General features: G+C 46.8%; 2 protein-coding genes across 2 annotated transcripts; one reads left to right on the top strand and one right to left on the bottom strand.

Moving 5' to 3' along the window:
* Positions 1-12,886: 12,886 nt before the first annotated feature.
* On the top strand, positions 12,887-17,254 carry LSM4 (LSM4 homolog, U6 small nuclear RNA and mRNA degradation associated). The gene is made up of 2 exons (XM_068097128.2): positions 12,887-13,317; positions 15,216-17,254. The coding sequence occupies exons 1-2, from the start codon at positions 13,096-13,098 to the stop codon at positions 15,423-15,425; spliced, it is 432 nt and encodes a 143-aa protein (XP_067953229.1). The 5' UTR covers positions 12,887-13,095; the 3' UTR covers positions 15,426-17,254.
* Positions 17,255-26,599: 9,345 nt separating this feature from the next.
* LOC137411844 (protein serrate) lies at positions 26,600-94,463 on the bottom strand. The gene is made up of 11 exons (XM_068097129.2): positions 94,258-94,463; positions 72,543-72,839; positions 71,781-71,820; positions 54,490-54,741; positions 44,144-44,204; positions 43,723-43,856; positions 42,742-42,861; positions 38,716-38,762; positions 35,808-35,984; positions 33,555-33,597; positions 26,600-32,339 (listed from the first exon to the last, which is right to left on the bottom strand). Exons 1-11 carry the CDS (start codon positions 94,318-94,320, stop codon positions 31,960-31,962), a joined length of 1,614 nt encoding a protein of 537 aa, XP_067953230.1. The 5' UTR covers positions 94,321-94,463; the 3' UTR covers positions 26,600-31,959.
* Positions 94,464-144,179: the final 49,716 nt, after the last annotated feature.

The following is a 144,179-nucleotide window of genomic DNA, read 5'->3' as shown; positions in this document are numbered from 1 at the left end:
AAGAACCAGAAGACGTTGAGCTCCGGAAACTGGAGTTGCAATTACGGAGCCAGGAACGGATTAAAGAAGAAGAAAGGAAAGCAGAAAAGGAAAGAGCAGAAGAAGAAAGGAAAGCAGAAAAGGAAAGAGCAGAAGAAGAAAGGAAAGCAGAAAAGGAAAGAGCAGAAGAAGAAAGGAAAGCAGAAGAGAGGAGAGAAGAGAAACAAGCAGAGGAAAGGAGAGTGGAACGAGAACTCCAGGAAAGGTTAGCAGAAGAAGAAAGGAAAGCAGAAAAGGAAAGAGCAGAAGAAGAAAGGAAAGCAGAAAAGGAAAGAGCAGAAGAAGAAAGGAAAGCAGAAAAGGAAAGAGCAGAAGCAGAAAGGAAAGCAGAAGAGAGGAGAGAAGAGAAACAAGCAGAGGAAAGGAGAGTGGAACGAGAACTCCAGGAAAGGTTAGAAGGGAGAAAAGCAGAGGAGAGGAGAGCTGCAAGGGACCTCGAAGCAGAGGAGAGAAAAGCGGAAAGGGAATTAAAGGAACGTGACATGGAGCTTCAGCAGGAAATTAAATTCAAGGAGCTGGAGTTAATGAGAGAACGGGGAGAGGTACCACCCTTGCTGACGGGGTCGACACCTATCCAGAAAACCTGGGATGTGGGGAGACATGTGAGGCTGGTTCCACCGTTCAGTGAAAAGGAAGTCGCGAAATTTTTTCCACACTTTGAGAAAGTGGCTCGACAATTAAACTGGCCGGAGGAGGCCTGGACCATACTAGTGCAAAGTGTGCTGGTGGGAAAAGCTCAAGAGATTTATTCGGCGCTACCAATGGACCAATGTGCAGATTATGAGGTACTGAAGAAACACATCCTCAAAGCCTATGAGTTGGTTCCGGAAGCTTACAGGCAAAAATTCAGGAATGCCAGGAAGAGGGAGAGTGAGACCCATGTGGAATTTGCCAGAGTGAAAGAAAACATGTTTGATCGGTGGTGTGAGTCAAAAGGAGTCGGGAAAGACTTCGAAACATTGCGTGACTTGATCCTGGTGGAGGAATTTCAGCAGTGTGTCCACGAGGACATCAAAGTGTACCTGCAGGAAAAGAAAGTACCAAAGTTGTGGGACGCAGCCACCATGGCAGATGATTATGCCTTAACCCACCGAATAGGGGTCCACGAACCTAACTCCTCGCCTAGATCTCCGCAGGGGAGGTGGGGAACAGCAGGTGCGGAGAACGACAATACATGGCGGCGGCCTCGAGAGGATTATGGGGACAACGCGGATACCCCACCTGTTCGAAATCAGAGGGATGCGGGCCCAAGACAAACTTATATTTCGGGGGGCCCGAGGCAGACCACGAGTTTTTCCTCCGGGCCTACTTGCGCTTTTTGCAAGAAACCTGGACACTTGATGTCCAGTTGTTACCGCATGAAAAGGGAAGACCCAGAGCGGAGTCCGACTATTACGACTCCAAATGCAATGGCCATTGTGAGAAATCGCCATCAAAAGGGTTACCAACCATTTATGTCAGAGGGGTTTGTGTCACTGGATGGAGCCTCGACTAACCGGAGACCGGTTAGGATATTGAGGGACACAGGAGCACATCAATCTTTAATGCTTGAAGGCATTTTGCCATGGTCCGAGGAGACGGCAACGGGGGATAGTGTTCGTTTACAGGGGATCGGGGGCGGTGTTAGTGCTCCACTTCATGTCATCCATTTGGAGTCCGATTTGGTGTCAGGACCGGTCACCGTCGGTTTACAAGCCATGCTTCCTGTAGAGGGTGTATCTGTGGTTATCGGGAATGATTTGGCCGGGGGTCAAGTTTATGGTAACCTGAGGGTTGGTAAAGAGCCCAGCAGGGAAAATAACACCACACCAGCTCGGGATGGCGACAAAAGTACCAAGTTATTTGTAGGGGGACTGAACTTCAAAACAGAGGAAGAAGTTCTGACCTCTGTCTTCAACAGATATGGGCCGCTGGTGGAAGTGCGGTTGGTAAGAGACAGGGAAACGCAACAGTCAAGAGGGTTCGGCTTTGTCACGTTTGCAAGCACAAAAGACGCCAGAGAGGCAGAGAAGAATTGGAATGGCAAGGATTTGGAGGGTCGGACCATAACAGTAGGGAAGGCATTTCGTAGGCGTCGAGAGGTCTACAGGAGAGGACAACTGGGCGGTAGTTTTGGTGGTGGCCGCAATCAATATTATTATGGAGGCTCCCTGAGTTACGGCAGCTCCCGAAGGAAGGATTGTCAAAGTAGTGGCCGAGAAGGAGACCGCTATTCATGGGACTACAGGGACAAGCGGTCCCACCATAATTATTAGGGAAGTTCTGAGAAGTTGAAGCACTGAATGCGGCGGAGCCGCCGAGCCAAGATTCCTACACGGATTAACCGTGAACTCCACGTTCCTAAAGGCATCCATGTAGTGAATACTCGGCTTGGCCTCCCGGAAAAAGTGCTATCGAGTTGCTTAACTTTGGATCTTTGATCAACCCCTTAACCTTCATTCACAAGAAACTGACAGTCAAAGTCAGAGGGTCATGAGATGGAGTTTGGCTTGGCAGGAGTCCAACGGGAAATTGAACATGTAAAGGGCAGGGACAATGTCGTTGCTGGTGCTTAGTCCAGAGTGAGTTAATCTGGGGAGGGTTGTGGTGAAATTTTGGTTGCTTTATTTTTAAGTGATAACTGTGCCTGGGGGGAACTGATAATGTGGGGGGGGGGGGGGAGGTTGAGTTATCTGGTTTGTTTATCCAAATTGGCCGGCAAAGAAAGTTTTCGCTGGGTTCAAACTTTCTTTCTTGAAGGGGGGGAGTGTTACATATTTATGTGAATGTATGTGAATTACCATTCAGGTCTTTGCTTATCAATGTGTAGTAGATTAAGGGTTGTTGTGGTTGGAGGGTCAGGAGCCCTTCTGAAAAAGAGACCGGAAACGGAAGAGGAAAAGACACGAGGTGGAGAAGCGACGAGTTCTTCTTCCTCGCCCCGCTCCGACGAAAGGTGGGATCGATCTTGCGCCGCGTGGAAAAGCGGCGTTCCCAAGCCCGTCTGGCGAGAGGAGTTACCGGGACGTGTACCTACCCGGTGGAGACGTCAAGTTGCCGTGGGGCCGTGCACCGACCCAGCGTCTGGCACCGTTCGCGGCCCGTCTACAAAGACGCGTACGGGTCGCACGTTGGGGCCTAACACGCGTTGCAAGCGGCGTGTGGCTTTTGCTTGCTTTACCGTACCCGCTTCGCGTGGCCACGAGGGGGCTGCAGCCGGGGTTCCCGGTACGATACATGCCCGGTGGAAACACGTCCACCCGGGGTTCGTTCAACCGCCCGAGTGCGGCGACGCTGACCATCATCTTGGTCAGGAGGGGCCCAGAGACATTGTGAGGGACAGAGACAAAAAGGGGGTCGTGAGTACAAAAGGGGACACACATATATAAGATGGCCATCTTAGTCATCTAGGGGATTGATTGTGGATTGTGAATTGTTGATGGTTGTTTGTTGTTGATTGCTCGGGGAAAATATCCTTGATTGTAGCATTGAAATTGTATGGTATCATTACCCTTGAAATATATCATTGAAACTCAGTCTTCTCTTGGGGGGAATTCATATGGATTGCGTGGCGAAAGCGCATATGTGATAGAACTTTCTGGCGAAGTTCCTCTCACGGTCCGGGGGTCACCGAGACCAGGTAGTCACCGAGGGGACCACGTAACAGTGTGCATCCAGCGGTAACCGCTACACACGCCCCTCCAGAATCGACCTGCACCGGCAGGGTCAATTTAAGGGGGGTCCGGATGACCCGGCCGAAGTGATCCCTGGAGGGTCGTGGGGAGGGGTCCGACGTGGTGGTGGGTGGTCAAGCGGGGGGACCTGTGGACGGGGGGCGGCCTCGCCGCGGAGGAAGGGCCAACCGTGGTGGTCGGTCGATGTCCATGTGCGCCGGTTTGAGGCGGTCCACAGAGATCCGGTCCGACCGGCCGCCAACGTCGACGACAAAGGACTTGTCGCCCCGTCGCAGGACCCGGAAGGGCCCGTCGTACGGCGGCCGGAGTGGCCCCCGGTGCGCGTCATGCCGCACAAAGACGTACTCTGCTGTGCGAAGCGCCGGGGGGACGTAGGACTGGGGGCCACCATGGCGGGACGTTGGCACGGGGGCAAATCGGCGGGCGGCCTCCTGGAGGTCCGAGCGCTGGTGTGCGGCGGACCAGGGACTGGTAGCGTCGGGCACGAACTCGCCCGGGACGCGGAGCGGCTGGCCGTAGACGAGCTCGGCGGCGGACGCCCGGAGGTCCTCCTTGGGGGCCGTGCGGAGGCCCAAAAGGACCCACGGCAGCCGGTCGGTCCAACTGTCGTCCTGAAGGCCGGCCATGAGTGCGGCCTTCATGGAGCGGTGAAACCGCTCGCACAACCCGTTGGCTTGGGGGTGGTAGGCCGTGGTGCGGTGCAGCGTGACCCCCAACGAGCGGGCGACCGCGCCCCAAAGTTCGGACGTGAACTGTGGGCCGCGGTCGGACGAGATGTCCGCCAGTGCGCCGAAGCGCGCGACCCAGGTGGCGATGAACGCCTGCGCCACGTCGGCGGTGGTGGTGGAGGTGAGGGGCATGGCCTCCGGCCACCTGGTGGTCCTGTCCACCATGGTGAGCAGGTGGGTGAACCCCCGCGATGGGGGCAGGGGACACACCAGGTCCGCGTGGACGTGGTCGAAACGCCATGCAGGCACGGAGAAAGGTGCCAGCGGGGCCTGGGTGTGGCGGTGGACCTTGGCCCGCTGGCAGGCCGTGCAGGCGTTGGCCCAGTCGCGGACGTTCCGTCGAAGGCCGTGCCAGACGAAACGCGCCGACACCAGCTTCTGAGAAGCTTTCCGGCCCGGGTGAGAAAGGCCGTGGATGGAGGCGAAGATGCGGCGCTGCCAGGAAACGGGCACGATGGGGCGAGGCTGGCCCTGGGAGACGTCGCAGAGCAGGACGGTGCCCGCGAAGGGGATGTCGGCCAGGCGGAGGCCCGTGTCCGCCGCCCGGAGGGCCTGCACCGAGGTGTCGGTGTTCTGGTCGGCCGCCATGAGCGCGAAGTCCACGCCGAGGTGGACCGCGTTCGCGCTGGTCTGAGAAAGACAGTCGGCCACAGCGTTGTCTTTGCTGGCGACGTGCCGGATGTCCGTGGTGAATTCCGACACGGCGGAGAGGTGGCGCTGCTGGCGGGCCGACCACGGCTCCGTGACTTTGGCCATTGCGTAGACCAACGGCTTGTGGTCGACGAAAGCTGTGAACGGGCGGCCCTCCAGGAGGTGTCGGAAATGGCGAACGGCCAGGAATAGACCGAGCAGCTCGCGGTCGAACGTGCTGTATTTTAACTCGTTCGGCCAGAGCTGCCGGCTGAAAAAAGCGAGTGGCTGCCAAACCCCGTCCACCCATTGTTCATGGACGGCGCCCACCCCGTAGTTGGAGGCGTCCGTCGTGAGGGCGATGGGCGCGTTGAGCACCGGGTGAGCCAGCAGCGTTGTGTCGGCGAGGGCCCGTTTTGCGCTCACGAAGGCCGCGTCCATGGCCGCGGACCAAATGATGTCATGCTTGGCCGGCTTGCCCCGGAGGGCCTCGTAAAGGGGCCGCATGAGCTGAGCAGCGCAGGGCACGAATCGGTGATAAAAATTCACCATGCCGAGGAACTCTTGTAGGGCCTTGATGGAACGGGGACGCGGGAACGTGGTGATGGCCTCGACCTTGGTCGGCAGTGGCACGGCCCCGGTCTTGGTGATGTGGTGGCCCAAAAAGTCAACGGTCATCGTGCCGAAGTGGCATTTGGCCGGGTTGACAATTAAGCCGTGCTCGCTGAGGCGACCGAACAGTGTTCGGAGGTGGAGGAGGTGCTCGGCGCGGGACGTGCTGGCGACGAGGATGTCGTCCAGATAGACGAAAAGAAATGGCAGGTCGCGCAGCACGCCGTCCATTAAGCGCTGGAATGCCTGGGCCGCGTTCTTGAGGCCAAACGGCATCCTCAAAAATTCGAACAGGTCGAACGGCGTGATGACGGCCGTCTTCGGGACGTCGGCCGCCCGGACAGGTACCTGGTGGTATCCCCGTATCAGGTCAATGTTGGAAAATATGACCCGTCCCGCCAAACGGGCGGAAAAGTCCTGGATGTGCGGGATCGGGTACCTGTCGGGGGTGGTAGCGTCGTTGAGGCGGCGGTAGTCGCCACACGGGCGCCATCCGCCCCCCGGCTTTGGCACGATGTGCAGTGGTGAGGCCCACGCGCTATTGGAGCGTCGCACGATGCCGAGGTGCTCCAACGCGTCGAACTCGGCCTTTGCCACGGCGAGCTTGGCCGGGTCGAGGCGGCGGGCCCTGGCGTACACCGGCGGGCCCGTAGTGGGTATGTGGTGCTCGATCCCGTGCCGCACTGCGACGGCCGAAAACGTCGGCCGTGTGAGGGCCGGGAATTCCACGAGCAGGCGAGCGAACTCGTTCGCCATCGGGAGGGCGCATGCCAGTTCGGTCGGCGCGGAGCTGCTCATCGTGCACGCCTGGGAGCTGTAGGTTTCGGCGTTGACAAGGCGACGACGTTTGACGTCGACCAGCAGCCCGTGCGCGCAGAGGAAGTCGGCGCCCAGCAAAGCCATGGGGACGCAGGCGGTCACAAAGGTCCACTGAAAGCGCTGGCTGCCGAAGCAGAGGGTGACGTTGCGTGGGCCGAAAGTGCGTATGGCCGAGCCATTAGCAGCGACCAAAGAGGGGCCGCAAACGGCGTCCCGCCTGTCCTGCTCGGAGGCGGGTATGACGCTCAGTTGGGCGCCGGTGTCACAAAGGAAACGCCGCCCGGACGCTTTGTCCCGAATAAAAAGCAAGTTGCCCGATTGGCCGGCGCTCATGGCTGGGAATGAACGCCGGACCGGCCGTTTCCCGACTTGCTGAAAGTGCACGGGGGTCGGCACGTCCGAGCCTTGTGTCCGAACCTGGCGTGGTAATAAGACCACGCCTGGTCAGGTGGAGGCCCCGGCCGTCGTGTCGGAAGCGGTCGGTGCGGCGTGGCAGCCGCCAGTTTCACCGGCAGTTCGACCTCCAACCGCGCAGGGCGCTCGGGCGTCGTGGGCGTCGCCTCGGACGGCGGCGGGCTCCAGGTAGCCGCGTCGATGTGTTGGCCCGCCGAGGAGATCTTATCGGCTTCCCTGGCGAGGGCGCGGGGATCGGTGATCGACGTGCCAGCCAGGGCGAGGCGTACTGGGTGAGGCAGCTGGCGAAGGAACACCTCGCGGAACAGAAAATCCGGAGAGTGCTCACCGAGCAACGAGAGCATATAGTCCATGCGCTCGGACGGGCGCGTGTCGCCGAGCTCGGGCAGGTCGAGCAGCCGCCGTGCGCGTGCCGCCGGTGAGAGGGCGAAAGCGTCGAGGAGGAGCGTCTTCAGCGCGTCATACTTGTCGGCAGCCGGCGGGTGCTCGAGGAGGCTCAGGGCGCGGGCCGCAGTGGCGGAACCGAGCGCTGCCACGATGTGGTGGAAGCGGGTGTCGTCCGCGGTGATGCCTCGCAGGGCGAACTGGGAGTCCGCCTGGGCGAACCAAACAGCCGCGTGAGCCTCCCAGAAGGTAGGCAGTTTAAGAGTCACTGCCGTGTCCATGTCGGTAGGTCACCAGTGAAGGAGTGGCGCTCCAACGCGAGTCGAAAAAAGTGACGCGACCAAAGACGGAATTCGTCCGAGTTGCTTTATTGAAACAAAACAGCTCAGGTATTCTGACAAAAGCCCGTTTATCGGGCAGCAATATATATACACATTTATGTCGGGAAGTTTGCCCGGCACAAGCTATACCGGGCATGCCCGGGTGTCAAGGGCGAGCCTTGGAAAGGCGAGTCCGGACCTGCCCGGGTGTGTTTGGCTGCGGCCTGGCAAGTCGAGGCTGGGCGTGCCCGGGTGCTCTGGACGAGCACTGGAAAGGCGAGAGCGGGCATGCCCGGACGCTCTGGGCGAGCCCTGGAAAGGCGATAGCGGGCATGCCCGGACGCTCTGGGCGAGCCCTGGAAAGGCGATAGCGGGCATGCCCGGACGCTCTGGGCGAGCCCTGGAAAGGCGATAGCGGGCATGCCCGGACACTCTGGGCGAGCCCTGGAAAGGCACGAGCGGGCATGCCCGGGAAAGACGAGACCGGGCGTGCCCGGGAGGTTCGGGCGTGCCCGGGAACAGTGAGTCCGGGCATGCCCGGGAGAGGCGCGTCTGGCCGTGTTCTGGCCGGTGCAAGGCGATTGTATGCATCCAGCGGTAACCGCTACATATATATATATATATATATATATATATATATATATATTGTAACGGATTTGAGAATCCTGTAATTGTTGTAAATATCACCGTCTGTAGATAGTGTCATGATTCCTTGTAAATACCTCCGTTAATTGTAAAGGTCAAAGGTCGTCCCCTTAGTTAATCCATCGCATGCACGTTGAAAATCATATACCCTTCTAAATAGTTATTTCTTATTCTATGTAGTTTAAGGCTCTGTTTCCCACTAGTTAGTCCCCTACCGGTGTACACCGGAGGGGACTATAGGTTTGCACGCCGTCCCTCCGTCCGTCAGTCTGTCAGTCCGTCAGTCCGTCAGTCCGTCAGTCCGTCACGCAAAGAACAGTTTTCCGGACTTTTTTTCTAAATGCTTAATGCTAATGATTTCAAACTTGGCAAATGGTTTCCTCATGATAAGTTACAGATCAAGTTCGAACTTCACGAAGTTTCGATCATTTTTGACAAAGTTATGGCACTTTGAACTTTGGTAATTCTGATAATTCTGATGATCCTTAACTCAGTGCCATTTTAAGTTTTAATTTCCTTTAAAAAAGATTTTCTCTGCAATAATAGGACCGATTGAGATCAGATTTTCACCAGAGGAGGGACTCGGTCTGTAGAATATTTTAATGGTAATTATGACGTCACAGGTCACGTGGTTCGGGCGCCTTATTGTTTTTCGTAAAAACACGAAAACCCCTTTTTCTCTGCAATGGCTGAACAGATCGAGGCCAAACTTGACAAGCAGAATCGCATACTCATGACGAACAAAAAAGTCAATGAGCATGACGTCATGCGTCACATGGTTTCAGAGTTTCAGATTAACTCAGGTCGTCCCCTTAGTTAATCCATCGCATGCATGTAGAAAATAATATACCCTTCTAAATAGTTATTTCTTCCGAATCTCGCTCCTGACACCAATTGTTATGGATCTCACCGTCGGCCCCTTTTCCCCTTACCAAGGGGGGATTAATCCCCTTGTCTGCGACTGACCGACGTGAGTCCTGAGGCTGCCCAGCTCCCTCCACGAGGCAGGTGAGCAACCTCGTTCGAGACCGCGGACAAGATGTTATTTGCTGAGCGGATTAGCAGCCCGCGGTTCGAACCATTGACAAAAACTAGACCCGATTCTAAACGTTGGCCAAATCGTGCCACAGGTATTCAATGATGGAAAAGACAAGGACGATCGGATGTGAAGTAAAGAAGAAGACGAAGGTCGGAAACAACAGGATTTATTACTAATATTTACAAGACCAAAGAAACCAAGGAAGAAGGAAAAATACGAAAATAATGACAGAAGCAGCAGAAGACACAGTGCAATACTACTTATCTATACAGTCTTACTTATTCCCAGGGACAACATGGACAGACAGACGACAGTCAGATGGGGATGATACATGGGGATGATGACAGGAATGGCAGGAGGTGGATGGCTGGACAGATGAGGAGGTGGGACCACAGGGCTGGAAGGTTCAGCTGGACGCAGGAGAACGGCCGGGCCGGGAGTGAGCAGCCGCCGACTCTCCACACTTTCGTTCGCACGGCGGCATTGCTTCGCGGCCGCGGGTCAAACCACCGTAAAAGCTCAACTCCACCCAGCTGCGGTGGACTCAGCTGCGGTGGATTCCTTACTCATCTGCTGTGGGGGCTTCCTCGGTTATCTGCTCCAACTGGACTCACAGCTCCTCCTTAACTGGACTGGACTCAACTGGGCTCCGGTGGACTCCGGGTGGGATGCTCCAGGCAACGGGTTATATAACCACGCCCATGGAACTTTCGCGAACCTCGAACGCTCTCTCTCCGCCCTCTCAGGCCAAACCCCTCATCCTTCGTTGGTTGATCGGGGGCTGGCTCACTCCTCCTTCTCATGACGAGGTGAAGACACGCCTTTCTTCTCTGAGCTGACCGCATGCGTAATGGAGGTTGGGGTGAAGAAAGCCGCCCATTGCACTGGCACATCGAAGAGATGATTGGGGGATTTGAAAAGGGAACTATCTTATGTCATTTGGTGCAATGCAGAGTCAACAAGCATTCTGAGTATTGCGCTGTAATACATGTCCCCTACCAAAGTTCAAAGTGCCATAACTTTGTCAAAAATGATCGAATATGCAAATTTATGCACGGTTGATGCTGGTTTTCAAACTTGATCTGAGGTATGCTGAGACACATGTGTCACGCCTCGCCTCGTTGATAAGCCTGCAAGGTCACTCCGTGGAGCGGCCTGCACGTATTGCACTGTGTGAATTATATAAATTATTACCAACTCATGGTTTGAGGTACTAGCGATTCAAGAGATATCCATTTTTTTATGGCACATTGGAGAAGCCAATGCGAGGTTTCTTCTTCCTCAGCATGTCAGAACTCTGTCAAATGCGATCGAGTTTAAAAAGTCAGAATTTGAACAAATCTGTTTTATTCGTTTGTTAATATACCTCAGCTATTGAAAAATCTTAAATTTGAATTTTATTTGAGGTTAAAATCACCGCGACAGGTCGTGTCCAACGATGCTTTCAGTCTGTACATGTGATAAATAATTAAAGCCGCACACTTGACGCCTCTTCTTCTTCACGCAATAAAAACGTCTGGCTCCCAGACCGTACATCCAATCATCTTGACATTTTGCACACTTGTTACTCTTCATGACTTCTACTATAGTCTGAAGTTTCACGTCGATCATTAAAGCGATTCAAGAGATATCCATTTTTTAAATATTTTCGTTTAATTAACGATATCTGCCAAACCACGTGCCCGATCGCAAATTCCAAAAGGACATTTTAGTAGACTGACATGCGGAACAGATCTGTGAAGTTTCCCCTTGATTGGATCAAAAATGAGGGAGGAGCTCGGTTTTAAATGTTCATGCTTAAAAACGTCATAACCCTGAAACCATGTGACGCATGACGTCATCCTCGCCGACTTTTTTGTTCGCCATGTGTATGCAATTCTGCCTGCAAAGTTTGGCCTCGATCTGTTCAGCCGTTGCAGAGAAAAAGGGGTTTTCGTGTTTTCACGAAAAACAATATGGCGGCCGAACCACGTGGCCTGTGACGTCATAATTACGATTAAAATATTCTACAGACTGAGTCCCCCCTACGGTGAAAATTTGATCTCAATCGGTCCTATTATTACGGAGAAAATCTTTTTGTAAAGGAAATTAAAACTTAAAATGGCACTGAGTTAAGGATCATCAGAATTATCAAAATTCCCAAAGTTCAAGGTGCCATAACTTTGTCAAAAATGATCGAAACGTCGTGAAATTCGAACTTGACCTGTATCTTATCATGAGGAAACGATGTGCCAAGTTTGAAATCATTAGCTTTCAGCGTTTAGAAAAAAAGTCCGGAAAACTGCTCTTTGCATGACGGACTGACGGACTGACGGACGGAGGGACGGCGTGCAAGCCTATAGTCCCCACCGGTGTGCACCGGTAGGGGACTAATAAAACTTCACAATCTGGTCCATGAATCGTGATCCCTTACTGAAACTGCGTTCCACCTTCTGAGACCCGCATATGGAGCGATAACAACCAATGTGGCGAACACACACACATACATACACACAGACACAGTGACACATACACACACACATACACAAAGACACAGTGACACATACACACACACACACACACACACACACACACACACACACACACACACACACACACACACACACACACACACAGACTCACAGTGACACATACACACACACACATACACACACACACACAGAGTGACACATACACACACACAATGACACATACACACACACACACACACACACACACACACACACACAGACACATACAAACACACACAGTGACACACGCACATGCACAGACACACACACACACACACAGACACACATACACACACACACACACACACACAGTGACACATACAAACACATACACACACAGTGACACACACACACACACGCACAGGCACACACACACACATTCACACAGTGATACACACACATACACACACATACACACACACAGTGACATACACACACATACACATAGACACAGTGACACATACACACACACACAGACTCACAGTGACACATACACACACATACACACACACACACACACACACACACACACACACACACACACACACACACTGACACATACAAACACACACAGTGACGCACGCACAGGCACAGACACACCTACATTCACTCACACACACACACACACACACACACACACACACACACACACACACACACACACACACACACACACGCACACACGCACACACACACACACACACTCGATGCGCGGAGGATAATGATGTGTTGATTGTTTGTGCACATGTTTAATCAGAGGTCAAATATTACCTGATCTTCACCTTGGCAAGATTGACTGGTGTAACTTGTAATTTCATCGTACTGTATTTACTCGTAAAAAGTGTTCAAGTTTTTAAAATTCAGACGACAGACAGAAAAATGATTCATTAATGCTATTGAGTTATCCGACTTCCGAGATAGATTAGGCGGTGTATAGGAAACGCAAAGTTTGGTTTGTTCTTCGTTATGCCCTCGTCATAATAAATATTAACATTCAAACATGTTTCCTCAATGATAAGGCTGTGAATTCTAAAAAAAAATACACTATGTTTGAAGATAATCTTTTCACTTTACGACACTTTGCGACATCCTGGGAGTGAATAAAGCAACGACTGAAAATTGTGGCAAAATGGAAAGAGCGGTCTTTCTTTTGTCATTAAGCTCGGATTAGGATTCCTGGCATCCCAGCGATTGCTGAACTCCCCTTTTCCTCTCCATTAAGCTATTTTATATTTTACTTTATTCTATTTTTTTTCTCCTCTGTTGCATCTTTCCGGTGAAATGCTGCCGTTGTCGCTTCTCAAGACTGCGCAGAACCACCCGATGTTGGTGGAACTGAAGAATGGCGAGACGTACAACGGGCACCTTGTGAGTTGCGATAACTGGATGAACGTGAGCTTGCGGGAGGTGATCTGCACCTCCCGGGACGGAGACCGTTTCTGGAGGATGCCTGAGTGCTACGTTCGGGGCAGCACCATCAAGTACCTTCGCATCCCCGATGAGGTTTGCTTAGAACCGTTTTTCCTCCCCCACTCACCCACCCGCCCCCCATTCGCTCCCCAACCCCCTGTTCGCTCCCCCCCCTGTTCGCTCCCCCCCTTTTCGCCCCCCCCTGTTCGCTCCCCCCCTTTTCGCCCCCCCCTGTTCGCTCCCCCCCCCCTTTTCGCCCCCCCTGTTCGCTCCCCCCTCCCCCCCCCCTGTTCGCCCCCCCCCATTCACTCCCTCAACCTCATTTGCTCTCCCCCCACCCCTCATTCGCTCTCCCCCCACCCCTCATTCGCTCTCCCCCCACCCCTCATTCGCTCTCCCCCCACCCCTCATTTGCTCTCCCCCCACCCCTCATTTGCTCTCCCCCACCCCTCATTTGCTCTCCCCCACCCCTCATTTGCTCTCCCCCCACCCCTCATTCGCTCTCCCCCCACCCCTCATTCGCTCTCCCCCCACCCCTCATTCGCTCTCCCCCCACCCCTCATTCGCTCTCCCCCCACCCCTCATTCGCTCTCCCCCCACCCCTCATTCGCTCTCCCCCCACCCCTCATTCGCTCTCCCCCCACCCCTCATTCGCTCTCCCCCCACCCCTCATTCGCTCTCCCCCCACCCCTCATTCGCTCTCCCCCCCACCCCTCATTCGCTCTCCCCCCACCCCTCATTCGCTCTCCCCCCACCCCTCATTCGCTCTCCCCCCCACCCCTCATTCGCTCTCCCCCCACCCCTCATTCGCTCTCCCCCCCACCCCTCATTCGCTCTCCCCCCACCCCTCATTCGCTCTCCCCCCATTCGCTCCTCTCCACTCCCCCCCCCCCCGCCCCGCTCTCTCATCTACCCCCCCCCCCCCTCTACTCATTCCTTCCCCTCCTTACCCCATCTCCCCCCTCCACCCTCTTTTCCACCTCTCCTCACGTATCCCCTACTCATCCCCCGCCCAACTCCTTCCCACACCCCCCTCCCAACTCTCTTTCTTGTGGTCCATTGGGGCCTTGTGTTTCACAAGGCAAGATGGGCCCATTTTCCCTCTAAGTGGGTAACAGTTGGAGACCATGAACAAGGGAATGATGAAACAGGAAAATAAAGATAATTGATTTAAAATAATCATCATTTTGTAGAAAAGTAAAATTAAATAATTGATTTGATGCTTGCCTGTCACATGGAACATGTATTTCAATCCTGGGACATCTGCCATCCTGTTTTGTGCTCTGGAAGGATTATCAAGCAAATGACTTGTGCATTTCCATTCTCCATCAATGAGTTTCAGTTTGTTCAACGTCTTGGTTTCACCATCAGCAATGAACCCTCCTGGACTGATCCGCAGCACAATACTGGTCCACAACTCCAGCCGTAGTCTTGCCATCCTTTTATTCCAAATCTTTCTTTGGAGAAAATAAAATTGGAACTATTCCCAGCCTACAAGGCCTTGGTCTGTAGCTCAATGGATCACCGCTCTCCTCTATTGGCTGGTACCCCAGCATCGCGTCTCGTAGAAAGTAAAGCATTCACTATTGGCATCTTGTGTAATGAAGCCAAATGTGCAAGGCCTGCTGCTCTCACCTTGCGGAGGGTTTTCCAGCCGTCTGTTCATGACCATCTCGTCCTCCACTATTACCTGCAATCTTTTATATTCTCCCCATTAACCCTATGTAACCCCCATGAGACTTTTACTTGTAGATTATTTTCATGGTTTGTTATTGCCTTGTGTCCAACTTTGGGCCCCATTGTCGGTTTGTTGCCTTTTACCCTCTGTCTCTTCGCTCTTTCATGATCCTCGATGTTGTATAGAAATTGTTGAAATTGAGATGAGGCCTCGCTGTGATATATGATCGGATGAATGTTCATGTTGATATAAACTTGCAGAATCGATGGTCTTGAGTTGACGCGCTCCGATGTTTCTTGCACCTGTGCTTCAGGTCATCGACATGGTGCGGGACGACGTGCTAGGAAAAGGTCGTGGTCGTGGATCTGCACCCGGTGCCCGTGGAAAGAGCCGTGGTGGCGCTGGGCGTGGCACGTTCGGGGGGCGTGGACGTGCCGGACCTCCTCCTCCAGGTGCTTCTCGAGGCAAGCCGGAGCGCAAGCCCGGGAAGCCTGGAGGCGTTGGTGCACCAGGAAAGCGCTGATTTTGCGGAATTTCTGCAGGAGGGTGGAGAAGGAGCATTTGCCGTTAAATTTTCCTTTGGGGGTGGTGGCAAGGTGGGCATGGGTCGTCATGGATATTTGTACAAGTTATTTTATATTGTGCAGATGGACTATTCCAGAGGAAATCTATAAAAAGGTGATTGGAAGGGGGACAGTTGGCCCAGCTAGGAACTTGTCTGACCTGAGTTGTTCATTGATTACATTTTTTTTTTTTTGGGGAGTGGGATTTTCCCAACAGTAATTTGATTAACGCCTGCATGTGACACGCCCGTGAAACTGGTTCAAATGGTGATTTGGGTTAGCTCTAACTGCTGAGTTGACCTCACGAGACTCGGTATTTCAGAATGCTCCAACAGGAAGTCAAATAAGATTCAATCAGTTATTTTAAATGTTTAATTCTCAAAAACCAAGTTCCCGTAGCAAGTTGGTGGGTGCTTGGTTCTGCATAAAGTATCTATTGGCTTTTTTTTTCATGACTTGCTCCTCCGTAGTAGGCAGATGGTTTAAAAATCAGGTGCTTGTCCTGAAGTGTGTTGGTTGGCAATAGGTGCTTCCAATACCCCAACCCCGTGGTGGCGAGGTCGTATTGGGTTTGGGTTTGATTGGTCAGTTTGGGGTTGACCGGTCACCCGCTGGTTGTTCACCCACCATTGCTGCGTGATGCTTCTGCACTGAAGTTTGTTCAACATTGTTAGACACAAATTAGGGTCTCCTACCTCTATCCCTTGATGTAATTGTCACCTGCTTTCACTTATTCTTTCACAAAAAAGGAAATCTCAGCTGAAATAATGTTTCCACTTTTTTTTTTTTCTTCTTTTTTTTTAACCTTTTGAGGGTTGTCATTCTTGTCAGATTGCAAGTTGTATACTGTTTTGCTTATTTTATTTGTTTCTGGATTCCTCGTGATCTTGCCTGTGGCTTTTCCTGCAGCCACCCTCCATATTCTCACTCCTCCGCGCTCCGTCAGCTTCCTTGTTGGCATGACCACTTAATATTTTAGTTCTAACTATCTTCTAACCCTGGTGTTGGGCTAGCGGATAGGGTGCCGGCTTAGGATCCTAGGATCCTGGGTTCGAATCCCGGTCTAATCGCTGAATGAACACCAGGGGGGTTGACTCAGCCTGTCATCCTTCCGAGGTCGGCTAATTGAGTACCAGTTCACTGGTAATTCCCTGTTTGTCGGTAAAGGCGGCAAAAAGGGTTGGCGTCAGGAAGGGCATCCGGCCGTAAAACATTGCTTCAAAAAGGGGACCGAAAAACAACAACAACAACCACGGTTCCCGAAAAAGGCCAACCCCCACTTTGCGGGGAAAAATGGCCTCTAAAGGTGTTTTTTTTTTTGTTTTTTTTAACTATCTTTGTCAAAAGGCATTTGATGATGTACCCTTAAATTTATACTGAATTCCAATTTGAAACCTTCGGAGCATGAAGAAGTATTGTGTTCATACTTCTCCCTCAATAATGTCCGCTTCTAAAGAAAATGGGTCTTCAGCTGTTTTTTCCATCCCTCCTCTTTCCTAATGCAAAGACAGGGCCCACAGGTTGGTAGAATCTGTTATTTCCTTGCCAACGTGGACGGTCAAACAAATCAACTTCTCCATGTGCGAGATTTGCGGCTTTGAATTTGCTATAACATTGCGAAGCTGCAATGAGGCCAAATGTTGCTTATCTGCTCCATTTGTACTGAAATTGAAGGGGGATATTATTTTCACATCGTTTGGGGTTGTTTTTGCTCATCTAGTCATTTGAGTTATGTAAAGTGGTGTAAGATTTTTGTGCACTGCCCATTAAATACAATATACTGATTGTTGCACTGTGGATAATGCTTCTTGTTTTGAGACCATGGAGGCAGGTTCTTCAAGGTGAACTTCCCACTTCCGTTCAAGGTGAACTTTAACTTCCGAGTAGGTCTAGTCCGTCTCTTTGAGCACGATATCTGTTGTGGATGGTTTCGGACGAAACTTAGACAGGTTGCGTGTGTGACGATAACAAACTGATTCTATTTTGGAGGTCTGGAACTGAGAATTTTTGTTTTTGTGATTCTTCACCATTGAGAGATTGGCCAAAAACTATATATGGCAGGATATTTCAAAACGTTGGGGGTGGATTATGACAAAACGAGGTTGAGTTGTTTAGGTGACAACAAGCCAATTGCATTTTGGTTCAGGTCCGGCCTATCGGGGGGGGATACAAAACATAAGCTGTTCTGTAAGGTAAAATGTAAGCCTGGCAGTGGTCTGTGCTCGATCAAGTGCTGTTCTAGTTAGCTCACCTGGAACACGAAGTTCAGGGGAGCTTATGCGATGGCGCGTCGTCCATCAGTCAGTCTGTAAACACTTGCAACTTCTCCGAAACCGCTGATGTGATTGTGACCAAACTTGGCACAAATGATATTTGTTGTGATGTGACTAAAGTTTGTTCACGGCATTAAAAGTGGGGATATTATTTGATTTCCCCCCCCCCCCCCCCCCCCCAATTATTTGCTTTTTTTCTCAGAACCTACACACACCATTTCAATGAAACTTCACCACAACCTTCATCGCCTGTAATGTACCAATGTTTGTTCCGGGCATTAGAAAAATTGGGGTCTGAGGAGGTATGGGGGCATTTTTTAGTACTTCTTGTTTTTGCCGTTTTAAAGTTTAAAGCCGTTTAAAGTCTTATGATTATGTTAGTATGATTCTACATGCTGGCCTGTCTTCTTGCAAGCATTGAAATTGGTTTAAAATACCTTTAGTCAGTGCAGTATACTGTTTATTCTACCAGGTGAGCACCTGGGGTATTGGCCCTGTTTTTTTTTTTACCCTCGCCACGCCAGAGGAGAGGCTATTGCATTTGAGTCCGTTTGTTTGTTTGTTTGTTTGTCTGTCTGTTTTTCACCATAGGTGCAACTCCACCTGTATAATTTTTTTAATGATAATTATGACGTCATAGTATACTGTTCATGCATCTTGGTTCAGCATGTTCATTCATGGTTCAGCCGCCATCTTGGAAAAACCGAAAAACCTTGCACCTCTATATCTCCAAAACCGCTGAATGGAAATTGACATGGCTCATTGTAAAGAACTCCATGGGGAATAAAATATGTTAATGATGTCATAGGTGCTTCCATTATGACATCGTAATTCGAGAAGTATAAAACTTCATCCAATCAAGATGCAATTTCTTGATGCCATGTCGGCATAAACTGGTGGAGGAAAAAAAAAGAATATCGGTCACATGGTTTGGCCGCCATCTTGGAAAAACCGAAAAACTTTGCACCTCTATCTCCAAAAGGGCTGGATAGAAAAAATTGAGACATGGCTCATTGTAAAGAACTCTCCATGGGGAATAAAATATGTTAATGATGTCATGGGTGTCTCCATTATGACGTCATAATTCGACAAGTACAAAACTTCATCCGATCAAGATGAAATTTCTTGAGCATAATCTAGGATTAAATTGGTTTACAAAAATTAAAATGATGACGTCATTGGTCAAGTGATTCGGCCGCCATATTTGTTTTAACACAAAAGCCTTTTAAAAAACCGCTGAAAATACATCAGGGCGAGGGTTTGCATTCTCTGATTGCTCTTTTTCTTGTTTATATTAGTTTGTGCATATTTTGTGAAGGATATGGAGGCTATTGTCAAAAACGTGAAAAGACTCTCGGGTTTTGTTTTTGATAAAAAATCCGAAAAAACAGCCGAAAAAAGGTTTTTCTTTTTTTTTTTCTTTTTTTTTTTGTATACAGAGTCGAGGCTCATGAAAGAGCTAACATTTATCAAACAAACAAATCGAACAAACAAGCAAACAAAGTATATAAAAAGGGGAGCGGTCGACAAGATGGGGAGAGAAGGGGAGGAAGCACACAAACGCAACATTTGAGAGCAGGGACATCGGGAGATGTGTGGGAGGGAGAGGGCCTGGGGGGAGGCAGGATAGGTATAAAACGCAAGAACACCAAGGACTTCCAGGAAAGAAGACAAAAGTCACCTCAAAAAAGTGGATTTGGGGTGAAATTAGTGGGGGTAGAAAAGATCAAGGTTTTGGATTGGGGAAGATAAGAGATGGTGGTGAACAGCCGTTTTAAAGACCTGGAGGGAGGAGTGGGATTGAAGACAGTGAGGGAGTTTGTTCCAGAGGTGGGAGAAAAGAGGAATGAAGGAGTGAAGGTGAGCAGAGAGTCTTGATTTTGGCAGTTTAACCATAAGAGGGTTGCAGGCAGATCTTGTGCGACCTATAGGAATATTTGGGGGACAGAGCCCAGAGAGAGCTGGGGGAGCAAGGCCGGAGAGGAGTCTGTAGAAGACGGAAAGACCACCAACCTGCCTGCGGTGAGTAAGTGAAAGGCCCTCGGAGATAGCGTCATCGCGGGAGATTCCAATGATTCTGAACGCTTTGGTTTCAACAGCGTGAAGACGAGCTAGGTGTGAGGCAGGAGCACCAGCCCAGAGGGGAGAGCAGTATTCCATTGAACTGCGGATTAGAGCCTTATATGTGGTGAGGAGCTCAGGTGTGCCAAGGAAGGACTTCGCACGACGGAGGATGCCCAGTCGGCGACTGGCTTTGGAGGCCAGCTTGGAAATGTGGTTTTCCCGGGAAAGATCATGGCAGATAGTGAGACCCAAAAGCTTGAGTGACAGAACTTCTTGGAGAGGATTATTCAGAAAGTGGATGGGAGGGTTGTCCAGTCGGTCTTTTCGGAGAGACATCGTAAGAGTGTGAGATTTGTCAGGATTGAAAGACATGTTCCACTTGTTTGCCCAATCTGTGATTTTGTCCAGGTCTGCAGAGAGTGAGGAGACTGCAGACTGCCGATCTCAGGGATGAGGAATGGAGCGGCAGAGAGTAGAGTCATCAGCAAAGAGATAGAGGATTTTCAAGAGTCAGAGAGATCATTGATGAAGACCAGAAAAAGCACAGGGCCCAGAACACTGCCTTGGGGAACTCCAGCCTGAACAGGAAGAGGAGATGAGAGAAACCCATTCAGGGCCACACGTTGACTACGACGAGAGAGGAAGTCCGCCAGCCATGCGTGGAGATTTCCATGGATACCAAAGGAGGAGAGTTTGGTGAGCAGAGCGGGGTGCCAGACCGTATCGAATGCACGTGATATGTCGAGGGAGACAGCTCTAATTTCCTGTTTGGCATTGAGGACCTCCATCCATTGTTGAGACAGCAGAAGCAGCATGTCCAGAGTAGAGTGACCTGGTCTGAAACCAAATTGATGATCAGAGATCAAGCCATTGGAGAAGAGGAAAGATTTCATATCCGATGCAATGATGGATTCCATAACTTTGCTGATAATTGGGAGAAGGCTGATTGGTCTGTAGTTGCTAGGATCTGTTTTTGCACCTTTTTTGTGCAAAGCGGTGATGTTGGCTGGTTTCCAAGCAGATGGCAGTTGACCTTGAGCAAAAGAGAGGGTGAAGAGAACAGAGAGGGAGTGAAAGAGCGGAAGAACAGGATTTTAGGACCTGTGGGCTGATGCCGTCAGGTCCAGTTGCAGAATCAGAGTCGAGGGTTGACAAACTTTTCCACCTTGTCAGGAAGAAAGGACACGGAGTCCAGGACAGCTGGGTACGACTGGGTACGGTGGGTACAGAGAGGGATGGGTTTGGGACACAAGATTTGGAGGCAAACACAGAGTTGAGGCATTCAGCTTTTTCACGTGCGGAGTCAGCTGTGTAGCCGTTTGAGGTAAGGGAGGGGATGGAGGGGGAACAAACACCAGAAACAGATTTGACCAGACGCCACCAGGATTTGGAAGAGGGAGACAGTTTAAGAGAGTTCGGTCTTGAGAACGGAGAGATATTGTTTCCTGGCTCTCCTGAGGGTGGACGCACACTTGTTTCGGGCTTTGTGAAAGGAAATGAGATTTCCTTCCGTTGGATTTGCTTTCCAGGAGACGAAGGCAAGTTGTTTCTGGGCAACAGCCTCACCACATGATTCCATGTACCATGGACGGGAGGAAGGGTATGACATCTGAAGACGAGATGGGATAAATCTGTGCATGAGAGAGAGCAATTTACTTTGGAAGAATTCCCAGGATGAGTTGACGTCAGAGGTGGTAGAGATGGGAGACCAGTCCAGATGATTGATGGCTGCTTGAAGACCGTGCCAGTTGGCCTGAGTGAAATGCCGGACTCGATGCTGAGCAGGCTCCCTGAGAATGGTCAGAGAGATGTCCACTTTAACAAGCACATGATCAGATGAGCCGATTGGAGCAGAAGAAGCGCAGCAGACATTTTCAGGGAAGTTAGTCAAAACCAAGTCCAGAAGAGAAAATGCTCCGTTGACAGATCCAGGTCGGGAAATTGACAGATTGTGTCGGTCCCAGTGAGTCGCAGAAGTCCTTTGCTGAGGAGCCATGGCTGGTGAGAGAGGTACCCACACCCAGCCAACTGGCATGGTGACAATTGAAATCACCACATATGAGGAAGAGAGAGTTGGGATGAGTAGATAGAAGTTGGTCCATATTATCAGACAGCGAGATGTAGATGGAGTCATCACTGTTTGGTCGACGGTACAACACACATATGACCAAGAGGTGGGAGTGAAGGGGAAGCCGTAGCCAGAGGTATTCCTGGGGGTGAGGTGGAGAGAGTGCAGTGCAGGGCGAGTGAGTAAGAGTTTTTGATAAATATAGCAACCCCACCTCCAGGACGAGGCTCAGGTCTATCATACCGGAGGAGGGAGTAACCTGGGAGAGATACAAAGGAATCGGACATCATGAAGGAGGAAAGTTTCTGTTAAGCAGATCACGTCTGGTTTGACAGAAGCAACCTGTATAGAGAGATCAGTTGAGTTTGAACGAAGGCCCCGGATGTTTGAGGTCCATACCGTTAATGAAGAGGAAGGGGGAGCATCGGATACAGAACAGGGGGGAGGAGGGGTAGGGTAAGATGTGGAAGATGTAGGGAGAGCTGTTGAAGGTGTGTCAGAGATTTCAGAATAGCTGGGAGAAAGGGAAGGATGGGGTGGACAAAAGGTTTGATGGTGATTGGGTGAGGCACAATGAGGTGTTATTTGAGGAGGGGGAAGAGCGAGGCAGAAGGTTGGGGGAGATGGAGGTGCGAGTTGGAAGGGGGAAGAAGCGAGGAGGATGCTTTGAGGAGGGGGGAAATTGAGAAGAAATGAGGGTGGGGAGATTTGAAGGGGAGGGGCGAGGGGGGAGTTTAGGAGGGAAAGGAACAAGGGGAGGGATTTGAAAGGGATGGGATATGGGGGAGATTTGGAGGGGAGGGGCGATGGGGAAGATTTTGAGGGGAGGGGTGAGATTGGATTTTAGAAAGTGTACGATTAATGGGAAACGAACATTTATTGCAAAATGAGTTTCTTGTGATCTTCGAGTCAAAAATACGTTTAAGGACGCTGGAGGGAGGATGGAGTGCAGGAGAGTTTAGAGAATGTAGAAAAGAGGCACTGAAAGAGATGGAAGGTTTTTTTTGGGATGAATAGATTTGGTGAGCAAGTCGAAAGCAGCCTTTTAAAGAAGAAGAAGAAAAAGGTGTTATAATATACGACGGAATACAGAACTTGAGGGGAAAGTGTAAACATTTTAAGGTTAATAAGTGAAAACTATCTGGGGAAATGGGGGAGAAACACGTGGTCGAAGAATGAAAGAATAAACGAATGAGGACAAAGAATAAGAACAGAGAAGGAAATGCTTTTTTTGTTTTTTTTGAGTTGATTTTAAACAAGGAAGTAGGCTATGGGGTGAAAAGACTGGGAAAAGCAGAGAACGAAAGTTATTGGAGCACAAATGACGGGCCGCTGAGAGGAAAACAAAGCCTCAAGGTTGACACTACAAGGCCTCAAAAGATACGACACGAATTAACACGATTTTCCATACAGGTATGAAAGATTTGCACCGAAAATCTTCCTCGGGACACACGATACGTACAACACCATAAAATAAATACAGTTATAACGAAAATACAAATGGGAACAATTACTTAACTTCGATTTCGATGGAGAGCGTAGACAGCTGCGAATAAACGAAACCTCGCCGGCAAGACCGGAAGCGGAAGGTTTTTTTTATGTGATGTTTTGGGGGCAAACCATAATGCTAGTACATGTGTAGGACAAAGTTTAGACACTTCCAAAAAGCAGAGAAATTGGAGAAAAATTATCGTCTGTACAATACTAATAGAAGCTCGAGTTTGGTAGGATTGCCTAGAGTGCAGAGGTATTCACCTTTGAGCTAACCTGGGTTCGAATCTTGACCCAGCTAAGAGACAGGATGACAAAACAGACGATTAAGCTCTGGCTATCCCAGAAAGCCCAAGGCTGCATGAAAAAACGAATTCAACATATATCGACCACACGGCATGATTTATCAACCACGCCTCCTACAATCCTACATGCCCGTGCTCTTCAGCATCTCTAATAGCTACTAGTACCCTACTGCAAAGCCGCAATGAGCCGGCGAAGTCAAAGCCTCTTGCCACTATTTTACCCATCACTATGGCATCATTAGGTTAGGTAGTTGGTAGTAGGTAGGTGTAGTAGGTACCGTACCTAGTTCAAAATGACACCATTTGCATTCTGGATGAGATTAAAATTTCCTTCCTGATTAATTCGGTGAATTCCGTCTCAACTTCGGATATTTCCGGCCGTGAAAAACTATCCCCTATGGCCACGAGATTTCTAAAAAATAATTCTTCGTCAATTTTAGAATATTTGACGCCGTTTTCAGCCTCAAACGCGGTAATAAGCTTTTTTGAAATATGTTTTCAAATGCTCGAATCTCATTGGTTCCGGTGTTTGGTGACGATTTTCGTTGAAGATAACCAGGGCCCATGCGGGCCCGGGGAACGAGGTTGGTCTTAAAGTATTTTAATTACAAATTAGAGGTGCATAGATTGTGAATCAAACAAAGACGGGTGAAACAAACTCCTATTGAACTTTTTCGCAATTTTTTATGCATACTTCCGCATCTGCAAGATGGCGGCATCCATGGAGCGATTTGGTGCGTCAAAGCTTCGAAATTCTCAAAGGATTCAGCAAAATCTGGCTTTTCAACATAATACGTACGCGTTCATTCACAACACTGGCTTCGCCGGCTATAAACTTTCATCCTGATTCATCAATGCTTGTGTGCTGTCTTTCGGATGGACGTTGAGCCTGAGGAACTGTATGTCAGCCTTGGTCGTTCAGGCTTGTATCGCTGGCATCTTGAAATTCCACATTTCTGCACAATCCTGATTTCCAGATCAGAAAAACATCTGATCACAGGCTATTTGCTGAAAGCAAATGTTTGAGGATTTTAACAGATTCAAGACCTCAAAAGATCCTACAACTCTGAAAGACTGCTTCCTGTCGACATAAGATCTGGCTGATGGAGGCCTTCAACGTGCAAGGAACAGTCAACAACCTGCCACTTGCACAAGTCCACTGGACAAAAGTTCCTCGTTGCAAGGACTATTGTTTTCATGACCTCAATAATTAATCAAAATAAACCGATGTTCTTGGAACAGCTAACGTGATTGACCTTTACATGTGGAACATCCATGAGTTGAGCAATTGGAGAAAATATGAAAATCCTACATTTATTCCATAAAAGATGGAAATTTTCTGCAGTAAACGAATGTATGATGAGTAGGTGAGTGGAAATCTCCCATATTCATATCTATAGGATACAAAATAATTGGTTTCAGAGGGGAAAGGGGAGAGACTTTTATTATATATGGCAATATGATGCAACGACAAAATAGGGACTTGTGTGTCTCCCAATGGGTACAGAGATGATCCACTTAGTTATGTATCCGAATAAAAATTTGGATTGGTGGGTGCCTCATCTGTTACCATTATCTGGTAGATGGTAACGATCCCACGACATCTTCAGCAAAGATTTTCAGCACCCTGAACGACTTACAAATTTCTGCCCTGACAACCAGTAGGAAGACAAAGGCAACCCTCCTAGTGTAATCCTGTGCAACTGATTTTGAAGCATCGGAACTGCCTTGTCAGGAAAACTACTTGTAGTATCTATAGATGAGCTGGTATGATAAACTTATGGTTACCTGCACTTTAAATGTGAATTTGTATATTTGTTTGTATACGCTTCAAAAACTTTTTAAAAAACTACAGAACCAAGTCCAACTAAATTTTGCATGTTAACTCGGAGTACCTCGTGTATGGTTCCTGTCGAGGTAGCATATCTGGGGGAGGAGATTCAGGGTGGTGGGGATAACCCCAATTGTCTCCATGTAAATGTGCATTGTGTAGAACCACTCGGTGGTATCCGGTATTACAAATCATCTGACAAAAAGTTTAAATAACTTGATAGTATTCATTATGCACAGTGATGTCAAAATTGAGAAAAAATCGAAATTTTCAAAATGTTTCATTTCACTCGCTTTCGGAGGAGGTTTAAACCAACTAATCCAACACTGAACTTTGCAGCGAAGCGGCAGTGATATTTTCTAGTGCCACACGAGCAGCAAGGATGGATGAAGATGGGTGGCAGGATGGCTTACAGGTGCGCACACTTGCCTCTTACTCTATGCTGTCAACTCTGGGTTCGAATCTCGGCTCAGCCAAGAACTGTCATTCCAGGCTTTCGCAAGCAGGGTGTGTGCCGTCATTAAACGGGCGTCCCGTCTGCCAGCAATTGGTTGGTGGACGTTGAAGATCACAAGTGCTTGAGCCAAACTTCCCGGCTAACCCCGCAAGAACCTGGGTATAATTGTGGCCTTTTTGAAGTTGGCTGACGATGGTGATGTTAGCTGACTTCCAAGAAGATGGAAGATGAGCTCGGGCAAATTATAGGGTGAGTAGAGCAGAATGTTTCAAGTGCAACCTGTTGTCTTATCATTATATCCTAGTACGGTAGATTTATGATGTATGACAAAAACTATGATCTTGAAACCACTACAAAGGGATGGGAAGCTGCGAAGACCAGATTGGAACTTTGGGATATTGAATGTGGGGGGCTGAGTGAATCGAGCTTGACCACCTTGTCTGGGCCTCTCCACGCCCCGTGGGCGGCGGGGGAGGTCCTGAGTGCACGCCAAACTTACAAATCGAATGTTCCCTCTTTATAATGTAGTTTAATGATCTAAAATCCTTGTTAACCCTTCACTCCACTGTTATTCTAAACAACGAGGGGATCCATTTATTGAAAAGAAAAGTCAGAACGAACCTTTAATAAAGAGCAACAGGAAAATGAAAATAAAGGTCATTTAATGATTATCAGAACCAACAGATCCGCGTTTATTGAAAAAAAATTAAATAAGAAAAATATAAATAAAATATTGTTGTCGAGCCTTTTCCTTAACATATGCACGAAGAAGTTTAAAATCTTGTTTATCTACATCAACTTGCACCCAAAACGTCTGATCGCAGGCTGTGCATCAGATACAATATTTTGGGGTTTTTAAACCAATATAGACAAAAGCTCAATTTGGTGCCATTCCTTGGAGACAAATAATATACAAAAATAAAATCTAAAAATGACTGTTTTTTAATGCTGGGGTCATGAGATGGGAGCAGGAGGCTTCGAACATGCATGGAAATCCATGGCTGCTTCAAAGCATCCCTCGTCTACAAATTACACTTTGATACTGAAAGTCCTATTAACCACCATATTTGCAATCTAAATGTGCCGACTTGCGTAGAAAAGTTCCCAAATGAACAGCTAAACACCCTTCATCTTCTAATTGGTTCATTGACACCCACAACACCCATAGACCTTTAAGTGTCTTGTTCAGACGTCGCACCATAGGCATTACTCCGATCTACAGTTGCAATTTGATCAGTTGCTCAGAAATCGATGTCAAAGGTTGGAATCCAAATGGCTTCGATTTCAGCTCCATGTGGGGTAAACGATAGTACTGTTGTTGTGGGTTGTTAAAAGTCAGCTGTGAGTTTGCTCTGCCAATCTGAGGCAAACCCCTCCAGTATGAAGTTACTTCAATTCACAAGTTCCAAAATGAACCATTGGAAAGAGGTGTGTGTGTGTGTGTGTGTGTGTGTGTGTGTGTGTGTGTGTGTGTGTGTGTGTGTGTGTGTGTGTGTGTGTGTGTGTGTGTGTGTGTGTGTGTGTGTGTGTGTGTGTGTGTGAGAAAGTGAAAAAAAAGAAGCAAAGTGGTTCAAACTTTGTACAGGACATTTGCATTTTGCCATCAGGGAATCTGTTCATTGTTTGCGATTATAAATTGGTGACTCGCAGTTCACAAAATGCAAGCAGATGGGACAGCCGACATCAAATTCCCCACATGCCGGTCATGCTCTAGACGCAATGACCCATGTTGACTGCAGCAGGCGGGTCAGGTCGGATTGATTACTGCTGTTATCAAACTCAAGACCCGCATGGACCTTGGTGAACACCTGCCAACAACCAGTGCCATTGAACTTACAAAATATATAATAACTTATTTTATCATCACACAGTGGTTGAAAATACTCAGCAGTCTTTGGGTGAAAGTGACATTTAACTCAGACATAAAGATTATAATTCATTTTCCTAATTCTGTATATACAGTATAGTACTATCATACAATACGTTCTCAAAATGCATATCACGGTGCAAAATTATGGGCCCAAAAGGGAGGAATTGCTTCAATTGGCACGTCAGGTCACGTGATGTATCATCTGGGGAACATGTTAGTAACTGAGAAGTTTAGCAAAGATTTTTGATTTCTTTGTTTGTATGATACTTGCAGTCTGACAATTTTTATGCCAATGAAGTATCATCGTATGATGAGCCACGTGATATGATTTAAGTTGTGCGGTGCAGGAAAAGCAACACTTTCAAATCACACTTTGGATAACAGTGGCCGAGAGATGCACACAAGTACTCCAATTGGATTGGGTTACTTGCTGTTCCCATCTGAGCACATGGTTCATGATCCTGGCACGCATACTTTGTTAATTTGTCTGTCATCTGAAGTCACGCTTTCTCCTCAAACATTGGGATAAAGAAATACTTTTTGACCCTCACTTGCCATGAAAAGCTCCCCAAACCATGTTCAACACCTACTGGGTTGCATCTCTTTAGACTGTTCAGGCCTCAGTGTCTGCATTATTTCATTCAGAATACTGTACATAATTATCTTTTGGGGTGTAATATCATATTTAGTCATATTCGTTAGGCTCTTATGTATTTCGTCATATCCGTTAGGCTCTTATGTGTTTAGTCATATATGTTAGGCTCTAATGTGTTTAGTCATATCCATTAGGCTCTAATGTATTGTCATATTCGTTAGGCTCTTATGTATTTAATCATATCCGTTAGGCTCTTATGTGTTTAGTCATATATGTTAGGCTCTAATGTGTTTAGTCATATCCGTTAGGCTCTTATGTGTTTAGTCATATATGTTAGGCTCTAATGTGTTTAGTCATATCTGTTAGGCTCTAATGTATTTAGTCATATCCGTTAGGCTCTTATGTGTTTAGTCATATATGTTAGGCTCTAATGTGTTTAGTCATATCCGTTAGGCTATGTGTTTAGTCATATCCGTTAGGCTCTAATGTATTTAGTCATATATGTTAGGCTCTTATGTGTTTAGTCATATCTGTTAGGCTCATGTATTTAGTCATATCCGTTAGGCTCTTATGTGTTTAGTCATATCCGTTAGGGTCTATCTAATGTGTTTAGTCATATCCGTAAGGCTCTTATGTGTTTAGTCATATCCGTTAGGCTCTTTATGTGTTCAGTCATATCCGTTAGGCTCTTATGTGTTTAGTCATATCCGTTGGGCTCTTTATGTGTTTAGTCATATCCGTTAGGCTCTTATGTGTTTAGTCATATCCGTTGGGCTCTACTATACAGGATGTTTGTTTCAAACAAAGTGGACTATTTGAGCAGCCTGATATTCTGTCGTTTCTAATGCTACACACTTCTCCTGTTGCAGGTTATGGTGGTGGTGGTGGTATGCCATTTCTAACAAGTAGTCAGGAGAACCCTACGTCAACTATGGTGTTTACAGTGGAGCAGAAAGTCAAAATTGTGACTTTGTGGTTTGAGACAAAAGCCTATGTACAGGTGCGCCGACTATACTGTCAGTATTACAATGTTCACACATGTATGGACCTTCAAATGGGAGCATTCAGCGGTTTTTGTGGAGCAATTTCAAGCACATGGAAGCATGAAAATTCAAAAGAAAGGCAACAGTGACTGCCCACCAACTGTTACCAAGGGAACATTGATCTTGTGAGAGATCCAGCTATCGAAAGTCTTAAGAAATCCCACCGGCGGCGTTCCTGAAAACTGTTGATCTCAGCCTCATCTGTGAAGTGCATTCTCAGTTCTGAACTCAAGCTCTACCCCTACATCATATCTGTAAGCTATACACTAACTCTGAATGACATGGCAAGACGAGTAACAATGTGTGATTGGTTCAGTGACCGAATGGAGAGGTAACCAAATTGCATCAACTCCTGGTGTTTCAGTGATGAAGCACATTTCCATTTTAATGGGGTTATCAACAATCATAACATCTTCTGGGGTGTTGAGCCTCCTGACTAGGTGTCTGAGATGTCTCTCAAGGGCCCAAAGTCCACTTGCTTCTGTGTATTGAATGCCAGATGGGGTATGCTGGGACGGTATTGGTTCGAGGAAGCCAATGGTAAGATGGTGACAGTCAACGGCGAGCGGTACCTCAAGGTCTTACGCTGATTCCACTCTGATCTCACTCAACTACTGTCCCCAAACCATCTCAGACTTTCATAGTTCACGCAGGACGGTGCCCCACTGCACACTGCAGGTGAAAGCATCGACTTTCTCCACCAGCTGTTTGGAAATCTTGTCATCAGCCTGGGCCACAGCACATGAGTACAGCCCGGATTTGAATCCATTGGATTTTTTTTAATTTTGGGGTGCTGCCAAAGGTCAAGTTTATGCCAACAAACGTCGAACCCTGGCTGTCCTGAAGCAGGAGGTGGAGGACCACCATCGGGCTACCATTCCAGCCACTTGCAGACTAGTTGGGGAGAATTTCAGAGTCAGGATCAAGGCCTGTTTGAACAGAGGCGGAGCACACATTGAAAATGTCAATTACAAGCAGTAGAATGAGCGATTTGAAAATGGCATGGTGTATGCTTTCCATTAATGTATCACTGAACTTGATACTTTTTGCAAACGTTCAAATAGTCCACTTTTGTTTGACACACCCTGTATTTAGTCGTATTTGTCTGTTAGGCTATAATGTCGTCATATCTAACAGAATGCCCCTTTGTTGGAATGCTCCTGTGATATGGCGAGGAACAGGTTTACTTTGAAGCGTTATTTGGAAAAATGGAGAAAATTATTTTTAATCTTCGAATTGTTCTGAGCAGGTGAGAGGCATACCTTGAATGTCCATGCCCGGTCTGGGCTCACAATTTTGCTACTTGAAGCATTAAGAGTCAAGTTTGTATCCCATTATATTTCAGACAAACTCTTATAGCTTTGGTCCTGCTGCTGTTGCAAAGGCTTTTAAAGTCGCACTTTCTTAACAAATCAAGGAATATTACAACAACACGTTGAAACACAAGCACACATACAACAAGGTAGACACCATGCCGGATTGCTTTGTTGTAAATGAAATATGCCATCTGCTTGACCGAGAAGCTAGTGATGACATCACCAGGGCCCTCAAAACAGAAATCCTGGATCATTATGACATGGGGGCTTTTTGCCAAGTGGCAAAGTCAAGGTCGTCATCCTTTGGATTTCATCAGTCATATGTTCAAAATTAAATAATGCACCATTAATCGGTGTACACTTCATTGGTGAATTTTCACAGTAATTTATGTGAAGGTGGCCAAGTGTTTTTTCCCGAGTGGGGGTTTAAAAACAAATGATCTTCACAGCCAATCACAAATGCACACAGACAAAATTTGACTTTGCTAATCACAAGGCCTCCACATCATTTACTTAGAAATTCACTGGGAAGTTGTGATTACTGATTATTACCTCATACTGCAGATTTTTTATGTCAAGTATTTGAAGTGAAGCTTTAATAACGATCAGATCTAGTAATTATTGGGAGTTCAACTGTGATGATGCGGAGGGAAGCACACTTACTGTCTATCGGGCATTCTGTTGTTTAAACTTGGTTTGATCATGGGCCTGACTATAAACTGTTCGATTGAAGCTTGGCAGACATCACAAAGTGCACACACACCATCCATCAGATGGACGTTAAGCTGGGTGTCTCATCTGCTCACATTCATTGGTAGACGTTAAAGATTGCACAGTGTCCTTCGTGAAGAGCAGGCAAGTTATCTCCGGCACCCTGAACAAATTAATAATTCCTACGACCTTCGGTTGAACCTCATGCCTGGCCAGCCGGTTCGTGAAAGCCAGGTCAAAGCGTACACAGTGAGCGACTGATCCCAACGTAATGGGAAAATGGAGGAGGAAGCCAATCGAGTTATTCTTCGAAATTAGAGTTTAGTTCCCCTTGAATCTCAAGACTAATAACAAACACACAGACACACACATATACACACACACTACAAAAAACACACTGAAAGGTAAAAAATAAAATCCATCAGAAGTTAGCAAAAAGTGCAGAAAACAATTTGGATCACAAAATTGGACTAAGAGGAGAGTGGTTCAAGTTCAGGAATGCCACAGAGGGAGTCTCGATCTTGGTCATCGTAGCATCGGATATTGCTTTTGTCAATCTTCCCTTTGTGTGCCGGAGGGATGTAGACAACCTCGTGGAATTTCTGTCTTTCCCCTGAGGATCCGTCCTGTGCCGAGCAGTTGACATTTTTGACATTTGTCCTGGGATGTAGGGCCTGTGACTGGTGGGCAGCATTGTTTGCTGGTACGTTATGATGGACATCGTGTTGCCTTTGGCGTACGTGGTGACAGTAGTAGTAGTAAAGTAGTATGAAGACGCACAGCAGGAAGAAAAGAAAGAAGGCTGAAAAGAAGATGGCCAATACAGCGCCCACACCAAGCTTCCGCCTTTCTGCAAGGATAGAAGCAAAAGAAGGTTTATAAAGAAATAAAAGTGTCATTTCAGAAATCTCGACACGCAACACGTCCACAAGTGTGGGATGTTCCACAAGCTCGTTTTTGAACAGTGCAAAGACACTTATATGGACATTGTGATGCCATAGGTGGAAGGTAGAACCTATTGGGCCTTGAATCTGCACATTGACCATATACATATATATATATATACACATACTCACACACATGCAGTGCCTATAGAAAGTCTGCACCCCCTTTTAAAATTTCCACCTTTTGTCGTCTTAGAGCCTGGAATTAAATCGGACTTTTCCACCTTTATTTACCAATTGTAACCAACAAGTGAAAAACAAATTCTACAAATTTTTGGAAAATTAATTAAAAATACAAAACGAGAATATCTTGGTTGGCTATACCAACATCAGCAATCAATTAAATGTCACCACTTTCAAATCAAACAAACATTTATTGCGAGTTTCAGCACTTGCAGCATAATGATGTAGTGTGTGTTTGTGTTTCCCAGCTGTTTGGTGGCCACACAAACCAATGGTGGTTCATGAAGGGTCGGTCCTATGATGGCCGACTCTAAGCCTGCCCATAGTGACGTTTGTACTTTATGAACAATGAGTGCTCATGGTATTGTCCCAAAATCTAACTCTTTTGAAAGTTCCCAAGAGGTTATTTGTTTATTTCCTTCAACCATATGATTCTCAGTCAGACAGTAGCCCTAATGTCTCCACCACCCATCAACCCTCTTCTCTACCCCCAAATAATAGCTAGCTGTATGAATAATTCAGTGCTGATTGAACCCAGTATCAGACAGTAGCCCTAATGTTTCCACCACCCATCAACCCTCTTCTCTACCCCCAAATAATAGCTAGCTGTATGAATAATTCAGTGCTGATTGAACCCAGTATCAGACAGGTACACAGCAAGAGTGCTCCCATTAAGGATTTTTTCCCCCTCTGCAAACACCATTGTACCGTCCCTCGGATGGACGTCGGAGTGGTAACCCATCCGGGATTCTAACCATAGCCAAGAAACCGCTTCGGCAGAACCAACGCTCTGTATCCGAGAATGGGGCACGATGAATCTCCATAAACAAGTCACCATCATAAATTCTTGGCCTGTTCAATCTCCATAAACCAATGGCCATCAAAAATCCTTACCCTGTTATATAACACTGAGCCCCAAAGAGGTTATGCATTATTACCTGTGCAGTGGCCAGATGAGCAGGATTCACTCTTGGTGGGTATCTGGAGGCAGAAACAGACAAAGAGGGAAATGAAGGGAGGAAGGATGAAAGGAAAGTTTCTTTATTTATTTAATTATTTTTATATTGATGAACTTGAACATCGATTCCTACCTCGTGTAAAATAAGCCTTGTTTGAAGGTGTGTTTTTTTTGAGTGGGTGGGGGATGTAGGGGGGTGAGGGTAGTAGTCTTACTCAGTTATATCATAAATATAATCTCAGAACGGTCACAAAGCCACGAAGTGTCCTTTATATTGGAAATTATTGGTCGGCAGGGGGAATTGATATCTCGAGTTGAGATGCTGAAGGTTCGATTACCTATTCAACCTGTTACGATTGAGGTTTATAAGGGTCTTGCCTTGCGGCCATTGAACATCCTCACTCAAAATAGGAAAACCTCTCACAACATTATGATCTATACAAGGCTGTCAAGTGGCACATTTATATTGGCCTTGGGGTGTCCCACCTCTGACCTCGTGATATCCCAATATTTCACATCAATTAACTCAGTTGCTTGCATTCACCAACAATTCGATTACAGATTTGGTTGAGAAATCTCAGATACTCACAAGTTCACACCAATAATATACATATTGGTAACAAAAATGTAAACAGCCATAATAACGTATAAGGGGACACGTATTTGTTACATGAGCAAATGTTGTAGAATTTTGACCCCCCTCACCCCTCCCCCCAACCATGTACCCACCATGTACGAGCATCTCCTACTACTTCCAACCCATGTAAGATGCACAAATCAGAACTTGATCTCCACAATGTAATACCACCCTACCATAGAATTCACTACAATTGTGAAAACTTGGGCTGAACACAAAGTGCATTTCCTCGAACAATTAATAGATTGCTTGGGATGTAGGTTGGGAATTTTATTTTATTCTTTGTGTATGCAGTTAAGGCTCATGGAAGAACTAGAACATTGAATGTATCAGGACAAAACAGCAAAAATAACAGAAAAGAGGGGAGAAACGCCAGCAGAAATGCACTTTTTAAGGAGAAAGAGGTAAAGGAGAAATAGAGGGAGACTTGGACAAATAATGGATGTGGGGAGGACAAGATGGATACAGAAGCAAACTCTCAGGAAGGAAAAACAAGATTTGGAAGGCGTGGTATTAGAGGAGGGGGGCTAATGAGCATATAAAAGATCATTGTTTTGGATAGGGGATAATCTGAGATGGTGGTGAACAGCTCTTCTGAAGTTCTGGATGGAGGAATGCCATTGACGAGAACGTGGAAGTTGGTTCCACAGGCAGAAAAAAAAAAGAAAAAAAAGAACGAATGAGTAGATGTGAGCAGTCATTCTGGATTTTGGCGGTTTCAATAGAAGGGGGTTGATGGTGGACTGAGTGTGCCTTGCAGATACCTGGGGAGTTGGGAGGGGGGGGGGGGCAAAGCACGGAAAGAGCAGATGCGCCACCAGATTTTAGAGGGAGACGAGTTTGAAAGTTCATTTTTGAGATTGGACAGATGCTGTTTTCTGGCTCTCATGAGAGTGAACACACACTTGCTGGGGGCTTTGTGGAAAGATCTGAGATTGCCTTCGGTACTCTTTGCTTTCCAGGAAGAGAAGGCAAGTTGATTCAGAGCAACCGCCACACCACAGCATTCAATGTACCATCAGTGGGAAGAAAGGTAGGATAACTGAAGATGACATGGGATTATTCTGTGTGTGAGAGAGCAGGTTCATTAATCCCTCCAGGTAAGAGACTAATAAGGCAATTCTCTAAGTATGGATGTATGTACTGTACATCTGAAAATCATAGAAAAAACAGGGCTGGCCTGATCTCCACCAAATTCTGCATACGTCTTGGTAGTTATACCCAGGGTAAAATGAGAGGGGGGAGACGACATGGCAATGAGTGGGTTTTTCTAGTGCATGAGATATGCAAATTAATCATCGTCATGTCGTAGATGTATGGCGAGACTCCGTCCATTGTACGAATGGGGTCGTGTTCTTTAAAAAGAGTTGTGGCTTCTTAACTTGCAAAATTTGAATATGAAATAAAGTTTGGGGCGAATACTACAAACAAAATGTGAAGATGTATCAATGATGTCAATTCGTACGTACATACTCCCAATCCCATCATACTCACCCTGCCCACTCTCCTACCCATGCACACCCCATCCCAAAGCTCAGACATTCCTCCAGCATTCCGTATGTACAGAATATATAGATACTGGTGTGTGGTAATTACCTCACAGAACATCCCTTCGAAACCTGGCAGGCAATGGCAAGCTTGGCCTGCCGTGGTGGTGTCAAGGCATCGGCCCCCATTTTGACAAAGTGTCGTCGGACAGTAATGCTCATGCACCTCACAATGAAGGCCTCGAAATCCAAGTGGGCAGATGCATTGGGGGTTCTCCTCCTGAACCTAGCTCACGACATTCCGCAAGGATTCACAAGGTAAATGAGGCACAGTTGGATGTCATTTGATCCATTTTTTCCTCATCCACATTCCAACACCAATCAACTGCAGAATACTGCTAATTATATACCTAACCCCAAATAGACAATTTTGCTCATTTTACATTTTCCGAAAGATGTTGTGGGACATTTCATGTTCTAAAGTCTAAACGGACTTCATACTGGCCAGCAGACATCACATCATTGTGCGAAGGATGACGTTCGCCATCATGCAGTACCTGCCAGTGATACTTAACCAGAATTAAATGTTTATGCTTTTTAGTTCTTAGTAAATTCTGATGAGATTCCAGAATAGACAGCTGGTAGTTGAGCTATCAAATGAGCTTCCAAAGTTAAATTATTTAAAATCTACAACTACCATTCAGTACGGTATTTTTATCTTTCTATACTTCAACATTCTCAGTGTTGTATAGACTATAAAGACTATATTGTGTTGTATAGACTATATTGTATAGACTATAAATGTCTATACTTCAACATTCTCAGTATGTCAGGAAGGATACAAAGGAAACTAGAAAGCATCTGAAAATATGTAAGCTCAGAATAACGAAAACAGTTTAAAAAAAATACAAAATGAAAATTGATAATTTTATTCAACTTTGACCTTTGACCTTTTGATCTTAAAAAAAACAATCAGGCTTGTAGCTTTTGATTGGTGAACCAATTCAGTGACCCAATATGCAAATTCTTAAAATTTCAGGCCAATCTGATGAAAATTGACGATTTTATGTGATGCTGACCTTTGACCTTTTGATCAAATTATAAATTTCCTTCTCTGTATTATCATAATAAAGCTTTGGTGAAAATTTTATGACAAAACTCAAATGGTAAACAAGTTAGGCCCGGACGGACACGCACACACACATATATGCACACACATCTGTGCTGTCTTTCCCTCGCGGTCCCTCTGTGCTGTCTTTCCCTCGTGGTCCCTCTGTGCTGTCTTTCCCTCGTGGTCCCACTGTACTGTCTTTCCCTCGTGGTCCCACTGTAATGTCTTTCCCTCGCGGTCCCTCTGTGCTGTCTTTCCCTCGCGGTCCCTCTGTGCTGTCTTTCCCTCGTGGTCCCCCTGTACTGTCTTTCCCTCGCGGTCCCCCTGTGCTGTCTTTCCCTCGTGGTCCAACTGTACTGTCTTTCCCTCGTGGTCCCACTGTACTGTCTTTCCCTCGCGGTCCCTCTGTGCTGTCTTTCCCTTGCGGTCCATCTGTGCTGTCTTTCCCTCGTGGTCCCCCTGTACTGTCTTTCCCTCGCGGTTGTCAGCTCTTTCACGAGCCTCGATTCAGTATTTAAAAAAAACAAAAAAAAACACAAATGATTGCAAAACCTCAACTCCTGCTGTGCAGGAGACGGGCTAAATATAAGGTTTGCTATTGGTATCACTTATCAAGTGTTATAGTAATTGATAATTCATATAATGTAATCGATCACCCTGAGATGTTCCAAAAAATGATCATCACCATGAGAATGAAAATATGAGGAACAGGCACTTTTCCCTTCAAAAAACATTATTTACAGGAGCAAGGCAAATGGAAGTGCAAGGTAGAACTGACAGTGGGACAAACGTAAAGGGAGCGAACAAATAGGAAAAGAGGAGCAGAGGAAACACTGAAACTAGCAAGTTAGATGATTGGGTTAAAAAGGTGAATTGGGGTAATAAAGATAACGGGTCAGAATTGCAGATGACCAGAGATGTTACACTGCTTCCTTAAAGTCCTGGATGGCAGAGTGAGACAGAACAACCTCTGGAAGCTGATCCATTAAATGGGAGAAGTGAGGAATAAAAGAGGTGAGGTGTGCAATCCACCTGGATTTTGGAAATTTAACCAGGAGACGGTTACTGGAATAACGCATGCATCCTGGAGTTGCTGGGGAGGGTCAGAGCACCGAGAGAGCAGAGGGAGCAATGTTGGAGAATAGACGTTAGAAAACCCACCTGACTGATGTGATAGAAACACCTTGTGCTTTGGCCTCCTCACAGGAGATGCCAATAATTTTGAGAGATTTGGATTCCACAGAATCCAGGAGATACAGATGTGATGCTGGGGTGCCAGCCAATATGGGAGGAGTGGTTCTGATTTTCATGGTATTACTTTGAACGATGGAAGATGCCCAGTCTACGGCGGACTTTGGAATATGATCAACACAGGAGAGGTTGTGGCTGCTTGAGACACCGAGAAGTTTAACAGACTGAGCCTTTTCCATTGGCTGACTGTGGAAATGGTCGGCTCATTTGACAATCCTTTCAGCATGACAGGCTGAGAGTAAGATTTTCCGAGATTTAAGGACATGTTCCATTTTTCAGACCACCATCTAATCAATTCCTGATCAGAGAATGAAACCGTTGTAGTGTGCCTATCAGAGGGATGGAGGTACTCTGTAATAGTGTGGAGTCACTTGCAAAAAGGAAGAGAGGGTTTTCCAGAGCAAGATTAGACAAAAGATACAGAAGTGCTAAATCTCGACAGAGTGGGATGAGATGGGTACAAGAGATTTGGAGGCAAACACCCATGAGCACACATTCGCTACAAACCAGGTTCCTCTTTGGATCCCAAGTTCTGCCAAACTAATACAGACATTGCAACTAGAATGGAGGGAAGGGTTGTTGAAAGCACAAAGGAAGGTAGAGATGTAGGATCATGATGATGGGACATAAGGTGCAGGTTTCTCAGGTCATTTACCTCACATGTCCCTCCATTCTGACACGTTTTTGTACACGTTTTCTTCTCTGCAACACACAATTCAACATCAATGTTACATTGGTTTTTGCAAAAATGTTTGTTTTTCTGTTAAAAATGACAAATCACTTGTCACCCCAGTTGGTTCAAATGCCATAATATTGTCCTGTCCGTAGGCCGATGAACACCAGCCTTGGATGAATAGCTGGACGGTCTTTAATTCCGAGGCATCTGCCCAAAAAATGATGTTTGTTTTTGGCGTGCACGGGAATGAAGGAAACCGATTACTTACCTGGACGAAGCACACTGGTTTAATCCTAAACCCACAATGAACACAAACGACACGACAAATAAAAAATGCCACAATAATGACTGAATAAAAATAAATGCAAAACGAAAGTGGTGAAATAAAGATTGAATTAAGAACTAAAATTCTAATTTTAGACGTCTCCACTCATTCACAAATACGGCACACAGGAGAAAGATGAAGAAATAAAATGTTTTCTTTTAGTCGGCTGGCACTCAGCTTTGGCGTCCCAACTAGCACTGAGCTTGGCGGCTGTTGAAACTGGTGTCAGCAGTACAAGGTGGCCCGAAGCCGCTCGCGCGGGAACCGCTCCAACAATAGCGCCGGTCAATGACGTGAGCGCACCGAGCCGTGAAGCGGCTGCCAAAACGTCCTCCTCTCAATTCCCTGCCAGCAAGCACAACGTGGCCCCCAGCTCCCCCGAAGAACACCACAGACCAACCTTCTCACAATGCTGCTCACGCAGCTAAGAGCTCCCCACTCTCTTCCAATGCGCACCAAAATCACCAGCACAACAACGCAAAAAGATGGCGCCCTTCCTCCTCTTGCACAAATACCCAAGAGAGCGATTCTTCTTTCAACGGTCCTTTTTCCTTAGAACTTCCTCGCTCTGACGTCACACTGGCCAATCGCTGAGCCCCCATCGAACCACCCCACAGTCTTGCTCGACCAATGACGAACTTCGGGGCGTGGCTTGCCGGTCACGATCCTTTGGAGGAGGGGTTTAGTTGTTGAACCGCTCTGCCTGCTTGCAGGGAACAGTTATTGTTGTTGTTGTAACGGAGGTTCTTATGGCCGGCCTTGTTGTAGTTTTAAAAACGTAGGGAAATACCACCGAGGGCAATCACATACTGGGGGAAAACTAATCTTAACCCCTATCTAATTACCATAGTTTCACCCCTCGTGTGAAGACACGTAAACAACTTAAGCTCCAGTTTCTCTACTTAATACATCGAGATGTCTCCTACATGTCCACGGTTCATGCTATACCTATACGATCCTATCTTTACTATGGTATTTCATCATCTACCCCCACAAACGTAACAATATACTGTTGATTATTTTCTCTCCTAATAGGATAACCTGTTGGAAGTCCCATCTTACACCCTGGTTCTTACAGAGTACCCAGAGAGGTGAAGGTTGCAAATTCTCCATGTGAATGTGTATCGTATAGCGCCACCTCCAGGTGGGAGATGGTATTACAAGTCCCCACCGTTTACGGTACAGTGTTCCTGTCCCCACGTTTTCCAGTCCAGTGACGTGTTTTGAATTGCAAGCAGTAGACATGTTTTTGCTTCATGCAAGCATCACGGGTTATTTTTGTTTTTATTTTCTGGAGCGATTGAGGGAGCTGTCAGTTGCCTATACACCGCCCAAGTAAAGGTATGTGTCAGAAGAACGTGTTGCATGCTTAGAATAAGGTCGCTCGTAGGGCGGGTACTCGACTAGTATTTAATAATGTACTGGACACCCTATGTCTGGGCTTTAATCGAAGGTTATCCTCGCGTATTACAACTGTGATAACATGATGTCACTGCCTTGCCGGGCCTTTGTCATGATGCGGATGCACTGGATGATGCAACTCAAAGGATTTTGCTTTGATTAAAATTTCATCTAATTATAATTAGGATGCAGCCTGTGGTTTCTGGTTGCATCATTTTTCTTGAAGTGCAGCTGTGCCACTGATGAAGTGCCCCCTGTTTCCAGTAAGCCAGTACTCATTTTGCCGACCCCAGAAGGATGACAGGCTGAGTCAACCCACCTAGTGCTATGTATCGGCACGACAGGGGCTCAAACTCAAGACCCGAAGATGTTAAGCCAGTCACCTTTACTGTTAAGCTAACACCAGGCCTTGTCTCTTTAGTGCCATTATCTAGTTGACACTTGTCAGTATGATTAACTATATGAAACCTGCTGATGTAAATAATCTTAATGTCACTTTAATCAGATTTAGAATCCAGCTAGACTTTATCTGTATGTACTTGGATTACTGAAGAGAGCTTCTGGATCATTTGCTGATTGTGGTGTTAAACGTTGCTTGCCATAACATTTTATATAAAGCCTTTTGACCTCAACCCTTCGTTTACTTAAAGGACTTTGTAAGTCCCACCGCATATTAATTGTTGGAGGAAACAGGCATTTACTTCAACTACCTGTTTGGACTTATCAGTCTATGCAGACGGTTAACACAAACATTTTCAACAGACTATAACAACTGCTTCCGGTTTCCTTTCTCTGGGTTGAAGGTAAAATAATCATCGACATAGCCACGGTATGCCCCTACGGGTCGGTATCCTGGTTAAATTCCCTGCCTAGAAATAAAATGAAGAGATAACTCCATCCAATCCAAAGCTCTCAACATCATTGGCGTTTCTCACAAAGCAGAATCACTGGGTTTGTCGTTTTCTCACCGCAGACATGTTGGTGCCCTCTCTCCTTTCTGCCACCTCTCGTCTGGTCTTGCTCCACCTGTCTTTTCAGCTCTAGGATGATTCCTTTGTTGAATTAAATCCCACCTTGTTAATTTTCAAAAATTTCTGGCTTGCTTCTCAACTCTACTCCTTTGTTTCTCTTTTCTCCTTCCGAAAGAACCATTTCCTTAAGTCAGTCCAATCCCATTCTTCCCTTTTGGGCTTCAAGACAGCAGTTCACTGCCATCTCACATCATCTTTTATCCCTTCCCGTAATGTTTCCTTTCTCCGATAACCCCCTCCGGTGGGCCAAATGACATCCTCTTCTTTTTAGGTTTTCTTGTATACAGTAGGGTCTCATTATAATGAAGAAATACATTATGTGCATCAGTGTTGTTATCGAAAATTCTTTATAACAGGACTCTCCACCGAGTTTCCTGCCCCGACCCCAAAAAACACTTCGAATAAGTTTTTGAAAAGGCATCATTGTTGACATCATCCATTTACATCCATTTAAAGAGAAGTGCAATAGTGCAACCGGAGGTGCTTTAATGAAGGCATGGATCGAGGCTCCTGTGGACTCTCTGGGTAAGACATTTGTGAATCTTTGCAATTTAATGGAGTGGTAATGCAATATATATATATATATATATATTTCAGTGAATACAAAACGTACATTCAGAATCCATTTGTACACTGAAGTTACAAATTTGTGAGGCAAAAGCAGTAATTAATGAGTGTCGTATCCACTGTGCTCGTATTTCATTAAAAATCAATAGCTGCTCATCCACGATTGGATATCATGGACGATTGGACATGGTTGCGTCTTTGCTTCATTTGCTGGGAGCATTTTTGTGCCGCTGATACGGTTAGAGCAGCAATTTGAAATTTGTTCAGGGTTCTGGCAATAGCTCGCCTACTCTTTGTGAAGGACACCGTGGCGTCGTTCTCGTCCATCGACTAATTCCGGCAGACGGTACATTTAACGATCAGTGACTTTTCGATATTAAATGAGAGCTATAATTGGGATTATTGACACAAAAATGGAAATTGATATTTTTGCGAAGAAGAGGTTGCAGAGAGCAAGTAATTAAGAACGGGAACCCCGTAACCGAGACCTGCGGAACATTGATAGAGATATGATGCAGGGAAACCAATACAGGTAAAAATTGATATAAAGAGGTTCTTTAAAAGTAACCTTAAAAAAGTAACCTCTAAAAAAGTAACTTTAAAAGTAACAAAACTTTAAAAGTAACCATAAAATAATCCACTGGGCAGAGGGAGAGAAGAGAATAGTCATATGTGACGAACCAATGTGACAGTTTTCCCCTTCAAATCCAGGCAAGCACAGGCACCGGTACTTGTTTGGCTCAACGTTGATACAGGTGGCACCGTTGAGACAAGGACTGTGGGTTCCACAGTAGTTAAGGTCTGCAAGCGACAATGCACACACAGCACATACATGACACATAAACGCTTTACCGATTTAAATGGTGAAAGCGATGTTTATCAAAGTGTCGCACATACAGGTGGAGCAGGTTCATTAGGTGCACAAAGTCAATGTCCATCCGTCTGTATATCTCAGCGTTTCCTGTTTAGTGTTTCCTTCTCGACCAAACATGGTTCTGGGTTTCCAAGTTTGGAGAAGGGCTCACATGCCCGAAATGTTACTTCACCCCCTTCCCACAGGGACAAGCATACCTCCCTCAACATTCGGTTGAGAAAAATAATCGATGAGAACGATTCCAATGCAATCCTTATAAAGACGAGCTTCCCATTATTTGTCTGTGTCTATAACGTCTAGTTCACTGATGTCTATAACCTTTTTGTTCTGCAGGTGATTTACCAAACTCAACCACTAGTCTCAGACCAACGTAAAGAGGTGATGAGGGGTGTCTCAAGTCATGCTGGCACATCACACATTTTTTACGAGTCCGCACATTCAAATAACAGATTAGGGCGATTCGATCCGATGCATCTGGTCATGCAGGTGTGCATGCGGTGATCTTGAGAGGACTGCCTCTGCTGTGCCATCTCCTGATGTAATTCACAAAACCTGTGCCTTTAGGAGGCTTCGACAAAGATAGATACAAGACAAGCCAGGTCGTTATTGGTTGCCTTACCCTCATAAACTATTTTTCAAAGTACTTGTTGCCATTTAAAAAAAGTTATTTCCTATCTCGAGGTTTAAAAAAAAAATTAACTCCTTGCTCCTTATTTTAACTCCTTATTTAACTCCTTGTTTCGAAGCCATTTCATGGCCGCCGTGTCGAAGAGTGTGCGGTTTCATACCCATGTTGCAGAGTAGTCCACCCCAGTTGATTTTGCAGAAACATGTCCACGGCTTGTTTCCGCACGTGCCGTGGAGGCAGCCGGGGTAAGGGGTGCACTCGTCGCAACGCTCCCCCTGCCAGCCGTACTGGCATCTGGGGGGTCAGCAAGGTCAGCTGTGAGGTCATAGGTCAGAGGGACAGAAGGACGAGGCTAGATTTGGGGTGGCAGTCTGTGGGAAATGGTATAGCAGTGGAATTCGGATGGGGGCTACCAAGACAGCTGCTGTTGGAAGGTAAGTGGGGAAGCCCCTTTATTTTTTATTTCTTTAATCCACAAAATCACCATGTGAAAAGGTCATGAAAGACATCAATATTCTACTCATTTGCAGTTTGGTGTGTAATAAGAAAAGAGATTAGATTGACCAATAGGGAATACTTACTTGCATTCTCGCGGCTTTGGGCAGTGTCCATGTTCCGGATGACAGCCTCGTTTACATTTGGCTGCGGAAACGCAAGTCGATAAATAAACAAACAGATATTCAAAACAGCATCTCCTCTTGAAGTTGAAAACAAATAATTTTTTTCAACCTTCCAAAACTTAATTCAGCAATTTACTCATCTGCGCTGTACTAACCCTATTATCACCATTACCTGGGTCAAACTCAAAGGCACGTAGCATGATCTTTGGATTAACATCGTGTTTAGTAAGTTCCATGGTGTTGAGATAGTAAACCCTGGTGTTGGGCTAGCGGCTAGGGTGCCGGCTTAGGATACCTAGGATCCTGGGTTCGCAATCCCGGTCGATCGCTGAATTAACGCCAGGGGGGTTGACTCAGCCTGTCATCCTTCTGAGGTCGGCAAATTGAGTACCAGTTCACTGGTAATTCCCTGTTTGTCGTAAAAGGCGACAAAAAGGGTTGGTGGCAGGAAGGGCATCCGGCCGTAAAACATTGCTTCAAAAAGGGGACCGAAAAAAACAACAACAACCACGGTCCCCGAAAAAGGTCCAACCCATGCTTTGCAGGGGAAAATGGCCTCTAAAGGTGTTTTTTTTTTTGTAGTAAGTTCCATGGGTACGTGGATTATAAAACCATTTAATTTTAAGTCAGTGTTTTGGGCACAAAGTACAACAATGTCGAAATTGGCATTTTCCTTACACTATCAAGGTACAGTGATCTAGCAAAAGTGACGTGGCTCTGAGTCGCTCAGGCCTTGAGCAGACACAACGGTAGTCCTTCATATTTGAATAAATACATATGAACTACCCCTCTGCCCTTCTAGCCAAACAAAAACCTGCATAAAGCAACCAACAAAAGATACACAAAGTAAGCCCTTTGCTGTTTAAAAGCCCTACCCGTGTTCCTCCCCAGCTGCAGACATTTACAAGTAGCACATACATGAGAATCCCAATGCTGCATTGCCCACATCAGCTGCCGTAGCAGTTTCATCGGTTATTGATGAGTCGTCAGCGACAGCGTAGACAGAGAAGCGCACCACAATGGCTGCCAAACATGTATCAAGGACAATGTAGATAGAAGATAACATATAAACATCAAAGGCCCAAAAACGTCTCCCTCCCGTAATAGGAAGGAGCAACCAATCACCTCTCACCTAATCAAAAATTAATACAAAATCATTTATGAAGTTCAGGCTGCAGCTGGGACTAGAGAGTTCATAGAACACCTTGCCATACACAGTATTGAGAAACAAGGACATAGGTGGGGTCTGCAAGCAGCAAATCTGATTGGTTGCGATGACGTAAAATGCTGTAATATTTTGTCCAAGTACTGCTAAATGGAAGAGCTTTGAAAGTGTCAAAAAGGCGATTTGTGTTCTGCAGTGTTCACGTATTTAATTCAATCTAAATAAAATAAGGATTTTAAAGGTTGTAGAAAAAAAATCTGAAGTTTACCGCCATTGATACAGCCTCTTTTACACCTCCTCATTTAACGTGTTGCATTAGTTCTTCGTGCCTCTTGTTTGTGTGCTTTATGACGTCCCCAAAACAGTAAGTTTCCTGTTTGGAATGATTTTCAATTTTGTTTAACTGCCAGGCAGAGTAAAAAAAAAATCTCACTCCTCTCTGCACATGTGCAATCGGGAGACATCCAGAGCCAAATTACTGCTAACCTACGCATTAGTTTTCCGATTCATGTTCAAAATCCTTTAAAACATTAAATTGTAATTAAGTTGTTCCTCGATCATAAACGGACGTGTTTGTAGACAGACATACATACAGAGTATATGAATGTTATGAACACCAACAATTTCCTAAAGCCTCCACTTTTGTTTTCTACTATTATAACAATGTTAACTTTTATGAATACAGCTGTTTGGGTGTGAGGAAACCAAGCTTGTCATTTCGCAATATTGATTTCACATTTGTCAGAATATTCAAAAACCTGTGCTCATAACTCAAAGTAAACTATAAATGAGCAGCTATTATAAAGTATTGTAACGAATCCATCACATTCACCAATCAAATATAATTTAGTACTGTCAGGTGTTCCTAATCATTAACATCAGGTGTTCCTCTCTACACATCCATAAAGGTAAAAACCAACCTTTAACACTTTTCAAGGTGTGGTGTCCTAAGCACAATCATCAAGTACAGCTAAACATCTATAATTGACAAACCCAGGACTGTAGGACCCAAAAATCTATCTAACAAAGATGAGTAATAGTTGAAGATAATATCCTTATGGAAAATGAAAGAAGACAAAGTTGAATCGACAACAAAACCCACTGAAGGCAGAAGGCACATGAGTCGTTGTCCATCCATCAACAGTATGGTCACTTTTGAAATCATGATTGAAAGGATGTGTTGCAATCACCCAGGATTCAAGAAAACCTCTCAAGAAAGGAGAACAAGATTAATAGGCTAAAATATTGTTACGTTTGTATGGGGTAGGCAGTAATTACCTTAGAGCCAGGTAGCGTGCATAGGTAGTGTACTCCGACTGTCGTGAAGAAGAAGAAACCTCGATGTAGCATAAGTAGGAAATTTGTGTAGACCGGATGTCAGGTAAGCTTGTATTTGAGAGGGGTGGGGTTTGTTAATTAGCGAGGGATATGGGTAATTAATCCCCTGTATGTAATTTCCTCTGTAATCTTTTCCTATGTTCCTTATGACACTGCAAGACAGACACCTAGTAAGAAATTGGCCATTAACCACACTAATTAAAAACCAACCGGAAACCAGGCATCAAGCACTACCGCTGATAACACCGACTTGGTGAGCACAGGCACAAACGCTCCGTGAAGCCACGCCTCAAAGAGCAGTGTTTGGCAGGGATTTTATTGGCACAAAGATGGTAAGATGGCACTATGGGTTTGGTGAAGCAGGCACGGATGACGTCAGAGCCGCATGTACAAAATAGTTGGAGCGGTGGACATTTTCCCTTCTTGTTTTGGGATCTGGTGGTGAACGGGCGTGTGCCGACATATTGTCTTCTGATTCTGGATTCCATAGCAAACGGTCGCATTTTGGCTCTCTCAGCGTCGCCGTCCTCTTAGTTCCCGCTCTTGGTGATAGATTTTATAGCATGCAGTGGCATTTTCACATTGTCTCTCTCTGGCGCCGCATGTCCTTGCTTGGGTCCTGGTGTTCGGGGAAGGCGGATTCATCCGCGCATTTCATTATCTTCTCTTGGGTCCGGACTTTGTTGGTGAACGGTCACCGAAAAGCTCTCTCTCAGCATCGACATTTTATCTCTGAGCATCGACATTTTGTCTCTCTTGGCATCGACATCCTCTTGGTTCTTCTTGTTCTGGGTCCCATAGCGAATGGTCGCTATTGCTCTTGCGCAAGGAAGCTTCATCGCAAATGGTCATGTTCCGACATCTTGCTAGTGGCCGTGAGGAGGAAGAACTGTGGACCGAGAACTGCGATTTCCCATGCAGAGATCGTGAGGACAAGCGCGGCTGGAAGAGCGAGCTGCACGACAAGGCCGTTCGTTTCGCACACGGAGCCAGGAGTGAGCGGGCCGCACGGGAGGCCTACTTCACGCCAACGAGCGTATTTTGCCACGTCCGGATTGCGCGCTCGGGGCCTGACGATTCCTGACGAGATACACCAGCCGATTGGAGATAAGTGCCACAAATCACACCTATTTATTTTCCAGTTATTTTATCCTTCGTATTCGGGTCTGTGTGGGAGCGCTCCAATTAGGAATATAGTTTTATCGTGTTTTCTTTGTTACCGGCATTTTCTTTAATAAATCCAGTATTTTTGTTGTATATTTTACTTCTGTGTAGTCTGAATTAATTTATCCAGGTGCGAAGAAGTCGGGTGAAAGCTGTCCAGGTAAGTTAGTCATCCCCCTTTCCCTCACGTGTAACGAATACAGTCATATTGAATTGAACGCCTCGGAGTTAAAAGCTCATTTGGTCATCTGTGTCACCCTACGGTGTTCACCACACAGGGTATTCAAACGACAATATGCATAACAATACAGGAATTGGACTATGGAAAAATGCTCCAAGGTGCTTTGGACAGACGAGTCAAACTTTGTTATTTGGCTCTAGTATCTAGTTGAAGCGAGACGATGAAAAACTGAAACTTATAAAGAGCCTTGCTTGAGGCCAACAATTAAGCATGGAGGAGGTTAAATTCAAGTTCTCGTGATGTTGGAAAACTTCTGAAAATTGATGGTATATTGATTACAGCAAAGTCGAATCCACCATGCTATCCCCAGCGGTGCAAGACTTTACTCCAAACTTCATCTTACAGCAAGATAATGACCCAGAACACTCAGCCTGGGATAATTAAAAATTATTTGCAAAGGAAAGAGGAAACGGAATCTTTCAACACATGGAATGGCCCAACCAAAGCCTACATCTTAATTTAATTGAAGCTGTACTGGGAAAAATTTCAATGGTTTTGAAGGAAGGAAAAGAGTCGACGTACTCGCGATTAGCTTATATCAAGGTATATTGTGTTTAAATTTGTTTATTACCTCCGCCACCAAAGGTGGATGGAGGTTATGTTTTCACCCCTTTCTATCTGTCTGTTTGTCTGTCTGTCCGTTTGTGAACAAGATATCTCAAAAAGTTGTGGACGGATTCGAACAAAATTTGGCAGAAAGGTAGCGTATGTGACAAGGACGAAATGATTAGATTTTGGTGAAGATCCGGATTCGGATCCGGATACTAGAATTTCTTAAGTGATTCTTCACCATTGGGAGATTGGGCCAAAAACGATATATGGCAGGATATCTCAAAAAGTTGTGGACGGATTTGGACAAAACCTGGTGGAGACCAGTTGGGTGTCTGACGAGGGCGATTCGATTCGATTTTGGCGAAGATCTGAATATGGATTCGGATATGAGAATTATTTAATTTTATTAAGTGATTCTTCACCATTGGGAGATGGGGCCAAAAACGATACATAGCAGGAAATCTCAAAAAGTTATGGATGGATTTGGACGAAACTTGTTGGACAGGTTGTGTGTGTGGCAAGGAAGAATCGATTCAATTTTGGTGAAGATCCGGATCCAGCTAGTAGAATTTTTAAGTGATTCTTCACCATTAAATGATATGGCCAAAAACGAGGGGTAGATCAGGGTATGAAAGACTGGAGCTATGGTGATTCCTGTGATTTATTTTGATTAAATGTGTTTCTGTATTGTGATTTTCTGGTCTACTCTTGTGAGATACAAAACGTAAACTGTTCACCAGGCGGAGGTATGCTCTCTACTGTTTGAATAAGATTTTATTTTTCATTAAGGTGTATTTGCATAGAAAATTCAAAATGTCTGTAAGACTTGCACAGCAGTGTGTACCTGTATAATAGGCATATATAATGGTTGGTATGAGTTTATTCGATATGTATAACATTACGAGGTCTCGGATGACTAAGGCGGCCATTATTTGCTCCGCATCTCCTATTGCAATTTGGACAGGTGTGTCTGGAACCATGCAGGCTTCGTCTGCTTCTGCTTTTCTTTAGATGTCTTCGTTAGTCAAAACTCATATTCTGCAGCACCCAGATGTATTTTTCTACGCCACTCATTCTTCCGTTTGCCTGCAGACAAGAACATACTCGTGCGCAATCGGCATCGTTATATTTCCGTGTTGATTTTGCTGATAAAATATCCGTGCGCAGGGTGATGAGGTAAACTTGTTTCGGCATTGCTTTTGACTTGTCCGTTCAGCTCCAGACCACACTGACCGGTTGGCCTGCCTCCCATACATACGGGCCGCACTATTCCTCCGGTTTTGCTTCAGTAAAAATGATCTGATATGTCAACGATTCACTTATTACATTTATCTTCCCCAATCATAGTTTACTCTCACCTCCGGAGCGCGACATATTTCAGCTGTGTACTACTTGACTGACATGATTTCTCAGTGAGTTTATTTTGTAATTCTTGTGAAACAAGTGAACTTTATCCTTCATCTTCCTTTACCACTTTACCAGTGTCATTTGATCTCTCAATAAATAATTTAGCCAGGGTACCAGTGTACAATAGCTGACTTTTTTTGAGAGATTCTGTTGCGATTTTTAATGGACAAAACCAAATGAAAAGAATGGACAGGATACCCGGCTTTGTAATAGGAAGGATGCCATACTTCAAAATACAGCACCCACTTCTTTTCAAGCAGTTGACCAGAGTGGTGGTTTATTAATCAAACAAAGACTCCAGGGTGACCGTGCCATCAACTGAGTTCCCTTTTTTGTATACATAGTCAAGGCTTGTGGAAGAGCTAGTTCCAGTACACTGAACGGATCAGGACACATCCGGACAAAATGAAGACTTGAGAGAGGGGGGAAACCAACAGCAGAGTTGAAGGCTGAGATGGAGGAAGACTTGGCCAAATTAGATGGTATTCAGAGAATTACTACCTCTGTGTAGTCAACTTGGTGCGAGCCAACTCTTCTGTTTTTGAAGGGTGTTTTTCTTTGATCCAATATGGCTGCCAGAACATGTGAGCGATTACATCATAAATTTATATTCTCTAATACAATTATTATGTAGATCAGGCTCAATAAATTTCAAACTGATCAGACTAAGTGTTGTCCCTGTCAAATTATGATGTCATAAGTAAAGCACAATGACATCATCATTAACAACACTTATTCCCCATGCAGAGTTCTTTACAATGAGCCACGTTTCAATTTTTTCCATGGAGCGGTTTCTGAGATAGAGGCAGTTTTGGGTTTTTTCCAAGATAGCGCCTGTACCACGTGACCGATGACGTCATTATTATTTAAATATTCCACAGGACGAGGCGTTCCGATGGTGAAAATTTTGTGTCCATCAGACCAAGGATTGCAGAGACAAAAAAATTCATACTGATCGGATGAAGCGTTATAATTGTCGAATTATGACGTCATAACGAAGGCACAGATGACATCATCATTAACATATCTTATTCCCCATGGGGAGTACTTGACAACGCACCATGTTTCAATTTTTTTTCCATGGAGTGGTTTCAGAGATATGGAGGTGCAAGGTTTTTGGGTTTTTCCAAGATGGGGGCTATATTACGTGACCTATGACGTCATAATTACAATTAAAATATTCTACAAGAGGAGCCCCTCCTATGGGGAAAATTTCGTGTCAATCGGACCAACGGTTGCCGAGAAAATGAATTTTTAAAATGCAGACACGTACGTATGCCACACGTACACAACCGATCACCTTTTCACTTTGGATCGCAGGGTAGCAATGGGTGTGGGGAGGAATTATGGGACAAGATGGATACAGAAGGAAACTCTCAGGAGGGAAAAATTGGAAGGAGGAGGGATTGGGGTGCGGTTAACGAGGGTAGAAAAGATAATGGTTTTGGATTGGGGACGATCTGAGATGGTGGTGATCAGCTGTCTTGTAGATCTGGAGGGAAGAATGAGATTGAAGAGGATGTGGAAGTCGGTTCCTCAAATGGAAAAAAAAGAGGAAGGAATGCGTAGAGGTGAGCAGTGATCCTGGATTTAGGTAGTTTCACCAGAAGGGGTCTGATGGTGAACCATGTGGACCCTCCAGAAACCTGGGTGACAATGCAGGGAAAGAGCGGAGGGCGCAAGATCAGAAAGGTGGCGGTAGAAGACGGTCTTGCCATCCTTCAGATAAGAACAAGAGAAAAATGACCACAGTGTGGTCACCAGCTGCGACGTGTAGAATCATGAGGATATCCGTTGCAATATGCGCTACCAAATTCGACAAGTCATTAAATTATACGCATGCACTAGCGTCTTTTTGTCTTTCAGTTCTGGTCTTGTCCTTAGTTTTGTGACGCAACATGCTTCATCAACTGATTACATATAATGTATGGACGTGAATGTTATTTCTGTTAATGTTAATGTTAATTCATTAATGTTATTTATTAATGTTAATTCTGGGTGGCAGAGGGATAATTTGAAACGGGCTTGGTCGGTAGGAGAAGTCCGAGTGCATGCACATGCGCTATTCTGTATTCAATAATTACACCTAATTTGTGTCAAGTTCTGTGAAACGAGATTGATATGAAAACATTCATGTTGTCTTTGTTGCTAAATTTATTCTGGTTTCTTCAAACAAATCGCGATTTTAGCCCGCGATGTTCTTACCTCATACCAACGCACGTCCGAGTGTATGCGCATGCGCTATACAAAAAGGCACCCCAACAACAAGAACAACAACACGGTCCTTTCATAGAGCTGCTCGTCGCAGCTAAAAACCTTCATCACTTTGTTTTGGTCGTCCATGGAATACAAATACAAATCAGGCTCAACTCTGCTGGTCGTCGGGGTTCAGATGGGATCAGGAGCATTAAAACCGATGTCATCTTCCACGAATATTGTTCCATTGAGAAAGATAATTAATTAAATTTGACGATTTTTCTGCATTCTTAATGAACAATTGATGCCACACCTTGATCAGCTATTATAATGACCTTTCAATTGTTATAAAATCAAACTGTACTCGAAAGGAACAAAGGGCACTTGTAACTATTTAGCTGTATAAGAACCATTTTCTTTTTAAGTGTCTCGGAAGCACAAAGAAGCTTAAGCTTGTACATATGAAGGGCAGAAATAACATATTGCCTCTCTATCTGTGAGTTTCAATGAGGATGTAAAACAAAGTAAACATGTGACAAAAGGATATTTTATAACACGTCGTCGTCGTTGCTGTCGGCGTGGTTGTGGTTGTTGTTGTTCGAGTACTCCTTCCGTGTACTTTTATATATTTTTCTATTGCTTCAAGAAGTATTACTATAAATAATTTTGTGTGCTCCTTTCGTGTCCATTATACTATATTTCTAAAGGATTCTTGCTGTCGTTGAATAATAAAAATGGTACCGTTGGAATCTCTACATTAAGCTTCTTCTTCTTCCCTCCTGGAAAGACAGGCTTTTAAAACAAGCATTTGTACGATTAAACAGACAAATTTTTGTTTTAAGTAAATAGATTATTAGTTTTCCAACCAAGTAGATAGATTATTAGCTTTTTAACAGCACCATTGTTATTATTTTACGACATCAGGAACCCTTTAGAATAAAGCGTGACGGATGGACGAACGGACGCTGCTCGTTAAATTATTAATATACTAGTAACAGTACCCGCCATACGGGCAGGGGCTTCAATTGGGAAGCCCAAATGAAAAGGTAAAATATCAGAAATTGAAGGCTTTTTTATTTTAAACGATTCATATAAACATCCGTTGAATCACAACACACGCAAGTCATTAAAATCTAAACAGTACATGGCTAAACAGTACATGGACGATCACGTACCACATACGTCTCGCATCTCGCTCGCTCTAATGTTGTTCCGATAATGATCCTTCCGCAGGTTCACCAACCGAAACCTTGTTACGACTTGTACTTCCTCCAGACAGTCAAGTTCGCTCATCTTTTCGGTGCACCGGCACGAACCGAGAAACGGCTCGTGCAGGGGCTGATCCGAGGATCTCATCAAACTGTCCGATCGGTAGTAGCGACGGGCGGTGTGTCCAAAGGGCAGGGACTTAATCAACGCGAGCTGATGACTCGCGCTTACTGGGAATTCCTCGTTCGTGGGACACTGTCTCAAGCCCCAGTCCCCATCACGGATGGGGCTCAGCGGTTTACCCGAGCCTGACGGCGAAGGGCAAGGTACACGCTGGCCCGTCCAGTGTAGCGCGCGTGCGGCCCCGGACATCGAAGGGCATTAAACGTTCATTAAACATTAAACGTTCATTAAAGGATTACGAAACGAAAAACATTACGAAATTACGTTCACACTGTCACATCAAACACTACCGTGAACACATACATCGTCACAACATCGTCACAATGAGAACATCGTCACAATGAACGTTATGCAAACGCGAATGTTATGCGGGAGTCCAAACCTGAGAATGCTGGAGACCAAAGCTGAAATTGGGAAAACTAAATAGCCTATTTTACTCCCAGGGGTCCCAGGATTACCCACCCAAAATATCTTTGCGATCGGTTCAGCAGTTTTTACGGTACCTTCGAACAGACAGACGGACATTTGGTGAATTATAGTAAGATTATAGTGACGCAAACATGCACATGAAGTGAAAGAGTTTAAACTAAAAAATCTTGCTTGGAATAGATCAAGAAATTGATTCCAAACCAGACAAGGAAAGGAAGCTGGTAAGAAAGCGATGGTGGAATTAATTGGCCGAAATGTTCATTACTTTGCTTGTTCTTGCACGCGACTGAAAAAGTGAACATGCATGGACAAAAAAAATGTATAAGTAAAAGGTAAAAACCTTAAACGAACAAACAGGTTTGATATGAAGAAAAAAGGGAAAAATAATTAAATTTTCCAAACAGTTGAGAGTCCTATTAGCACCTTGCTTGCAGTCTGGTCCGGTCCAGCCAGCTACACAAGTTTTGTTTCCCATTTTGTCACAAACAAAATGGCCGACAAAGTCGAAGCGTGGACGGCAGAAGTGCGTGCAGTCTCCCCTATAGTAGTTCTCCTGGCAGCGTACTCTGACTTCGTATTGTAGCATAATGTCCTTGCCACGGTGAGTGAATGAACGCCACACCTCACCAGGCTGGGCCTCACCCACACTTATAGCACGTTCCAGGAGCACAGCATCTGGAAAGAGAGAATGGGCAAATGGGGCATCCTATAAAATATAAATAAACATGGATATCATGTGATAACAGATCCCAGATTAACGACACTAGCAACGGTACCGCCCTATGGGCGGGGCTTCAATTGAGAGGCCCAAATGAAAAGGCAAAATATCAGAAATTGAAGGCTTTTTTTATTTTAAACGATTCATATAAACATCCGTTGAATCATATCACACGCAAATCATCAAAATCTAAACAGTACATGGCGCCCATTTTGAAAAAAAGATTGAATTATGCAAAACGGAAGCGGCTGCTTCACGTCTTTCTCAGTCGCACGTCTTTCTCAGTCGCACGTTTATGTGTGAAGAGTGCGCGCCGAATCTGTAACACGGAAGTGGCCGCTATACCGCTGATGTTTCTCAGTCGCTTTGCACACGCTGCCATGTTACTTTGGAGCCGCACGTTTATATAGGAAGAGTTCGTCAGGAGTCGATCAACTCTCTCCTGGTACGTAGAATAAACAGTATTTGTAGAATTTCAACAAAAGCCACATCACTGTTCATATCGGTAAATATTATTCCATCGTGTTTGGAAAAACTGGGAAATTGGAAAACTTGGAAAAATTGGAAAAACAATATAGCCTATTTTACTCCCAGGGGTCCCAGGAATACCCACCCAAAATATCGTTGCGATCGGTTGAGCCGTTTTTGCGGTACCTTCGAACGGATGGACGGATATTTGTTGAATTATAGTAAGATAATCATGAAATAAATAGGTAAACAGCCAATGATGCTATTCGCAACCATGTGCTGCATACCAAATAAGAAGAAGAAGAACTAAGTTTTGTTTCTTTTCCAGACACTTCATACACATTCAAATAGGATAATTTATCCCATTGAATCTAAGGAGACCAAGAGACATTCCTTTGTTGATTGCATCATCTACCAGGAAGATAAGCAAGAAAAGACTTTAGAAGCAAGTCAACAATGGATGGCCACATTCCAAGAGTTAACCGATTTGAGGAAAAATCTGAGAGACACTAAAAATGTAGATATCATTGAGTTAATTCACTTGGTCTTCACCGGCAGGACCCAATGAAGTGGGCTCAAGTCATGTGATGCAAGTTACACCAGCAAAGAAAAGATAGCAAGACTACAAAAGCCTAGTGGAACTTCCCAGCATGGCACAAGTACCGACACCATGCAATACAAACCGGGTACAGAATGGCATAGGCCAAAAGTATCCGGACAGTACTGCGAAGCGAGTGAACCGGGATGCATCCTTTGCCAAAAGTCTTTGATGAAGTGCAAAAACTTTCTTCAATTACAACATTCAAGATGACTCAACCGTCTATTGGGAGCAGCTCAATTGGACTTCTGTTTAAGTGTCATCTTGGCAAGTCAATGACCTAGAACAGTGATTCCCAACGTTTTCGGCAAGTTTTCCCCAAACTGCCACGCCCCTCCCATCTTTTTATTGAAATAAAATTGATTTCGGACACAGTAAAGTGCAGTCGGACACTATGACTACGTCGCCATGGCCACTGCCCGCTGTTGATACTACACTACTACAGTGATGATTGAAGAATATGAGCGCACAGCTCCTTCCGGCTTCAAGTCCAGACGGAAATTTCTGTGAGTAGGTCCCACGGGATTTACGTAGTGAAAAAGTTAATAAAGGAAAGCGAATTCCACAGGAGATGCTGACACCACGCGCGATCGCTATACCAACAATGATTCCAAAGTCCTTTTTTTTTTTCTTTTTTTTTTTTAAAGCCAAATTCGACATTAAAAATGATTTTTTTTTTCCACATACCTCCATCCCCGCCATCCCCGCCACCCCCGTACCCACCTCGCGCCTCACAAGGAGGGCACGCCCCACAGTTTGGGAACCACTGACCTATAATGACCTAGTCAATGACCTAGTCAATAAGTCCTACACTTTTCCTATTGAACCCTTATTGGTACAAAACATTCACAACAAGTACAGACTCATCTAAAGTCGAATCCAATTTTCCAATGCAGATATTACAATGATTTGGTTTGTAATGGAACTCGGATTGAATCGGGTCATGTATTGGGTCTCATGAAGTATGGAAACGGAACTATGTACCTGCTGACGGTGCTGGTGTTGCAATACCTCCATGTTTTATCAGCCAAAAGACAACATTTCAGGGGAAGCTCCAAGCTCTCGTTGACGGTGTATTCAACTTTATCCCACGAAGAGATCAATCGATTGAACAAATGAACACAATACGAGTTCCAGAAAAGTTTCGCCATTTATTATTATTAACCATGGGAACTCGCAACATGAGGTAACCATTCTGGTCTATCAGCCACATGTGAAATGATACAGGTGACACTCAGACTTGCATATGATGCCAAAGATTCAACCTGTCTACAAAGGAGTTGATGCTACTGAAGAAGAAGCATGGCTCAAGATGTTTACATGTATGTCCGTCTGCTTCTTGTTGGACAGCAACCTCTCGACTATGACAATGAGGATGACAATCAGGAGGAACATGCAGGTGACAAGATCTGTGCTTAAAGATAGCATTACATCGAAAGAATGAGGTGAGATTAAGGATGGAATTAATGTCGAGGATTCTGTATCGGTTGAGATTAGAGATTGCAAAAGCAGTAAGACACTGGTCGGATACTATAGCAGGGCTCCTGGTGTGATGGAAGAGGAGGAAGGAGGAGTACATGAAGAATTCAGAAGGGCATGTGGTAAGGGAAGAATATTGATTGTGGGAGATTTTAGCTTGCCAGGGATAGATTGGGTCCAGGAACAGGGAAAGAGCAGATGAGGATTTCCTAGATGTAGTCGAGGATGCTTTTTAACCCAGTTTGTAGATAGGCCCACTAGGAGGAATGATGTGTTCGACCTCCTTTTACGTAACGATCGCAATATGGTGGAGGAGGTGGAGGGAGGGGAGCATTCAGGATCAAGTGACCATAACATAGTGTGTGCAAGGATTCTGGTAAGAGTTAGAGTTTGGGATAGTAGATCAAGGCTATCGGATCTCAGGAAGGCAAACCTTGAGGGTACGAGGAGAGAGTAGAGTGATGTACATTGGGAGATGTTAACAAGAGGACAATAAGCATCAGAGAAATGGGAAACCTTCAAGGAGTAAATGTGTAGAGAGTGCAGAGGAAGTATATTCCAATGAGGTGTAAAACTAGAGGCACAAAGAGACCAGGGGTGGTTGAGTGGTGAGAAAAGGAATCTCAAGGAGAAGCAGAAGCCATTTATTAGATGAATTAGAAGAAGCAACATGACTGGAGTTAGATTTACATCTGTATCGGAGTAAGCAAAGGTAAGTTCAGAAAATAACTTGGCAAGCCAAAAAGGGTCTGAGAAGGACTTGGCTAAGAATACTAAACATAATAGCAAGGCATTATTTAAGGATATAAGGGGTAAAGAACAAATTCGGACAAATGTGGGCCCATTCAGAAATAGCACAGTGAGAGTGGTTGAGGGAAAGTTGAGGAAAGTGAGACAGCAGGACAATTGCCAATAGCTGGGAGTATCTATCATTGAGGTGAGGATCGGCTTTTACAGAAGATACAGGTTGGAGCGGAGGAAGTAAAGGAACAGGGCGGAAAGCTAAGAGTACATAAAGTTCCGGGGCCAGGTAATATGCAGCCGAGGGTATTGAGCGAGATGTTAACGGATATCTTTAATATCTCACTGCAGTCAGGATAGGTACCGGAGGATTGGAGAGTAGCAAATGTAACACTGTTATTTAATAAAGGATCCAGAGAAGAATTAGGGAACTACACCTGTTCATTTGACTTTGGTTGTGGGGAAGGTGTTGGGGACATTAATTAGGGACCAGATAAGGAACCATTTAAATAATAATAAAAAACTAATTAAATGCAGTAAGCACAGGTTTACCAAAGGTAGGTCTTGTCTAAGAAATCTTTTAGAGTTCTATGAAGCAGTTTCTGATTGGGTGGATGGAGAAATGACAGTGCACAGTGTATATCTAGACTTTCTAGACTGGTCAGGTATAAATAACTGGATTAGAAACTGGTTTAATAATAGGAAGCATTTTTGGTTCACGAGTTATCAAGTGACCAGTATATTCGTCATGTGTGTGTGTCTGTCTGTGTGTGTGTCCGTCCGCAGCATAACTACCCGATGATATAATCCAATCTTGATGAAGCTTGGGTGGGAGGTTGATATCATGATCTACTTGTGTCCTGCCTCGGGTGGGCGTATTGCGCCCATTGTGGGCGGAACCACGCCCGAAAAAGATGTCTTTTTAAGGGGTAATCGAGTTCAAGCTACATCTTCTCCGAGGGGTTTGGTGGAATCTGACAGGGGGTTCGGTACTTGGTTAGGCCAATGTCATGTGTCTAGCCCCACGGAGCTCGATTTTTCATTTTCGCCCCAAGGTCACAAGGTCACGAAATTTAGAAAAGTCGATTTTTGATGGTTTTATTACATTGTTCGCTTCCTGATAGGGTGAAATGTCGTACATTATCTTATATTATCACATACATCATGAAATACAAGTTTTCCAACAAATTTCAGAATCTTTGACCTTTGAAGGTCACAAAGGTCAAATTTTCAAAGTTGTCGGAATCGAACCGAATTTTCGGTATTGTGTAGCTAACTAGTCTCATAACAGATAATACATTCCTATTTATATATTTTCAATGTCGGTTTTGACCTTTGTCATTGAATACCGCTCGCTCGTGAACCATCGTCGTCTCCTGACTTGTCTTTTTTAGGTCCATTATTATTTACATTAACGATTCGGATTGTGGGGTGAAGAGTAGGCTTCCCAAATTTGTGGATGACACAAAGCTTGGAGGTAAGGAAGATAACAGAAAGGGGGTGAGGGTGGGGTTATCACATTCAGGAAAGTATTAATACGTGCACAGATTGGGCAAAAGATCGGCAGATGCAATTTAACCTAAACAAGTGTAAGGTTCCAGGGATGGGTAAGAGTAATGAAAATAGAGATGACGTGATATAAAGGGGAAATTTTGGAGCCTGTCACATGGCAGAAGGATCTGGCTGTGGTGATAGATACGGAGGGGAGTGACGAGGGGATAAGCAGACGGGCCAATGCCAGGTAGCCATAGGTAACGAAAACAAGGTTTTAGGTTGTATTCAAAGGGGGATAAATTATATATAAATCCAAAGAGTTGGTTTTAACATTGTGTAGGCATCTTGTGAGGGCCAATCTAAAATGTTGTGTGCAGTCTTGGTCACCATAACTTAGGAAGGACATAGTTGCCATATAGATGGTTCAGCACAGGGCTAATAGGTTGTTGATTCGGGCCTAGCTTGACTCAGCTATAAGAAGCGGCTGAAGGAGACCGAGCTGTGTACATTAGAAAGGAGGCGGTTACGAGGGGATCTGATAGAGATGTTTCAGATAATGAAGGGTATGGACAAAATAAGTACAGAATAATTATTCAGCACAATAGACAGTGGTAGGACCAGGGGCCATAGCCTGAGAGTGAAGAATGGGAGAGTTAAGATGGAAGTAAGGAAGGGGTCTTTCACTCAGAGTAGTTAATATGCATGGAATGCCTGGAATGGTCTCCATGGCAAAGTTGCAGTAGTAGCAGCAGAAACAGTGGATAAGTTTAAATTGGAATTAGATATGTACCTGGAAGCATTGGAGATAGAGGGGTATAGGGATGTTGGCACGACATTGAGGTAACTTGAGCATGGACGGGCGATTGTGTGCATCTGCGCAGACTGTTGTCTGTGGGGGACTCGTCAAGGGATGATGTGTGGTTATTGTTGTGTGTTTTTCATCCAAGACCCACAATCGCCCACTCACCACATTAACCCCCCCACAGCTCCCCGGGAAGAAAAGGTCCTCAGTATTTCACAAGACTTAGTCATACAAGTGGTGGGATACACTGGACTCCAAAGCATGTGGGCCTCGGTTGTACTTTGCACACGATCACGGCAGCCAGTCGAGCTCTATCAGAGTGACGATCACATGATCAGCTATGACAATATTAAGCAGATTGATACAGCTTCTGCAGAAAACATTATCAAATCAATGGACACAAATACATGAGCAGTTATACACCAAATTAGTGCCTGGACGATTCGTACATTTCACATGTGTCAACATTGACATTAATTAATAGTAGTTTGTACTTGACGATAACAATCATGACAGCAAAGTCCTGGAGCAGATATGAAGTTCTCAACTATCACACATACAAAGAATGACACCCAGTGTTCCTTCAGCAATGGAAGAACCTATTGGAGCAAAATATCAATGAACTATTTGCTCTTTTATTATATAAAAGGTTTAAGAAAACTTTCAAAGAATATGATATGCACGCTACAGACTACTACCAACGTAAGTTTCAAGGTCTGGCGGGAGTATACAGATATGGTGCAGATTATTCTCATTTTTAGGTGAGCCTCGACCCTAGAGTAATGGAGTTTTGGATTTACATAGCCATGCATTTCAGAAAAATTGGAATTTAACCAGGTGGGTCCAGATCAGAGGCAAGAATGGTCAAACAGTAGGCCTATTGGCAAAAGGGGAGGCGGCATCATTGGGATAACCAAGGCTACAACAGCACTGTGCAGGTGGGCCTTATCTTGCAATCTAAGATCACATAACATAGAACAACCAAACCAGAGACGTGTATAGGATTGGTTTGGAGGACACGTTAGTCCACAATGCAGTCACCAAGAGGAGAACGAAGCGAGACGATAATGTTGTTGCCATATTAAGCCTCTTGAGCCTGGTGTTGGCTTCGCGGTTAGGGTGCCGGCTTGGGATCCCAGGATCCTGGGTTTGAATCCTGGTCAATCGCTGAATTAACGCCAGGGGGGTTGACTCAGCCTGTCATCCTTCCGAGGTCGGCAAATTGAGTACCAGTTCACTGGTAATTCCCTGTGTGTCGCAAGAGGCGAGTAACAGGGTTGGTGGCAGGAAGGGCATCCGGCCGTAAAACATTGCTTCAAAAAGGGGACCAAGGTGCCAAAAAAAAGGACCAACCCCCGCTCTGCGGGGAAAAATGGCCTCTAAAGGTGGTTCCATATTAATCCTCTTCAATGTTTTTCTCTCAAGAAGCAAATGAGGTTTTGGAGAGAATTGCTACGGAATATTTAGCATCACAACAGATTTAGGAAGTACTCTTGACTGCCAAGCAACAAGGTAGAAAGTAACTCAACATCATTTATGAGTGATACTCTTAGAGTAGATGGAAATACTGAGTTTCAAAATCCAATGCATACAAATTGTCCTCTTATTTTTGCATCTTCGTACAATGTACATCACCAAAACATGGACAAGAAGAGTGAGAGAAGAAAACACTCAAGGATGTTTGGGGATTTAGGTGATGCGTTTTTAAGAGCTGTTCTCCAAGCCAACTCTTCTGTTTTTGAAGGGGTTTTATCTTTGATCCAATATGGCTGCTAGGCTACGTGAGCGATGACATCATAGATTTATATTCTCTAATATAATTGTTGTGTAGATCACGCTCAAGAAATTTCAAACTGATCAGACTAAGCATTGTCCTTGTCAAATCATGACATTGAAGGGCGGTGCTACGCGCGCTTGCTTGCACAACAAGAAGGAAGCGGACAACGCGGTGAGTTTAAGAGTCTTTATTAAAAGAGCTCACTGTAGCACTGGCGCGCTCCGGGCTGCGCGCCCGGTGTATATCCTGAGGCCACGCCTACCCCTGGGGCGTGGCCGCCGCCCACTTGGTGCGCGGAATGATGTCACCACGCCAGTGGGCTTTCGTGTCCGCCACACACGCCCCCCCCAGAATTCCCGCGCACCTGGAGGGCCAGTTTGTGGGGCAAACGGATGACCCGGCCGAAGCGCCCTCTGGCGACCGGCGGCGTCCGGGGTGCAGGGATGCCAGCTGGGATGCCCCCGGCTGTACCCGGGATGGGTGCCGGACCGGGGGGCGGCGTGCCGGCGGTGCTGGGCGGTGCCGGGGGTCCGCCTGCCGGGGGGCGGCCCCGACGCGGGGGCCGAGCCACCGGCGGTGGGTGGTCCACGTCGAGGTGGGCCGGCTTGAGTCGATCCACCGAGACGCGGTCGGGAGTACCGCCGATGTCCAAGGTGAAGTGTTTCACCCCGGTCTCCAGCACGCGGAAAGGCCCGTCGTACGGGGGCCGCAGTGGTCTCCGGTGGGTGTCGTGCCGGACGAAGACATACTCCGCGGTGCGAAGCTCCGGGGCAACGTGCGTGGGTGGGTGCCCGTGGTGCGCCGTCGGCACCGGGGCGAACCTCCGGGCGGTCTCCTGCAGCGCGGAGCGCTCCTGCGCCGCGGACCAAGGTGCCGTGGGGTCGGGGAGGAACTCGCCCGGCACCCGCAGTGGTTGACCAAAGACCAACTCCACCGCGGATGCGTGCAGGTCCTCCTTGGGCGCTGTCCGGAGGCCCAGCAGGACCCAGGGGAGCCTGTCGACCCAGCCGCCGTCGCGGAGGGTGGCCCGGAGAGCGGCCTTCAACGAGCGGTGGAACCGCTCGCACAGGCCGTTGGCCTGGGGGTGGTAGGCCGTGGTTCGGTGCAGCTGGACCCCGAGCCCCCGCGCGACCGCGGCCCAGAGCTCCGAGGTGAACTGGGGGCCGCGGTCGGACGAGATGTCCGAGGGGGCGCCGAACCGGGCGACCCAGGTGGCGATGAACGCCTGCGGGACGTCTGCCGCCGTCGTCGCCGCCAAAGGCACGGCCTCCGGCCACCGGGTGGTGCGGTCCACCATGGTAAGGACATGGGTGAAACCCCGCGAGGGGGGCAGAGGTCCCACCAGGTCCACGTGCACGTGGTCGAACCTACGTGCCTGCACCGTAAACGGGGCCAATGGGGCCAGGGTATGCCGGTGCACCTTCGCGCGCTGGCACGCGAGGCACGTCCTGGTCCAGCCGCGGACGGCCTTCCGGAGGCCATGCCAGACAAACTTGTCGGCGACCAACCTCTGGGAGGCCTTCGTGCCCGGGTGGGACAGGCCGTGGATGGCGTCAAAAACCTGGCGCTGCCAGCCTGCGGGCACGATGGGGCGAGGCCGCCCGAGGGAGATGTCGCAAACGAGGGCCGTGCCCGCGCCGTCGAAGGGCACCTCGGTGACGCGGAGGCCCGTGACGGCGGTCCGCATGGACCATATGCTGTCATTGTTGGGCGACGAAATCCCGGACGCTCTATTCCGGGCGTTGTTTCGACGCCAGCTGCCAGCACAAGTCCGCCTCGCATTGGCCGGTTCTGCGACGACGGAACCCCGGGCTCTCGCTGCAGAGGCTGACAGGTTCTTCGTGGCTTTGGACACCCAGGCGAGTTTTGGCGCAGCCGTCGCGGCTATCGGGGCTGATGATGATGCTGATGCACCACACCTCGTGGATCTCGAGGCTGATGCGCATTTCGTGTCCGCCGCCGCGCCCCACCCACCACCGCCGCCACCGCGAAGAAAACCGCGGCCTCCGCCGCCGCAGCCGCCCACCTGGTGTTTCTTCCACTCCAGGTTCGGCCACGAGGCTCGGCAGTGTCGCCCGCCGTGCTCATTCGGCAGGTCGGGAAACGGGCGAGCCGACGCTCGGTGGCGGCTTTGAGCGTCGGCAATTCAAACAGCCTCCTGTACATAACGGACACCTTGTCCGGGCGCCGTTACCTGGGCAACACGGGAGCGCAGGTGAGTGTCGTTCCTGCCGGTACGTCCGACAAGCAAACCGCGGGCCGAGGTCCCGCGCTGCTTGCGGCCAATGGTACGTCTATACGCACGTACGGAAAACGCTGTCTCTCTCTGCGGTTCGGAGGTCAGGTTTTCCGTTGGTCGTTCGATACGGCCGACGTGCCTATGGCACTGCTCGGTGCGGACTTCTTATGTGCTAATGGATTACTGGTGGATGTAAAGCGCAGAAGGCTTGTCCAGGCTGAGACGTTCAGCTCGCTCGCGTGCGCGCTGCCCGGCTCGTTGAGCAGCTCACAGAGGGGCTCATCGAGCGGCTCGCCGAGCGGCTTGCTGAGTGGTTCAGTTCCGGCCAGGTTCATCTGTACGCTTCCGGCAGCGGACGAATTCGCCCGCCTCCTCGCGGGTTTCCCGGTCCTCACGCGGCCCACTTTCTCGGCGAGGGCCGTCAAACACGGGGTGGAACACCACATCCCCACCGCCGGGCCACCGGTCTACGCCCGGGCACGCCGCCTCGAACCGACGAAGGTCGCCGTAGCTAAAGCGGAGTTCGCTTCGCTGGAGCGGCTCGGCATCGTGCGGCGCTCCGAGAGCACGTGGGCGTCCCCGCTCCACATCGTGCCCAAGCCCGGCGGGGGATGGCGACCGTGCGGGGACTACCGGCACCTCAATGACGCCACCACCCCCGACCGCTACCCCGTCCCCCACATCCAGGACTTCTCCACCCGGTTGGCGGGGATGTCCTTCTTTTCAAAGGTGGACCTCGTACGCGGCTACCATCAGGTCCCTGTAAGGCCGGAGGACATCCCGAAGATGGCTGTCACCACGTCGGGGTCACCAAATGAAGCGCTGTGCTAATGAAACTCCCCGAGTTCTGGGAGACGCAAGCCGAAGTCTGGTTCCTGCAGGCAGAAGCCCAGTTCTGACTTCGAGGCATCACGGTGGACGAGACCAGGTACTGCCACGTGGTCGCTTCCCTCGGGCACGGCCGGCCGCGTCGTGTCGGTCCTGAGGAACCCACCGGCCGACGGCAGGTACGAGGCGATCAAGCGTCTCATCCTCGCCACGTTCAGGCTCACGGTGGACGCTCGGGCCGACCGCCTCCTGGACCTCCCCGAGCTCGGTGACACGCGACCGTCGGTCCGCATGGACCATATGCTGTCGTTGTTGGGCGACGAAACCCCGGACGCTCTATTCCGGGCGTTGTTTCGACGCCAGCTGCCGGCACGAGTCCGCCTCGCGTTGGCCGGTTCTGCGACGACGGAACCCCGGGCTCTCGCTGCAGAGGCCGACAGGTTCTTCACGGCTTTGGACACCCAGGCGAGTTTTGGCGCGGCCGTCGCGGCTATCGGGGCTGATGATGATGCTGATGCACCACACCTCGTGGATCTCGAGGCTGATGCGCATTTCGTGTCCGCCGCCGTGCCCCACCCACCACCGCCGCCACCGCGAAGAAAACCACGGCCTCCGCCGCCGCAGCCGCCCACCTGGTGTTTCTTCCATGCCAAGTTCGGCCACGAGGCTCGGCAGTGTCGCCCGCCGTGCTCATTCGGCAGGTCGGGAAACGGGCGAGCCGACGCTCGGTTTCGGCTTTGAGCGTCGGCAATTCAAACAGCCTCCTGTACATAACAGACACCTTGTCCGGGCGCCGTTACCTGTGCGACACGGGAGCGTAGGTGAGTGTCGTTCCTGCCGGTACGTCCGACAAGCAAACCGCGGGCCGAGGACCCGCGCTGCTTGCGGCCAATGGTACGTCTATACGCACGTACGGAAAACGCTGTCTCTCTCTGCGGTTCGGAGGGCAGGTTTTCCATTGGTCGTTCGTTACGGCCGATGTGCCTATGGCACTGCTCGGCGCGGACTTCTTATGTGCTAATGGATTACTGGTGGATGTAAAGCGCAGAAGGCTTGTCCAGGCTGAGACTTACAGCTCGCTCGCGTGCGCGCTGCCCGGCTCGTTGAGCAGCTCACAGAGCGGCTCATCGAGCGGCTCGCCGAGCGGCTTGCTGAGCAGTTCAGTTCCGGCCAGGTTCATCTGTACGTTTCCGGCAGCGGACGAATTCGCCCGCCTCCTCGCGGGTTTCCCGGCCCTCACGCGGCCCACTTTCTCGGCAGGGGCTGTCAAACACGGGATGGAACACCACATCCCCACCGCCGGGCCACCGGTCTACGCCCGGGCACGCCGCCTCGAGCCGACGAAGCTCGCCGTAGCTAAAGCGGAGTTCGCTACGCTGGAGCGGCTTGGCATCGTGCGGCACTCCGAGAGCGCGTGGGCGTCCCCGCTCCACATCGTGCCCAAGCCCGGCGGGGGATGGCGACTGTGCGGGGACTACCGGTGCCTCAACTATGCCACCACCCCCGACCGCTACCCCATCCCCCACATCCAGGACTTCTCCGCCCGGTTGGCGAGGATGTCCTTCTTTTCAAAGGTGGACCTCATACGCGGCTAACATCAGGTCCCTGTCAGGCCGGAGGACATCCCGAAGACGGCTGTCATCACGTCGGGGTCACCAAATGAAGCGCGGTGCTACGTGTGCTTGCTTGCACAACAAGAAGGAAGCGGACAACGCGGTGAGTGTAAGAGTCTTTATTAAAAGAGCTCACTGTAGCACTGGCGCGCTCCGGGCTGCGCGCCCGGTGTATATCCTGAGGCCACGCCTACCCCTCAGGCGTGGCCGCCGCCCACTTGGTGCGCGGTATGATGTCACCACGCCAGTGGGCTTTCGTGTCCGCCACAACATCATAATTAAGGCACCAATGACGTCATCATTAACATATCTTATTCCCCATGGGGAGTACTAGACAATGAGCCATGTTTCCATTTTTCCCATTGAGCTGTTTCGGAGATATAGAGGTGCAACGTTTTTCGATTTTTACAAGATGGCGCCTGTACCACGTGACCTATGGCGTCATAATTATCAATAAAAATTCTACCAGAGAAGGTGCACGACGGTCCAAATTTCGTGTCCATCGGACTAACAGTTGTGAAAGAAAGAAAGAACCACCTTCAGAGGCCATTTTTCCCCCGCAGAGCGGGGGTTGGCCTTTTTTTTTGACACCGTGGTCCCCTTTTTGAAGCAATGTTTTATGGCCGGATGCCCTTCCTGCCGCCAACCCTGTTAGTCGCCTCTTGCGACACACAGGGAATTACCAGTGAACTGGTACTCAACTTGCCGACCTCAGAAGGATGACAGGCTGAGTCGGACTAACAGTTGTGGACATTTTTTTTTTTTTCATACTGATCAGATCAAGCGTTGCACTTGTCGAAATATGACGTCATAATGAAGGCATCGATGACATCATCATTAACACAGCTTATTCCCCACGGAGAGTACTAGACAATGAGCCACGTTTCCATTTTTCCTATTGATTGAGCTGTTTCGGAGATAGAGGTGCAACATTTTCCCAAGATGGCGTCCGTACCACGTGAGCGATGACGTCATAATTATGAATTAAAAATTATACAGATAGAGGTGTTCCTATGGTAAAATTTCGTGTCAATCGAACCAACACTTGCTGAGAAAATGAATTTTAAAAATTCACACGCACGTACATACGTACGCCACACATTCTGAGCCGAACGCCTAACCCCACTTTTCGCTTCGAGAGCGCCGGGTAATAATCGCTTGCAAGTGTCCACTATCAAGCGCAGAAGCTTACGGTGCGCGTACAGAAAAGCACGTCCGTCATGCTGTCCAATCTGTGGCTGTACAGACAAAGCTGGGAATTCTAACAACAATATGTGCAGAGATAAAAGCATGCTGCGCAGCGGGGTTACATGTAATGCACTTTCTTGTAAATCTCAGTCGCCGAGGTATCTCTTCCCCCACATTGAATAAATCGATTGTTAATTTTATGAATCACCTTTCTTTGCCAGTAAAACACTTCTAGTTTTCAGCTATATGTTATCGAAACCCATCCTAGGTGTATTAAACATTTAAGTATTCTCCTGATAACTGTTGCTAGGAACTTGTGCAGCATATATTTTGTCTCCATCATTTGTTATATAAATTAAAGATATTTTATTGGGATTTAATCATTCATTATTTAATCATTTAATCATTTAATCATTTATGCATTTTAATGCCTGATGCTTAAAATTTGGCCTTGTCTTTAATTCAAAATTTGAACATCGAAATCGAGCCGGGCAGTCGCCAGAAATGGATTCAGCATACGCAACTCGTGTCAATATCAGCAGCTTGCCAACTTTTCCCCAAAAACGCCTCGAGGGTTCTGTTTTATGGAAAGCCCACCCAGGCCATCACTCAAAACATCCGACAGCATGTGCTACTCCCTCTTTCCATGGTAGAGAAATTCCTCGCTTCTTTTGGTTCATCCACCTCCGATGGTGCTGATGGCATTACTGTCCTCATACTCAAAGACTGTCCATCTGCCTTGTCGAACTCCTGTCTCCCTGCTCTGTTCCAGGTCCACCTTGGCCATGCTGCATCTTCTGTATCAGCAATGGATACAAAGGTCTGGAGACCTGGATGACCTCACTGGACATCACCCATGCATTTGATTATTCCTGGCACCCCACCCCCAATTCGCAAACTCTCAGCTGATGGGATCCAAGGCTCCCTCCTCCAATGGTTATCAAATTTCCTATATGTACTCACACCTGTGTGTACTCGCAGGCAGCGGTTGCTTTGGACCGAATAGTATTCGATACTGTAACTATAGAGGCCGGTGTCCTTCAAGGTAGTGTTCTGGGAACAATCCTGTTATTGTTATAGATCATCGACATGTCATTGTCGCCGGAAAATCTATATGATATCACTTTGCGGAAGGTGCCATTCTGTGCAGGATGATTCCACATCCCCTCCACCAGGCAAGCTGCAGCTGTACCCCTCTCTGCCAATCTGGAGAAAATATTACTGATTTATCTACCTGGAACATGTCTTTTAGTGTGAGAAGGAGCCATATTTTCACTTTTTCCTTCTATAAGGCAAAGCAGGAAAGTCCATTAAATTCTGTGGTTATCCTCTGGGAGAAGTGCAGTCTATGGAGTTCCGAGGCTTCAATATCAGATACAACCATAAGTAGATCATATCTCCAAGCTGACCCTCCAATGCCAGCCACAACCTCGTAATACTACGCAAGGTCAATTCCTTATCCTGCCATCCTCAGCTTACAACGCTCTACAAATGCTATATGAAGCCTTCACATCCAGAGTGCCATGGAATATCGCTCCCCACAGTGGACTGGTGCTGCTGCTTCCTATCTCGCCCCCCCCCCCCTTGAGATCCTAAAATCTCAGGCCCTCTGTCATTGGAATATCGCATCAGGATGCCGAGCTTCAGTGTCTGCTTCTTGTTAAATGCGTACCGGTTTGTGGCCTTGGTCTTTTTTACCGGATCTATTCCGGTCTTGCTTCCCCTGCCATCTCACCTCCCCTCCAGCCCCAACACCTCCACGTCTCAAATGTTCTTTCAGAAACCCTTTCCATTTTACCCACTCCAAGTCCAAACTCAATACTCACCTCGATTCTTTCATACCCATCTTTTATCAACTGTGGAACTGTCTTCCTGAGTCAGGAGTCTTGTGCTCTTCCCTTTTCTTTTTTTGATGATGAACCCCAGGGTTGGGATTTCTGGAATTTCGCCATGGTGCCAATAATAACTCATCTACTCCATCAAAAGACACTGTTGGATCTAAAAGGTCCACCACCTAATGCTAACAGACCGGACACCCTGTTTAACGTCCATCCAAGAGACGTCACAATTTGTGATGCAACACCTTATCTGCCAAGCACCAACTGGACAGTTTACAGTCGGGTCGGGAATCGAACCTACACTCTAAACAACTCAAAGGTATGCACATTACCTCTGTACCTTCCTAATCAGAGGTAGTGCGCACCTACTTTTGAACCAAAAACGTACCTTTGGATAACAGGACTAGAAAAGTAAGCAATCTTTGTACAAGACATGTGAGATACATGAATGGGATTCCCTACTTTGAGACATTTCTGATGACATTGCTGCGTGTGCTTGGACAGAGCATTCATGACATCAGTTAAAAATAGAACGGCAGTCAGTAGCGAGCATACCTCCGCCTGGTTGGCCATATCATTCAATGGTGAAGAATCACTTTAAAAATTCTACTAGCTGGATCCGGATCCGGATCTTCACCACAATTGAATCGATTCTTCCTTGTCACAAAAATAACCTGTCCAACAGGTTTCGTCCAAATCCATCCATAACTTTTTGAGATGTCCTGCTATGTATCGTTTTTGGCCCAATCCCCCAATGGTGAAGAATCACTTAAAAAATTAAATAATTCTCATATCCGAATCCATATTCAGATCTTCACCAAAATCGAAACGAATCGTGCTTGTCAGACACCCAACCTGTCCAACAAGTTTTGTCCAAATCCTTCCACAACTTTTTGAGATATGCTGCTATGTATCGTTTTTGGCCCAATCTCCCAATGGTGAAGAATCACTTAAAAAATTTAATAATTCTCATATCCGAATCCATATTCAGATCTTCACCAAAATTGAATCGATTCTTCCTTGTCACAAAAATAACCTGTCCAACAGGTTTCGTCCAAATCCATCCATAACTTTTTGAGATGTCCTGCTATGTATCGTTTTTGGCCCAATCCCCCAATGGTGAAGAATCACTTAAAAAATTAAATAATTCTCATATCCGAATCCATATTCAGATCTTCACCAAAATCGAAACGAATCGTGCTTGTCAGACACCCAACCTGTCCAACAAGTTTTGTCCAAATCCTTCCACAACTTTTTGAGATATGCTGCTATGTATCGTTTTTGGCCCAATCTCCCAATGGTGAAGAATCACTTAAAAAATTAAATAATTCTCATATCCGAATCCATATTCAGATCTTCACCAAAATTGAATCGATTCTTCCTTGTCACAAAAATAACCTGTCCAACAGGTTTCGTCCAAATCCATCCATAACTTTTGAGATATCCTGCTATGTATCGTTTTTGGCCCAATCTCCCAATGGTGAAGAATCACTTAAAAAATTAAATAATTCTCATATCCGAATCCATATTCAGATCTTCACCAAAATCGAAACGAATCGTGCTTGTCAGACACCCAACCTGTCCAACAAGTTTTGTCCAAATCCTGCCACAACTTTTTGAGATATGTTGCTATGTATCGTTTTTGGCCCAATCTCCGAATGGTGAAGAATCGCTTTAAAAAATTCTAGTAGCCGGATCCTGATCCGGGTCTTCACCAAAATCTAATCATTTCGTCCTTGTCACATACGCCACATCTCTGCCAAATGCTGTCCGATTCCGTCCACAACTTTTCGAGATATTTTGTTCACAAACGGACTGACAGACAGACAGGGGTGAAAACACAACCTCCATCCACCTTTGGTGGCGGAGGTAATGACACCGCGTGACAGCGGTTTAATATTTTAACAAAATGTTTGTGCATATCGACTTACCGGTGATGTTTCGGATTTCCAGAATGAGGGCAAACGTGCGCTGTAGAGGGACGGCAAGGCAGACAAAAGACGGGAGAGTGTTTAAATGTGGCCATGCCCCATAATTATTGAACAAGTCAGAATTATTGGGGTTTTTTTATCGGAATATTTTTGCACGAGCTAAAATACAACTGGAGCCTGAGAAATTGTCCTTCCGAGTTGTCCGTGCTAATTATACAAGTCATTCTAATTGCTTCCCATACTTGTACTGTCTATCTGCCGGCATCTTTTTTTGGAATGTTCACACAATTGTTCAAAATATGTGACCTCTAAAACAGCCTGAGAACTGGCGTGTCACAATGCCAATGCCTCTGTGTCCCCACCCTCGCAGGACATAAATAAAGGCAGCAGCTGAACCGGTAGGCAATGCGCCTGGGAACACGTAGGGCCTACGTTCAAATACCAGTTGCAAACAAGCACTTTGCTACAGAAAGGAGATGGCAAGAAACTTTATAGTTTTGTTTAAATGACCAATTATTAAGAGCTTTGTATTAATATCACAATTTGGTAGGTTTCCCAAGATGCCGCGTAATCATAGGCCTATCCCTGACCCTTTTCCGCTAGTTTCATTTCACTCCATGGCACCACTGATCTTTTTAATGCTACCGCTTTTACTTCTCTCAATGTTGGCGACTATGGAATCGCCATTCGAAAAATTCATAATAAACACGGCCTGGAAAAAACGAACGAACGATACGGTGAGACGAAGAAGAAGAATCCCACCGGCCAGGAAAAATGAAAGGCAATCTGGATCAAGGCCTCGGGTCTTCCAGCCCAATCCGGTGTCATTCTCGGCGTCATCAAGGCATCCGGCCTCTCAGCCCCGTCCTGTATCACGCTGGGCCTCAAAACCTGAGTGCGATCTGCACCATAGATGCAGGCTTCCCGCACCGTCACCTTGCTCTGGAACTGCTTCAGACAAGCTTGGACGTACAAACCGCAGGGTTCTGGACACGGGAGGTCACTTTCAGCCGCCAGTCGTACGACACGCAGTTCAAAGAAGCCAGCGGCAAACCCACCCTGGAGGTGACAAATAGACAAGGACGAGCTGATCATCAGGTCTCCATTGCCATCAGAACAAGTAGCATGCAATCTTATCTTATTATTATTTTAGTACCGTGTGAAGAATATGACAACAACACAAACACAGCACCGTTGACAGACACCTGACAGTCAACCAGGTGCAATAAAACATAGACACACTTATAGTCAGGGCCCTTAGGGATATTTTGGTTCAAATTCTTCCAAAAGCATCAAATTTGGCGCAGATGTTGCCCATGCCATACTCTTTCGATTTTTGACGGGCGCCAAGGGTGGTATGATCCGGGGACCATACCGGTCCATCCCGCCATGTCACCTGAGCTATGACGTCATCATTAGGATATGCGTCCAATCACATGGCGTACTATAAGTGGTCAAAGTTCAAAATGAATCGATCGAAAAATGAAGGCAGGGATTCATTTTAAAGGTTTTCATAAAATCCAATATGGCCGCCAGGTCACATGACCTATGACGTCATATTTATGACATGTATACAATCATGTATACATGAACCCGGATCATGATCGCACAAAAATTAAACACAAGGATATGGCATACAGTTCATAAAACATCAAAATCCGTACCTTTGTAATTAGACTGAAGAACTGCATATGCCTGAAAATTAGGAAATAGACATGTAAATATTTCCTCTAATTGTCAAAAATAAGGTCAGAGTTCGAAAACCCAACCCAGAAACATAAAATGGTGAACCTCACGTAAATCTTGACAAAAAACTCAAAAAACGACAGGTTTGACTCAAAAATGACCTTTAAGATGACCTTGAGGGTTGACCTTGACCTCGAGTCATCAAAATAACATCATAATTGGATTCCTCGACCTCGAAAACCCATGAAAAGTGGTATTGAAGGAGCTGGGGCTCCCACGTCGATCAGAAGAATGGACGCGACAAAAAGCTGGAATTCATCTGAGTTGCTTTATTGAAATCAAACACTCAGGCACTCTGAAAACCCGTTTATCGGTCAGCAATATATATCTATTAACCCAGGGGGTTTGCCCAGGCCCGGCGCCAGGGGGCATGCCCGGGCGTCCCGACCGAGGCCTGGCAAGTTGAGCGCGGGCCTGCCCGGGCGTCCTGGACGAGCCCGGCATGGTGATCGCTCCGCGTCCTTGATAGGTGCAAGGCGATTGTGAAACCCCAGCGGCAGCCGCTACACACGTCCCCCCAGAATCGACTTGCACCGGCAGGGTCAACTTGAGGGGGGTCCTGATGACCCGGCCGAAGCGACCCCTGGCGGGTCGTGGGAGGGGGTCCGGTGAGGTGGTGGGCGGTCGAGTGGGGGGCCCCGTGGACAGGGGGCGGCCTCGCCGCGGCGGAAGGGCCACCCGTGGTGGGTGGTCGACGTCCACGTGCGCCGGCTTGAGGCGGTCCACTGTAATCCGGTCCGACCTGCCGCCGATGTCGATGACGAACGACTTGTCGTCCCGTCGTAGCACCCGGAAGGGCCCGTCGTACGGCGGCTGGAGTGGCCACCGATGTGCGTCGTGACGCACAAAAACATACTCCGCTGTGCGGAGTGCTGGGGGGACGTAGGACTGGGAGTCACCGTGGTGGGATGTCGGCACGGGGGCAAACCGTCGGGCGGCCTCCTGGAGGTCCAAGCGCTGGTGAGCTGCGGACCAGGGACTGGTAGCGTCGGGCACGAATTCGCCCGGGACGCGTAGCACCTGGCCATAGACCAGCTCGGCGGTGGATGCCTGGAGGTCCTCCTTGGGGGCCGTGCGAAGGCCCAAAAGGACCCACGGCAGCCGGTCGGCCCAACCGCCGTCTTGAAGGCCGGCCATGAGCGCGACCTTCATGGAGCGGTGGAATCGCTCGCACAACCCGTTTGCTTGGGGGTGGTAGGCCGTAGTACGGTGGAGCTTGACCCCCAGGTTGCGGGCGACCGCGCCCCACAGCTCGGAGGTGAACTGTGGTCCGCGGTCTGACGAGATGTCTGCCGGTGCGCCGAAGCGGGCGACCCAGGTGGCGATGAAAGCCTGCGCCACGTCGGCGGTGGTGGTGGAGACGAGGGGAACGGCCTCCGGCCACCTGGTGGTCCTGTCCACCATGGTGAGCAGGTGTGTGAACCCCCGTGACGGGGGGAGGGGGCCCACCAGATCCACGTTGACGTGGTCGAAACGTCGTTCGGGCACGGTGAAAGGTGCCAGCGGGGCCTGGGTGTGTCGGTGGACCTTGGCCCGTTGGCAGGCCGTGCAGGCGCTGGTCCAATCGCGGACGTCCCGACGAAGGCCGTGCCAGACGAAACGCGCCGACACCAGCTTCTGGGAAGCTTTCCGGCCCGGGTGGGAAAGGCCGTGGAGGGAGGCGAAGATGCGGCGTTGCCAGGTGACGGGCACGATGGGGCAAGGCTGGCCTTGGGAGACGTCGCAGAGCAGGACAGTGTCCGCGCAGGGGATGTCGGCCAGGCGGAGGCCCGTGTCCGCCGCCCGGAGGGCTTGCACCGTGGAGTCGGTGGTTTGGTCCGCCGCCATAAGCGCAAAATCCACGCCCAGGTGGACCGCGTTCGCGCTGGCCCGGGAAAGACAGTCGGCCACGGCGTTGTTTTTGCCGGCGACGTGCCGGATGTCCGTGGTAAACTCCGACACGGCGGAGAGGTGGCGCTGTTGGCGGGCCGACCATGGCTCCGTGACCTTGGCCATGGCGTAAATCAACGGCTTGTGGTCGACGAACGCCGTGAAAGGTCGGCCCTCCAGGAGGTGGCGGAAATGGCGGACGGCCAGGTGTAGACCGAGGAGCTCCCGGTCAAACGTGCTGTATTTGAGCTCATTCGGCCGGAGCTGCCGGCTGAAAAAAGCGAGTGGCTGCCAAACCCCGTTCACCCATTGCTCATGTACGGCGCCCACCGCGTAGTCGGAGGCATCCGTGGTGAGGGCGATGGGAGCGTTGAGCACCGGGTGAGCGAGCAGTGTTGCGTCGGCGAGGGCCCGCTTTGAGCGTTGGAAGGCCGCATCCATTGCTGCGGACCAGGCGATGTCGTGCTTGGCCGGCTTGCCCCGGAGGGCGTCGTAGAGGGGCCGCATGAGGTGAGCAGCGCGGGGCACGAAGCGGTGATAAAAATTCACCATTCCCAGGAATTCCTGCAGGGCCTTTATGGTGCGGGGACGCGGGAACGTGGTGATGGCCTCGACCTTGGTTGGCAGCGGCACGGCCCCGTTCTTGGTGATGTGGTGGCCCAAAAAATCAACGGCCGTCGTGCCGAAGTGGCATTTGGCCGGGTTGACGATGAGGCCGTGCTCGCTGAGGCGCTCGAACAGTGTTCGGAGGTGGAGGAGGTGCTCGGCCCGGGACGTGCTGGCGACGAGGATGTCGTCCAGGTAAACGAAAAGGAACGGCAGGTCACGCATCACGCCGTCCATCAAGCGCTGGAACGCCTGAGCCGCGTTCTTGAGACCAAACGGCATCCGCAAGAATTCGAATAAGCCGAACGGCGTGATGACTGCCGTTTTAGGGACGTCGGCCGCCCTGACAGGTACCTGGTGATATCCCCGTATGAGATCAATTTTCGAAAAAATGACCCGTCCCGCCAGACGGGCGGAGAAGTCTTGGATATGCGGGATCGGGTACCTGTCGGGGGTGGTAGCGTCATTCAGACGGCGGTAGTCGCCACACGGGCGCCATCCACCCCCCGGCTTTGGCACGATGTGCAGTGGCGAGGCCCACGCGCTATCGGAGCGCCGCACGATGCCGAGGTGCTCCAACGCGTCGAATTCGGCCTTCGCTACGGCGAGCTTGGCTGGGTCGAGGCGGCGGGCCCTGGCGTAGACCGGCGGGCCCGTGGTTGGTATGTGGTGCTCGATCCCATGCCGTACTGCGACGGCCGAAAACGTCGGCCGCGTGAGGGCCGGGAACTCCGTGAGCAGGCGAGCAAACTCGTTCGCCGACGGGACGGTGCATGCCAGCTCGGTCGGCGCGGAGCTGCTCAATGTGCATACCAGGGAGCTGAAGGTTTCAGCGTTGATTAAACGACGCCGTTGGACGTCCACCAGCAGTCCGTGTGCGCAGAGGAAGTCGGCGCCTAGCAGAGCCACGGGCACGTTGGCGGTTACAAACGTCCAAGCAAAGCGTTGGCCGCCGAAGCAGAGGGTGACGTTGCGCGGGCCGAAGGTGCGGATAGTCGATCCGTTGGCCGCAACTAAGGAGGGGCCGCAAACCGCGGATTGCCTGTCCTGGTCAGAGGCGGGTATGACGCTCAGTTGGGCGCCGGTGTCGCACAGGAAGCGCCGTCCGGACGCTTTATCCGTGATGAACAGTAAGTTGCCCGTATGGCCGGCGCTCATGGCTGGTAATGAACGCCGGCCCGGCCGTTTCCCGGCCTGCCGAAGGTGCACGGGGGTCGGCATGTCCGGGCCTTTTGTCCGAACCTGGCATGATAGTAACACCACGCTTGGTCGGGTGGAGGTGGTCGGCACGGTAGAGCGGCCCCCAATTGCGTCGGCAGTTCGGCCGTCGACCGTGCCGGGTGCTCGGGCGCCATGGTTGTTGCGTCGGACGGCGGTGGGTCCCATGTCGCCGCTGCGATGCGCCGTCCTGCAGCGGAGATCTTGTCGGCTTCTCTGGCAAGGGCCCGGGGATCTGTGATCGTCGTGCTTGCCAGGGCGAGGCGTACCGGGTTAGGCAGCTGACGGAGGAACAGCTCCCGGAACAGGAATGCCGGAGAGTGCTCGCCGAGCAGTGAAAGCATGTAGTCCATTCGCTCGGAAGGGCGCGTGTCGCCGAGCTCAGGCAGTTCGAGCAGGCGCCGTGCGCGTTCCGCCGATGGGAGGGCGAAAGCATCGAGGAGAAGCTTTTTAATCGCGCCGTATTTGTCAGCGGCTGGCGGGCTTTCGAGGAGGCTCAGGGCGCGGGCCGCTGTAGCCGACCCGAGCGCAGCTACCACATGGTGGAAGCGGGTGTCGTCGGCCGTGATGCCTCGCAGGGCGAACAGGGACTCCGCCTGTGCGAACCAAACTGCCGCGTGAGCCTCCCAGAAGGTAGGCAGTTTAAGGGCGACTGCCGTGTCCATGTCGATAGGTCACCAATGAAGGAGCTGGGGCTCCCACGTCGATCAGAAGAATGGACGCGACAAAAAGCTGGAATTCATCTGAGTTGCTTTATTGAAATCAAACACTCAGGCACTCTGAAAACCCGTTTATCGGTCAGCAATATATATCTATTAACCCAGGGGGTTTGCCCAGGCCCGGCGCCAGGGGGCGTGGCCCAGCGTCCTGGCTGCGGCCTGGCAAGTTGAGGGCGAGCCTGCCCGGGCATGCCCGGGCATGCCCGGGCGTCCCGACCGAGGCCTGGCAAGTTGAGCGCGGGCCTGCCCGGGCGTCCTGGACGAGCCCGGCATGGTGATCGCTCCGCGTCCTTGATAGGTGCAAGGCGATTGTGAAACCCCAGCGGCAGCCGCTACAGTATCATACATGATTCCAACCCTTTTGGTTATTTAACTGATTTTCCTCTAATCCGGGTGGCGGCCATTTAGTATTTCGCCAATATGGGGCCCCCGAGGGGGGGGTGGGGGGGAGGCGCCCGTCTTGGCGCCCGTCAAAAATCGAAAGAGTATGGCATGGGCAACATCTGGGCCAAATTTGGTGCTTTTGGAAGAATTTGAACCAAACGGCCCCAAAATATCCCTAAGGGCCCTGACTATGACAAGTTCATGAAGAATTGTCCCCAATAAAGTGCACTTTTTTCTTTTATGGTGTAGCCCGTAGGGTTTGGCTGTCCGTCCCGTGTATGTATGTATGTATGTATGTATGTATGTATGTATGTATGTATGGCCCTTCCGTCGAAAAAGAAATTTTCACAAGTCAGAATATAGTTTGGACTACATACTTTTTATATAGTTTTTTTTGACAAAAGGATAGTTGGACGGAGATCCTCCTCCTGGGTAATTGTATACTGATACTTATGACACCATACGTCAAGTGGTACAGGCGCCATCTTGGAAAAACCGAAAAACTTTGGACCTCTATCTCCAAAAACCACAACGTGTAAAGAAAATTGAAAGGTGGCTCATTGTAAAGTTCTCCCCATGGGGGATAACATATTTTAATGATGTCATAGGTGCCTTCTTTGTGACATCATAAATCGACATATAGCATGCTTGATCCGATCAGTATGCAATTTGAGTGTGATCTAGGGATAAATTGGTCGAGAATAAAAAAAATTGATGACGTCAACGGTCACGTGGTTCGGCAGCCATATTTTTACGGCATAGCCCGTCGGACAATGCCATCTGGAACAGCGTTTGTCTGTCCGAACGGTGTATGTATGTATTGATGACCCTCACAAATGCCCACCAATCAGAGCTGAGGATCTGGTCACATGACAGGGGGACAGCAGATCCTCCACCCAGCAGATCCAAGCCCGGCTATGCCGTTGTAGGACTATCGGTCCTTTTTTTTTAAAGCAAATTGGTGTGAATAGCAATGTGGATTTTCCCATAAGCAAATTCACATTTTATAAACCAGCAACGGTACCTGCCCTACGGGCGGGGCTTCAATTGGGAGGCCCAAATGAAAAGGTAAAATATCAGAAATTGAAGGCTTTTTTTTTTATTTGAAACGATTTATATAAACATCCGTTAAATCATATCACACGCAAATCATCAAAATCTAAACAGTATTTGTAGAATTTCAATAAAAGCCACATCACTGTTCATATCGGTAAATATTATTCCATCGTGTTTGGAAAAACTGGAAAATTGTAAAAATTGGACAAACGATATAGCCTATTTTACTCCAGGGGGTCCCAGGATTACCCACCCAAAATTTCGTTGCGATCGGTTCAGCCGTTTTTGCGGTACCTGGGAACGGACGGACGGACGGACGGACAGACATTTGGTGAATGATAGTAAGATGTAGGGAAAATGAGACAGCCAGCTTAATGAACATCATTATGACGACAGCTGGAATGGCAATGGCTGTTTTCGCTCATTTGAGAAAAAGAACTTCTTACTAAGATGAGCAAAACGATATTCATTGTGGTGAAACGAAAATGCCTCTGTCTATTACAGGAAGCAACGTTGAAAGCGAAACAAAGATGAGCAACAACAATGGCCGGTGTATACTGTATGAAATAAATATCTTGTATTTTTATTCAGGGTCCCAATTACTTGCACCTTATTGTGGGGCTGGAGGGAGATGGGAAATCGAAGGGGAACGACGACAGTCGCAGCTTTTCTTAGAAAACATATTTTTCTGGAATCAGCTTGCCAGGCTTAACTTCTGGCAGAAGATGATTTGGGTAGGAATTTGGAATTTCTCCGGGGTGCCGGCAATTCATAGTGCCGGCGATAACTCGCCTACTTTTCGTGAAGAACACCATTGGATCTTTGACATCTACAAATCAGGTCTGGCAGACGACGGGTCTTCCAACTTAACGTCCATCCGAGAGATCCTCCAACTATAAACTATCATCCTGGAGTGATGTCCTGGATGATGCCTCGCCCTGTACGTGAAACTCCGGGATGATAGTTTACAGTTGGAGGGAGATCCGAACACAGGTTAGACAGGTGAGTGGGCGCACCGGCACGGCCATCCTGCCAGCTTTGGAGCACGCAATGGCGAAAGTAAATAAATGAAAAGCGTTCGGGTTTGCAGTAACTACCGTGCCGACTCTATCGGTCTGTTTGAAGCAGACAGTAAAGGGAAAAGCAAGAAGACATGGAGATAAAAGTATGCAAGGAAGATATCGTTACCAAGTGCGCAACAAGCGAAAAGAAAGTGATTTCAACACTTCCTGATAAATACATCACATTTGATGATCTGTGGGACTTGAACAAAGAATGCAACAACAGTTCAGGGAAAAATGAATTCTCTAAGGGCCAGAGGTGCACGAGCGAGGAAAGTACACATTTCCGAGCATTCATTATTTAGTTTGTGTGTTTCTGTGATCAATCAGTGATGGATCATTCAGCTTTTTCCTGCACAATGGAGCCCGAGAGAGGGTGAGGGAGGGAGGTAAGGGGTAGATACATCAACTGAAGGGTAAACAGAGTAACCACTAACACTAACTGCACAAACTTATGGACCCAAACTATTTTGTAAGTCAGTAACAGATGACAAAGCATCGATGAGTGGGTTCGTTTATTGAGACATTAAGCCGGGTGTCCCATCTGAAAGCATTATCAGGTGGATGATAAAGATCCCAAGGTATCTCCAACAACCACTAAGCGATCGTTGGCAGAAGCCGAAAAATACCACATTCATGTCCCAATGTGCAATAGATAAGAACACGAAAAACAAAACAAAATATGCCGCCCGGTCTATCCTGTCAAAATAGGGGGATCATCTAACCTGTCAAAATAGGGGGATCATCGAAACTGTCAAAATAGGGGGATCATCTAACCTATCAAAGTAGAGGGATCATCAAACCTGTCAAAATAGGGGAATCATCTCACCTGTCTATATCGGGGGATCATCCAACCTGTCTAAATAGGGGGATCATCTAACCTGTCAAAACAGGGGGATCATCTAACCTGTCAAAATAGGGGGATCATCTCACCTGTCAAAATAGGGGGATCATCTCACCTGTCAAAATAGGGGGATCATCTAACTTGTCAAAATAGGGGGATCATCTAACCTGTCAAAATAGGGGGATCATCTAACCTGTCAAAATAGGTGGATCATCGAACCTGGCAAAATATGGGGATCATCTAACCTGTCTATGTAGGGGCATCATCTAACCTATCTAAATCTGGGGATCATCTAACCTGTCAAAATAGGGGGATCATCCAACCTGTCTAAATAGGGGGATCATCCAACCTATCCATATAGGGGGATCATCTAACCTGTCTAAATAGGGGAATCATCTAACCTGTCTAAATAGGGGGATCACCTAACCTGTCTAAATAGGGGGATCATCTAACCTGTCTATATAGGGGGATCATCTAACCTGTCTAAATAGGGGGATCATCTAACCTGTCTTAATAGGGGAATCATCTCACCTGTCGAAATAGGGGGATCATCCAACCTGTCTAAATAGGGGAATCATCTAACCTCTCTAAATAGGGGGATCATCTAACCTGTCTAAATAGGGGGATCATCTAACCTGTCTAAATAGGGGGATCATCTAACCTGTCTTAATAGGGGAATCATCTCACCTGTCTATATAGGGGGATCATCCAACCTGTCTAAATAGGGGAATCATCTAACCTGTCAATACAGGGGGATCATCTAACCTGTCAAAATAGGGGGATCATCTCACCTGTCTAAATAGGGGGATCATCTAACCTGTCTTAATAGGGGAATCATCTCACCTGTCTATATCGAGGGATCATCCAACCTGTCTAAATAGGGGAATCATCTAACCTCTCTACATAGGGGGATCATCTAACCTGTCTATATAGTGGGATCATCTAACCTGTCTAAATAGGGGGATCGTCTAACCTGTCTATATAGGGAGGATCATCTAACCTGTCTAAATAGGTGGATCATCTAACCTGTCTAAATAAGGGGGTCATCTAATCTGTCAAAATAGGGGGATCATCTAACCTGTCAAAATAGAGGGATCCTCCAACCTGTCTAAATAGATGGATCATCTAAGCTGTCAAAATAGGGGGATCATCTAACCTGTCTAAATAGGGGGATCATCTAACCTGTCTAAATAGGGGGATCATCTAACCTGTCTTAAAAGGGGAATCATCTCACCTGTCAAAATAGGGGGATCATCTAACCTGTCTAAATAGGGGGATCATCTAACCTGTCTATATAGGGGGATCATCTAACCTGTCTAAATAGGGGGATCATCTAACCTGTCAAAATAGGGGGATCATCTCACCTGTCTAAATAGGGGGATCATCTAACCTGTCTTAATAGGGGAATCATCTCACCTGTCTATATCGAGGGATCATCCAACCTGTCTAAATAGGGGAATCATCTAACCTCTCTACATAGGGGGATCATCTAACCTGTCTATATAGTGGGATCATCTAACCTGTCTAAATAGGGGGATCGTCTAACCTGTCTATATAGGGAGGATCATCTAACCTGTCTAAATAGGTGGATCATCTAACCTGTCTAAATAAGGGGGTCATCTAATCTGTCAAAATAGGGGGATCATCTAACCTGTCAAAATAGAGGGATCCTCCAACCTGTCTAAATAGATGGATCATCTAAGCTGTCAAAATAGGGGGATCATCTAACCTGTCTAAATAGGGGGATCATCTAACCTGTCTAAATAGGGGGATCATCTAACCTGTCTTAAAAGGGGAATCATCTCACCTGTCAAAATAGGGGGATCATCTAACCTGTCTAAATAGGGGGATCATCTAACCTGTCTATATAGGGGGATCATCTGACCTGTCTAAATAGGGGGATCATCTAACCTGTCTAAATAGGGGGATCATCTAACCTGTCTTAATAGGGGAATCATCTCACCTGTCTATATCGGGGGATCATCCAACCTGTCTAAATAGGGGAATCATCTAACCTCTCTAAATAGGGGGATCATCTAACCTGTCTATATAGTGGGATCATCTAACCTGTCTAAATAGGGGGATCATCTCACCTGTCTATATAGGGAGGATCATCTAACCTGTCTAAATAGGTGGATCATCTAACCTGGCTAAATAGGGGGGTCATCTAATCTGTCAAAATAGAGGGATCATCTAACCTGTCAAAATAGAGGGATCCTCTAACCTGTCTAAATAGATGGATCATCTAAGCTGTCAAAATAGGGGGATCATCTAACCTGTCTAAATAGGAGGATCATCTAACCTGTCTATATAGCGGGATCATCTAACCTGTCTAAATAGGGGGATCATCTAACCTGTCTTAATAGGGGAATCATCTCACCTGTCTATATAGGGGGATCATCCAACCTGTCAAAATAGGGGGATCATCTAACCTGTCTATATAGGGGGATCATCCAACCTGTCAAAATAGGGGGGTCATCTAATCTGTCAAAATAGGGGGATCATCTAACCTGTCAAAATAGAGGGATCCTCTAACCTGTCTAAATAGATGGATCATCTAAGCTGTCAAAATAGGGGGATCATCTAACCTGTCTAAATAGGAGGATCATCTAACCTGTCTATATAGCGGGATCATCTAACCTGTCTAAATAGGGGGATCATCTAACCTGTCTTAATAGGGGAATCATCTCACCTGTCTATATAGGGGGATCATCCAACCTGTCAAAATAGGGGGATCATCTAACCTGTCTAAATAAGGGGGTCATCTAATCTGTCAAAATAGGGGGATCATCTAACCTGTCAAAATAGAGGGATCCTCCAACCTGTCTAAATAGATGGATCATCTAAGCTGTCAAAATAGGGGGATCATCCAACCTGTCAAAATAGGGGGATCATCTAACCTGTCTAAATAAGGGGGTCATCTAATCTGTCAAAATAGGGGGATCATCTAACCTGTCAAAATAGAGGGATCCTCCAACCTGTCTAAATAGATGGATCATCTAATCTGTCAAAATAGGGGGATCATCTAACCTGTCAAAATAGAGGGATCCTCCAACCTGTCTAAATAGATGGATCATCTAAGCTGTCAAAATAGGGGGATCATCTAACCTGTCAATATAGGGGGATCATCTAACCTGTCTAAATAGGAGGATCATCTAACCTGTCTATATAGCGGGATCATCTAACCTGTCTAAATAGGGGGATCATCTAACCTGTCGAAATAGGGGGATCATCTAACCTGTATAATCGGGGATCATCTAACCTGTCTATATAGGGGGATCATCTAACCTGTCTAAATAGGGGGATCATCTAACCTGTCTAAATAGGGGGATCATCTAACCTGTCTTAATAGGGGAATCATCTCACCTGTCTATATAGGGGGATCATCCAACCTGTCTAAATAGGGGAATCATCTAACCTGTCAATACAGGGGGATCATCTAACCTGTCAAAATAGGGGGATCATCTCACCTGTCTAAATAGGGGGATCATCTAACCTGTCTTAATAGGGGAATCATCTCACCTGTCTATATCGAGGGATCATCCAACCTGTCTAAATAGGGGAATCATCTAACCTCTCTACATAGGGGGATCATCGAACCTGTCTATATAGTGGGATCATCTAACCTGTCTAAATAGGGGGATCGTCTAACCTGTCTATATAGGGAGGATCATCTAACCTGTCTAAATAGGTGGATCATCTAACCTGTCTAAATAAGGGGGTCATCTAATCTGTCAAAATAGGGGGATCATCTAACCTGTCAAAATAGAGGGATCCTCCAACCTGTCTAAATAGATGGATCATCTAAGCTGTCAAAATAGGGGGATCATCTAACCTGTCTAAATAGGGGGATCATCTAACCTGTCTAAATAGGGGGATCATCTAACCTGTCTTAAAAGGGGAATCATCTCACCTGTCAAAATAGGGGGATCATCTAACCTGTCTAAATAGGGGGATCATCTAACCTGTCTATATAGGGGGATCATCTAACCTGTCTAAATAGGGGGATCATCTAACCTGTCTAAATAGGGGGATCATCTAACCTGTCTTAATAGGGGAATCATCTCACCTGTCTATATCGGGGGATCATCCAACCTGTCTAAATAGGGGAATCATCTAACTTCTCTAAATAGGGGGATCATCTAACCTGTCTATATAGTGGGATCATCTAACCTGTCTAAATAGGGGGATCATCTCACCTGTCTATATAGGGAGGATCATCTAACCTGTCTAAATAGGTGGATCATCTAACCTGGCTAAATAGGGGGGTCATCTAATCTGTCAAAATAGGGGGATCATCTAACCTGTCAAAATAGAGGGATCCTCTAACCTGTCTAAATAGATGGATCATCTAAGCTGTCAAAATAGGGGGATCATCTAACCTGTCTAAATAGGAGGATCATCTAACCTGTCTATATAGTGGGATCATCTAACCTGTCTAAATAGGGGGATCATCTAACCTGTCGAAATAGGGGGATCATCTAACCTGTATAATCGGGGATCATCTAACCTGTCTAGAAAGGGGGATCATCTAACCTGTCAAAATATAGGGATCATCTAACCTGTCAAAATATAGGGATCATCTAACCTGTCAAAATAGAGGGATCATCTAACCTGTCTAAATAGGAGAATCATCTAACCTGTCTAAATAGGGGAATCATCTGACCTGTCTAAATAGGGGAATCATCTAACCTGTCGAAATAGGGGAATCATCTAACCTGTCAAAATAGGGGGATCATCTAACCAGTCAAAATATGGGGATCATCTAACCTGTCCAAATAGGGTAATCATCTAACCTGTCGATATAGGGGAATCATCTAACCTGTCAAAATAGGGGAATCGTTTAACCTGTCTATATAGGGGGATCATCTAACCTGTCGAAATAGGGGGATCATCTAACCTGTCGAAATAGGGGGATCATCTAACCTGTCAAAATAGGGGGATCATCTAACCTGTCTAAATCAGGGATCATCTAACCTGTCTAAATAACGGGATCATCTAACCTGTCAAAATAGGGGGATCATCTAACCTGTCAAAATAGGGGTGATCATCTAACCTGTCAAAATAGGGGAATCATCTAACCTGTCAAAATAGGGGAAACATCAAACCTGTCAAAATAGGGGGATCACCCAACCTGTCTAAATAGAGGGATCATCCAATCTGTCAAAATAGGGGGATCATCTGACCTGTCAAAATAGGGGAATCATCTAACCTGTCAAAATAGGGGAATCATCTAACCTGTCTAAATGGGGGATTCATCTAACCTGTCAAAATAGGCGAATCATCTAACCTGTCAAAATAGGCGAATCATCTATCCTGTCAAAATAGAGGGATCATCTCACCTGTCAAAATAGAAGGATCATGTAACCTGTCAAAATATGGGGATCATGTAACCTGTCAAAATGGAGGGATCATCTAACCTGTCAAGATAGAGGGATCATGTAACCTGTCAAAATAGGGGAATCATCTAACCTGTCAAAATAGGGGGATCATCTAACCTGTCAAAATAGAGGGATCATCTAACCTGTCTAAATTGGGGGATCCTTTAACCTGTCAAAATAGGGGGATCATCTAACCTGTCAAAATAGGGGGATCATCTAACCTGTCTAAATAGGGGAATCATCTGACCTGTTTATATAGGGGAATCATCCAACCTGTCTAAATCGGGGAATCATCTGACCTGTCTATATAGGGGAATCATCTAACCTGTCTAAATCGGGGAATCCTCTCACATGTCAAAATAGGGGGATCATCTAACCTGTCAAAATAGAGGGATCATCTAACCTGTCTAAATAGGGGAATCATCTGACCTGTCTATATAGGGGAATCATCTAACCTGTCTAAATAGGGGAATCATCTCACCTGTCAAAATAGAGGGATCATCCAACCTGTCTAAATAGGGGGATCATCTAACCTGGCAAAATAGGGGGATCATCTAACCTGTCAAAATACGGGGATCATCTTGCGTGTCAAAATAGGTGGATCATCTAAACTGTCAAAATAGGGTGATCATCTAACCTGTCTATATAGGGGGATCATCTAACCTGTCTAAATAGGGGGGATCATCTAACCTGTCAAAATAGGGGGATCATCTAACCTGTCAAAATAGGGGGATCATCTAACCTGTCAAAATAGGTGGATCATCTAAACTGTCAAAATAGGGGGATCATCTGACCTGTCTATATAGGGGGATCATCTAACCTGTCTAAATAGGGGGGATCATCTAACCTGTCTATATAGGGGGATCATCCAACCTGTCTAAATAGGGGAATCATCTAACCTGTCGAAATAGAGGGATCATCTAACCTGTCAATATAGAGGGATCTTCTAACCTGTCAAAATAGGAGGATCATCTAACCTGTCTAAATAGGGGAATCAGCTCACCTGTCTTAATGGGGGAATCATCTAACATTCTAACCTGTCAAAATAGGTGGATCATCTAAACTGTCAAAATAGGGGGATCATCTAACCTGTCGATATAGGGGGATCATCTAACCTGTCTAAATAGGGGTGATCATCTAACCTGTCAAAATAGGGGGATCATCTAACCTGTCAAATGAGGGGAAACATCAAACCTGTCAAAATAGGGGGATCACCCAACCTGTCTAAATAGAGGGATCATCCAACCTGTCAAAATAGGGGGATCATCTGACCTGTCAAAATAGGGGAATCATCTAACCTGTCAAAATAGGGGAATCATCTAACCTGTCTAAATGGGGGATTCATCTAACCTGTCAAAATAGGCGAATCATCTAACCTGTCAAAATAGGCGAATCATCTATCCTGTCAAAATAGAGGGATCATCTCACCTGTCAAAATAGAAGGATCATGTAACCTGTCAAAATAGGGGGATCATGTAACCTGTCAAAATGGAGGGATCATCTAACCTGTCAAGATAGAGGGATCATGTAACCTGTCAAAATAGGGGAATCATCTAACCTGTCAAAATAGGGGGATCATCTAACCTGTCAAAATAGGGGGATCATCTAACCTGTCAAAATAGGGGGATCATCTAACCTGTCTAAATTGGGGGATCCTCTAACCTGTCAAAATAGGGGGATCATCTAACCTGTCAAAATAGGGGGATCATCTAACCTGTCTAAATAGGGGAATCATCTGACCTGTTTATATAGGGGAATCATCTAACCTGTCTAAATCGGGGAATCATCTGACCTGTCTATATAGGGGAATCATCTAACCTGTCTAAATCGGGGAATCATCTCACATGTCAAAATAGGGGGATCATCTAACCTGTCAAAATAGAGGGATCATCTAACCTGTCTAAATAGGGGAATCATCTGACCTGTCTATATAGGGGAATCATCTAACCTGTCTAAATAGGGGAATCATCTCACCTGTCAAAATAGAGGGATCATCCAACCTGTCTAAATAGGGGGATCATCTAACCTGGCAAAATAGGGGGATCATCTAACCTGTCAAAATACAGGGATCATCTTGCATGTCAAAATAGGTGGATCATCTTGCATGTCATAATAGGGGGATCATCTAACCTGTCTATATAGGGGGATCATCTAACCTGTCTAAATAGGGGGGATCATCTAACCTGTCAAAATAGGTGGATCATCTAAACTGTCAAAATAGGGGGATCATCTGACCTGTCTATATAGGGGGATCATCTAACCTGTCTAAATAGGGGGGATCATCTAACCTGTCTATATAGGGGGATCATCCAACCTGTCTAAATAGGGGAATCATCTAACCTGTCGAAATAGAGGGATCATCTAACCTGTCAATATAGAGGGATCTTCTAACCTGTCAAAATAGGAGGATCATCTAACCTGTCTAAAAAGGGGAATCAGCTCACCTGTCGATATAGGGGGATCATCTAACCTGTCTAAATAGGGGTGATCATCTAACCTGTCAAAATAGGGGGATCATCTAACCTGTTTATATGGGGGAATCATCGAACCTGTTTGTATTTAAATGGGGGATCATCTCACCTGTAAAAATAGGGGATCATCTAAACTGTCAAAATAGGGGGATCTTCATACCTGTCAAAATAGGGGGATCATCTAACCTGTTTATATGGGGGAATCATCTAACCTGTTTATATGGGGGGATCATCTCACCTATTTATATGGGGGAATCATCGAACCTGTTTATATGGGGGGATCATCTCACCTATTTATATGGGGGAATCATCGAACCTGTTTATATTTAAATAGGGGGATCAGCTACCCTGTCAAAATAGGAGGATCATCTAACCTGTCTAAATAGGGGAATCGTCCAACCTGTCTATATAGGGGGATCATCTAACCTGTCAAAATAGGGGGATCATCTAACCTGTCAAAATAGAGGGATCATCTAACCTGTCTAAATAGGAGAATCATCTAACCTGTCTAAATAGGGGAATCATCTGACCTGTCTAAATAGGGGAATCATCTAACCTGTCGAAATAGGGGGATCATCTAACCTGTCAAAATAGGGGAATCATTTAACCTGTCAAAATAGGGGGATCATCTAACATGTCAAAATATGGGGATCATCTAACCTGTCCAAATAGGGGAATCATCTGACCTGTCAAAATAGGGGAAGCATCTAACCTGTCAAAATAGGGGAATCATCTAACATGTCAAAATAGGGGAATCGTCTAACCTGTCTATATAGGGGGATCATCTAACCTGTCGAAATAGGGGGATCATCTAACCTGTCGAAATAGAGGGATCATCTAACCTGTCAAAATAGGGGGATCATCTAACCTGTCTAAATCGGGGATCATCTAACCTGTCTAAATAGCGGGATCATCTAACCTGTCAAAATAGGGGGATCATCTGACCTGTCAAAATAGGGGAAGCATCTAACCTGTCAAAATAGGGGAATCATCTAACCTGTCAAAACAGGGGAATCATCAAACCTGTCAAAATAGGGGGATCACCCAACCTGTCTAAATAGAGGGATCATCCAACCTGTCAAAATAGGGGGATCATCTGACCTGTCAAAATAGGGGAATCATCGAACCTGTCAAAATAGGGGAATCATCTAACCTGTCTAAATGGGGGATTCATCTAACCTGTCAAAATAGGCGAATCATCTATCCTGTCAAAATAGAGGGATCATCTCACCTGTCAAAATAGAAGGATCATGTAACCTGTCAAAATAGGGGGATCATGTAACCTGTCAAAATAGAGGGATCATCTCACCTGTCAAAATAGAGGGATCATGTAACCTGTCTAAATAGGGGACTCATCTAACGTGTCAAAATAGGGGGATCATCTAACCTGTCTAAAGAGGGGACTCATCTAACGTGTCAAAATAGGGGGATCATCTAACCTGTCAAAATAGAGGGATCATCTAACCTGTCTAAATAGGGGAATCATCTGACCTGTCTATATAGGGGAATCATCTCACCTGTCTAAATAGGGGAATCATCTCACATGTCAAAATAGGGGGATCATCTAACCTGTCTAAATTGGGGGATCATCTAACCTGACAAAATAGGGGGATCATCTAACGTGTCAAAATAGGGGGATCATCTAACCTGTCTAAATAGGGGAATCATCTGTCCTGTCTATATAGGGGAATCATCTAACCTGTCTAAATCGGGGAATCATCTCACATGTCAGAATAGGGGGATCATCTAACCTGTCTAAATAGGGGGATCATCTAACCTGTCTAAATATGGGGATCATCTAACCTGTCTATATAGGGGGATCATCTAACCTGTCTAAATAGGGGAATCATCTGACCTGTCTATATTGGGGAATCATCTAACCTGTCTAAATAGGGGAATCATCTCACCTGTCAAAATAGAGGGATCATCCAACCTGTCTAAATAGGGGGATCATCTAACCTGTCAAAATAGGGGGATCATCTAGCCTGTCAAAATACGGGGATCATCTAGCGTGTCAAAATAGGTGGATCATCTCAACTGTCAAAATAGGGGGATCATCTAACCTGTCTATATAGGGGGATCATCTAACCTGTCTAAATAGGGGGGATCATCTAACCTGTCAAAATAGGGGGATCATCTAACCTGTCAAAATAGGGGGATCATCTAACCTGTCAAAATAGGTGGATCATCTAAACTGTCAAAATGGGGGGATCATCTGACCTGTCTATATAGGGGGATCATCTAACCTGTCTAATTAGGGGGGATCATCTAACCTGTCTATATAGGGGGATCATCCAACCTGTCTAAATAGGGGAATCATCTCACCTGTCGAAATAGAGGGATCATCTAACCTGTCAAAATAGAGGGATCTTCTAACCTGTCAAAATAGGAGGATCATCTAACCTGTCTTAATAGGGGAATCATCTAACATTCTAACCTGTCAAAATAGGTGGATCATCTAAACTGTCAAAATAGGGGGATCATCTAACCTGTCTAAATAAGGGTGATCATCTAACCTGTCAAAATAGGGGGATCATCTAACCTGTTTATATGGGGGAATCATCGAACCTGTTTGTATTTAAATGGGGGGATCATCTCACCTGTAAAAATAGGGGGATCATCTAAACTGTCAAAATAGGGGGATCATCTCACCTGGCAAAATAGGGGGATCATCTAACCTGTTTATATGGGGGAATCATCTTACCTGTTTATAGGGGGGGATCATCTCACCTATTTATATGGGGGAATCATCGAACCTGTTTATATTTAAATAGGGGGATCATCTAACCTGTAAAAATAGGGGGATCAGCTAACCTGTCAAAATAGGAGGATCATCTAACCTGTCTAAATAGGGGAATCGTCCAACCTGTCTATATAGGGGGATCATATAACCTGTCAAAATAGGGGTATCATCTCACCTGTCTAAATAGGGGGATCATCGAACCTGTAAAAAAAGGGGTATCATCTAACCTGTCTAAATAGGGGGATCATCTAAACTGTCAAAATAGGGGGATCATCTAACGTGTCTAAATAGGGGGAATCATCTAACCTGTTTATATGGGGGAATCATCCAACCTGTTCATATGGGGGAATAATCCAACCTGTTTATATGGGGGGATCATCTCACCTATTTATATGGGGGAATCATCGAACCTGTTTATATTTAAATAGGGGAATCATCTAACCTGTAAAAATAGGGGGATCATCTAACCTGTCTAAATACGGGGATCATCGAACCTGTTTATATTTAAATAGGGGAATCATCTAACCTGTAAAAATATGGGGATCATCTAACCTGTCAAAATAGGGGGATCATCTAACCTGTCTAAATACGGGGATCATCTAACGTGTCTAAATCGGGGGAATCATCTAACGTGTTTATATGGGGGAATCATCTAACCTGTTTATATGGGGGAATCATCCAACCTGTTCATATGGGGGAATAATCCAACCTGTTTATATGGGGGGGGATCATCTCACCTGTTTATATGGGGGAATCATCTAACCTGTTTATATGGGGGAATCATATAACCTGTTTATATGGGGGGATTATCCAACCTGTTGATATGGGGGAATAATCCAACCTGTTTATATGGGGGGGATCATCTCACCTGTCTTAATAGGGGAATCATCTAACATTCTAACCTGTCAAAATAGTTGGATCATCTAAACTGTCAAAATAGGGGGATCATCTAACCTGTCGATATAGGGGGATCATCTAACCTGTCTAAATAAGGGTGATCATCTAACCTGTCAAAATAGGGGGATCATCTAACCTGTTTATATGGGGGAATCATCGAACCTGTTTGTATTTAAATGGGGGGATCATCTCACCTGTAAAAAATAGGGGGATCATCTAAACTGTCAAAATAGGGGGATCATCTAACCTGTCTAAATACGGGGATCATCTAACGTGTCTAAATCGGGGGAATCATCTAACCTGTTTATATGGGGGAATCATATAACCTGTTTGAATGGGGAATCATATAACCTGTTTGAATGGGGAATCATATAACCTGTTTGTGTGGGGAATCATATAACCTGTTTATATGGGGGAATCGTCCAATCTTTTTAAATGGGGGAATCGTCCAATCTGTTTAAATGTAGATGGGGAACAATAAAAAAACATAAAATTAACAATATTAATCAACAAAACATAACATCTCTCAGTTACATATTGATCTCACTTTGTAATATTACAAAACATATTAATCAACATTTATCTCTCAGTATGTGTAGTCCATTCTGGTACCTCTTTTGCTGTTTGCATGCCCAAATTGTGTGTGTGTGTGTGTGTGTATATGTGTGTGCGTGTGTGTGTGCGAAAAAGTAAGCATGTGTATGTGTGTGTGCGTGTGTATGTGTGTGTGTGTGTGTGTGTGTGTGTGTGTGTGTGTGTATGTTTGTGTGTATGTTTATGTGTGTGTGCGTGTGCATGTGTGTATGTGTGTGTGTATGTTTGTGTGTTTATGTGTATGTATGTGTGTATGCGTGTGTGTGTGTGTGTGTGTATGTGTGTGCATGTGTATGTTTATGTGTGTGTGTTTATGTGTATGTGTATATGTGTGTGTTTATATTTATGTGTGTGTGTGCGTGTGTATGTGTGTGTGTGTGCATATGTATGTGTGTGTGTGCATATATATGTGTGTATGTGTGTGTGTGCTTATTTGTATGTGTGTGTGTGCGTCTGTATGTGTGTGTGTATGTGTGTGTGTGTGTGTATATATGTGTGTGTGTGTGTGTGTATATATATATATGTGTGTGTGTGTGTGTGTGTATGTATATATATATATATATATATATATATATATATATATATATATATATATATATATATGTGTGTGTGTGTGTGTGTGTGTGTGTGTGTGTGTGTGTATGTGTGTGTGTGTGTGTGTGTGTGTTTATTTGTATGTGTGCATGTGTGTTTATATATGTGTGTGTATGTGTGCATGTGTTTATATGTGTGTATGTGTGTACGTGTGTGTGTGTGTGTGTGCGTGTGTGTGTGTGTGTGTGTGTGTGTGTGTGTGTACGTGTGTGTGTGTGTGTGTATATGTGTGTGTGTATGTGTGTCTATATGTGTGTGCGTGTGTACGTGTGTGTGTCTTTTGTTTTCCCCTACCTTCCATAGCAAGGCGCAGAGCAGCAATATCGCCGAGATGATGGTGCTCGATGTTATCTTCATGTTTTCGGGAGATTTTCTCTACTTTCAGGGATCGGGGAAGGTAAGCGAGAACCGTCCATGAAGGGAGAGCGACAGAGCGGATTTGATGAGATGGAGAGAGAGAAAGAGAGCGAGAGGGCAGAGGGATGTGAACTCGCACTCTCGCAGCTGTGGGTTGGGAGGAGATAAAGGAGGAAGGTTGGGGAGGGATGACTGCATGGGGACGGAGGAGGAGGCGTTATCAAAGATGCTGGGAAGGAAACAATGGGACGTACCTCGTTTAATAACCATTTAACAATCGGTTAATTCTTCGATAAAGTTGCAACATCGGAATTTTTGGTTCAAATTCCCCAACACAATCGAGTCCGAGCTGAAATCACCTTGATGCATTGCACCACTCCCTTCCACAGAGCTGTCCGATAATACAGGTGCTTCATGTGTTACAGAAATCAATACAGGTATTGTAGCGTGGCAGGTGGGGTAGAGTGGGGGAGGGGTGGGGGCGAAGGACGCAGTTTGAGAAACACAATAATTGATACTATAGTCAGGGGTGTTGGGCTGGCAGGACGGCCGAGAAGTACACACACTCGCCTCGAAGGTTCGAATCCAGACACAGCTGTAAACTGCCGTCCTGGTGTTTCACAGGCAGGGGGTGCGTAATGTCCCTCGGATGAACGTCCCGTCTGTGTCCTTCGCAAAGAGTAGGCGAGTTATCGCCGCGGCACCTGAACAAATTTCTGCCACAACCTGCAGTGTTCCGGTGATGTCACCTGCTCTTCAGAAAAGATTCCAGTGGGATGTTTAACGCGCATAAACTCTTGCTAGCAGAGAGGACACCCGGCTTAATAAACAAGCATCCGATGGCCGGTGGTCTTTAGTTTATACGAATCACCACCCTTCCTGCAAAACACCAGTCCGGCAGTTTATAGTTGGATCAGTAATCAAACTCACACCACACATGTGGCTCGATAAGGTAACTGGTAAGTGTGCAACCTGATCTACCTGTGCACCTTCGGATAGACAGGGTTTACCCCAACAACTCTATAATTATATACATTTTTTTAAATGAAAAAATGTACAAAAAAAACATGTACCGGTTATAAAAAATTTAAATTAAGAAAAATTTAAACTGACATTAAATTGACGTGAATTTCACAAAATCCCAAACAACTCACATGACGTCACACATCACGCAGCTTTCACGCATGCGTGACAGCACAGGGACAGCGTGGGATTGCGTGAATATCCATGACGTCACTTCCGTTGCTTTGCGGAAATAGTTTCCGTTAATCGATGATTCTGCTCATCGTTTGCGCGCCGATTTCAACTGAAATAAAGTAACAACTGAAATCAATCAACATTACATTTACAAAAAATGCGATATGCCGCCTATTTATAGATGGGGTTATGCCAAACAGGGAAGAAGAATGCCCTAAAGGCCTAAAGGGAAAACCTCAGTGTGTGGGCGCGTGGTGTGACGTCACATGGTGTGACGCTGAGCAACGAGGTCATGAAACCTTCCAAATTGATTCGTCACCTTGAAACCGAACACCCGCACTTAGTAGAAGAAAACAAGTGGAATTAGTGTAAAGGAAGTGGAGATGTAAGTGGAGCCTCAACAAGACCTACCACATACTGCAACAACAAATGAGGTTGCGTTCAAAGGGTCATGCTTGGGCCTACCTGCTGGCTCATTGCCGTTGCCAAATGCAAATCACCATTTACAATAGGTGAAGGTTTAATTCCTTCAATAATAATAGATGTAATTTAAAAAAAGTCTCTATGGCGGCCATCTTGGATTTTCAAAATGGCCGTTATTGAAAAGTCGATTTTCCGAATAATCTCCACACTTCTAATCCACGTAGCCAATTGCTTTCGGTAGCTAAACATACATTTTAAGGGACAAGGAACCCAGCAAGACTAAATACAAACAGCTAAGTATAACGGAAAGAAAGATATTTGGTATAAAACCCTACTTGTTCTCTATTCAAGCATAAACTGACAATATCACATGCAAAGATGGAATTTTTTCTGGTTATGCTTAGCATTTTTAAACTGCCATGCAAACATACTGGATGTAACATTTACTATGGCACACTGTGCTGTTGCCACATTTGGAATTGTCTCTCACAATTGGCCGATTCACAGTTTTCATGGAATGAGACTTCGTCATTTTCACATTGTGTGGTACACATGCAGAGTTCGGTGCACCACAAGTTATTTGCCGGCAAGAACATCTTTGTGAGGAACAGTCTCCCTTGCAATGAAAACTCACCATCTCTATAATAGCCTCGGGTACTGGAGGAATATCGGTGTTGGTCGGCTTCAGGTGGTCATCATCGTCCTTGTGGTAGCCATTCTGCAATGGACCCAGGAGAACTTTCTGGGCAGTCTTCTCCCCAAACTCGAGCTTGCACATGTACCCTCAGGGTGTGTTGTTTGAGGGTACCAAGTGTAGGCGGTAGCTTGTCACTCTCCGCAGTGTTTTTTGCAGAACAGGTGCCATTGCAGCTCCGGAATGCTTTGCATTTGAATTCCTTTTGGGCAGTAGGCAGCACACACACATCTTGCCAAGTTTGTCTGCAGCTCTTCCGTCACTTCTGTATCATCACAAAGCATCCTCAGAGCCCTGATGGTCTTATCTTCAGCTCCTCGGAATATCTTGAACCACGTAGCCTTTCCTACTCCTGCAAACCTCCCAATGTTGTCTACGCCAGAGAAAGCATGAAATGCAAGCAAAACCTTCACCTTTTCTGGACCTATGACCTCACAGAATGTTTGGATCTGTAAGACACCCAATGCCATGGAAATGGATGTGCTCATTGGTAACAAATCATAGTTGGCTATGACCAGGACCAGAACATTTTTGTCAAGAGAAAAACGTCAGTTGTACGTCTACTAGGTTTCGTCTTGCTGCAGCTTTCTCATGGTTGTTTTTGTCAAAGGGGCCCCGGTCCTTGTTGCTCCTCGTTCGGTCAGATGCGGAAGTGATGACAAGCTTGGAGGAAGTTCTGCTATAGTATAGAGTCTTATCCCCTACGTACTCCGTTAAATTTGCCTTCATCTTGTCATGTGATAGGAATCAGATCATCGTTATGTGCTTCATGCTCGTCTCATATCTGACTTAGTACTGGACTGGGTCCTGTCCAGTACTGGACTGTCCCTGGAGTCTCTTCTGCCTGGTTGTGCTCTTCAAGGAATCCGACTTGTATGTAGCAAACACGAGAATGACCTCATAAAAGTTCTGCGTGAGGTTCATCAGTGTGTCATTGAAACACTTGACGAGATCCCTCACTGCCACGGTTGTTGTTGGTTTCTTAGTCTGCTGTTTGGGCCTTTGTTAGTGTAGTGTAGAATGATGCAACCAGCAGCCACAGGCTGCACACCAACCGCCATTGGTATCTGCAGTTTACTTTGGGAATGGAATGTGTGTAAAAATAAAGCACTCTCCCCCAACTCCACCAGACACATTTTAAAAAGAAATGACCATGTCAAAAGTTTCTTCTAAATAGTTAAATTTCAACAAAAAAAACAATGTTTTTTATTATATCTACTAAATAGGGTGAGTTTCAAATTATTCAGCTTAATAAAACCCCAGTGTATGCACTTTTACTTAATTTCAAGCTTATATGCCCAAATCTAAAAGTAAACAAGTACAAAAAGTTTTAATTAAAACAAAAGCCTCGTCGATGTTACACAATGCCTAGATGCAGCTGTGCCTATAACGTCGATGTTATAGGCACAGGACGTTCCTATTGATTCGATTACTTGATGTTATTTTTGTGCAAAGTGAAAATATATCTCGGCAATTTCCCGTGTGTGGCGACGAATTTTTAATATATCTCGGCATTTTCCCGTCTGTTATTTCAGGCGGTGTATGACTGACCATGCCGCGATTTAAAAATATATATATCTCGGCAATTTCCCGTGTGTGGCGACACGTGAACGAAGCTATGCTCCTCTCTCCACATTATTGTGACGACGTATAAATTAAATATTTCATCGTGACGATTGTCATCAAATGGACGAATTTTTAATATATCTCGGCATTTTCCCGTCTGTTATTTCGGGCGGTGTATGACTGACCATGCCGCGATTTAAACAAAATATATATATCTCGGCATTTTCCCGTCTCTTATTTCGGGCGGTGTATGACTGACCATGCCGCGATTTAAAAAAAAAAAATCTCAATGGACTTGAAGTTACAGGCCTTTGAGAATTTATTTCGTTCTATAAAGAGCCTGGTGTTGGGCTAGCGGCTAGGGTGCCGGCTTAGGATCCTAGGATCCTGGGTTCGAATCCCGGTCAATCGCTGAATTAACGCCAGGGGGGTTGACTCAGCCTGTCATCCTTCCAAGGTCGGGCAAATTGAGTACCAGTTCACTGGTAATTCCCTGCTTGTCGTTAAAGGCGGCAAAAAGGGTTGGCGTCAGGAAGGGCATCCGGCCGTAAAACATTGCTTCAAAAAGGGGACCGAAAAACAACAACAACCACAGTTCCCGAAAAAGGCCAACCCCCGCTTGCGGGGAAAAATGGCCTCTAAAGGTGGTTTTTTTTTTTTTTTATAAAGGGCAACTTTCATCGGATTTTCTTCCCGTTTTTTTTCAACCGAGTCTAAAACTATGTTAGCGACTGTGAAAAATGAAATGTTATATCGAATTTGATTTGAAATAAAACTGTGTGAGAGAGGAAGACACCACGGGCCTACAAAACAGGCCTCAAAGCTATGCGAGTTAATAAAATGGTGGATATTTGTTTATATGAAGGCTCTCCCAGAATGGGTGGAACTATGGTTCCCAGAATGGGTGGAGCTTTGAGGTTTTGTCTTCTCTGCAAGAACAAGAAGAACAAGAAGAACAACAACAACAACAGCAGAGGGCACTCTATGAGCAGCGTCTGCGACGCGGCTAAAAATAGACAAAAATGGCCTGGACCTTAAAAGAGGTCCAGGTCAGTTTAGGAAGGTATCTAGCCGGTCCCTGGCATCGAAAATGATGAGAAATGCCACCATGAGCATTAAGGACCAAGTTGTGACGTCGAAGCTTAAGCATAGGAGGAACATTCTCATACGTTCCAAATCATAGCTTTGTTTCAAATGTTATTTTAGGGATTGCCACCCATTCCTGGACAGCTTCCAGATGAAGTACATTTGTTGAGATTTTCCAGCATCTCTTTCATTTACTTTGGCAAGGTTGCTGGTATCAATTCAATCACCCGGATGAATTGTGGTACCTGGCTTGGCAAGCGTGAGCGAGCTGCTTGGTAACTGAACACACCCCTTCTAAACAAAAGGGCTTTGAAAGTGCCAAAAGGTTATTTGTGTTCCACAGTGTTTAATTATTTAATTAAATCGAAATAAAATAACGATTTTATAGGTTGTCGAAAAAAGATTCTGAAGTTTACCGTCGTTGATATGGCGTCTTTTACACCACTTTATTTTTAAGACGTTACATTAGGTATTTGTGCCTGTTGTTTGTGTCCTTTATGACATCCCCAAAAAAGTAAGTTTACTGTTTGGAATTTGGAATTTTCTTTACTGCCATACAAGCAGACAGAGTGGAAATCTTATCTCGCTCCACTCTGCGCATCTACGATCGGGCAAATTCAGAGACAAAGTACAGCTAAACGGCAGGTTCGTTTTCCGATTCGTGTTCAAAATATAGCAATTGAAATTAGGTTGTTCCTCGATCATAAACCGGCGAGTCTGGCATTTCACTCAAGCAGATTGGCAGGGACTGCAGGTAGCCATCTCTCTTCACGACTGGTCTCCCATGTCTACTGCCGCTGATGTTAAGCCATATCTACTTACTACGCCGCTGATGTTAAGCCATATCTACTTACTACGCCGCTGATGTTAAGCCATATCTACTTACTACACCGCTGATGTTAAGCCATATCTACTTACTACACCGCTGATGTTAAGCCATATCTACTTACTACGCCGCTGATGTTAAGCCATATCTACTTACTACACCGCTGATGTTAAGCCATATCTACTTACTACACCGCTGATGTTAAGCCATATCTACTTACTACGCCGCTGATGTTAAGCCATATCTACTTACTACGCCGCTGATGTTAAGCCATATCTACTTACTACACCGCTGATGTTAAGTCATATCTACTACTACGCCGCTGATGTTTTTGCTGGGAGAATGTAGGCCGTGGGGTAGCTCATGGGTCAGTACCAGGACCAACCACCTTAAAAAAAAAAGAAGAAAAAAAAAAGGTGGTTGGTCCTGGTACTGACCCCTGAGCTACCCCACGGCCTACATTCTCCCAGCAAAAACATCAGCGGCGTAGTAGTAGATATGACTTAACATCAGCGGTGTAGTAAGTCGATATGGCTTAACATCAGCGGCGTAGTAGTATATATGGCTTAACATCAGCGGCGTAGTAGTAGATATGGCTTAACATCAGCGGCGTAGTAGTAGATATGGCTTAACATCAGCGGCGTAGTAGTAGATATGGCTTAACATCAGCGGTGTAGTAAGTAGATATGGCTTAACATCAGCGGCGTAGTAAGTCGATATGGTCAGTACCAGGACCATTATTCATAAATACATCAACGATTTGGATAGTGGGGTGAAGAGTAGGCTTTATTAATTTTCAGATGACACAAAGCTTGGACGTAAGGTGAATAACAGTGTGGGTAGTGATCGCATTCAGGAAAGTATCAATACTTGCATCGATTGTGCAAACACTTTGGTGCATCTTTTGCCGTTTGAAGGTGGCTTCGCTGAGCGAGAAGTGACCCCTAGTTGTGGACCAGCTTCTACTGTCTCCTTGGTGTTTTGTTTCCAGGTACTGTATTCCTGTTCCTTCAAGTGGGTTTGTACATCTTTTGTTGGCATGCTCTATAGGCCTGCGCTTCTAACACTGTCGGATTTCTTCTGATTTTGAGATCTGGAAGGTGCTGCCTTCTGTGAGCCACACAATGGTTGTGGAGACCATTGCATTAGCCAGAAGTGGAGTACTCCATCAAGACCGAGGTTTTCTTCCATTTAACAACCCTAACCCTCCCTCCCATGCCAAGCAACCTTCCGTACAGTGCTTTGACCTATAACTGTTTTAGCCCTACATCCTGCCTCTCTGATACCGACCTTCCTGTTGGGGGAAATGGCACTGACTTTATTGAGGCCCACGTAGTTTCTCATGGTTTCTTCTGTATACTCACAAATGTAGTCTTAAGTCACATTCCAGTAATACACTATTCCTTGATGCTACCTTTTTCCCCTGGCCCAATCAATATGTCCAAGATCCCCCTCCATTATATATGGAATAATTGAGTTTTTGAACCCCCAATCCCCAACCCAACCACTATCCCCCTGCAACCACCTTTCTAATCCTGACACACTCCCTAATGCCCCCCCCCCCCCAGTCTCCTCTTATGCTCCTTTTAAAAAAATTTTAATTTATTTATTTTATGGACTTAGCTCCAATCTTCTGCGTGTTCATAATAAATTGATTGCCAATATACAGTCATGATGTAAATTGATGCTGTTGTGTAAACCCCCTGTCACATGGTCACGTGGATGTGAAAAAGGTGTTGTAGCACGTACTTCACAAAACGTGAAAGACATGCAATGGTGAAGGCAACTGGTTAGAGCATTTGGAACGGCGCATCATCATGACGACGTTGCTACTCATCATGGGCAGCCACCCTGCGAAGGAAAATACAAACACGCCAAACTAAACGTTGTAAAGCTGAACCCCTCCTCTTCAAGATTCCCTGGCACACACAATGGCAGACTCTTGGACCATAACAATCTTGCTTAGGTGGACGCGCCCTATGGGCCACGGCCTCATTTTCCGCCCATTTAGCCAGCCGTCGTTTCCTCTGGATGGTCTTTTGATGGGCGAATGGCCTTGGGGGGCAACCCGGAAAGGTTGCCCGGGCATCCGGCTACTCAGATGTTCCAGCTTCTGCTTTGGCACGCCCACTTGTCTCAATTGTTTTTTATGCTGTTTTCTCTGCCTTCTATTGAAACTTTTTCTTCCATTTCCGTACAATTCTGATTGGGATTCACCATATTATGTTGGAGTGTCGGTGCTGCCAAAGCAGTTTCTTGGCAAGGGTTATACTGGGTGGTTTGTCATTGGCTGTGCAGCAGTAGTTATAGCAGGTATTTGTAATTTGTTCAGTGTGCCGTCGACAGCTCACCTACTCTTAGTGAAGGATACGGTGGGATCTTTAATGTCCACCAACTCATGCCGGCAGACGGGACACCTGGTTTAACGTCCGTCCTAGGGACAGCACACACGTTGATGAACCACCATGCCTGTGGAACACCTGGATGATGGTTTATATCTAGGTCAGGATTCAAACCTGGACTAGACAGTTCAGAGATAGGTGTGTGTGCCTCGAGGCTATTCTACCAAACCTCCTGGCATTAGGCCATTCTGCCAGCCCCAACAATTAATACAATGGAAACTAGAAGGGCACTCAGTAGAGAGCACACCTCTGCCAGGCTGAATAGTTTACATTTTGCATCCCAGTGATAGGCCGGATCTGGATCCAGACCTGAACCAAAATCATTGGCGTGTTTATCTCATCTAATCAACTCATCCACCAAGTTTTGTCATAATCCATCCACAACTTTTTGAAATACCATGCTATGGTGTATATAGTTTTTGGTCCTCTCTCTCAATGGTAAAGAATCACTTATAAAAATTTCTCATATCTGGATCCAAATTCAGATCTTCACCTAAAATCGAATGGATTTGTCCTGGTCAAATACCCAACCTGTCCACCATGTTTCGTCCGAATCCGTCCATACCTTTTTGGCATATCAAGTCAGAGGAATATCGGTCGGCCACCTAGTATCATGGATGTAACCCTGGCAAAATAAAAGTCTGTGATACGAGACGGTCTTTACTGGCTGCTACTCTGGATTAGTGCTAAACCAGAAAAGGAAGGGGAAGAAGAGTTTTCATCGTCAGAGTGCAAGTCTTCAGATGAAGGGTGTGTTCTGATGTTGGTTCAGTATGTTGTACACTGTGCGTGTCATGCTAGAATCAACACGCCCAAGCATATGGCCCTGAGAATTGCAGTTCACCATATGACGAGGTCAATGCAGCTCATTGCCACGCTCAGCAGAATGGGCCAATGTGACGCCTACGATGATGTAGAGGCAATGGACACGAGCTGAAAAGAATATCCTAGCCAAGAGTGACCTCTTTGGGGTGGTGTTGCCAGAAAACATCTGCCCTGGCAGGCATCTTTGCCCAGGTGGTAGGAGACAATAATGACATTAATGAAGAGACTCTTGATGGAAAAAGACAACCCATTCCACAACACTGGTTTGCTATCCGCGAGGGAAGTTTGGCCTAGCCCCCAAGCCGAGGGTCTATGCAGACCAAACATAGAGGAAACGGTCATTTGAACTGGAATGTGCCAATCCATCAGAGTGTACAGTACATACGGAAAGCGTCTGCTGTTACCAGTTTCTATGGGAAGATACAATCTGAGAGGTTCAAATGCACTGAAAATCTGCATTCGACAGACTATATAAAGGATCTTGCTTGGGCATTGGTAAGGATGACACCAATGAAGCTGTTTGAGGTGGAGCTCTTCCCGACAGAAAAACATAAAATGCCCGGCTTCAATGGCTTCAATGCTGTGGTTCACTCCTGTGTTCCCGTTCGCACAAACATCGGTTACTGCCCTACGATCGATGACTCCCAAACAGAGTTCAGCACTGTCTACATAGTCATGAATAATGTGTAGTTCATGATGGCATGCCTTTGCCAGAATGATAGTGTCATTACAATGGACCTTGCCATGTATGTGAAAGCCAAAGAGATCCAGTGGTGACTTTAAAAATAATTTGAAGACATTGTGATATGCATTAATTGGAGGCTTCCACATTGCAATGAACTTTCTGGCTGTTCTGGGAAAGAAGTACCAAATGTCGAGCATCAAGGATCTGCTAGTAGAATCTGGCATATATGGCAGTTCGACAACCTCGACCTTTCTGAAAAGGAAGTCCTACAATTGGAGTGAGGGCCCACAAGATAGTCAAGGAAGCCATGTTTTGTCTGCAGTGGCTTGCCTTCATGCAGTGGCTCCCTAAGCAGGAGGGCAGTGATGTGGATGAAAATGCTGTAATAGAGCAAGTTATTGCAGGCCAACAAGCTCTGGAAGAGGGAAAGATGTCCAGAACACCATGCTGAGGAAGTGTGATGCCATCACCACATTAGAGTCACAGTTCGCAAGGTTCCAAACTGAGGCACGTGGCAAATCTCAGGTGTTTGCCTCCTGGAGTGAGTATGTGTCCAGGGTACAGCTGCTCTCCAGTTCATCAATGCAGAAAGGACTGGAGACTGGATTCTGCATCTCTCTGCTACTGCTGCAATGGCCCCTCAATTCCTCTCAATGGATCGACCAAACTACTCCAGGTGGCTTCTAGTTTACCTGACTGACATGAACCAGCAGTCTGAGACCTACCCTGCCGTCAATGAGGAGTTCATATCTGGGAACCATGCCATCAGTCGGTTGGCTCAGGCTTTTGCTTAAAAGTGGACTGAAATGGCCCTAGAGCAGTCAGTCCATCAACCTTGACAGCAAGACAAGCGGTGGCATCATAGGCATTAGTCAGAGACCAGGAGCTCTGGAGTGATGCTTCCTGGTATATCATGAACAGGCAGCTATCACAAGACCAATGAAGGAGATGTGTGCCATACAGGACTCAGATCGTGTTGGTACCCACAGAGAAGCAGCACCAAAGAGGGTGGAGAGGGATGAAGGTGATGTTCGGAAGCTGCTGACTGTCATCACATCAAAGCTTATGACCGATCTCTTCTTCCTGGCCGAGGATGATGATGGCATTCCACCACTGGTCAACATTTCCACAGGAATAATTATTCCCCCAGATGCTGCAGAACAGCTGCTCAACTCCACTGAGATCGGCACTAATCAGATGATTGTGGAACAGAGACTGAAAACGAATGAAGTGATATTGTGGAATTCCTGACCAAACCTGAACATCAAAACATTTGCCATGCTAGAACAACACTTGGTAGAGAGCATACCTTCGCCAGGCTGAAGAGTTTACGTTTTGTATCCCACTGATAGGTAAGATCTGGATCCGACATGAACCAAGATCGAATCGGCTTGTTCTTGTCACTTACCCAACTCATCCATTAAATTTTGGCATAAGTCATCCAAAACTTTTTGAAATATCATGCTTTATATAATTTTGTCCCCATCACTCAATGGTGAAGAATGACTTTAAAAATTTTTTACATTCTCGTATCCGGATTCGGATCTTCACCAAAATCGAATCGATTTGTCCGCATCACACACCCAACCTGTCCACCAAGTTTAGTTCGAATTCGTCCATAACATTTTGAGATATCGTGCTATATATCAGTTTTGGCCCGATCTCTCAATGGTGAAGAATCGGTTTAAAAATTCTCTGATCCGGATCCGGATTCGAATCTTTACCAAAATTACCACTACTTTTTTCTTGACCTATTTTTTCGTATTGTGACCTCTAATTACCAAAAAAACACATTTTTGATTATAACTTGAAGAATTTTCCTCGGATTTTCATGATGTTTATTAGCTCACCTGGAACGTAGTTCCGGGGAGCTTATGCGATGGTGCATCGTCCGTCCGTCAGTCCCTAAACACTTGCAACTTCTCCGAAACTGCTAATGGGATTGTGACCAAACTTGGCACAAATTATATGTGGTATCGTATGTTGCAACTCAAGTTTGTTCACGGCATGAAAAAAAAAATAGGGATCTAACGGGGTACCGGCGGTCAAGGTGGAGCCATGTTTGACCGCTCCCATCCCACCCCCTCTCCCCCCCACCCCAAAAAATAGGATTTTGCTTTTTCCTCTGAAACTACACACACTATTTCGCTAAAACTTGACCACAACCTTCATCACTCGTGAGGTACCGAAGAGTGCTCACGGTATTAAGAAAATCGATGTCTACAGGGGTCTACATGGGGGGGTCAACATTGGTCCAGGTTTGAACCCTCCCAAAACGAGTATTTACTTTCTTCCCAGACTCTACACACGATTTTGATGAAGCTCGACACACAAAATGAATGGGAAACACCATAGTAAACATCGTCCATAGAATGGGAAACACCATAGGAAACATCGTCCAACAGCGCTTAGTGAGCAGGAGGAAGTGGTACTTGTGGATCACGTGACAGCTCTTTCAGCATTGGGGTTTCCCTTTCACATGACTGACTTACTAAGTTCATTCATACTTATCCAGAACTGGTTGAACTGTGCTGCAGTTCTCCAATAATTTCTCCAGATGATGCAGATGCATTAAATTGTTAAATCATAGTCAAAATGATTAGTGTTTGTTCAAGTGTGGTCAATAAACGTAAAAACAAAATACATTTTATGTTCAAAGTAACCCCAGTTATGTGGCAACTTTGAAACGACCAAATTTGTGTATAATTTTATTTATGTATATATACAGTCACGTGAAAAAGTAAGTACACCCCATGTAAAGTTTGGACTTTTTCAACATATTTCAACATACAAATATTTGATCTTCATTTCAACAATATTGACAGATAAAGGTGATATAATATAACAAATATCATGAAACATTTACATTTTGTAGTCCATTGTATAATTTAAATAAACATAAATGCAAATTTCGCATGTGGAAAAAGTAAGTACACCCCATGAAATGTTTTTAAAATCTTTTTAACATATGTGGACATATCAATATTTGATCTTCATTTAAACAGTATCTATAGATAAAGGTGATCTAATTGAACAAAAAAACAATGAAAAATTGACTTTGCAATAATTTATTCAACAAAAAATTAACACAGATGCCATTTCCTTCTGTGGAAAAAGTAAGTACACCCTTGGCTCTAATAGGTGGTAATGCCCCCTTTGGCAGAAACAACCTCAAGTAGGCGTTTCTTATAACTGTCTGCCAGTCTCTGACATCGACTGGGAGAAATTTTTGCCCACTCCTCCATGCAGAATTCTTTCAGCTGTGCGATGTTTGAGGGGTTTCTTGCATGCACAGCTCGTTTCAAATCCCCCCACAACATCTCGATGGGATTTAGATCCGGGCTTTGACTTGGCCATTCCAGAACCCTCCATTTCTTTCTTTTCAGCCATTTCTTGGTGGATTTACTGGTATGTTTAGGGTCATTGTCATGTTACAAGGTCCACCTTTGGTTGAGCTTCAACTTTCCGACAGATGGCCTCACATTATCCTCAAGCACCCTCTGGTACAATGAAGAATTCATAGTGGATTCTATGATGGTGAGCTGCCCAGGCCCTGATGCAGGAAAGCTGCCCTAAACCATAATATTTCCACCACCATGCTTTTCAGTTGGTATCAGGTTCTTGTGGTCAAATGCTGTCTTTGGTTTTCGCCAAACATGTCTTCTGGTACTGTGGCCAAATAGCTCTACCTTTGACTCATCTGTCCAGAGCACATTGTTCCAGAAGTGCTGGTCTTTGCCTAGGTGTTCATTGGCAAACAGTCGTCTTGCCCTGATGTTCTTTCTGGACAGCAAAGGTTTCCTCCTGGCACACCTCCCATGTAGATCAAATTTGTGCAGCCTCTTTCTAATGGTAGACTCGTGCACTTTGACATCAACAGTGGCAAGAGCTACCTGTAGGTCCCGTGATGACATTCTGGGGTTCTTGGAGACTTCTTTCAGCATCTTGCGGTCTGCTCTCGGGCTGAACTTGCTGGGGCGGCCTGGCCTGAACAAGTTGGCAGTTGTTTGGAATCTTCTCCACTTGTAGATTATCTTCCGGACAGTCGAATGATTGATTTCAAATTGTTTGGAGATCTTTTTAAATCCCTTCCCAGACTCGTAGGCATCTATAACCTTCTTGCTGAAGGCCTCAGAGAGCTCTTTTGATCTAGGCATGGTGACACCGCACACTTCAACAACAAAGAGCAAACCAAACTAAATGTCTGAGGTTTAAATAAGACAGGTTCCTCCAAGATCCTCTCTAATGATGTTCTAATCATTTGCACCTGAGCTGGTGCACCTGATTCTAATTTTAGGTATTTGAAGTAGTGATAAATGTAGGGGTGTACTTACTTTTTCCACATGCGAAATTTGCATTTATGTTTATTTAAATTATACAATGGACTACAAAATGTAAATGTTTCATGATATTTGTTATATTATATCACCTTTATCTATCAATATTGTTGAAATGAAGATCAAATAGCTGTATGTTGAAATATGTTGAAAAGGTCAAAACATTGCATGGGGTGTACTTACTTTTTCACGTGACTGTATATACTGTTGCGAATATGGAATTTGGCCTCCATATCCGCTTGTAAATATTCCCCTATTTTCTCCAATACTCCCCAACTTTCCCCAATCCCCCATTCCCTAGTCCCATTGCATGTAAATAACAATCAGTAGAGCCGACCTTCCCCTTATTCCCCCATTAAATGTCGTGCCCAGGTCCACCGCACCACACGTAGACAACTTTCGGACATCTTCCTAGTTATTCCTAGTCTATGTCAGTTAAGGCCTCGTCTCCATTAATTATGACTCTTCGTTGCACCAGAATGTGATTATATGGCACCAGTAGTGAGTTTAGGACCTTTCCCATACCTCCTCCCATCTTCTTCCCCGTCTACAACAACAGAGGGGCACGGCGCTGCGCGGGGGGGGAGTGTGCGTCCTCCCACCGGCTCGGTTCGCCGCCATCGACAATGCGCTCCAGACGATGCGCTCCAGACCATGCGCTCCACGGGGTTACCACGAAGGGGCTCCTTGTCAGCTCCTCGTCAAGGGCGGAGCCTGGTAAACCCCCCCGCACGCACCCAATGAGAAGCAACGTGCCGATTCCACGAGGCGGAGCTAACGAGCCGAGGGCGTGTCACTCCCCGCTGGATATACGCGGCCACGCGCCGGATGTGACGTCAGATGCGCACCCAGCTTGGAGAAGGAAAGCCACCTGCGAGCGCTGAGTCAGATGCGCCCCCAGCTTGAGCAGACAAGACGCCATCCGAGCGCTGCGACCTCCCCGCATCTCTGGACCGGACCGAGTCGATTCTGACCTTTGAGCCCAGGTGCACCTGGAGCCATCGCTACCCGCCTGTCCTTTCCATCAATCCCCGTGTGAGTCAGCTTTGTCCCGTTTATCTGTCGTCTGTTGGGAATAATATAAGATTGTGTCTAAGTGCTTGTCTTTCTATGCTGTCCCTCTTGTAGTTGTAATCTAACCTTCCGCCTTAATATAACCTCCTCCGGAGGTCTTGAGAACTGAACCCCTGGTGTCGTATTGTGTTATTGTAATCCAGCCGGGTGTCTTCTTTTTCTTATTGAGCCAGCATCGCGCGACTTCGTCAACGTCGAGTATAGTCGGGTAATTTGTGCGGACACGACGGCCATTCCGCTCGGCCCACTTTAACATCAAAGTCGTGTCAGTAACAATTGGTTGTCAGGAGTTGGATTCGAACCTGGGACTAAATTTATTTAGCCCAAATTTTGGACACCAATTGTGTTAGTACGGTAACAATTGGTGTCGGGAGTGAGATTCGAGGCCCGACCAAATTTTGAAAAAAAAAAAAAAAAAAAAACGAATAGAGGAAAAAAAAAATTTGGTCAAAATTTGGAGCGGCCGAAATTTGTTTTGTTTTACGAAACTCGAATTTTGCAAGTCGCGCTATGGCGGATCAAGACGGCTGGGGTCCGGTAGGGGAGAGTGAAGCAGGGTCGGTCCAGGACCAAATTGAGGGACATGAGGGACATGAGGAGAGCGAAACAGCGGGGGTAGCAGACGCGCGAAATGGCGCCTCGCACATAGCTACGGCGGCCGCACCCGCTGCACAAGTGGGAGGGATGGCCCAGATGCAGGTCCTCATGGAGCAATTTATGGCGCAAATGCAGGCGTCCCTCAAACTGCAGAGTAACCAATTGGGGAACCGGATGGATGCTCAGAGTGAGCAAATGAGGGTTGATAGTGGGCGAATGGAGGGCCAAATGGGGGTAATGGGAAACCAAATGGGGGTAATGAGGGACGAAGCGAGGGGTACCGGTGAGAAGTTAGACAATAATTTTGAGGAGTTAGACAAGAAAATTGGGAAGTTAGACAATAATTTTGAGGAGTTAGACAAGAAAATTGGGAAGTTAGACAATAATTTTGAGGGGTTAGACAACGGGATAAAAGAAGTGAAAAATGGGTTAATGGGGGTAGAAAATAGAATGGCTGCCCAGGAGAATCAGATAGAGGGAGTGAAAAATGGGTTAGAGGGGTTAGAAAACAGTATGGAAGGCAAATTGAGGGACATGAGGGACCAAGCGGAAAGGGAAGTTAAACAAATGGAGCAGCAGATAGAGGGGGTCAGAATGGGGGTAGAAACCAAACTGGATGCTCACAGGGAGGAAATGGAGCAGATGAGGGTGGCATCTGGGCAGGAGATGCAAGTGATGGGAGAGGAGATCAGAAGAGGAGTGAGTGAGGAGGTCGGAGGAGTGCGCGAGGAGGTGAGGCACTGTGAGGAGCACATGGAAAAGGAGGTGAGAAAGGGGACTGTAAAGTTACAAGGGGGCATAGAGGACCTGACGCAGGAGGTGGAGCAGCTGACGGTGGGACAGACGGAGTTAGTGGAGCAGGTTCAAAGGAACACTGCGGTATTAGGAGGTTTAAAGGCGACACAGAAAGAACTAAAAGATGACTTGGTAGCGACGAAGAGGGAATGTCAGATGGTACGTGAGGGACTGACAACGAGGTTGGACGAGTTGATAGAGGTAATGGAGACGAAGGACCGGCAGGTGAGGACGCACCTGGAAACGGTCAAGGTAGCCTTAGAGGATGAGCTTGAGGAGACGTACCGGGGAATAAAAGAGGTGAAGCACAAATTAGAGGAAGTGGAAGAAGGGATGAGCGAAATTAAGAAGCGACGGAGAGGGGATAACAAAGAAATAAAAGAGGAGATAAAAGAATTGGTCCAAAGTCTGTGTTTGGATCGTGATGATGTGCTCATTAACCGAATGAGGGATTCGCAGGTGATGGAGGAGAAGCGAAGAGGAAGAGGACCCGGTGTAAGTGGTGACCAATATGGTCGTGCGTATGATGCGCCAGGGGATTTAAGAAGCTTGGGGGTCGAGATGGACCCGGGTGTTCGTGAGAGGCCGTTGGTGAAGTGTGCGAAAGGTCTGGTGTGCGAAAAAGGGGGTGTGCAAGAAAGTCCGACTCTGGGGTGTGTGAGGAAAAAGTGTGTACCAAGGAGTGAGTGTGCTGGCGAGAGTGAGTCGGTCGTAGCGTGTGTGCGAGGGAGCACATGGGAGCGCGGTGTGGTGAGTGTTACAGAGGGTGTGACGGGAGAGTGTGCGCAGGAGTGTGCGCGAGAAAGGTGTGTGACGGACAGGTGCATGAGGAAAGAGTGCGCTGTCAGAAGTAAGGAAGAGTGTCCACCTGTGGTGAGTGTTACAGAGGGTGTAACGGGAGAGTGTGCGCGAGAAAGGTGTGTGACCGACAGGTGCATGAGGAAAGAGTGCGCTGTCAGCAGTAAGGAAGAGTGTCCACCTGTGGTGAGTGTTACAGAGGGTGTAACGGGAGAGTGTGCGCGAGAAAGGTGTGTGACCGACAGGTGCATGAGGAAAGAGTGCGCTGTCAGAAGTAAGGAAGAGTGTCCACCTGTGGTGAGTGTTACAGAGGGTGTAACGGGAGAGTGTGCGCGAGAAAGGTGTGTGACGGACAGGTGCATGGAGAAAGAGTGTGCTGTCAAGAGTAAGGGTGAGTGCGTTGTCACGTGTGGAGCAGTGTATGAGTAGTGAGTGTGTGGATCAGCGCGAATGTGCTTGGGGAGAGAAGGGTGCAGGTGGCACCAGGTGTGAGAGCACAGGTGTGCAGGTACAGGTGTGTGGAGAGAGTTGGAGTGAGTGGTACGGAGTGGTGTGCATGGTGCGAAGGTGTGGATGGGGGAAGAGTGGACCCCTTTCACGAGTACCCGGGGCGGGTAGTGTAAGTGTTAGGTAGAGGGTGCAGGTAAATTGTGGTTGGATATTGGCATTTGTGGTGCGGTTGCAGAATGGTGTTGTGAATGGGTGCATTAGTGTTGTGGAAATGGCTGGGCGTGTAGCCTGTTAGTGTGTGTAGTTGGTTGGGCACTCCACCACTGTGAGGATGTCGGCCAGGTGAGGCCGCAGGTGGGCTCTGGGAGCCGGTAGAGTTGTGGATGGGGCCCGAGGATCCGGAGGACGGACCCGGGTAGCCCAGTGCCAGAGAGGGCACCGAGTGGGGAGAGAGCCAGAGGGCCTTCCCCAGGTAGTTAGGTTAGGGTAAGGAGCAGGTAAGCTCGGAGGCAACTGCAGTGGTGGAGGTGTGCAGGTGGGAAGACCCACTGGGAGAGGTACACGTCGCAGCCCAGAAATTGTACGAGGGCACCGGGAGATGAATCGGGGGAGTGAGACCCCAAATTGAAAAGCACCACAGTTTGGCCAATGGGAATTGGTTTTTAGAACCCATAGTGTAAGAGGGCCAATGGTTTGGCCGGAGAAAGACCCCGGGTAGTGTAAAGTTGTTAAAGTCACTTAGGAAATAGTTAGGATTGATGAACCTGTCGCACCATACGCAGCCACTTACCTGTGGTGATGATGATGACTCCACACCTGTGTTTTCTTTGTTTTGTTGCAGGAAATGAAATTGCTGTGTGGATTGTGAGACGCATCACGACGTGGATGAGACATTGGGGTGATTCCATCTCTCCCTCCCTAGGAGGGACTGATGTTGAATTGGTAATGGCAAATTTTGATGTTCAGTTGGAGATGGCAAATTTTGATGAGAGTTGAAAATGGCAAATTTGATTGGTTAGGAGGGAGAGAAGACGAATTTGGTTTATGGGAGGAACGGGGAAGACAGTAGGGATGTTTGTTGATTTGTAAAGTAGATGTTTATGGGTAGTGTTGTGTTTTGTGGATACAGTAAGGGGTAAGGGAGGGGCCATGTAGGTTACCTGGTGGGGGGGGGGGCGTACGATAGGAACGTACCTGTCTCACCTGGTTCCCATGTGCCCCCAGTGTGCATCACCTTACATTGCGTGCACTTTTGCGCCCTTACCACCTTACTCACTTGTCTGCTTCTTTTGTCTCCCACCTCCGAGGATCTGGCTTTGGGGTAGAGAGAGAGGAGAGAGAGGTGCTGGCTGCGCAGTTGTGGGCCTGCACTTTCGCTGTTTGCTGCCGGGATCGATACACCATATGGACCGCAATGGTTGTGGCCACCCACAATGGACCGCAGTTCGTTTGCGGCCAAGCACCACCCGGGGATGGACCTATGGGTCAACGTGGCACCTATGCCATACAGGTGAACCACTTTTAGTTAACACCAAGTGCACCACAAGAAGAGCAAGAGACACCTGCAGGGTTAGGGGTTGTCGAATTTATTTTTATTCCGATGAACAATGGTGACTGCACCGATTGGTGGTGGGGTGGTGCTTTTGATGCTCGGGAAGGGTGCTCTGCACGTTATTAAAGGCCGTCGGCCACAGAGCACTCGTGGGTTGGTGTATCGATGTTGGCAAGCGCGCTCTCTCTATGCATAACATCTGCATGTGTTCCTCCAAAAACAGGTCCTGGATCGTAGTGTAAATAGCAGCGTAGTCTTGTAAATAATGCTCCCTACCGGCTGTATGTGTAGTTTGAGAATTCTTTCCGGATTCGGTTATCCTGTGGGTGTGTTTCTGTGAGGAGAAGGGTGCAACGTCGCAGGGGGACATATTTACTCATTTGTGAATATCTGTAAAACTGTCGCACTCAGGGTAGAGTTAATAGTAGAGGGAACTACATTGCGTGCCACACTAAAGTAGGTAAAAATTTATCGGGTCGGGACGCCCCGAGGGTAGAGAAGGGTGCAATGTTGCGAATATGGAATTTGGCCTCCATATCCGCTTGTAAATATTCCCCTATTTTCTCCAATACTCCCCAACTTTCCCCAATCCCCCATTCCCTAGTCCCATTGCATGTAAATAACAATCAGTAGAGCCGACCTTCCCCTTATTCCCCCATTAAATGTCGTGCCCAGGTCCACCGCACCACACGTAGACAACTTTCGGACATCTTCCTAGTTATTCCTAGTCTATGTCAGTTAAGGCCTCGTCTCCATTAATTATGACTCTTCGTTGCACCAGAATGTGATTATATGGCACCAGTAGTGAGTTTAGGACCTTTCCCATACCTCCTCCCATCTTCTTCCCCGTCTACAACAACAGAGGGGCACGGCGCTGCGCGGGGGGGGGAGTGTGCGTCCTCCCACCGGCTCGGTTCGCCGCCATCGACAATGCGCTCCAGACGATGCGCTCCAGACCATGCGCTCCACGGGGTTACCACGAAGGGGCTCCTTGTCAGCTCCTCGTCAAGGGCGGAGCCTGGTAAACCCCCCCGCACGCACCCAATGAGAAGCAACGTGCCGATTCCACGAGGCGGAGCTAACGAGCCGAGGGCGTGTCACTCCCCGCCGGATATACGCGGCCACGCGCCGGATGTGACGTCAGATGCGCACCCAGCTTGGAGAAGGAAAGCCACCTGCGAGCGCTGAGTCAGATGCGCCCCCAGCTTGAGCAGACAAGACGCCATCCGAGCGCTGCGACCTCCCCGCATCTCTGGACCGGACCGAGTCGATTCTGACCTTTGAGCCCAGGTGCACCTGGAGCCATCGCTACCCGCCTGTCCTTTCCATCAATCCCCGTGTGAGTCAGCTTTGTCCCGTTTATCTGTCGTCTGTTGGGAATAATATAAGATTGTGTCTAAGTGCTTGTCTTTCTATGCTGTCCCTCTTGTAGTTGTAATCTAACCTTCCGCCTTAATATAACCTCCTCCGGAGGTCTTGAGAACTGAACCCCTGGTGTCGTATTGTGTTATTGTAATCCAGCCGGGTGTCTTCTTTTTCTTATTGAGCCAGCATCGCGCGACTTCGTCAACGTCGAGTATAGTCGGGTAATTTGTGCGGACACGACGGCCATTCCGCTCGGCCCACTTTAACATCAAAGTCGTGTCAGTAACAATACATATACATATATATACATATACATATACATATACATATACATATACATATATATATACATATATATATACATATACATACATATATATTGTTGCGGTTTTGAGAACCCACACTTGTAAATAGATATCACATCATTAAAGGTTAAAGGTAGCACCCCATAGATAGGCCACAAGCAACACGTAGGTCACCATAGGACCTCAGTTATTCCTTAGTATGTGTATAGATAAGGCCATGTTTCCAATAGTTGAATCTGCTTTGTGTCAATCAAATAAGAAGTAGGCCCCATTCGTCCATTTTGACAGCCTCCCTCTCCAAGCGACGCCATTAAGCACACCCTCCTGTCTGTGCCCCATGGCCCTCCCAATTTGTTACGCGCCTTTGTTAGCAGCGTTCGCTGCCCTTGAGCTTGAACTCACTCAAACGCCGCCATAAGCGACGAGGTGAAGCCCGGAAAAAGGGGGCGGAGCGCCAGGAAGAAGGTGTGGCCACGTCACCCAACCATCAGGGCGGGGCCGGTAAGCCTTAACCAGCCAACCAGGGCTGGAGGGACATTGCCTGATAGGCGTGGCTTTTGGGCTGGCGGAGCGATCTCTGGCTTGATTATAAAAGCGCGAACGCAAAGCCCTTTTACAGGACTATAAGGAAGCGCGCTTGTGAAGAGGACTGATGAGGAGGACTCTCGCTACTCACTCGAGTGAAAGATTGATTAAAGAGGACTTGTTGGAAGGCGCTTGGTAAAGGACTTATTGGGAGCACACATTTGAGAGGACTTACTCGCTGGTGCTGATTAAAGAAGGACGGCCAAGGACTGTCGTGATTACGAAGAACGCGAGAGTATACGAGTATGCGCGTGATCAAAGAGGGCTCGCTGGCATTGGGAGTTCAAAGAAGGGCATTGGAGAGGGGGTGTTTGGCGCGGGTCGTGCGCCTATTACGTAGCTACGAGCCTCTCCCCCCCCCCCCCCCGTCATTATAACTGTCCGTTCGCGTCACGCTACACGCAGAGCTGCCTGCCGGGTTTTCCATCGCCTGGACTGGAGCCGGGCTGGAGCCTGGACGCGCTGGGGACCTTCCAACCTACCATCTGCAATTCCCCGTGTGAGTGTCTGTGTGTGTGAGACGGGCCCGTTTGTCCAGGGAAATAAGTTAAGCCTGTAATTAAGACTGCCCTGTGTGCTTCTCCTTCCTCTTTCTGTCTTGTACATTTCCTTCGTTTCTTCTTCTTTCTGTACATTTGTAATAAATTGCTTTGTTCTTCCTATTTTCTTGGTTTCCTCTCCATCCGATCGCATCAGTCTTTTCTCCAATTGGGTAAGCGTGGCATGATTGCAACCGCTATAATGGGGTCTAGTCATTTGTTAACAGCTCGGATCGCGGATTTCTATCCGCTCGGCATTTTCCATCCATATCCGTGATTCGAGCGGGAGTTATTCCCTCGTTTCCGGTCGGCGTTAGTAATTAGGTAGTAGCGAACCCCTAGGCCTAACAAACCCCACCTAACGCCGTGCCGGGAAGGACGCTATAACTTCCAGGACTCGCGTCGGCCAGACAAGAGGACAAGGGGATTAACCCCACCCCCCGCCCCCCTTGATAAGGCTAGAGCCGACGTCGGAGATCCATAACAATATATATACATATACAATTATACATATACATATATATATATACATATACATGTATATACATATACATATTGTAACGAATTTGAGAAGTGTAACGGTTTTGAGAAGTGTAACAATTTTGGAGAAAGTGTAACGAATGTGAAAAGTATGGTTTTGTTGTTTGTAACACCCTCGTAATGTAAATAATGGTCGCAGCCGTCCTCCTAGTTAATTCCATGAAACTTACACACAGGCCACGATATATCTTTTTAAATAGTTTATTTCCTTATTCTATGTAGGCTAAATATGTGTTTCCCACTAGATTGACTCTGCATTGCATCAAACGAAATAAAGCGTAGGCCCCTCCGATGATCCATGGCAGCTCAAGTGCCAGGGATTCCCCCACTTGAGCTTTCACAGCAACCGTTTATTGCAGTACTGAACTGCTGTGCAAAGTGACGGCGCCTTACCTGCAGCTGCTGACCGGTTTTCGCCATTTGTGGCCATTACGAACAAGGGGAGTGGCTAGAGAAGACGGGTCGCCCCCTCGTCATAGGGGGGAGGAGTAAGTCGGCCCCGCTCATCCAACCCAGAACAAGGGGTTTGGCTAAGAGAGGGCGGAGCGGGAACCCCCGAGAAAGTGCGCGAAGGTTCGGTGAGAAAACCAATATAAGTCGCTGCGGGACGCACTCCGTCCTCTTGCTCCTCTTGCTCTTGCTCTTGCTCCTCTTGCTCTTGCTCTGACCCCGTGCTCTTGCTCTGACCCCGTCATCTTGCTTGCTGTCCCTCGTTGTTGCTGGGGAGAAGGAAGACGCCTGAACGAGCAGGTGTGTGCGAGCCATCGTGCGACCAGCTGCGCTGCAGCTAAGGGGCCGCAGGCCACGAAAAGGACGCGCCAGGCAGCAATCCACGCTGGACCCTCCATTGCCTCCCAAAAACAACCATCCATCCTCAAGCCATACCTGCCTGCAATATCCCCTGTGTAAGTGTGAACGTCGTCTGTCCTAATCGTTGTCCTGGGGTTAAGTAAATTGACTAGTATAAGCTAACGATTCACTGTGTGACTGCTTCTTCCATCCATTGCTTGTAAATAACTTTGATCGCTCCTTCTTTTTGCTTGTGTGTATAATAAATCCTGTTATTCCTCCGTACTCTGTCTTCTTCTCTCTTCCTTCTCTTTCGGTCGCTTTAGAGGTTTCCAAATTGAATATCTGTGGTGCGATCTGGTCAACGTTGGGGGAGTCGGGCCAATCGGGGATCCTGTAACGGTCGCGGTGGACCATCCGCTCGGCCCATAATAACATCTAAACCGCGTCCGTAACAATTGGTGTCAGGAGTGTCGGATTCGGACCTGGGACTAAATTTGTTAGGCCCAAATTTTGGAACACCAATTGTGTTATTACCGTAACAATTGGTGTCTAGGAGTGGGATACGAGGCCCGAACCAAATTTTAAAAACGTGTAAAAAAAAAAAAAAAATTTGGTCAAAATTACGAGCTGCCGAAATTTCGTTGTTTTATAAAACCCGAATTTTGAGATCACGCCATGGACAATCAAGGCGATCGGATGTCGGTGGGGGAGATAGACGGGTTAGGGGTAACCCAGGACCTCGGGGAAATGTATATGGAGGATGTGGTTGAGGGGGTATCAGACGCACAAAATGGCGCTCTCGCGCACGAGGGTTCGGGCACACAAGATGGCTTCCTCGCGCACATGGTTGTTGTGGCACCAAATTTAGCCGCGCCCATGGTCGCGGTAGCCGAACCCGAGATGCCAATGAATTGGAACCTGTTTATGAAACAGATGATGGCCTTTATGGTAAAAACAGACGATAATTTCAAAGGGATGGAAAACAGGATAGGGGGCCAAATGGGGGCAATGAGGGACGAAGCGAGGGGTACCGGTGAGGGGTTAGACAAGAAATTTGGGAAGTTAGACAATAATTTTGAGGGGTTAGACAACGGGATAAAAGAGGTGAAAAATGGGTTAATGGGGTTAGAAAATAGGATGGAAGACAAATTGCGGGAAATAGGGGAACAATCTGCCAGGGAAATCAAACGAATGGGGAACCAGATAGAGGAGGTGCAAATCGGGTTAGAAAGTAAACTGGATGCTCAGAGGGATGAATTGGGACAGATGAGGGTGGCATCTACAAAAGAGAGGGAGGAGATGAAAGAGGAGATACGACGAGGTGTAAGTGAGGAGGTCTCGGGGCTACGTGAGGAGGTAAAGCGAGGCGAAAAGCGTATGGAGAAAGAGGTGAGAAATAATACGGCTAGGTTACAAGGGGGCATAGAGGACCTGACGGAGGAGGTGGAACAGCTGACGGAGGGACAGACGGAGTTAGTGGAGCAGGTTCAAAGGAACACTGCAGTACTCGGAGGGTTAAAGGCGACACAAAAAGAAATTAAAAATGGCTTAATAGCGACACAGAAGCAATGTCAGATGGTACGTGAGTCACTGACAATGAGGGTGGACGAGGTGACAGAGATAATGGAGACGAAGGACCGAGAGGTGAGGACGCACATAGAAACGGTTAAAGTGGCGTTAGAGGAAGAGATAGAGGGGGCACACAGGGAGATGAAGGAGGTAAAGGAAAAATTAGAGGAGGTGGAAGAAGGGGTGAGTGAAATTAAGAAGAGACGGAGGGAAACTAAAAAGGAGATACAGGAGGAGGTGATGGAATATGTTCAAGGTCGGTGCTCAAATCGTGATGTTGTGCTCACTAACCAAATAAAGAGTTTGCAGGTGGCAAAGGAGGTGCGGAGACGAGGTGCCAAGGTGAGTGGTGATATAATCGGAAATGTACATGATGTGAGGAAAGCTTCAGTCGGCTTGGGGGTTGATGTGGACCCGGGTGTTCGTGGGAGGCCGTTGGTGAAGTGTGCGACAGGTCTGGTGTGCGAAAAAAGAGGTGTGCGAGAATGTCCGACTCTGGGGTGTGTGAGGAAAAAGTGCGCGCCGACCAGTGAGTGTGCTGTCGAGAGTGAGTCGGTCGTAGTGCGTGTGCGAGGGGGTACATGGAAGCGCGGTGTGGTAAGTGTTACGGAGGAAGTAACGAAAGAGTGTGCGCAAGAGGATGCGCGAGAAAGGTGTGTAACGGACAGGTGCATGGGGAAAGAGTGCGCTGTCAAGAGTAAGGGGGAATGCACGCCTGTGGTGAGTGTTACAGAGGGTGTAACGGGAGAGTGTGCGCAAGAGTGTGCGCGAGAAAGGTGTGTAACGGACAGGTGCATGAGGAAAGAGTGCGCTGTCGAGAGTAAGGGTGAGTGCGCGACTGAGAGTGGAGGTGAGAGTAGTGAGAGTGACACGGAGCGTGAGTTGGTTGTGACAGGTGAGCGAGGATGTACACCTGGAATGGAAGGATGCACACCTGGAATGGTAGAGCGTGTGTGGGAATGCACACTTGAGTCGGTCGTGAGGCACGTGGTTGGGTGTGCGAGTAAGAGCACACCTGTGATTGTCACAGAGGAGGTGACCGAGGAGGGGGCGCGAAGAGGTGTGTTGGTGAGGTGTGCGAGCGACGAATGTGTGCCAAGGTGTTCGGTGGTCAGGTGTGTGACCAAGTCTGTGAGCGGAATGAGTGTACTGAGGTGTGTAAGGAAAGGTACGAGGAGCATGGGAACAGCTGGAGGTATGAGCAAGAAAGGGGTAGCGTATGCGTGTAAGCATGCAGATGAGGCATCGACGGTAACCGGGTTAGCGGTTAGAGCGACTTTTAGCCGAATCGGGCCCTCGGTGCGTGCCGGGCTTCGCGTGCCGCGAGAACCAGCGGGGATCCGAGCCACGGCGGGTTCGAAAGGACCGCCGTACGCGATCCACGCTGGGCCTCGCTTGGAACGGCCGCGTCCGTGCTCCACTAGGCGGAGCGGGCAGCTCGATAGGAAGGGTCGTCATGGCGACCACTTTTTATTGAGACGTTCCGGCAGGTCGAGATCGGGCAATTGGATGGCTCCGCGCCGAGGTGGTGCGTGGGATCTCGGCACGGGTATGCCCCCGTCCCTGCACCGAGTGCCGGACGCATCCAGCCGCCGGCACCAAAGAACCCGCGTTCATTGCTCGGCTGTACGAAGCCGAGCTTTAGAAGGGAATTGGCGCACCGAGAGGATCTAATAAGTAGACGGGTGATGAGGATAGTGTTTTGGACCCAAAATTAGAAAAAGGCAAAATTTGATGATTGGTACGGTAATTGGCAGATGATTGGCAAAATTTTTGATTGGCTGAAATTTGGTGTGCCAAATTGATAGTAGGACCTCCCCGGTGTGGTGGGATGGCAAATCCACCATCCCTCACGGGGGGGGGGGGGGGGGGGGCAAAGGAGCACTAGCTTGTGGGGTGTATGGCAGTGAAAACTAGCCCGGGTGGGTTAGGATATTGTGTGTAGGGATCTAGCGAAGATGACATTAGGTAACGTTAAGGTTAGTTAGTGACAATGACACCTGTAGTGGGGACGCAGGTAGAGTAGAGTGGATGATAATGACGTGGGAGCGCAATAGTTTAAAGGGGTGACTGGGAAGCGCAAGTTTCAGAGGGGAGTAGTTAGATGAGATGATGCCGTGTGTTTGAGGATTGAACAGGTGTGATTGAACAGGTGTGATTGCACAGGTGTGCAACTGAACAGGTGTGTGGAGCAGTGTATGAGTGAGTGAAGGTGATCGTGTATTGTGATGACCAAATGGTCCAGGAAGAAAGGAGGGTGCAGGTGGCACCAGGTGATTGCACAGGTGTGCAACAACAGGTGTATGTGGCTATGCGGAATAAATGGTAGTGTGGAATATCTGGAGTATTGGAATGGATGGTCGTGGAGTGAGTATGGTGGAAACTATGGTGTGGAGTGGATGGTGCGAAGGTGTGAATGGGGGAAGGATGGACCCCCATCACGAATACCCAAGGTGGGTAGTGTAAGTGTTAGGTAGAGGGTACAGGTAAATTGTGGTTGGATATTGGCATCTGTGGTGCGGTTGGAAGAATGATGTTTGGATGGGTGCATTAGTGTTGTGGAAATGGCTGGGCGTGTAGCCTGTTAGTGTGTGTAGTTGGTTTGGGCACTCCACCACTGTGAGGATGTCGGCCAGGTGAGGCCGCAGGTGGGCGCTGGGAGCCGGTAGTTGTGGATGGGCCCCGAGGATCCGGAGGATGGACCCGGGTAGCCCAGTGCCAGAGGGCACCAAGGGGTGACAGAGCCAGGAGGGGCCTTCCCCAGTTAGTTAGGTTAGGGTGAGGAGCTAGGTAAGCTCGGGTGGCAACTGCAGTGGTGGAGGTGTGCAGGTGGGTAGACCTGCTGGGAGAGCTACACGTCACAGCCCAGAAATTATGCAAGGGCACCGGGAGATGAATCGGGGGAGTGAGACCCCAAATTGAGAAGCACCACAGTTTGGTCAATGGGAATTGGTTTTTAGAACCCATAGTGTAAATTGGCCAATGGATTGGCAGGGAAAGACCCCGGGTAGTGTAAAGGGTGTTAAAGTCATTTAGAGGATAGTTAGGATTGGAGTCTCCTCGCACCATCTGCATCCACTCACCTGAGATGAGGTAACTCCACACCATGCCATGTTTTATTATTTTTCATTAATGCAAATGTTTTGGATTGTGAGACGCATCATGACGTGGGTGTGACATTGTGCGTAATTCCATCTCTCCCTCCTTATGAGGATTGATGATGAATTGGTAATGGCAAATTTTGAAGTAGAGGGATTGGAGACGAATTTGGTGTAGAAGGGAAAGATGGGGAAGACAAGACGTAGTGACGAATTTGTAAACGTGTAAATTCTTGTAAATATGGGGTAAGGGCAAGGGTAGTGTAGGTGACAGGGGGGGTGACGTACGGTAGGGACGAGTTTTTCTCACTTCGCTCTCCGTACGCACTTCACCCTGCATTGCCTTTATTGACGTGTACCCTTGTGACCTTACCCCTCGCTCATTTGTCTTCCCCCCTTTTGTCTCCCACTTTAGGACCTGTGCGCCATTGGGTGCCGAGGGGAGCGTGCGTGAGATGGCCATTGTGCGCACGAGATTCTCAGAACCAGCATGCATTGCGTTGATGTACCACTTTATGGACCGCTGTTCTGCGGCCAAGTACCACTTGATGGACCCCAGGTTCTGGGGCAGGGCACCTCTGTTGGAGACCGGCCATAGTGGCCAGGGAATCTTGCTTGCGGACCTCGGTAAGGCGGCACCTATGCCAAACAGGTGGGCCCCCCTTAGTTGGCCCCTGAGGCCCTAAATAAAAATGAACACAAGTTGTGCTTTTTATTATTTCCAAGTAGGCCGCATGAAGCCAGAAGACGTCAGGAAGAACATCGGCCCAGCAGAGAAAGAGAAGACCACCACCAGTTGTTTTGTTGTGTTTATTATGAACAGTGGTGACTGTGCATTGAGTGGTGCTTTTGGTGCTTTTGTGGTGCTTGGTGGTGCTTTTGGGTGCTTTGGTGGTATTGGTACTGGTGCATCGATGCAATGCATGTTGTCTCCTCCCTCCCAACAGGAATTTCTTTTTCTTGTTCCCTAAAAAAAACAAAAAAAACACAGGTCCTGGGTTGCGTTGTAAATAAGAAATAACGTCACTATAAATAATGCTCCCCACCGTAAATGTATAGTTTGAGAACAATTCCGTAATTCGGTTAGCTGTGGGCTTGAGTCTGTTAGACAGGGTGCAATGCAATAGGGGGACATACTTATTTGTGTTTTAAGATTGTCACACTCAGGGTCAGGTTAATTGTAGAGGGAATTACACCTACGTGTCACACTAAGTTAAAGTTTTGTAGGCCGAGTACGGGCCTGAAGAAAGGAGGGTGCAGTGTAACGAATTTGAGAAGTGTAACGGTTTTGAGAAGTGTAACAATTTTGGAGAAAGTTTAACGAATGTGAAAAGTATGGTTTTGTTGTGTGTAACACCCTCGTAATGTAAATAATGGTCGCAGCCGTCCTCCTAGTTAATTCCATGAAACTTACACACAGGCCACGATATATCTTTTTAAATAGTTTATTTCCTTATTCTATGTAGGCTAAATATGTGTTTCCCACGAGATTGACTCTGCATTGCATCAAACGAAATAAAGCGTAGGCCCCTCCGATGATCCATGGCAGCTCAAGTGCCAGGGATTCCCCCACTTGAGCTTTCACAGCAACCGTTTATTGCAGTACTGAACTGCTGTGCAAAGTGACGGCGCCTTACCTGCAGCTGCTGACCGGTTTTCGCCATTTGCGGCCATTACGAACAAGGGGAGTGGCTAGAGAAGACGGGTCGCCCCCTCGTCATAGGGGGGAGGAGTAAGTCGGCCCCGCTCATCCAACCCAGAACAAGGGGTTTGGCTAAGAGAGGGCGGAGCGGGAACCCCCGAGAAAGTGCGCGAAGGTTCGGTGAGAAAACCAATATAAGTCGCCGCGGGACGCACTCCGTCCTCTTGCTCCTCTTGCTCTTGCTCTTGCTCCTCTTGCTCTTGCTCTGACCCCGTGCTCTTGCTCTGACCCCGTCATCTTGCTTGCTGTCCCTCGTTGTTGCTGGGGAGAAGGAAGACGCCTGAACGAGCAGGTGTGTGCGAGCCATCGTGCGACCAGCTGCGCTGCAGCTAAGGGGCCGCAGGCCACGAAAAGGACGCGCCAGGCAGCAATCCACGCTGGACCCTCCATTGCCTCCCAAAAACAACCATCCATCCTCAAGCCATACCTGCCTGCAATATCCCCCGTGTAAGTGTGAACGTCGTCTGTCCTAATCGTTGGCCTGGGGTTAAGTAAATTGACTAGTATAAGCTAACGATTCACTGTGTGACTGCTTCTTCCATCCATTGCTTGTAAATAACTTTGATCGCTCCTTCTTTTTGCTTGTGTGTATAATAAATCCTGTTATTCCTCCGTACTCTGTCTTCTTCTCTCTTCCTTCTCTTTCGGTCGCTTTAGAGGTTTCCAAATTGAATATCTGTGGTGCGATCTGGTCAACGTTGGGGGAGTCGGGCCAATCGGGGATCCTGTAACGGTCGCGGTGGACCATCTGCTCCGCCCATAATAACATCTAAACCGCGTCCGTAACAATTGGTGTCAGGAGTGTCGGATTCGGACCTGGGACTAAATTTGTTAGGCCCAAATTTTGGAACACCAATTGTGTTATTACCGTAACAATTGGTGTCTAGGAGTGGGATATGAGGCCCGAACCAAATTTTAAAAACGTGTAAAAAAATAAAATAAAATTTGGTCAAAATTACGAGCTGCCGAAATTTCGTTGTTTTATAAAACCCGAATTTTGAGATCGCGCCATGGACAATCAAGGCGATCGGATGTCGGTGGGGGAGATAGACGGGTTAGGGGTAACCCAGGACCTCGGGGAAATGTATATGGAGGATGTGGTTGAGGGGGGTATCAGACGCACAAAATGGCGCTCTCGCGCACGAGGGTTCGGGCGCAAAAGATGGCGTCCTCGCGCACATGGTTGTTGCGGCACCAAATTTAGCCGCGCCCATGGTCGCGGTAGCCGAACCCGAGATGCCAATGAATTGGAACCTGTTTATGAAACAGATGATGGCCTTTATGGTAAAAACAGACGATAATTTCAAAGGGATGGAAAACAGGATAGGGGGCCAAATGGGGGCAATGAGGGACGAAGCGAGGGGTACCGGTGAGGGGTTAGACAAGAAATTTGGGAAGTTAGACAATAATTTTGAGGGGTTAGACAACGGGATAAAAGAGGTGAAAAATGGGTTAATGGGGTTAGAAAATAGGATGGAAGACAAATTGCGGGAAATAGGGGAACAATCTGCCAGGGAAATCAAACGAATGGGGAACCAGATAGAGGAGGTGCAAATCGGGTTAGAAAGTAAACTGGATGCTCAGAGGGATGAATTGGGACAGATGAGGGTGGCATCTACAAAAGAGAGGGAGGAGATGAAAGAGGAGATACGACGAGGTGTAAGTGAGGAGGTCTCGGGGCTACGCGAGGAGGTAAAGTGAGGCGAAAAGCGTATGGAGAAAGAGGTGAGAAATAATACGGCTAGGTTACAAGGGGGCATAGAGGACCTGACGGAGGAGGTGGAACAGCTGACGGAGGGACAGACTGAGTTAGTGGAGCAGGTTCAAAGGAACACTGCAGTACTCGGAGGGTTAAAGGCGACACAAAAAGAAATTAAAAATGGCTTAATAGCGACACAGAAGCAATGTCAGATGGTACTTGAGGGACTGACAATGAGGGTGGACGAGGTGACAGAGATAATGGAGACGAAGGACCGAGAGGTGAGTACGCACATAGAAACGGTTAAAGTGGCGTTAGAGGAAGAGATAGAGGGGGCACACAGGGAGATGAAGGAGGTAAAGGAAAAATTAGAGGAGGTGGAAGAAGGGGTGAGTGAAATTAAGAAGAGACGGAGGGAAACTAAAAAGGAGATACAGGAGGAGGTGATGGAATATGTTCAAGGTCGGTGCTCAAATCGTGATGTTGTGCTCACTAACCAAATAAAGAGTTTGCAGGTGGCAAAGGAGGTGCGGAGACGAGGTGCCAAGGTGAGTGGTGATATAATCGGAAATGTACATGATGTGAGGAAAGCTTCAGTCGGCTTGGGGGTTTATGTGGACCCGTGCTCTTGCTCTGACCCCGTCATCTTGCTTGCTGTCCCTCGTTGTTGCTGGGGAGAAGCAAGACGCCTGAACGAGCAGGTGTGTGCGAGCCATCGTGCGACCAGCTGCGCTGCAGCTAAGGGGGCAGCTAAGGGGCCGCAGGCCACGAAAAGGACGCGCCAGGCAGCAATCCACGCTGGACCCTCCATTGCCTCCCAAAAACAACCATCCATCCTCAAGCCATACCTGCCTGCAATATCCCCCGTGTAAGTGTGAACGTCGTCTGTCCTAATCGTTGTCCTGGGGTTAAGTAAATTGACTAGTATAAGCTAACGATTCACTGTGTGACTGCTTCTTCCATCCATTGCTTGTAAATAACTTTGATCGCTCCTTCTTTTTGCTTGTGTGTATAATAAATCCTGTTATTCCTCCGTACTCTGTCTTCTTCTCTCTTCCTTCTCTTTCGGTCGCTTTAGAGGTTTCCAAATTGAATATCTGTGGTGCGATCTGGTCAACGTTGGGGGAGTCGGGCCAATCGGGGATCCTGTAACGGTCGCGGTGGACCATCCGCTCGGCCCATAATAACATCTAAACCGCGTCCGTAACAATATATATATACATATACATATACATACATATACATATACAAATATATATATATATTAGGGTGGTCCACAAATGAACTAAAAAAAAAAACCTTTGAATTCCTATTCTCCACAAGGCTCTTCCTCTTCGATATCACGAAAGAAGCCAACATGCAAAAAATCCGGGAGATCGGCCAATATTTAAAGGTCGCAACCTCAAAGTAAAGAAAGATCTCTAAATTCCATAATTTCACTCATTTTATGTAAATTTTACGTAAACGTAAAGAGCCAAAAACAGTACCTACTACGACTTGTCGACGGCCACCGAAAAAGATTTCCAGTTCTGACAAAGTTGTCTTTCATAAAGAAAGAGTAACTGGTGAGACGTTGTTTGTGTATATGAAACGATTTTGTTCAGTCGTATTAACTGCTATTACATGCATGTTATCCATATGTATTTTTTGTTTGTTTGTTTGATTGTTTGTCTGCGCAAGCTAATCTCCTGAACGGTGAAAGATAGGAGGAAACCTCTGATAGAAAAGATGTCGGGACGGGCCCTGGAAGGTTATAGGCGAGATGGCGAGGCCGGCCGAGGCCGCTTTGGCCGGGCTGGGCCCATTTCGCAATTAAAAGCTGAGCTGAATTATAGTAGTCAATATTCTACGGCCACGCGTAAAAGCTGAATTATAGTTGTAAATTCATTCAAAAAGAACCTGGGCAATGCCGTGTGCTTTTGGCTAGTTATGATTATTATTATAAACATAAAATAAAGTTTTTGTTTGTTTGTTTGTTTGTTTGTCTGCACGCGCTAGTCTCCTGAATGGTGAAAGATAGGAGGAAACCACTGAAACAAAAAATGTCGGGACAGGCCCCTGGAAAGTTATAGGCTAGGTGGCGAGGTTGGTCGAGGCCGCCGAGGCCGGGCTGGGCCCATTTCACAATATATCTTCTTCTTCTTTCAAAATTCTCTTGAAGTACAACTCAGGCACTTAATAGGAATATCTGACTGATTGCAAAACATGCTTTCAAAATTCTCTCTCGCGGGGCCCGACAGAAGAAAGAACAAGGTATCGTTGAGCACTAACTGATACTGGGCTCGCGTCAGACCTATGTACAGAAGATTAAATTCATTCAAAAAGAACCCGAGCAACGCCGGGTGCATTCAGCTCATAATTTATATTTGTATAACATGTGTGCTGTGTGCTTGACTTTGTGTTTTTGAAATAAACATTGATATTGTATTTTTGTTTCAAATCCTTAAAATATAGGGACTGGTTGCGACCTCTAAATATTGTACAATCTGTCACATTTTTGGCGTGAGTTCTTACATCTTGATATGGACAACGGATAGCCTTGTGGAGAAAGATATTTTCAACTTAAATTTTTTTGGACCACCCTAATATATTGTTACGGATCGCGGTTAGATGTTATTTCGACCGAGCGGTGGTGTATTACCGCGACCTAACAGTTATTCCCCGACTAGACCCCGATTCCACCCAGACGTTGACCAAATCGCGCTATGCTAAATCAATGATGGAAAGGACACAACGACTGGGATAGATGAAACGACGCAAGGGGTACAGTTCTCAAGACCTCCGGAGGAGGATATAATTACAGTGGTGGAGAAAAGGGGTAGATTACAAGGTAGTGAGGTAAAGACACAGAAGAGATAGGCACTTAAATACAATCTTATTTTATCCCAGACAGACCACAGACAAACGGGACAAGGCTGACTTACACAGGGATTGATGGCAGGAAGGGACAGGTAGTCGATAGCACAAGGTGCACCTTGGCTCGGGGACAGGATCAAGCATGGTCCAAGAGATGCAGGGAGGTCTCACTGCGCTCGGAAGGGACGTCTCTCTTGCTTCAAGCTCAGCGCGCATCTGACGTCACCTCCCTCTTCCTGCGCATGCTCAGCGGGGAGTGACACGCCCTCGGCTGGTTGGCTCCGCCCCAGATGGGAACGGTCCGCCGCTTCCATTGGGTGCGGGGGTTACCGGGCTCTGCCCTTGACGAGGAGCTGACAGGGAGCCCCTATTTGGTAACCCCGTCGAGCACATGTTCGATGGCGGCTCGCTGGGAAGGCCTCATGCCCTCCCAACACCCCCTACCAACCAAGCCGGAGTGAGGACGCGCACTCCCTGTGCACGCCGCCGCCATTGCTGTTGTTGTTGTCGTTGTTGCTGAACCGTGAGGAAGAGCTGCGGGGAGGTATTGGGAGGTCCTAAACTTCCTAACGGTGCCATACAATCACATTCTGGTGCAACGAAGGGTCAGAAGTAATGGAAACGAGTCCTTAACTGACATAGACTAAGAATAACTAGCAAGATGTCCTATAGTTGTCTTACATGAGATGCGGTGAACCTGGGCACGACATTTAATGGGGGGAATAGGGGGAGGTCGGGTCTACAGAGTGTTGTTTACAGAAAATGGGACTAGGGAATGGGGGATTGGGGATAGTTGGGAAGTATTGAGGAAATAGGGGAATATTTACAAGCGGATATGGATGGATGCAATCCCATATCCGCAACAATATATAGCTGGGCGGCTTAGCTAAAAAATTCGGATCGATTGTGCCTTTTCCCTTAAAAGCATGAAACTTGGCACATGGCTAAAATACCCGAAAATAAAGATTTTTAGTCCAGGGGGCATCCCCAATTTCACCCCATATGGCGGCCATCTTGAAATCCAAGATGGCCATCATACAAGACCTATTTTGATGAATATCTCCATAATTAGAACAGATATCAAAATGGTTGAAGTGCCTATACCTACATTTTTAGGGTCTAGGAATCCAATGGCAACATAAAATCCAATGGCAACATATTGGAACACCCACAGTTCCAATACTGGAGTCTCACGATGGCATTGGAGAAAAGCATCCTGACCTTTGTGCGCTCATTGAGGGAGGCTGACTTTGAAATGTACTTAGATGCTTTATGGGAGCTTCTTCCGTGGTTCTTTGCTCTTGACCATACGCACTATGCAAGATGGGTCACAGTCCATTTGCGTGATATGATGGACTTGCACAAGACACACCCTAAAGTTCTGGATAATTTCCGAGCTGGCATGTTCACGGTACAAAAGACCCAACGCAAATTTTCTTCAATTGCTACAGATCATGCACATGAACAGAACAATGCACGTATCAAGGGAGATGGAGGAGCTGTGGGTCTGCTGGACAATGCCCATGCTCTGCAAAGATGGATGGTTGCAGGTCCAGAGGTCTCAAGGGTGATTGATGAGTTTGAGACTGCACAGGAGCAACATGAAAGCAAAGCGCCATCACTGCATCATGATCAGAATAAAAGCACCCAGATGACCTTTGACAAACATGTCAGATCACTTGTATCAGTTATCGAGGAGCTAGGTAATCCATTTCTTGAAGAAACCGCTGACCTTTTGGTCCTTGACACAAAGGATATAGCAAGTGCATCAGTCGTACAAAGTGTGAAAGACGTGCAGAAAGTGGGAAAGGAGGCTCTGGAGTCATTTGTGCAAGAGAGGCTGATTGAATGCTCAAAGCCTTTGAATGATGTCGTCCCACGCAAAAAGTTACCTCTGTTTGGCAGCTCATCAGTAACAGACCAGCTGACAGATAAACACAAGGTAGCCTCATTGAAGAGTGATGTTCAACTGTTTTCTCGCCTCTATATTGCCTGTCAAACCCGCGAGGGAAACCTGGATGAATTTTTCCGTCATGAAAATCAATCTTTCCCTCCATCTCTGTCCAAGGATGGGAAGCTTCGACCTGGTACAAAGAGCGACCTTTTGGACTGCTTAGAGGAACTTTCACCATCAAGCACACAGATGCCAGAGGTGACATGTGTCATACTTGACGGGGCAGTAATTGTTCAAAAGCTAAAGCCCGATGTTGGCACAGTCAAAACATTTGGCAAATATGCCGAAAAGGTCTTCATCCCATTTGTTTTCTCACAGTACAAATCTGCAACCCGACTTGATCTGGTGTGGGACCGTTACCTACCCGACAGCCTTAAGAGCATGACCCGTGAAAAGCGTGGCAAGGGGGTTCGCCGACGAGTAGATACCTCAGTTGCAATTCCTGGACAGTGGCAGAACTTTCTTCGAGTTGATGAAAACAAGCGTGAACTCTTCAGCTTCCTTTCCAATGAAACAATTAAATCATTTGAAGACCAGCGCAAGGAGCTAGTTGTCACACTTGATACAGAGGTTCTTACTGCTCCACCACGCATCGATCTAGAATCACTCTCCCCGTGCACTCAGGAAGAGGCAGATGGTCGGATGTTCCTACATGCTGCTAATGCAACACAGAGAGGGCATAGTAAGGTCCTCATACAAACTGTGGACACAGATGTTGTCGTGCTTGCAGTTACAGCATCCCAGAAGCTTTCAGTGATGATATGGTTACAATTTGGGACAGGCAAGAACATGCGATTTATCTCTGCACATGATATAGCCACAGCTCTTGGCCCTGAGAAATCTAAAGCCCTCCCCATGTTTCATGCACTAACAGGGTGTGACACTTCTTCAGCGTTTAATGGGCGTGGAAAGGTAACTGCATGGAATGTGTGGGAATCATTCCCTGAGCTCACAGAGGTACTAGCAGAAATTTGCCACCAGAGCACAGAGATAACTGAAACCTGCATGAACGTCATTGAGAGATTTGTTATTCTGTTGTATGATCGCACAAGTACTGCTACTGACATTAACATTGTACGAAAGAAACTGTTTGCAAAGAAGGGCAGACCTGTGGAATCAATTCCACCAACACATGATGCCCTTGTGCAGCACGTAAAGCGGGCAGTATACCAAGACGCACTATGCTGGGGACAAGCATTGCATGCTAAGCCTGATCTACCAAGCCCCACTGAATGGGGTTGGCAAAAAACGTCTGCTGGCCAGTTCAAACCAATATGGACAACACTTCCAGAGGCTGCAAAGATCTGCAATGAACTTGTTAAGTGTGGGTGCAAAAAAGGATGTACTGGTCGTTGCTGGTGTAAGAAAGCTGCACTTCCCTGTACTTCTCTCTGCGCATGTGATGGAGAATGCAGCAAAGACTAGAAAACCACAAGATGGCACAGTTACAGTCTGCGATGTCATAGACACTTTTAATCACTGAAGAATGCCAACCTGTTAAGAGTATTTATATGCATTCCCAGTATGCATGATACTATGCAAAATTAATATTTTCATATGACTGCTTAATATTTTATGTTACCATTGGATTCCTAGACCCTAAAAATGTAGGTGTAGGCACTGCAACCATTTAGATAGCTGTTCTAATTATGGAGATATTCATCAAAACAGGTCTGTTATGGCGGCCATCTTGGATTTCAAGATGGCTGCCATATACTATTGAATATTTTATGTTGCCATTGGATTCCTAGACCCTAAAAATGTAGGTATAGGCACTTCAACCATTTTGATATCTGTTCTAATTATGGAGATATTCATCAAAACAGGTCTTGTATGAAGGCCATCCTGAATTTCAAGATGGCCGCCATATGGGGTGAAATTGGCGATGCCCCCTGGACTAAAAATCTTTCTTTTGGGGTATTCTAGCCATGTGCCAAGTTTCATGCTTTTAAGGGAAAAGGCACAATTCATCAGTTAAGCAGCCCCACTAATATATATATATACAGTCACGTGAAAAAGTAAGTACACCCCATGTAAAGTTTTGACTTTTTCAACATATTTCAACATACAGCTATTTGATCTTCATTTCAACAATATTGATAGATAAAGGTGATATAATATAACAAATATCATGAAACATTTACATTTTGTAGTCCATTGTATCTATCTATAATTCCACTAATCTCTGTGTGTGTGTGTGTGTGTATGTCTGTGTGTGTGTTTGTTTGTCTGTGACCGCTGTTTCTCGACAACCACGGGTCCGATATACTTGCAACTTGCCAGGTATATTGCTGGGGACCCGAGGATGTGCCTTTTCAAGGTTTGAAATTAATCGGACAAGTAGTTACCGAGCTATGTCCAAAAACGATTCAACCAATCAGAGAGCAGCGAGCTATCACGTGTGCCGAACGTGGCGAACAGACTCTGCCTCGGACGGCACATTTGAGAGCGTATTCATTTATTTCACGTTGGCAAACTATGTTGGCGTTAAACTATGTTTTAAAACTAATTAAAACTAATTTGCGATTCATCGTAACTGCGATTTGCGACCTTCCGGACAGTGAAGACTTCACTTCCGGCAGCCAATCACAGAACGCGTTGTTGCGAGCCGAGCCGAGCGCGTGCGCCATTACGGTTCGTAATTCGATTTATTCCGGAGAAAATAATAATTTCTCGATTTCTTATGCGCATTATTTCTCCCAGAGCGAAGGGCGGAAGCGAAGAGCGTTGTTTTTTTTGTTTATGGGCGTACGGGCGTACGGGCGGGGTAGAGCGTACGGGTAGCGTTTTTTTTTTTTTTTTGGCAAGGAACGGGCACCCACGTACGGGCATGCCCTAGTCTATCTATAATTCCAGTAATCTCTGTGTGTGTGTGTGTTTGTCTGTGTGTATGTCTGTGTGTCTGTGACCGCTGTTTCTCGACAACCACGGGTCCGATATACTTTAACCTTGCCAGGTATATTGCTGGGGACCTGAGGATGTGCCTTTTCAAGGTTTCATATTAATCGGAGAAGTAGTTACCGAGCTATGTCCAAAAAACGATTCAACCAATCAGAGAGCAGCGAGCTATCACGTGTGCCGAACGTGCCGAACAGACTCTGCCTCGGACGGCACATTTGAGAGCGTATTCATTTATTTCACGTTGGCAAACTATGTTGGCGTTAAACTATGTTTTAAAACTAATTAAAACTAATTTGCGATTCATCGTAACTGCGATATGCGACCTTCCGGACAGTCAAATGAGGACGTCACTTCCGGACTTACGGATAGTCATAGTGACGACGTACTGATGCTGAACGTGGCGAGCAGACGCTGTAAGGTACGATCGATTGTAGTACACGTTTATAATAACTCTGCCGATACAGGCCCGATTAACTGCAGCGCCATCCGAGCTGCGGCGTCGGGACGATACATTCATTGTACGGTCACATCACGCACTTACGGGCACGCCCATGGGCCCATGGGCACGCCCATGCATGCATGGGCGAAGACATTTTTTTTTTTTTTTTTGGCAAGGAACGGGCACCCACGTACGGGCACGTCCTAGTAATTTAAATAAACATAAATGCAAATTTCGCATGTGGAAAAAGTAAGTACACCCCTACATTTATCATCACTTCAAATACCTAAAATTAGAATCAGGTGCACCAGCTCAGATGCAAATGATTAGAACATCGTTAGAGAGGATCTTGGAGGAACCTGTCTAATTTTTAGTTTGGTTTGCTCTTTGTTGTTGAAGTGTGCGGCGTCACCATGCCGTGTTCAAAAGAGGTCTCTGCGGCCTTCAGAAAGAAGGTTATAGATGCTTACGAGTCTGGGAAGGGATTTAAAAAGATCTCCAAACAATTTGAAATAATTTATTCGACTGTCCGGAAGATCATCTACAAGTGGAGAAGATACCAAACAACTGCCAACTTGTTCAGGCCAGGCCGCCCCAGCAAGTTCAGCCCGAGAGCAGACCGCAAGGTGCTGAAAGAAGTCTCTAAGAACCCCAGAATGCCATCACGGGACCTAGAGGTATCTCTTGCCACTGTTGATGTCAAAGTGCATGAGTCTACCATAAGAAAGAAGCTGCACAAATTTGATCGAAATGGGAGGTGTGCCAGAAAGAAACATTTGCTGTCCAGAAAGAACATCAGGGCAAGACTAAAGTTTGCCAATGAACACCTCGGCAAAGACCAGCACTTCTGGAACAATGTGCTCTGGACAGATGAGTCAAAGGTAGACCTATTTGGCCACAGTACCAGAAGACATGTTTGGTGAAAACCAAAGACAGCATTTGACACAAGAACCTGATACCAACTGTAAAGCATGGTGGTGGAAATATTATGGTTTATGGCAGCTTTGCTGCATCAGGGCCTGGGCAGCTCACCATCATAGAATCCACTATGAATTCTTCATTGTACCAGAGGGTGCTTGAGGATAATGTGAGGCCATCTGTCGGAAAGTTGAAGCTCAACTGAAGGTGGACCTTGCAACTGACAATGACCCTCAACATACAAGTAAATCCACCAAGGAATGGCTGAAAAGAAAGAAATTGAAGGTTCTGAAATGGCCAAGTCAAAGCCCGGATCTAAATCCCATTGAGATGTTGTGGGGGGATTTGAAACGAGCTGTGCATGCAAGAAACCCCTCAAACATCGCACAGCTGAAAGAATTCTGCATGGAGGAGTGGGCAAAAATTTCTCCCATTCGATGTCAGAGACTGGTAGACAGTTATAAGAAACGCCTACTTGAGGTTGTTTCTACCAAAGGGGGCAAAACCACCTATTAGAGCCGAGGGTGTACCTACTTTTTCCACATGCGAAATTTGCATTTATGTTTATTTAAATTATACAATGGACTACAAAATGTAAATGTTTCATGTTATTTGTTATATTACATCCCCTTTATCTTTCAATATTGTTGAAATGAAGATCAAATAGCTGTATGTTGAAATATGTTGAAAAAGTCAAAATTTTACATGGGGTGTACTTACTTTTTCACACGACTGTATATATATATATATACATATATATATATATATATATATATATATATATATATATATATATATATATATTGTTGCGGTTTTGTGAATAAAGAATGACCCCCCTCGTAGGTAGTTGCACCACAACATGTAGCCTCGCTTTAGTTCAGTTATTTCTTCGCAAATGTAAGCGTCGTCTCCTTTCCTGTGTTAGTATGAGTTGAGCAGGCCAGTGAGTTAGGTGTTCTTTGGACTCGAATGCCATGTGCTCGGCCTGGAACAAGTCTGGCAGGCCGAAGGGAGGAGCTGCAGGGGAGTGGCCTGTAAGCGGCGAGCAGCCAATCGGAGCTCAAGGGGAGTGGCTAACAACGGCAGCGATAGGAGGGGCTTGGAACATTCGGGTAAGGCTGGGGAGGGGCTATATAAAACCCTGCCCCGGTGACCCAGCGTGGAGAGTTGGAGAGAGTTGGTTGAGAGTTGGAGAGAGTTGGTTGAGAGTTGGGAGAGAGTTGGTTCGTGGTTGCTTCGTGGTTGGTTCGTGGTTGGTTCGTGGTTTGTGAGCATTGTGAGAGAGTGCAACAGTGACCAAGTCCCAGTGAGAAAGAGACGTTGTAGCCACGAGTGAATTCGGTTGCTTGTTATAAGCCCTCTCTGCACACGAACTCTCCCTGTGCCCTGCGCTCTGCGGCTGTGAATAACGCGCTCGCGAGGATGATCCATTCCGGGGCCACAGACGCACGATCTCCCTGCCTGCGCTCCCAGCACACGTGCCGCGAACATCCGAGGGCCACGCCCGGCGAGCTGTCCGGGAGCGACCGGCGCCAAGGCGCGTTTGGAGCACGAACTTGTCCTTCTTTCTTTTCCCTGCGTGAGTGAGTGGGCCCTTGTCCGGGAATTAAGTAAGATTGACTAAGTGCCTGCTCTGTGCCTCTTCGCCCTGTATAACTGTAAATAAACCTGTGTTCTTCCTTCTATTTGATCGTTCCCGTCATTTCACTATTGGCCGAGCATCGCACGAATAAAACCGCTCAATCGGGTTCAATAAAAGCAACGGCACAAGTCACGTGATACGCAAACTGCTCGGCGTATCTGACTAGCGTGGCTTGTGTGAGGTCCAGCACCCGTCTTCGTGGCAGCGTGTGTACTGAAGGTACGTGGGGATTCGACCCGATACCCTTCCGCATGCTCGCAATGGGGTGGTGGCTGGAATTGCTCTGCAATCCGCCCCATGAGTATAAAGTGGGTCGCGGCCTCGTGGACTCGAAGGCCCGCGGGGGAAAAGGGTTTAACCCCCCTCTGTACATCGACGGGCTCGAGAGATCCACAACAAATTGGTGGTCAGGATTGGGATTCGACCCGGACACGCAACAAATTGGTGTCTGGGAGTTGGATAATTGGACCTAGAGTGCGCTTCACGCACTCAAAAATTACGAGCGGACGAAATTTAGTTTTAAAAAACCAAATTATATTCGTTCGATGGCTGGCCAAGACGGTCAAATGCCGGTGGGAATATTAGACGAGGAAGAATTAATGGCTAGGACCAGCAGGAAGGGATGGTAGAAGAAGAGGAAATTGACGAGGGTGCGGTAGCTGGTGAAGAAAATGGCGGCGCCTCGCACATGGTGGCAAGGACCGAGCCCGCAGCGCCAATGGATATGGCCCTTTTTATGGTGCAATTCAGGGCATATATGGGAGAAGAAATGGATAAAATGAAGGGTGAATTGAAGGAAACATTGGATACCCAGATTGACAAATCCACCATTGAAATGAACAAAATGGGTGGTCAAATGGAAAAATTGGGGGAAGAAATAAAGGAATCCTGGTGTAACATGGAAAAATTGAGGGAGGAGTCCAGGTGCGATATGCAGAAGATGAGGGCAGAGTCAATAAAGGACATGAAAAAGGCAGGGGAGGACATTGGGCGCAAGCTGAGCGGGAAGGTCGCGGTGGTACACGACGGGGTGAAGCGATACGGAGAATGCATGGGGAGCGTGCTAGAGCGGAGGACAGCCAAGTTGACCGGGGCTATGGGAGTGGCGACGCAGGGTGTAGAGGAGCCGACAATCGTCGCATTGGAAAATAAAATGTTGGGGGCGCCGGCGAAGGTCGAGTTGGAAAAGAAAATTTCAGGGGCGCCGACGATCGTCATGTTAGAAAAAAGACTTGGGGTTGAAGAGACAGAAGAGAAGTGGAGCAAATCACGGGAGGAGGTGATGGAATGCGCACAAAGTCTGTGTTTGCACCGTGATGCCGTGCTTGTTAACCTAATAAAAGGTTTGCAGGTGCTGGCGGAGAAGGAGGGCCCCGAGGTGAGCAATAATGGCGCGAATGTGTTTGGCGCGAATGGGTGCTCGGCGCGCTTGGGAGAGAGGCGAGCCCCGGGCGTTCACGATGGGCCCATTGTGCGGTGTGAGAGAGAGTGCATACTGGAGTGTGTGGAGAAGGAGTGCATACTGAAGTGTGTGAAAGGCGTGAGTGCACCTAGGTGTGCAGGTACGAGTATGGAGTGTGAGGGAGCATGCATACCGGAGTGTGTGTGGGAGGAGTGTGCACCAGAGTGTGTAGAGGAGTGTGCACTGGAGTGTGTAAAAGAAGAATGCACACAAGTGTGTGTGGGAGGAGTGTGCACTGGAGTGCACACCGGAGTGTGTGTGGGTAGAGTGTGCACTGGAGTGTGAGCAAGAGTGCACACCTGAGTGTGTGAAAAAAGAGTGCATAACGGAGTGTGTGGGAGGCTCGTGGGCGCCTCGGTGTGCGAGTGTGGAGTGGGTCGTGCGTGGTGAGGATGTGGCTCATGCATCAACACGGACCGGGGTAGTGCTTAGCGGGTCGAGTAGCGTACGTGAGCCCCCGGTGAGTTGTGTGCTGCAGGGACCGGAGGGGATCGGTGCTGCGTTGGTCTCACAAGGACCGGCGTGCACGATTCGTGCCTCCGGCCCCCGCACTGTATGGTTGGTGCCGTATGGCAGCAAGGCCAGTCGGCCGGTTTTGAGGGGTGGTTGGGGTTATCGGAGCCATGCACCTTGTCGGGTAAGGTGCCCTGATCGTGGCCGGTTGGGGCATCGTGTGTGGGACCGAAGGGCCCCGCACAGGGATGGAGCCCGGCACCTGGGCCCCTCAATTCCTCCCCCCTTGGATCAAAAATGCCGGACGGACATCCCATACAGGTGACCAACCACCGCATGGATCGCTCGGCCCTTCGAGGCCGAGCTGTGACCCAGTACATCCACATGGAGAGGCTCGTAGCTTAGAGGACTGGTGGGCCCGCTTGGAGTTTTCAAAAAATCACCTAAAGGACTCTCAGACTGTGAGAAACAAGATTCTGTGGGCTTTCATGTGTCTTTCACTGAGTAGAGGCTTCCATCTGGCCACTCTGCCATAAAGCCCAAATCGGTGGAGTATTGCAGTGATGGTTGTTCTTCTGGAAGTTTCTCCCATCTCCACACAGGATCTCTGGAGCTCAGCCAGAGTGACCATCGGGTTCTTGGTCACCTCTCTTACCAAGGTCTTTCTCCTCCGATTGCTCAGTTTGGCCGGGCGTCCAGCTCTCGGAAGAGTCCTGGTTGTTCCAAACTTCTTCCATTTATGAATTATGGAGGCCACTGTGCTCTTGGGAACCTTCAATGCAGCAGAAATTTTTTCGTAGGCTTCCTCAAATCTGTGCCTCGACACAATCCTGTCTGAGCTCTGCAGGCAGTTCCTTCGACCTAATGGCTTTGTTTTTGCTCTGATATGCATTGTCAGCTGTGAGATCTTATATGGACAGGTGTGTGCCTTTCCAAATCATGTCCAATCAATTGAATTTACCACAGGTGGACTCCAATCAAGGTGTAGAAACATCTCAAAGATGATCAAGAGAAATGGGAGGCATCTGAGCTAAATTTCAAGTGCCATAGCAAAGGGTATGAATACTTATGTAAATGTGATATTTCAGTTTTTTCTTTTCAATAAATTTGCAAAACTTTCTAAAATCCTGTTTTCTCTTTGTCATTATGGGGTATTGAGTGTAGATTGATGAGGGAAAAAATGAATTTAAACGATTTCAGCATGAGGCTGCAACATAACAAAATGTGAAAAAAGTGAAGGGGTCTGAATACTTTTTGAATGCAATGTATATATATATATATATATATATATATATATATATATATATATATATATATATATATATATATATATATTGTTGCGGATTTGCGAATCCTGTGTTTTTTGTTGTATTGTCGTAGTGTCATGAGAATTGTTGTAAATATCACCCTCCGTGTGTAAAGGTAATAGGCCGTCCTCCTAGTTACTCCATATACATATGTCGGGAGGACTCCTTGATCGTAACAGAATTCCACCAACAGATTGAGAATGACGAACTTTTATTAAATACCAATTACACAGCTGGGAGGAAAACGAAGACGTCTACAGCACGAAGGACCATCATGCCATGTCAACCTTCCTAAAAGCACATCGATTCACAGTTCATTTATATCGGGACACGCTTTATCAGAGAATCTCCGCTAGAGTCCGGGAGGACAAAGGAACTGGCAAAGGGTCCTCCCACCATCATCCCCAGTGGGCCATGTTCCCCACCGTCATCCGTCCTTTCGTCTTGGAGGAGTGAAGCACGCACCGTTAGGATCCGGACCAGATGTGTTTTCAAGGCTCCGAGGTGACAGAAAATATAACTCACTGAAGGGGGATTGCATTCCTGGTTCTGATAAGGCCATAAAATGTATGAGGGCGTTCTGATGAGTTCCAGGTGTTGAATGTACCTTTCAGCTCACTTTCTCTTTTAAACTTAAATCCAGAGCATATTTATCGTAACTCAAGCGTCACTTTGATTATACGAAGTATTAGTTAATGTTTTAACAGTCTATCAAAGAAGGTCTATGTCTACAATTCAAGCATCCTACGTAAGGTTCACATTTCACACATATATAATCCGCCTTCCTGCCCGCGGCTCGAGGCGCCGTCTGCGGATCAAGGAGAGAGTTTACGACTAGGCTATCTAGCCTGTAAAGAACGCACGTATACAACGAAGCCATCTGTTCTGCACAGATGAAGCGAGTATTTTCTCATTTTAAACTATGGCAAAGCGAAAACCTTTTTATTAACTATGAAATAACATTTTCGAACAACATTTATAACAGAGCTTATGCAGTAACAAATCAGTCAAACTACATTTATAACAGAGCTTATGCAGTAACAAATCAGCTACCTGACAATTAACCTTCCTCTTGTCTCGTCGAGACAAAGTATCTCAAGAGACAACATGCCGCATCGGGCTTTATTGAAAGACAATCGTGTAATGCGGGTATCTCCCAAGGGCATACCGTGCGCCCATAGCGCCTCGCCCGTGCATTTGGGGAACGTGTCGTGTGGTGCGTGCTTGGAACCTGAGGGCTCAGAACATGAAAGTCCATTAACGTTTCGGATCCATAACGAAGGCGTCTGGTCCAGATGAGGTTCTGCCCCACCAGGGGGCCCGTTACCTCCCCTGCGGAACTTGCTCCCCCCACCCTTTGCAGACGCGGTCCTTGCAGATCTTCGAAGTGAATCAACGATCATGCCCATGAGATCTCTCACGTGCTGCTGTTCTGGGGAATACATAATGTTGTCAGTATCTTGTGTCTCATGTTCCTGGTCAGGGTACAGAGCGTTAAAATCCGAATCACTTGAAGCAAAGAGATCCGAAACATTTGAAGCAAAGAGAGGGACTTCCTTTATGTCAAAGTCTCCCATGGACGCCTGGTCGGCTTGCGGGTCTAGGATATCCACGTCGGGTCCCTCGACTGCCAGACCCAGCGTCGCAATCAGATCCATAGTTGGGTCGGAAGGGGGTGTACAGCTGTGAGCTTGTAATACATAAGAGGCGTTAGCCAGTACACGCAAGGGGTTTACAACACAAGTATCACAGTCATCACAAACATCAATACAGGCAGCAGCCAGTTCCCACAAGGGATTTTCAACACAAGTATCACAGTCATCACAAAAATCAATACAATCTTCTGAAGCGCCGGTCACATCTGCCTTGTTGAAGGACCCATTCAGGTCGACGGCCTCTGTGGTCAGAACCATAGTCGTTGTCGGCGGCTTCTTCATTTTCCATCCTGTAAAGTACTTTCTCATACAGAGGAGGACTAAAGATTTCATTAGTGCCCCCCAAATTACTACCCCGATTATCACGGCCAGTGCGGTCAATAACCACTTCACTATAGTGCCTGTCCATCCCCAGAACCAGTCAGTGAGCCAGCTAAATTTATAAGAGTTCTCGCGCGCGATCCGATCGATCGTCAGGGCGTGGCTAGTTTCCCTTAGTCTCACTATTGCGGCTGACACTCCTTCGGATGGATCAGGTATGTAAGTGCAACATTTTCCCTCTATTATTCCGCATACCCCTCCTTTCTCTGCCAGGAGCATGTCCAAAGCCACCCGATTCTGCATCACCATTGTACGCATGTGAACTACCGTGTCCAATAGTATGTCATGAGCCGTAGCGGTGTCGTTTGCCACCTTTTCTAGGGCCAAAGCCAATTTATCTATCCGGAAGCTGTTCATGGCTGTGCCCGCACCTGGGAAGAAGAAACCTAACACCTTTTCCCATAGGCTCCCGTGTAGTTTAGTGGTTCCATCTTCGTTCATGACTGACCTCTTATGTCGCCTGTCCAAGGACTTTGGGTCTAGCTCATCCAGTATCTCAACGTCAGGAAGGACTGAACCAAGATAACATGTGCCCCCCCAATTATTTGGTAAATAGGGGTAAGCCTTGTCGCCGCATATAAACATTGTCCCATGGGGTGGGACCAGGTGGGTGGATAAGCACTGGAGTCCCTTTATCACCCCATTAATCCTACTAACCCCCCCTAGAGAATGTTATAGCCGTTATGTTGTGGTTGTGTTTATCTTGCAGTACTATTCGTAGTGTAATCCCAGCGCTCCCTTGTCCCAGCTTCCCGGGGAGAGTGTAGGCGCATTCTGATTCTCCCATAAGCAAGTGGCCGGAACCCTGGAGGCAGACCATCCCTTTCTGTGGTTTGACCCAGACGGGGGCAGGCCTCTCGGCCACATGGGCAATCATTGACGGGCGATAATTAAATTGTCGATTGCAACTCTTGCCGTTGCCAACCCCTTCTCTTTCCAGCGTGGTGACTAAACATGGGGAATCGATAGGTTGTGAGCAAAGGTCATTGAGGGACAGAGGTAGCACTATCATGTGTATTCCTGTGGTGCCTGCTTGGGGAAAGTGCATGCACGACCAGCAGTGTGTCCTATTTTGAATTGTCGCCACCTCTCTTGCCACTTTCCAATATGTGTTTTCACCCTTCTTTGGGGCCTTGTCCTGGGGTTGCGGCGTGAGTATGTATTCGATGCATGGTGGTCGGGGAGTCAATAATTGTATGGTCGTAACTTCACATGTCAATATCAGGGTGGTATTTCTTTCTAGTAAAGCGTCCGTGGTTAAAGTGTTCGGACCTTTTCCCCATTCGAATCCTGCTCTGGCGGAACTTACTGTTGGTCCAACCTTTCCTCCCCGTTTTACTTGCCTCCGACGAGAGAGGGCAACTTGTGTTGACTTCGTTCCGTTTGGATTTGTCCTTTCCGCCCTCCACATTATATATATCCACGGGGGGTCCTTTGGTGGTATTAGACAACATGGTACGTTTATCTTCTGTCCCCAAGTAACGCTTTGATAATGGACGTGAGACTTAGAGGTTAGGTTTTCATATAATTCTTCAACATATGCCACCATGTCCGCCCACTTGAGGAGTGGGGTGGTGGGCGCTGTGCTGGCGAGGTGGTATAATCCTAGCAGTGCAAGTGTAATTAGTCCTATATGTCTGTGCAGCTCCTGCCCCATCCTGTGTGACGGTGGGTGTGGGTAGGGCCAACTTACAATGTGTGGTGTGGATCCACGAGGTCTTGCCCTCGCAAAAGACAGCGGTTGGTGTAGTCGGCAATACCTGGAATGGTCCCGTCCACCTTTTCCAGGGCGTTCTTGCGGGTGAAGTGCTCCACGAACACCTGGTCTTTTTCCTCTGGTGGAACACCTGGTCCACAAGCGCCCTGGGAACACCTGGTCTCCAATTTCCTAATCCACTTTTTCCGAGTGGATCCAATTTTATCCAATATTCGATTTTAAATTCAATCCAATTTTCTCTAATCCTTCTCTCAGCATCCCATTTGCCTGTTTCCTACATCAATAATAAATAAAAATAAACGAAAATTATTTCAGCTAGAGTTTCAACTAGAATTACCACAAACAAACCATCATTAACCTCCATGAACCTCCCCCTATTATTTATTTATTTTCGCGAATAAACAAATAATAGAAATAACCTGGTCTATTTATTGGAAATATGTCTTACTGTCTGGTCAATTCCAATTCCAATTCTGGTCAGTTCTGGTGTCTGGTCACACACAATGTTTTTCTCACCCACTGTGATTCGCTCAAAATAGATTCTCACTGTTGTTATGTCTGAAATTCGTCTCATGAAAACCCATTCAAGAGTCCGGTGTAACAGACAGACAAACACATAGACACGCCGAAGACCCCAGGGTACCCATCAAACTAGCTTGTCCCCAGATCAACA

The sequence above is a fragment of the Myxine glutinosa genome, chromosome 11 (genome assembly GCF_964187855.1).
Source record: "Myxine glutinosa chromosome 11, kmMyxGlut1.1, whole genome shotgun sequence".
Taxonomy (NCBI): domain Eukaryota; kingdom Metazoa; phylum Chordata; class Myxini; order Myxiniformes; family Myxinidae; genus Myxine; species Myxine glutinosa.
This window is presented reverse-complemented; position numbering and strand designations above follow the sequence as displayed.

Bases quoted from the DNA above. Each gene is read 5' to 3' on its own strand.
- LSM4 (XM_068097128.2), top strand. From the start codon at position 13,096: ATGCTGCCGTTGTCGCTTCTCAAGACTGCGCAGAACCACCCGATGTTG. The intron at 13,318-15,215 runs GTTTGCTTAGAA...CCTGTGCTTCAG, and splicing joins ACCTTCGCATCCCCGATGAG to GTCATCGACATGGTGCGGGA.
- LOC137411844 (XM_068097129.2), bottom strand. From the start codon at position 94,320: ATGAAGATAACATCGAGCACCATCATCTCGGCGATATTGCTGCTCTGC. The intron at 54,742-71,780 runs GTAAGTCGATAT...CTCTCTTTCCAG, and splicing joins GGAAATCCGAAACATCACCG to ATGCTGTGCTCCTGGAACGT. The intron at 33,598-35,807 runs GTAATTACCACA...TTCTGCCTCCAG, and splicing joins TCGAAGGGATGTTCTGTGAG to ATACCCACCAAGAGTGAATC.